At 54.9% G+C, this 115,326-nt stretch overlaps 6 protein-coding genes across 17 annotated transcripts; 3 read left to right on the top strand and 3 right to left on the bottom strand.

Annotated features, from left to right (window-relative positions):
- Positions 1-1,741: 1,741 nt before the first annotated feature.
- On the top strand, positions 1,742-7,514 carry THTPA (thiamine triphosphatase). Of its 2 annotated transcripts, none has more exons than XM_077313889.1 (3): positions 1,742-2,079; positions 3,104-3,619; positions 3,973-7,514. In XM_077313889.1, the coding sequence occupies exons 1-3, from the start codon at positions 1,746-1,748 to the stop codon at positions 4,113-4,115; spliced, it is 993 nt and encodes a 330-aa protein (XP_077170004.1). In that variant the 5' UTR covers positions 1,742-1,745; the 3' UTR covers positions 4,116-7,514. The 2 variants fall into 2 exon arrangements, with proteins under 2 accessions (XP_077170004.1, XP_077170006.1); XM_077313891.1 differs by having other exon boundaries at positions 1,930-2,079; positions 3,104-3,745.
- On the bottom strand, positions 4,403-18,625 carry AP1G2 (adaptor related protein complex 1 subunit gamma 2). 8 transcript variants are annotated; one of them, XM_077313887.1, is made up of 23 exons: positions 17,801-17,894; positions 16,494-16,698; positions 16,196-16,320; positions 15,836-15,977; positions 15,388-15,484; positions 14,596-14,672; positions 13,904-13,999; positions 13,710-13,790; positions 13,037-13,135; positions 12,626-12,681; positions 11,686-11,799; positions 11,468-11,608; positions 11,306-11,360; positions 10,247-10,369; positions 8,833-8,922; positions 8,593-8,723; positions 8,182-8,286; positions 7,027-7,180; positions 6,501-6,621; positions 5,903-6,072; positions 5,708-5,806; positions 5,350-5,486; positions 4,403-4,667 (listed from the first exon to the last, which is right to left on the bottom strand). In XM_077313887.1, exons 2-22 carry the CDS (start codon positions 16,695-16,697, stop codon positions 5,382-5,384), a joined length of 2,385 nt encoding a protein of 794 aa, XP_077170002.1. In that variant the 5' UTR covers position 16,698; positions 17,801-17,894; the 3' UTR covers positions 4,403-4,667; positions 5,350-5,381. The 8 variants fall into 8 exon arrangements, with proteins under 8 accessions (XP_077170002.1, XP_077170001.1, XP_077170003.1 ...); XM_077313886.1 differs by lacking the exon at positions 4,403-4,667 and having other exon boundaries at positions 5,322-5,486; XM_077313888.1 differs by lacking the exon at positions 4,403-4,667 and having other exon boundaries at positions 5,322-5,486; positions 5,903-6,069.
- A 1,688-nt stretch (positions 18,626-20,313) lies between these two features.
- JPH4 (junctophilin 4) lies at positions 20,314-37,588 on the bottom strand. The gene is made up of 6 exons (XM_077315962.1): positions 37,037-37,588; positions 34,406-36,138; positions 32,720-33,506; positions 27,608-27,726; positions 25,874-26,490; positions 20,314-22,628 (listed from the first exon to the last, which is right to left on the bottom strand). Exons 2-6 carry the CDS (start codon positions 34,782-34,784, stop codon positions 22,548-22,550), a joined length of 1,983 nt encoding a protein of 660 aa, XP_077172077.1. The 5' UTR covers positions 34,785-36,138; positions 37,037-37,588; the 3' UTR covers positions 20,314-22,547.
- A 5,985-nt stretch (positions 37,589-43,573) lies between these two features.
- CARMIL3 (capping protein regulator and myosin 1 linker 3) lies at positions 43,574-83,670 on the top strand. The gene is made up of 41 exons (XM_077315963.1): positions 43,574-44,373; positions 56,542-56,636; positions 62,341-62,391; positions 62,521-62,580; positions 62,690-62,811; positions 64,245-64,342; positions 65,712-65,782; positions 66,063-66,136; positions 67,037-67,112; positions 67,474-67,562; positions 67,998-68,092; positions 68,198-68,284; positions 69,279-69,388; positions 69,949-70,026; positions 70,150-70,226; positions 70,403-70,507; positions 71,108-71,197; positions 72,219-72,301; positions 72,395-72,491; positions 72,604-72,658; positions 73,122-73,294; positions 73,591-73,659; positions 74,189-74,282; positions 74,388-74,486; positions 74,694-74,822; positions 75,376-75,489; positions 75,602-75,777; positions 75,995-76,082; positions 76,731-76,859; positions 76,973-77,036; positions 77,259-77,490; positions 77,800-77,883; positions 78,573-78,888; positions 78,986-79,120; positions 79,222-79,288; positions 80,211-80,300; positions 81,119-81,261; positions 81,905-82,103; positions 82,328-82,438; positions 82,843-82,959; positions 83,055-83,670. The coding sequence occupies exons 1-41, from the start codon at positions 43,989-43,991 to the stop codon at positions 83,078-83,080; spliced, it is 4,653 nt and encodes a 1,550-aa protein (XP_077172078.1). The 5' UTR covers positions 43,574-43,988; the 3' UTR covers positions 83,081-83,670.
- Positions 83,671-85,096: 1,426 nt separating this feature from the next.
- CPNE6 (copine 6) lies at positions 85,097-101,481 on the top strand. 4 transcript variants are annotated; one of them, XM_077314952.1, is made up of 17 exons: positions 85,097-85,121; positions 93,207-93,375; positions 93,459-93,647; positions 94,540-94,614; positions 94,995-95,069; positions 95,311-95,394; positions 95,688-95,777; positions 96,584-96,682; positions 97,417-97,503; positions 97,754-97,813; positions 98,385-98,518; positions 98,609-98,663; positions 99,043-99,094; positions 99,854-99,987; positions 100,167-100,400; positions 100,532-100,703; positions 101,194-101,481. In XM_077314952.1, exons 2-16 carry the CDS (start codon positions 93,223-93,225, stop codon positions 100,652-100,654), a joined length of 1,644 nt encoding a protein of 547 aa, XP_077171067.1. In that variant the 5' UTR covers positions 85,097-85,121; positions 93,207-93,222; the 3' UTR covers positions 100,655-100,703; positions 101,194-101,481. The 4 variants fall into 4 exon arrangements, with proteins under 4 accessions (XP_077171067.1, XP_077171064.1, XP_077171066.1 ...); XM_077314949.1 differs by lacking the exon at positions 85,097-85,121 and adding an exon at positions 87,084-87,326; XM_077314951.1 differs by lacking the exon at positions 85,097-85,121 and adding an exon at positions 87,207-87,335.
- A 7,283-nt stretch (positions 101,482-108,764) lies between these two features.
- Positions 108,765-114,096, bottom strand: NRL (neural retina leucine zipper). The gene is made up of 3 exons (XM_077314243.1): positions 113,912-114,096; positions 111,915-112,311; positions 108,765-111,621 (listed from the first exon to the last, which is right to left on the bottom strand). Exons 1-3 carry the CDS (start codon positions 114,079-114,081, stop codon positions 111,241-111,243), a joined length of 948 nt encoding a protein of 315 aa, XP_077170358.1. The 5' UTR covers positions 114,082-114,096; the 3' UTR covers positions 108,765-111,240.
- Between the last annotated feature and the right edge of the window lie 1,230 nt (positions 114,097-115,326).

Below are 115,326 nucleotides of genomic sequence, written 5' to 3'. Positions count from 1 at the left end.
ACTTACCGCCTTGTTTCAGGGCTGGAAAGTCATCCTGAATTTTAGCTTAAGCAGGCCCCGATTCAAAGGACCCCCCCGGCCACATCAGGAGGCCAGGTGGATCGGGGGGACCTTCACAAGGAAGGCAAGAGATCAGACCTGCCAGGCAGGACACACCTGGATGGTCTCTTCCAGGAGAAACAGAAATAAACAGACCGAACTTATAAAGCTGTGGGAGAGGAGAGACCGACGGTTTGAAAAGGTAGACCAGGGAAGCTGGGCCTGAAGCCACAGAGCACCTCCGGAGTCCAAAGTCGGGGAAGACCTTAAATCTTCAGAGATGATTTTACACTTTGGGGGAGGAAGCTGGTCTGTTTCTTAGCAAAGCCGAAGAACAGGAAATATTGGAGGGGAGGAGGAGGAGGACGAGGGAGAGGCGATCCAGCTGCATGGCCTTGCAGAGGAGCCAGCTAGGACCACCACTCTATGCTCTGGCCTTGCAGTTTGGCACGCACATCTTTGGGCTGCTCCCTCTCTCTCCCTTCAGGTTCGGTGGGATTTACTTCCAAATAACTGTGCAGAAAGCAAACCTGGCAGACGCCAGCCAAGCTCTCTGGCCTGTGCGTGCCTCGACAGTTCAGGACCACCGAGCATCGGGCACCTTCCTTTTTCGTCCTTTCTTCCCTCTCTCTGACCTTCCCACTGTTGCATTCTTTCCACCCTTCTCTTTGCTTTCTCCTCTCTCCCCGGTTCTTCCGTTGTTGTTCTTTCAGGCAGGGAGCCATATTAGCAAAAGGCCCTAGGTTTTGTGGCGCATGGAAGGTGGCCAGAATTCTATCCCACGCTGCCACGGGGAGGACGACGCAGCCAGCCAGGTCAAGGGGCCACGAAATGCAGAAGAACAGGCGGAAATGCGATGCTGTGAAGCCGATGAGGGAAATGCCAGTTCAGAAGGGAGCCCAGTGGCCCTTTGGAGACCCTTTTACGAATTCCACTAGACTGATAGTTGGGGAGTCCCAGGTTTGCCGGAAGACGCGGCCCCCGACTGGCCCCTGAATCTAAAGCCTGATGTGGGGTTAAAACTGTTGTTTGTCTTATAAGGTATCACAAGGCCTAATTGGGTGGCCCACGGTAGCCCCAACGTGATCCAGCTGCCATCCTCACCATGACCCTGTAAGGTAGGCCAGCTTTATCGATCCCTCCCCCTGCATTGGGCAGGAGAGGCTGGGACTGGTGAATTTCGGGTTGTGGCAGGGGGGGGGGAGGGGGGATGCGGGGCCTCCAAGGCTTGGCTTGCCCTGCCTTGGAAACCCCCGCCCCCCAAATCACTCCTCTCTCCCCACTCCCCCCTTGCAGCAAGCACCCAACCCCAGTGGAAGGCCGGGCGCAGGTGGCGCCCTCCAGGGTCCTAGGAAATGTTAGCCCAGTGATGATGATGATGGTGCCGATTAGGGATCGCCCCTCTCCTTTCTGCAGCGGAGCCCTTGCCCAGTGGCTGGCCCCGATCCCGGCTCCCAGAGGCGGCCCTTTCTTCTCCCGGAGCCCCCAGGAGTCCTGGTCCGGTCGGGAAGGGGTTAAGCCTGCCCCCCTTTCTTCTCTCTCTCCCCCCCCCCCCGTTCTTTTGCCACGCTCTCCTTCCCTCCCCCCTCCCCCCGCTGCTCTTAATTGCAGCTTTCCGGTTGCCGTGGCAACGGTGATCGAGGGAGCGAGACAGTCGCAGGGGGAGAGGAATGAAAAATAGAACGCGGAGAGGAGGGGATCAAAGGATGACGAACTCCAGATGCACCTGCCGGGGGGCGGGGGAGGGAGCGGGCGGGGACTACAGCTCCCAGGCGCCTTTGCGCGCCCATGTGCTCCGCCGCTCCCCCCAGCAGAACCCCGGGGATCAAAGGGGGAAGAAAACAACCAGAAATAACAGCCTGCTTATTTTTTTTTTAAAGAAGTTAAGAAGATTAGACATCGCAGCCCCCCTTTTCTCTCCCCAGTCGCAAAGGGCTCTGGGAAATGTAGTTCCGGCCTCGCTCTCTGCGGGCATCAATATGGCGACGGGCTTTGCGTGCAATGCTGCGGCTGCGGTTTGCGGCTCCCACGCAGGGAAAGGTTAGTGTTAAGCAATCCCCCCGCCCCGGCACACGCACTCGGAGCAGTGCCCGGATGCGGCTCTAGGGGGCGCTGTACTGTGGGGGGAGGGCTAGTCGGCCCGCTCCCCAACCTCCAGGCAGGGCCGGGAGACCGCCTGGAATTGCAACTGGTCTCCCGGCGACAGAGACCAGTTTCGATGCAGGAAAATGGCCGCGTTGGAGGGTGGACTCTCGAGCACTGTACCCCACTCAGGTCCCCACACCCCTCTCGTCCCCAAATCTCCCGGAATTTCACACTCTGGAGCAGCAGAACAAAGGCTGGGTTCAGGGGCACCTTTGAGACCAACAAACTTTTATTCAAGCTTTTATTTATTTAGGAATTTATATACCGCACTAATATGGGGAATGGGGGACAATGTAGAGGGGGGGGGCTATAAAGCAAGCACAGAGTGAGGTCAGGGTTGCCAGCTCCAGGTTAGGAAACTCCTGGAGAATTGGGTGTGGGGCCTGGGAAGGGCAAGGCCCTCAATGGGGTACGGTCCGCTGGAGCCCACCCTAAAAAGATGTCATTTGCTCCAGGGGAACTGACCTCTGTTGCCTGGAGAGGAGCTGGTATTCCCCAGGTCCTGCCTGGAGGATGGCATCCCTCCCTGAGACCCACTGGGGCTGACGCCCCTCTCCTTCCCGGCTTCTCAGCGCTGTGCTGTGTTTGGGGTGGTTGCGAGAGCAACCCTGAAATGTAGCAGTGGCTTTTCCCCTCCCGGATGCTTGCTTGGATCCAGCCCCTGAACAGCGGTAGGATCCTGCACACAGGCCACGACCCTCCCTACTGGCTAAGTAGCCGCCAGGACCCACACATCTGGGGCTGGGGGGTGCGTCAAGATCGCGGCCTACAGCTCCAGGGTAGGCTCGGCGCTGGGATTTCTCTCTTCATTTTTGTGGGGAAATGAAAAGGATTAGGAGCAGTGTGGAGGCCGCAAAGAGGCCAAAGTCCAAAGGATTTTCCCGTTCTGTTGCCTGAGTTTGCTCCTTCTCTCCCGCAGACCCTGGAGGCCCAGCCTCGGGATCCATCGAGGTTGAACAGAAGTTCCTCTTTCAGCCAGGCATCGAGGAGACGCTGGTGGCCCTGGGGGCGACCCTCGCCGGAAACGTCTCCTTCCAGGACCACTACTTTGACACGCCCAACTGGCACCTTACCCTGGCTGACCACTGGCTCCGGGAGCGCGAGGGGGCTGGCTGGGAGCTGAAATGTCCCCCGCGGCCACCGGAGAAGGCCGGCATTTCGAGCCCAGTCACAGAAAGGTGGAACCGTCAGGGTCATACGCAGGAAGCCGCCGGATCTTGTCCTTTGCAGCCGCTAGGCGAAACGGGCAGGCCAGACCCTGCCACGCAATACCAGGAAGTGACGTGCCCCCGGGATATCGTGGCCCGGGTCTGTGGTCTCTTGGGCGTGGACTCGGCCGTGAGCTGGGGTGACAACGTGGCCCAAGCGGTGGAGGCACTTGGCCTGGAGAAGTTTGCCAGTTTCGTGACCCGCCGGCGCAAATACCGCCTGAGAGGTCTGAGCGTGGATCTCGACGAGGCGGATTTTGGCTACGCCGTGGGGGAGGTGGAGGCCGTGGTCGGGCGGCAGGAGGACGTGCCACGGGCCCTAGAGAAGATCCAGGAGCTGGGCAGGCAGCTGGGTGAGCCACATCGAGGAGGGCCCCGTGGGCGTGGCTGTCTGGATCAGCCACGGAGGGGCGTCCCCTGCACCGTGGCTACTAACCAAACCCTTCTTGAGGTTTTGAAGAGGGATCGTGAAGAGTTTGTTTGAAATTTTAGTGACCCAAATTTGTCCTGCGTTCATCAGTTCAGGATTTGCAGGATTCAAAATTCATTTTCTTTTCTCTCTCTCTCTCTCTCCCACCAGGCTTCAACGAGAAAACCCAGATCCCGGGAAAGATATCCGTTTATCTGCACAAATTCAGGCCCGCGCACTATGAGAGGCTCATGCAAGCTGGGAGGGTGCGGAGAGTGCAGGATGCAGGAACCCCTCAAGGGGAGAGGGATTAAGTGCAGAGCCGGGGGTGTGTGTGTGTGGTAGGACAGTCCCATTCTTAGACACGAGACCCCTGCCTCTCTCTCACGGCTCCTTCTGCTCTAACATCACCCGCGGAAGAAAGGAAAGGTTATTTCACCCGAATAAAACAGAGATGCCCCGGATGTGTCCTGTTTGGCTGGCCCCGAGGTGACATCACAGCAGGTCAGCCAATGGCTGGAGGTTTGGGGGTGGGTGGGAAGCAAGCCGGACGGTGACCTGTTGGGGGGTCATTTAGATTTTTTAAAAAGCGGTCCAGAGAAAAAGAACACAGGAAAAATTTATTCACACTTAAAACTCAAGGTCATTCCGTAAGAGTGACAGGAGGCAAATGTAAGAAGCTGGGGGGGGGGGGGAACACCACAATGAAAGGAACGGTAGTTTTTCTTCACACAGCGCATCGTAAATCTGCAGAACTCCTGACCACAGGATCTTGTAACAGCAGTCACTTGCCTTTCCCTGCTCTGCCTCTTTTCTTTGGGGACCCGTGGACTCGAGAATGACACGGAGACTGTGAGAGGAGGCACCTGAAAGCAGACACTGAGGCTAACCAGCCAGGGAAGGGCACGGCCACCCCCCATGCTTCGGACCCCTTCCCTGTAATCCCTGCTTGGCCACCGGAATATCGGTCTGACTCCACTGAGGAGGGCACGGGCCACTGGGAGGCCGCTGCATCCTGCAGGAAACAATTAGCCCCGTCCGTTTCCGTGTAGCAGGGGAGGAGAAAGGTGGATTTGGGCAACGGAGAGGAACAGGCAGTGTGTTTATTTTACTGGAGGATTTTGATTTTTTTTCCCCCTTCCCACTCACTCTTTATCTTCATCGATTTCCACTTAGTCCCGCTCAGTTGTTGTGGAATCTCCTCGTCTAGCTGATCAATTGAATTGATTTCCCAGCCGCTGAGAGGCGGTGTTGGGGATTCCCCTTTCGGTTTCCTCCTTACTGTGTCCTGCCTTGACTCGGTGTCCCTTTCGTTTCGAGGCTCTCTCCTGCAGGCTCTTTACGCCCCCACCCACCACCCCTGTCTGCCTCTAGGGCAGTGAACTAGGTCTCCCCCCCCCACCCCCAACCAGCAGCCAAGGGGCTACCCCTAACTACTTAAATAGAGTCTAGACTCCCAGGTGGAACCAAGGTGCCACCTGGTGGTCAGCTGTAGGAATGGCAAGGACTTTGTTTTGGGGGGGGGGGCGGCTTTGGTGGGAAACATACAGCAGAGGTGCATCTCCCAGCTTGCCCACCGGTCACTGCCACGCAGCCTCTGGGAATGAATTAATCTCCTCAACCTGCTGGACCGGTCTCCCGGAAGGTAGGGTGTAGGAGAGACGCAGCCGCATCCGGAGCGGGACCTGGGGATCGGAAAGGTAGAGGTGCAACGTTAGTCATTCCTGCCGCAGTTGGAATTCACAGAGGAAGTGGAATCACGGCAGCGCAAAATGCTGATGTCACCAGTCAAGCGGCCAATCGGAAGCCCCCGTTGCCACGTCACAGAGACACCAGGAAGGCCATTCCTTTGCTGCTGGTAGGAATTGCCAATTCCAGGGGTAGGGCCCCTGCCCGTGATCCTTACCTTCCTGGGGTTCAGGATGCGAATCACCTGAGTGATGGGGGGGCCACCCTGGCCGAGAACAGTGGACCCGCTGGGGGCCAGGAGTTCCACCTGAAAGGACTGTTGGGAAGGGGGAAAGATGAGCATGTTCAAGCTTTCCACCCTTCCTTATGAATTCAGATTTGTGTTAAAAGCACAGCATCCGCCCCACCTCACCTTGGGGACGGCCACTTGCAGAGAAAATGCGGCGACGTCCTCGGGGCCCCTGTTGGAGACCGTGGCCGTGATCAGCAGTAGCGTGGGTTCCAGCGGGGGGCGCTCCATCGAGAATTCGACCAGCAGCTCATCTTGGTCGTAGACCACCAGGCGGGAGAGAGCACAGGCTGCTGGAACAGGGAAGTCGTGGGCAATTCAACCCGCTTTGTCCTGTTCTCCTTCTCCCCTTCCTTTCATCAGATCTCAGAAGAGAAGCAGGGTCGGCCCTGGCTGGCACTGGGGAGGGCAACCTCCAGGGAATATCAGGGTTACGATGGGGGGCAGGCAATGGCAGACCACCTCCAACCGTCCTTTGCCTGGCAGCCAGACAGTCTTAGGTCCCCCTGGCTTTAGTACATACGTGGATGTAGTAAAGTCACAGAATGCATCTGAGCATGTACAGAGGGCCCTTGAGGAAACCAACTTCGGCATCAGGCTTCCTTACTGGGGAGGAGTGGGTGACAAGGGTGTGGCCACGGTCTGTTTGGAGTGCAAGCAAGGGAAGGAGACCCTCAGCATTTGCTTGACCTACTGACCCCGTTCTCCGGTGCTGCCCTACCTGGGGGTTTTAGATCCCTGAGCAAGTCCAGGACGGATCCTGTCGCCACCGGAGTGTCCGTAAGAGGCTGCAAGGGAGACGGTTCAGCAGGTTCCCCAAGGAGATCCAAGAGATCCGAGACCTGGAGGGAAAGAGACGGAGCCAAAGAGGCAACAAGGTGAGGGTCCCTGTCCAGGGGCTGCAAGCAGAGCTAAGCGCTGGCAGGTTCCGGAGACTAAAAACGGAACGAGGAGGGGCAGCAGCACAAGGCTCTGCATCCCCCCTCCCTGCGTCAGACCCACTGGCTGTTTCGGCTCTTGTTTGGGGACAGCCGAAACTGCTCTGGCCTGATTCCCAGCGTGGGGACCAGTTTGGTACCAGAAAGTGGCCCATAGGAGAAGGTGGGATCTGATTCATGCGGAGGAGATGGAGACAGGTTGGGGAAATTTGACCGGAGGAAATTCAGGATCTCAAAAGCAGCCTTGGGAGGGTGTTAACGGAATGATGCTCGCTCCAAAACCCAACCCTTTGGAAATGCTGCCCTCACCTGGCTAGATTCTGGTGGCTTGGAACGGCCCGACGGCTCCACCTCTGGGATATCCGTGGCAATGCTCATCTCTCTCCCGGGCTGTTCTCTTTCGCTTCCCTCCTCGCTGTCGCCACCTTTATCCAGAAGGGGCATCTTCTCCAACACGGATGCCCTAAGAGAGTCAGGTGAGATGGCTGAGAGCAGGTCGAGAGCCTGGGCAGATGCATTCCTCCCATCCCATCGTCTTCCTCCCCTGCCCCTCATCCAGGGTCGCAGAGTTCCTACGCAGGACCCTACACAGAACCCTACCAGATCTGTGTGAATTCCAGGCGTTAATCACTGTTCACACTTATTAGTTGCTAGTTGCAGGATTTCTACCTCGCTTCTCCTTCGCGTGCAGTGACAAATAATCAAGCCAATTTAAACACCGAGACGACAGAACTTGGGACCTTGCCCTGAGAGTCCCCAATGTTTGTGCGAAGAATAAAGCAAGTTCTCATTCCTTGTGGGATTGTCACAGTGTGCTTAAGAAGGACTGGCAATTGTAAGCCGCAACACTCTTCAGGTAGTAAAAGAAGGGGACCTGGACTGAGAGGAGGGGTCTGCAGGGGCCGGGCCGGTGGGTGGGCAAGGGGACAGAAACCACTGCAGATCTCTAACATCCCCCTCTGTAAGCAGGTCAGGTTGGCTCAGCCCTTCCGGTTTCCGATAATTCACAAGTTTCCATTTACAGCGTTCATCTCCATAATGATGAATTCCGGAATCGATTTGGATTAACACACGCCCCGATGCTGCCTTACGCTGAGTCAGTCTTTTGGTCCACCAAGGTCGATGCTGTCTGGCAGTGACTCTGCAGGGTCACAGACAGAAGTCTCTCACATCCCCTACTGCCTCGTCCCTTGAACTGGAGATGCCGGGGATTGAACCTGGGACCTTCTGTGTGCCAGACCAATGCTCCACCACCCCTCCTCTCAGCAGCTGTTTTTCAACAGAAGTGGAAACTGACAAGGGGCCGAACTCTGTCTCTCATCTGTGCTGACACGCAGCATTGGCACAACTTCCATAAGGTCCTTGTTCTCATATTCGGGTTCCCTGACTGAGCCTGGGGACCCTGGACCTTCCTCACTGTCACCCTTGACTCATCCTCATGCCCCACCCACCCAGGGACCTCACCTCAGATGGTCGTATTTCCGGAAAAGGGCGTTATATTCCACCGCCCGTTGCTGCAATTCGATGTCGTGGCAGCTGCAGTAGATCGAGACCAGCCTGCGAATCCGGCTGGGGAGGGGAGGGAAATAAAATTTGAAAGGGAGAGGAAGGGAAGGTGATTGTGAGCCCCTTTGGGTAGCAAAAGCAGGGTACAAAACAACCAGGGTACAAAACAGCTCTCTTTTTTGCTTTGGCAGAGCGGGGATCCAAACCTGGTTCTCCCAGGCCCTATTTTGACGTTCTAACCCGTACACCGCACTAGTTTTCCAAATGCACGGAGGCCATTGTGGGCACAGAGCCACCAGGCTGGCTGTTGTTCCAGGGGACATCCAGGAGGAGATCTGGGCTTTAGGAAGGTTGCCCCTGGCGACTCACTTGATGCTGTTGCCTTGGAGATGGGTCCCGAGTTTCATCAGAGCGGTGAGCGCATAGGCCCTGGTGGCCGGCAGGGAGAGGTGTGACTGGAGCACCCGTTCCAAGAGAGACAACATTTCTTCTGGGTCTACCTGCATGGGCCAAATGGGAGAAAGCTCTCAGCTGGAGAGGAGCAGAGACAGCAGGAAGAAAGCTCCCCATTCTCCCTTTTATCCAGACCCTGAATCCCCAACCCCTCACCTGCTTAGGCGCTACCTCCTCACAGCTCCCGGCCAGTAGGAGGTGGCCATACTCCCCAATGCACCACGTGGCCACCTGAACCAAGGGTTGCTGGTGGGGGAAAAAGATGGAGGACAGAAGATACATTATGCTTTCTTCTAGGTAGATTACAGATGAACTCCGCTCCTGTATCTCCCCTTCCCTCTGGACAAGTTGTACTGTCTGTGCACCCACCCCTTCCAGCACGTGCAAAATAACGCAGCAATTTGGAAACCACGAGGCTTGGCGATTCCTTTGCATTCCAAGACATTCAGGTGGAATGTGGGTTTTCCCAGGGCTGAGTGCGCCACATCAGGGGTCCCCAGCCTTTTGGAATTCTGACACAGGGTGGTTGGTTGAACCGCAAAATGGCGGCAGCAGGGGGTGGAGCTAACTTTCTAAAACCGTTTGGTGGACACCACATTGGAGATTCCTGGGCTACAAAGTAACCTTCCAAAACAAAGTAAAAAACAAAGTAACCTTCCAGCTTTGCTAGACGCCAGTCCCGGAGAAAAGCATGATTTATTTCTGTGTCTTTCACGGCTATTCACGCACCGAAGTTATTTGTGTTCCGCGTCAGAGCCACAAAGTTCTCGTGAAGGTGCAAGTGGATGCAAGCGAGCAATAGCAACAACAGGAGCGACCGACACCAAGAGTGGCATCAATTACGCAAGAAGGACTGCAGTCTGGCCGTGGCCAAAAATAGCAGGATGTGTCTGCATAAAATTGATTTACGAGCAATAAAAACCCAAGAAATTGGATGACTGAGAAAGCCAGACACCCACACGTAAAAATGAATTGCAGCAAACCCAAGAGAATAAACACGTTTTTTACGTGGCATTTAAAACTTAACGGAAAAGGCACCAGAGGTCTAGTGGTGGGGAGTTCCACGAGCAAGGGGCCACGACAGAAAGAGCCCTGATCCTCGTGGCCACCCAGTCTGAGAGGGGCAGTTTGGTGTCGTGGTTAGGAGTGCGGACTTCTAATCTGGCATGCCGGGTTCAATTCTGCAGTCCCCCACGTGCAGCCAGCTGGGTGACCTTGGGCTCGCCACGGCACTGATAAAGCTGTTCTGACCAAGCAGTGATATCAGGGCTCTCTCAGCCTCACCCACCTCACAGGGTGTCTGTTGTGGGGAGAGGAAAGGGAAGGCGACTGTAAGCCGCTTTGAGCCGCTTCCCTTAATTCTTTTGCTGTTTCTAAATCATCCTCTAACCTTTGATCCGGTGGACCTTAACAAACTCCCAGGATTAAGCTTCCGTTTGGGTCCACAATTACCGCCCACAGAGTTCCCGTGAACCAATTTCCCTTACTTTCTCAACTTTACTGGATTGCATACCCTCTCTTCCTCTCCTCCTCTGCCTCCCTCCTCTACGTAATTTATAATATGATTTACCTGCGAGATATCCTGAGCCAGTGCTTCGTATAGCTGCTGCACAGCATAACTGTGGAGCTCTTTCGCACCTCCAATGAGGTAGGTGAGGTTGGGGACAGAATCGTCCCGCACGTAAGAGGCAGCCTGCAATGGGAAAGGAGAGGGACAGAGGAAATTCAAGTTTGCTGCCTTTCAGGGATGTTTTCTGTGATCCCTCCTTCTTTCTCCCCAAACTGGTCTCCTCGACTGACTAGACCAGAGGTAGTCAAACTGCGGCCCTCCAGATGTCCATGGACTACAATTCCCAGGAGCCCCTGCCAGCGAATGCTGGCAGGGGCTTCTGGGAATTGTAGTCCATGGACATCTGGAGGGCCGCAGTTTGACTACCCCTGGACTAGACAACCAGTGAGGAGTGTGTGGCACAAATGCATTCCAAGCTAGGCCTCTAAAATCATTTTTTCAGCACACCTAGCTGGCTGTCTCAGGAAATGTAGATGGTGAGGGAAAAGACATCACATCATTGGAAGAAAGCAGAGAGACAGTAAAAGCTGGACAGTCTTGTTGGGTAACAGACTAGAATTTGGTTTCTTGAAAAAATTGGTTGTAAATTATGATTTCCTATTGAATTTAAAACTGGGAAATTTCCCTGAGTGTTTCTAGTGAGCCTAAATTTTTCTTCAGACTTCGAGAAGCTGCTTTTTCTTCTCTGAGATATTGATCCGTCTGTGCCTTCTAGGGTATCCCTCTTTGCTTCATAAGCCAAGAAATTGCAGGTCAGAACGGCACCTGGAGAGGCCCATGCTTTTTATTTTATTCTTTTGGGTTAGATTATTTTTAAGTTTTAAGTTCGATGTTGATGTATCAGATTGTAATGGCCTTTGGCCATACACAATAAACTTCATCACATTGTCATCGTGCTTTCCTGATGTTAAGTTTCTAGTCCGTAAGCTCTTCGTTTTTTTCAAAAATGCCTGAGGGGCATCTATCAAGGGATCAGGAAGAGAGAAAGGTTTGTCCGTGAGCGCTCCAACCCTTCCTTATGAATCCTTGCACCTCTTTTGCCGTCTTCCTCCACCTTACCGTGGTCAGCACCTGGAGGACGGTGTCTATGTGCCATCGCTTGTTGGGTGAAAACCTGAAGGGGGGAAACGCAGACCGGCTCAGATGCGTCCAGCTCCACGCAAACAATGGTCCGTCACCCCCAGACCTCCCCACAAACACCTGTTGGAATTGGCCACTCACTTCTCGGCCGCCAGGAATATTCCAGAAGCACAGTCTGATTTGAGGTCCGGGGCGCAGGTACCGAGGAAATCCAGGAGCTCCTTGATGGTGGCCCTCACATTGCTGCTGTTCACGAGGGCGAGGCTGAGTTTCAGGGCTCTCCTGAGGAGAAGAGACGGATGCGTTATTCTCCTCGGAAATTCACTCAAGTGTCTCCTTTCCCTCTTTCCCCATCTCACCTCTTCACGGTTGGGTCGGGGTCCGTCAGGCACGCCAAGACGGTGGACCGGTGCCTCTGGACGGCAGAACTCTCCGCTTGCAACAGTTTCTGGAGTGAGGCTAGAGCCACGTACCTAAGGGTGGTGGGCCGCAAACGCACGGGATTTTGAGGGAACTGAGCAAAGATGCAGAGTTGGGCTTTCAAAATGAGATGGCCCACGATGCCTGCCTACCCAGTTTTATCCTGTGGCAGGTAGCTCAGTGTGGCAAAGGTGATTCCCTCAACCCGCATTTTTATGCTCACAACAATCCTGCGAGGTGGGTGGGCTGAAAGATGGGGATTGGGCCGAGTGGGTCTGAATTTGAACCTGGGTCTCTCCCAGTCAAAGTTGGGCTTTCCAGCTGCTGTGGGGGAGTCTGTAAGGACTTATCAGACGCTTAACTTCCTTCCCTGAAGATGTCTCCTCTTTGTTTGTTTTTTCGGGAAGGAGAGGAGGGGATGGGAAGTCTCTTGGGCATGGATGGCTTGCAGGGCAGCTGCCAAATTCTTCCCACTCTCTTCTGAGGGGACTTGTGGACCGATTAACTTCAGTTATACCCCACCTTTCTCCCTCATCAGAGTTTACATCATTTCCCTCGTGCCAAAAAAGACAGATCAAAGAACACTGGGGGGAAATTACCCAAAAACGTTTTTAAATATATCATTCCCCTCGCTTCCCTTTGGTCTGCACAACAACCCTGTGAGGAAGGTTAGGCCAAGAGTGTGCGACTGGGCCAAAGTAACCCAGTGAGTTCCTGGGTTCGAATCTCTACCCTGCCACAGATTTTCCACCCCGCTGCATCCCATAGGCTCCATATCAGGAAGCAAATGCATTCTTCAGTCTCCTCAGGAACCAAGTTTCTGAAAAATTTCAAATTCCCGCAAGATAACTGCAAATTAGCCGCTCCGTTTCTTTTTACCTGATATTCCGATCCTTGTTAACAAGAAATCGCCCGAGGATATTAATTGCCAGAACCTGGGTGTGGAAAAGAGAAAAGCCCTAAAAATGTGACTGTATTTAGGAATGAAAGAGTATGAAGGGACAGCAGCAGACTGAGCCAAGAGCCAACTGGTATTAGCCTCCAAAACTACCTGATTCTTGATTCTACCTCAACCTGTCTAAAGTGGGAGCCCTTTCACCAACCTGAGTAAATCTGGGTTCATTCTATTCATTCAGGATCTAGAAGTGGGCACTGCCACCACTACATCTGGCAGTAGAGAAAACCTTTGATTTGCACCTGTGGGACCCTCAAGACGGCAAAGAAGCCACCCACACGCAGGTGGAGCTCAGACAAGAGTCAGGCTGTTTGCCTCATGCCGTGGGGCTATACCCGGAGTCCGCTGGCGGAGTGCACACCCATGATGGTCAGGACCGTCTCGTACAAGATGGCATTGCCCACATTCCGTGTCGTCTCCGTGTTGGTGGCCACCTGAGGGAAGGCACAGAAGATGCGGCGTCAAGGCCTTGGCATTGGGAGGTCCCCTCCTCCTCCTCCAAATCGTCACCTTCCAAACCCTCTTCTACTTCATTAAGAACATCAGAACAGCTGATCTTCACTGTGTGAATGAAGGTAAGCCTAGGCAGCCATTTTGTGTCTGGCTTTGCCTCTTGTGGCAGCCATTTTGTGTTTGGCTCCGCCTCCTGCAGCAGCCATTTTTTGTCTGGCTCCACCTCCTACAGTAGCCATTTTGTGGATGTGCCTGTCACTGGGTCAGAATTCCAAACCTGCCCCTTGCTCTAGGCCAAACTGTTTCTCTCTTGCCTTCCCCTGCTCCAGATCTAGGAATGCCAGTCTCCAAGTGGGACCTGGGGATCCCCTGGAATTATAGCTCATTTCCAGGCAGAAGAGTTCAGTTTGCCTGGAGAAAATGGCCACTTTGGAGGATGGACTCCATAGCATAAGACTCCACTGAGCCCCCTTCCCACCCCAAACCCAGCTCCAACGTCAGAGCTTCCCAACCCAGAGCTGGCAACCTGATCCAAATCCGAAATCCAACTTTCACCTGGGCCAAGGCATCATTCATGGCATCGCTAATCTCTTCGTTTTCACGTCCCAGAATCCTTAGCAGCCTCAGGGTCTGGACCTGAAAGGGAGGGTGATAAATTAGGGGATTCTAGGGACCCCCACACCTCTTGAACGGTGGGAGGGAGACGGGAGAAGCCGGGCGTTTGCAAGGAGGGAAAGCGGGAGGATTACCTGAAGAAAGGGGTCGCTGATGCCGGAGATGCTGTGGTCCGGAGAGTAGCCGGCCACCACGAGGTTATGAAGGATCCCGATCAACTGGGGCACACGCTGTGGGAAAACAGTGATGGGGCTGGTAGGTCCGTGTGGGGAGATTCCCATCTTGCTACATCCCACCTGCCTCAGCTACTGGCGAACCGTCAGGGACTAACTAGTAGACCATGACCACACAGCCCGGAAAACCCACAAAGGCCAGAATTACGCGTCACCAACTAGCTGGTCCTTCTCTAGCTGGGGATGCCAGGGATTGAACCTGGGACCTTCTGCATGCTCTACACCAGGGGTAGTCAAACTGCGGCCCTCCAGATGTCCATGGACTACAATTCCCAGGAGCCCCCTGCCAGCATTCGCTCACGGGAATTGTAGTCCATGGACATCTGGAGGGCCACGGTTTGACGACCCCTGCTCTACACTGATCCACAGCCCCTCTGGAGGGCAGCCGTGTGACCTTAGGTAGGATGCAGAAAGGAGCACACAGGAAACTACAGACTTGTTAGGGTGTACCTTTCTGGCAGCTTTGCGAAAGGTGGCAGGAAGGCTTGGAAGGCCTTCCGGGGTGGGCTAAGCTAAGCCCCTCTCCCGACAGGCCACGATGCTAAGGGGGTTAACAGCCAGGGAAGCTGGGAGGAGGTCAAGTTGATGCCCACCTTGCGGAAGCATTCCAAGGCCTGTGGGTTTTGTTCACACACCTCTGCGATCAACATGACGGCTCCATGCAGAATTCCTGGCAAGAGACAGGAGAGGGATTCTGAATCTCTTGGCACAGCAAGACGACGATGTTTCAGGTCCCTCACTGCACCCCTCCCCCTCATTCCCCAAAATTAGATTCAAGCGGGTAGCCGTGTTGGTCTGAAGCAGCAGGACAAATTTTGAGGTTGGCCTTTAAGACCAACCTGGTTTTATTAAAGGTTTCGTTCTCACGAGCACTTCTTCAGATACAATCTCCACAAGAATCTGAAGTGTCTGAGGAAGAGTGCGTGCCCACGAAAGCTCACACCTTGAACAAAACCAGGTTGGTCTTCAAAGTGCCAATAGATTCGAAATTTGTTCCCTCGTTCCCAAGGAAGCCTCGCTGGGTGTGCCCCACTGCTGCCCCCCACTGCAAGCTGGCCCTTTCCGAACAGCCCATTGAATCCATCTCTGTCTCGGGCCTCTTTGTCCATCTCGCCCCTTTGCCGTTGACGGTCACGCCAAGCACATGCCTGATATTCATGTATGCATGCTCGCCCCTGGGCAACCTGTGCATGTGAAAGCGTCCACGCAGGTGGACCGCCTACAAGAGAATGTCTCCTGTTTCCTCGTGTCGTCTTCAACACGATGTCTTTCACTCGAAGGGCTTGGACGTTCAGGCGTGAGTCACCGTTAAGTAATGTACCCCGTGACAGGTCACAAGGGGAGTTTGGCAGGCGGTAGCAAAGTGAAGGGACGCTGGCTCTTACCGTGACTTCGGTCCATCAGCAGCTGCTCACCGAGGGCGACGAAACGGTCTGTGAGGTCCGGCACCTTGCGGACGATGTGTACAGCACAGACCACTGCCTGCAAAGGTTGGCAGAACAGGGAGGAGGCTTGTTTTCCCCACTGCCAAAATTCCGGGGCACATTAAGGGAGCTGGGGACAAGGTAATATGAGCGACGGTTGCTAGGGCACAGATGGCAGCAAGGATGGGGACCCCAATTTTCCCCCCACACCTGTGGGCTCCTTTGGCATTCCAGCACCCACAAAAATGCTTTCCCTTGTTGAATGCAAAGAAAGGCTTTGGTGTATATTACTAAATGCAGACGGCGGCAGGGAACGGCCGTTCTGGGTGGGAGGCAGGTGCTTTTTACATGGACGGGAGAGGAAAAGGGGCACTGCTGATAGTTCCAGGGAGTGTCCTCTTTCTCTCACCTTCCTTCGCACGGAGGGCTGCCCCACCCGGGCCAGCTGCTCCACCTCTCCGGCCAGGTCCCGGAACATGGCCGCCGACCCCAGGGAGCCCAGGGTGCTCAGAGCCAAGCACTGCACCCAAGCGCTGGGATGCAGGAGGTCGCTGAAACCAGCAGGAGGAGGATGGTGAGAGAGGGGAAGGAGGACTCCCAAGATGCCCTGCCCCAGCTCCCTTTCTCCAGCCCCCAGCCACGTGGGGGTGAAAGAGGGGCTTCAGGAGAAGGAGGGCCAGGTAGAGGTTGGGGTGGGTCCCATTCTGACCCTACTGCTCAACCGCCCTGCCCCCCACTCCCACGAGCCCCTTCCGTTCTAGCCTCTCACTTCTTGATGCTATTGGTCAGTAGAAGGTGGGTGTCTTGCTTCTCATCCAATAGGAGGGCAGCGCCGAGGTAGCCAATCCGTTTCTCGTGGAACTTCTGAGAGGCAATTAGCTTCAGGCACTCCATCTGATGTGGGGCAGGGAAAGGGAACAAAAGTGTTTTGAATGCCCATGGCGCGATCTCTAGGGTACCCTCTATGGGAAAGCCCTTTCCCAGGCAGTGGCCCCGAATTTCCAGGAATTTCCCCAAGCCACGGCGGCCCGATGCTGTTTGGAGTCAGCGGCTGGACTGTCTAGTACCTGTCCAAAATACGCCGGGTAGCCCAACATGTGGATGTAGAGCAATTTGGCTAAGTTGGAGGCCCGGCTGTCGGGTTCGTCGCCCCGAAACGCCCCTCGAATCTTGGCGCTCTCTCGCTGGACCAGCTCCCGTTCCTCGGCTTGGGTCCGTGCATTCCGGATTGTCCGGATTAGGACTGGTAATGTCAGCGGTACTTCCGGCATCCTAGAGACAGGGAGTGGGATAAAGGAGTGGGGAATGTCCAGGGACACCTGGGGACACACCTGTCCTATTCACTGTTGTTTGGGGAAGCAGGTCGAATTGGAATCAGAAGCACTTAAGGCAGAGTGGCACAATTGCTTCCCAAGCCCGGGAATCGAGGCTGAAACATGAGTGCCTTTGGGAATGTCCAGAGTGCTGATGCCTTTCCATTTCAGTTTCTGACTTCCAGTAAGAAGATGAGCTGTTTTTTGTACCCCACTTTTCACTGACCGAAGGAGTCTCGAAGCGGCTTACAATCGCCATCCCTTCCTCTCCCCACAATAGACACCCTGGGAGGTAGGTGAGGCTGAGAGAGCTCTGACAGAACTGCTCTGTGAGAACAGCTCAAATAGGACCAAGGTCACCCAGCTGGCTGCGTGTGGAAGAGGAACGGGGAACCCAGTTTTCCAGAGTCAAGGCCACTGCTCTTAACCACGATACCAAACTGGTTGTCACATAAACCCCCAACACCTCTCTGTTTATATTCTCTAGATCTCTAGACTATTTTACACAGATTAGTCTGATGGAATGGCAAGCATTTACAGAGGACGTGAGGGTTCTAGTCCACATTAGTCTTATATGTTTGGCACTGGCTGATGGTAGTTATTCATCAGTACAGTAGGGTACAAAGGCAAACTTATTAGCATATGTTGTCAGAAACCAGTGACTGGACCCCCAAACCTCAGTCAGAACCCTTCTCCCTCTTTTCTCCCTCCCTTAAACACTCCTTTAAACAGGGACCCCTAAGAATTCTGCTCTAAAATCATGTCTTTGCAAGGGCTTCTCAGCCAAACAGACTCAATTCCCACCCCCAGTTCAGTGGACAGCTTTACATTGTTCTGTTTGGAAGCAGTAAAATTATGCAAATCACCTGCAGGCAAAGATAATTTGGGGGGGGGGATTGGTCACTACACACATGGCTCACCATTGCTAACCCACAAATGCTACTCCATATTCCCATGCAAGCCCCACGTTCTTTTAGGTCTGCCTCTTCCTCGTTTGAACTCCCACCAAAATTCAATTCTTCTTCCCTTTCATTTCCCAAGGTCTTCCCTCCAACCATCACCTGTCCAGAAGTCCAGTTTGATCTCAGGGCTCCCGATGGTTCTGGGGCACACAGGCAGCTGGCCACCCCCCTTCTATGCCCCCCCCTGCCCGGCCAACTACTTACGTTTCCGGAAAACCAGACTGCTTACCAGCCAGGTGAACTCACCTGAGTCCTGGAAAGTTTCTGGACCCTGGAGAGCCCTCTGCTGGGCAGATTTGGGAAAGGACTAATTCGGGTACTTTTATAAGTAGGGCCAGATGAGGATCAGCGGAAGCATATCAGAGTCCCAAAATAAACCAGTGAGGGATGTGCCAGTGAACAGATGAACTATATACAGCCCAGAGCCGTATGGAAGGGCACTATAATAATCCAAATAAATAAATAATAAATAAATAAATTGTCTACTAAAGATAAATGAAGCTTCCATGTTCAGAGGTAGCATATCTCTGAAAGCTAGGAATTGAATACAAAGGGGGCAGGGAGATCACCTTTATGCCTTGTCTGTGAACTTCCAGAACAGGATGGTGGACTTGAAGAATCTTGGTTTAGTCCAGAAATGTCATCCTCGGTGTTCTTTTGATGGACAGGAGGATTTTGGTCACCTGCTGCTCAGTGCAGTTCGTTTGATTAGCCATTCCCCTTTCTCCTAGCAGTTGTGAACAGAGCTGAAATTCAGGAGGTTCTCTCCCACCCTCATTCCTTCTTTGCCACCACGGGGAGAAGCTTTCCCTGTTGAACCTCCGTCGCTTGCAAGGACCTTGTGAGGAAAACACAAGCCTCCCCCACTTCCGAGGCCAGCTTTTGCCGTTATCCTTGACGTGGCATTGGGGTATGATTTGTTCCTCTTTTGAAAACTGTGGCTGTGCTCACGCTTGATTTCCCACCTTGCAGAACCTTTGGTGGTTCTTTGGATTTTTTAAAAAAGTGAAATGCACACACAGGGGAAGGGATGGGGGGGAGGGTGCATACAAGAACAACAAGACAACGACCTTTATGGACACACAACACAAAGCAAATAAATAATACAAGAACCAGGGAGATGTGCTGATCCCTGTAGCCAGGAGATGAGCTGTCTCCAGTTCTTCAGGGGATGTTGGCAACCAAACCTGGACCATCAGACTGGCAGCCTTTCCCAACACTGAATTCCTGTAACTAAATACCAGAGATTGATCCTGGGTGGGGGGGGGGGGGTTCTGCATCCATCCATAGCCCCCCCCCCTCCCATTAAGAGCTGCTGGCTCCAGTCCTCCAAAGGGAACATCGAGACAAAAGCACATGCAATGGCTACACAGAGATGCCTAGAGCGTACCCCCGCTCCCCAGAGACCTCTCTAGGACTAGACTTCTTTTGTCTCCGGAGGCTCCTGGCTAAAGATTCCCTTTTGGCCAGAGACTTCGTTTCTCGGGCCAAGGAAGGCGGCTAGAGCGTCCCCCCTGTTCTCGGTAGCCCCAGAGAAGGGCTAGAGCGTCCTGGTCTGGGCGGTGTTAGAGGCAGGGAGGGCGGCAAGGCTTTATGCAAAGGGAGGGGGAGCGGTGCAGCTTTTGGCGCAAGCCTCCCGGTGCATGCCCGATGGCTGCAAAAAGAGCAGCGCAGGGCCCGCGAGGAATAGCGTGTACCCGGGGCGGGCAGACAATTTGCAAACCCCCACCCCACCCTAAATTTGGGGAACTTCTGGGGATTTGGGGATGGAGCCTGGGGGAAGATAAGAGCGTTGAGTAGGGTGCAATGCTAGATAGTTCCCTCTCCAAAGCAGGCATTTTCTCCAGGGGAACTGATCTCTGTAGCCTGCAGGTGAGCTGGAATTCCAGGGGATCCCCAGGTCCCACCTGGAGGTTGGCATCCCTGAACCTCAATGGGGCATGATGTCACAGAGTTCCCCCTCCCAAACAACTCTTTTCCCTGGGGGAGCTGATCTCTGTAGCTTGCAGGTGAGCTGGAATTCCAGGGGATCTCCAGGTCCTACCTGGATGATATCCGTAGCTGACCCCACTTGCCCTTGCAGGATTCTCACAGCTTGTTGACTGCCCTGGAATCTCAGTTAATTTTGAGATTCTGCCATCTGTGGAGCATACAGCGTCCTAAGAGGGTTCCTTCATCCCTGAGAAGTGCAGTATAATGATCAGAGTGTATATATGGACTATGATCTAAGGGCCCCGCGTTCAAATCCCCCCCAATCTGCCGGGGAAGCCGGCTGGATTTGCACTGAGCCACTCTGCTGAGCCTACCTTCTAGGGTATTTGTGGAGGTAAAATGGAGGAGAGAAAGTTATAAACCATTTCAGGTCCTTATCAGGGACAAGAGTGATGTAGTAAAGAGCAGGAATTAAAAAACAAAAGCTCTTCATCTTTCTAGAAGAGGGCTGCGCTGAGAACTACACTCTTAACATGGTTAGGAACACTCCTCAATCTTCATACCCTCTTATCCTCAGCCCCTGTGTGAATTTAATTTGCTCACCTTGCAGGCGAGAGAACGTTTCCCACCCCACGTACCCATTGAAATAAAAACATTCACTTTTCAAAACAGTTTTTATTAATATATTTTTATTAAATTATTTTTTTTCCTGCAAGACTTATTTAATGGTTTGTTTGTTTTTTTCAATCCCAAAGACACGAAATAAGAAATATCCAGTCAAAAAGGCAAACCGGGAAGAAAGGGTCAGGGGGCGGGAAGGAAGTTCTTCGGTTCAAGGCCGGAGCAAAGCATTGGAGGAAAGGGGGGCAGGCGGTAGAAAACTGGAGGGAAAGGTTAATTTTTTTTTTCTGTTTTTGTCGGCTATACAGACATTCCCATTATACACAGCACACAGCAAAGGATCAGTCGCTTCCTCATGCAGAATCCAGGGAGGGGTGAACGGGAGATTCCTAGCGGAGGATGCCCCTTCGTTATGCTAGAGGACCTCCGCCGTCATCCTGTATCTGTCAATTCTCCTCTCTGGTTCCCAATCACCCACACAAAGAAGGGGGATCGCGGAGGCCGCAGGGACCTCCCCCCTTACAGCCCTCTTGTAACTTCTTTTGCCCTTATAACGCCTCTCCTAGCCTTCCGGAAGGCAGGACTTCCTGTATTGCACTCTGAGCGCCCTGTCGAAAGGCGGGACTTCCCCTTTTGCCCACCCCATGCAGGGTCTCTCCTATTGCACTTTTCCTTTCCAAAGGCACGACTTCTTGCTTTTTTTTTCCCCCATAGGGGGTCAACTCTTTTACCCTCAGTCTAGAAGGCTTGGTAGCTCCTTTTCTGTGGCTGGGTCCTGCTTTCTCCAAGGTGGGCCTTCCTTCTTTGTCCTGCAGCCGGACTTTGCACAACAGCCTTCAGGCGTATCAATCCCCACCATGGGGGACACTTCCCCACCCCATCCCACCCCCAAGTCCTATATGTTTTGCCTGCATGGCACTCTTCTTTCAGGAGAGAAGGGCCTGGTTCGACCCTGCAAGGCCCGCTTTTCCTGTCTGCGGGAATTTGCACAAACCCCCCTTCTTACAAGCGCCAGGAATCTCCGTTTCACCCTCTCGTTAACTAATAGAGGTTTGTTTTTATTATTTAAACGCTGCGAGAAAAAGGTTTATAAAAGCGTAAATAAAATTAACTCCCCCCCAAAAACTTCTTCTTTTGTTTGTTTTTTCTTTGAAAAGAAGGTCCAGTTCCCTCTAGAGAAAGGGAGGGAGCAGCAGAGAGAGAAAAAGAGAGAAAGGGGGGGGGGATGTGGAAACGGAGAGTCCCCCTTAAGCCTCTCCCTTGGATAATTCCCCCAGATTTGCAGACTCTAAAAGGGTACCCCCTATCAGGGCATGCCCAGCTTCCCTCTCTGCCCCAGGGCTACAGAGCGCCACCTACTGTTAGAAAAGGGAAAAGGAAACAGATAGGAATTCGTGACACCCCCTTTCCAAAAGTAAATAAATCCTCCCCATTTCAGAAATTTAGGGGAGCATCTGTGGGGGGGGGGCTGATATGCTCAGATGTACTGGAATGGTTTTGGAGGAGGGTTTTCTAGGGTTGTCGCCTGGCTTGTAAATTCTTGGAATTTGGAGGAGGGGTGGAGCTTAGGAGGATGGGGTTTGGGGTGGGGAAGGACCTGTGTCCAGTGTCACAGAGGCATTTTGTCCTGGGGAACTGATCTCTGTCCCAGAGATCTCCAGCCTGCAGCCTCCAGGTTGGCAACTGTAGGGCTTCCTTGGCAAAGTGTTTTCTATCCCCGTAGGAAGTAAAGAAACATCAGAGTGGAAGAAATGGGGGGGGGGGGTTGAACTGACCCCTTAAGGACTATGGGTTGGGGGGCACCGTCATGGCAGGCAGACGTGCCAGGAATCCCTACAGTCAGTGGCCCCCGAGAGACATAACCCCCCCCGAAAGGCGAAGTAAACCTCATCCCGATACATTACTCCATGTCTCTCCCCCCCCCCCTCTCCCACACACCAGAAAAATGCCCCCAGAGTTGTAAAGATCGAACAGTCTGATTAACAAAGATGGATGAAAAGACCAGGACAGGTGAGTCGGGGATGGGAGATCATTGTTGTATCGGAGAAATAGCAAGAAAAACAGAGAAATCTCTGGTAGAAAGAGAGCCCTTCGTATGTAAACAATCTAGAAAGGTTAAAGGTAAGAGCCGGTGTGTGTGTGTGTGTTTAAAGACGTGAAAAAAGAGAGGAGGGGTGGAGGAAGGCAGAGGATGGAGAAGAAAAGAGTCTGTTACCAACAGCTGTTGTGGGGCTGGGGGGGCCGGGGAGAGGCAAACGGGGTCCGAAGCCAACCCCTGCCCCCCCTTCCCATCTCAAGTGAGGAGAAGAGAGATCAGGTACGCCAGACTCACGTCAATCAACAGGACGGCTGCGACGATCCAGGGGTTTGCTCCCTGCAAGAGAAAAGAGGGCTGTGTCAAGAAGAGGGACCCCTCTCCCCACCGCCCACACCAACTGCAAACCCAACATTTCACAACTGAAAAAAAACCACAACACATATTCAGTCATATTTTAGGATTTCTACTTCCAGGGATTCTAACTGAAATGTCTGTATTCTGTTTCTGAAACTATGACATTGGGGAAAAGATTTGGATAGACTACTGGACCCAACGGTTTGAATTAAAATTATTATTATTACTATTATTATTGTATTTATAGACAGCGTCTCACCTGCGATGACAAATGGCTTGACAGTGACAGAGGCTCTGGTACGGAGGCCTGCAACAAACCCAGATGCTAACTTTGCTCTCATCCAGAACCTAGCAGCGCCACCAGCAGTCCCAGCCACACCAGTCCACCCTCTCCACTGGACAAACAGGCCAGTCCCTTCAACAAGGATTCAATGGACATAAGTCTGGCAGTAGAAACAGCAACATTAAAAAACCAGCAGGGGAGCTTCTAACCTTCCAGGGCATTCAGCAGCTGACCTAGCAAAAGAATTTCAGTTCCCTTGCAAAGGAATTTCAAAGGGAGATTAGAAAGAGAGACAACTGAATTGCAACAGATAAGGAAGCTCAAGGCAATGCATCCTCCTGGACTGAACAGAGACCTAGGTTTCCTGCCGCCTTACCAGTGCTGATTTCTCCATGCCTCCTCCCCCTCTGCATTTCACACCTAATCCAATAATGACTGCTATTGTCATTCTTATTCACAACCCCCTTTTCTCCCTGGCTGGGCTGCAAAGCGATTTAGAATATTACTCTCCCCTCTCCTTGTGTGGTAAAAGATTGTGACGGGCCCGACAAGTCGCCCTGGGAAAAGTGGGAGACAAACCCATGCCAAGGGTTCTAGTTCACCACTGTGCCATGCGGGCTACCAATGCAACAAGAGGACAAAAGCAACAGGGACCAGGCAGCTTCCAGAGGCTGAAAAGCACGGCTAACATACAGAACTGGCAAAGTCACAGTTCCCTGTGTGGTGAGTCATGCCTCACAGATGGTCTAGAATAGCCTGCCAAAAGAACTACACTCATCCATCCAGGACAAGTCAAGAACCTCCATACCCAGAGGCAGTATATCTGCACCCCAAAGGAAGAAAGGAAGGCAGCTGCATTCAAGCCTTATTGGGTGTGCCCAGAGCTTTCACCCACCTCACAGGGTGTCTGTTGTGGGGAGAGGAAAGGGAAGGTGAATGGAAGCCGATCTGAGACTCCTTTGGGTAGAGAAAAGCAGCATAGAAGAACCAACTCTTCTTCTTCTTACTGCTGATTTTTTAAAATGAGATTTTCATATGTGATTCGTGCCTGCTCAGTAGGGTGGCAGGGAGGAAGTGAAAGTGGGAAATTCAGCTCCCTTCTGAGGCCAGGACCAGAAGGAAGGGCGAGCTACTCCCTCCCTCCTCAGCCTGCATTCGACTCACGCCCTCCGTGAACAGTGGGAGAATTGCTCATAAGCCGGCGTTGTGAGCAGGGGTTTCCCCCAGCACGGCTGGGGGTGGAAATCAACCGAGGCACATGGGAAGGGTGCCACACTGATGGAGTCACCAGCCCTGCCAGACACCCATCAGCCTGCACGCCACCCCGTCCCTGTGAAGCCCTGAGGAGAGGGATGGGGCCCAGGAGACGTGGCGCTCTGCGGCCTGCCTGCTTGTTCCCACCAAGACCCTCTGGATTATTTATGACCTGCGGTCCTCTCTTCCAGCATCTCCCAGCATCCCCCACTGCGGCTCTCTCGAGGGGCGGGGCCGCGATGCTGCAGTGGGGGAGGCGGGGCCGAAAGGATGCTGCTCGGCAAGGGATGCTGGTTGCTAGGAGATGGGAGGAATGCCGGCGAATCCGATTCTGAGCTGGGCTGCGGGGCTCCGCCCTGCCCAGCCCCTCCCACAGCTGTTTTCCTGCAATACTTTTCGAGGGGAGGAGGGGCAAAACATGCGGCCCAATGAATTGGGGAGGGGGAGAAAGAAAGGCAAGCCCAAATGTTGGCTTCTCAGGAGACCCAATGGGGGGCGAGGAAATGGGATCAGAGCAGTTGGGGTCTTACGGGTTCGAGGCAGGAATCTGTGGGAAAGGGACGAAGGGGGAGATGCTGGGAGCCCAGGCTCCTTGGGGCCTGTCCCTTCCCTCGCTTGGGCAGGGAAGGAGAAAGTACAGGAGTGGGCAAATAACAGGAGATGCCAGGAAACAAGAAGCCCAGTTTAGGTAAGAATGGGGCAGGAGTTGGCACAGCATTGTCTAGTGTGCAGGAGCGTGTGAATATTTTTCTTTGCAGTTCCCATCTCGGCTGCGCCGTCTCCGTCCTATTCTGCCTACAAAGCGATGTTGTGACTCCGGCTCGCTGCAGGGCTGGGCGCCCTCCAGAGACGCTGCCCTGGGAGATCGCGGAGGGAGCTCCACTACCCCAGTTTTGCTGAGGTCTTTGTCGGTTCGGAGAGGCTCACTGTGACAGCGACTCTGCGTAGGTGTGTATATCGCGAGTGCTACAGAAAGTGGTTCGCTGTCCTCAGGTGGACAAAGCCCGTGCGTCTCTGAGAACAGCAGTGACAGGCAGAAATTCAACCACTTTGGTCACTTGCAAGGTAGAGACGACAGGGCTCACTAGCTCCCATTCCCCTGAGGACAACACTTCGGAGGGACTTTCCAGAATCTTCTCACTCCAGCATACAAGATGCGATTTGGCCCTGTCTCTAACCCCGGTCTCCATCACGGTGCCTGGTCAACCCCAAGGTGGGTGGGGGCTATTGTCGAGCAAGGCTCTTGACTGGCCATTGGAGATCTGGTTGGGCGTTGCTTCAGTGGCATCGGCTACCACAGAGCAAGGATCGTCGCTGTGCTCCGCTGCGGCACCCTGTGGCTGACTCCGCCTCCTGCAGCGGCCATTTTGTGGCAGGCCACTGCATGGTGCCAGAATTCCGAAGACGATGGGCCGAATGAGTTAAGCAGGGGGAGATAAACCAAGACCGCTGAGTAAAAGTGGCGTGATTGTGCAGAACACGGTTGGGAAGCATACCAGTGTACATGGCCACATGGGGCCCCCCATTCCCAACCCCTCCAGGCCCACCTTTGGCCTTTTTGGGAGGGGGAGGCAGGTCGACATGACCAGCTACGTTCGGGAAACCCTCCCATGGCCATCAAGAAACCCTAGCTGAGAAAACCTGCCCTAGTGGGCCATGAGCCTCCTTTGCCTCCGCTCCATCCCCTTACCTGTCTCTCCCTTCTCCACACCGCTCCTGGGGCCTCTCCTCTGTCCACCGTGGGGGCCCCGGCATCCCCAGGCTGTTCTTCGCTCTCTGGGTCTGGGTCCTCGGGAACTCCCGCTGGTGCTGGTTCCACCGGGGTCTCCCCAGAGTAAGGCCTGGCGGTCGCCACTTCTTCCTCCTCTTCCTCCTCCTCCTCCTCCTCCTCCCGGAGGCTGCCCGAGCTTCCGCTGGCCGGGCTGCCCATCTGCGGGTGCCGTGGGGCCCTCGCGTAATCGCCGTCCTCGGCCTCGTAGCTGCTTAACTGCTCCTGCTCCTCCCCCGCCCAAAGCCCCTCGGGGGCAAAACCGGGTGTTCGAGAGGGGAAGCTGCCACGGCAGCCCCACTCGTCCTCAGGGTCCGAGGCCTCCGGGAGGTGCTGGCGGGGACCCCCGTTCTCCAGGGGGGGCCAAGTCCGCCGGGGGTCCCCCCGCCAGGGCTGCAGAGGTGTCGGAGGGTAGCTCGGCGGTAGGCTCGGATCGGGGGTGACATCGGAGGGGGTGATGCCGTTCTCGTAGACCTGGGGGCTGTCGTATTCCTGGAACTCTGTGTCGGTGCCTTCCGAATCCAGCCGGGCACATGGCTCTGGGAAGGAGAGGAGTCCGGCGGTTAAAGCGGGAAGAACCGGGGAGCTTTGGGTCCTGGGTTGCCCAATCTGTCTGCATAACCGTGGTACCTCCTCGGCTACCTATTTTACATCACCACATGCTCCCTCTGCCACTTGACAAATATATAACAGAATGCCAAAGTGAATCAGAATCACACAGTGCTGGAAGACACCACCCAGCCCAGCCCAGCCCCGTAACTTCTCAGAGACTTGAACATCACACCCTCCTGGCAGGTGCTCATCCCGTCTCCTTCTAAAAGCTTCCAGCAAAGGAGACTCCACCACCCTCCGAAGCAGCCTATTCCGTCTACGAACAGCCCTCACCATCTGAAAATGCTTTCTAATATTTAAGCAGAACCTCTTTTACCATAATATGAATCCCCTTGCTCCTAGTCTCTAAAGCTGCAGTGAAGAAGCTAGCCCCCTCTCCAACATGTCTACCTTTCACATCACCCCCCCCCCCTGTGTGTTTCTGGGACTCTGGATTCTGCTGCTTGGTGGGTGGGGTCCAAATGGGCATAGCTGAGAGCGAGACTTCCTGGGCTCTGTTTTGGGTTCAAGAGACAAGGAAATCCATGATTCAGCGGGAGAACCTCTGCTTGGCCTGCAGAAGGTCCCAGGTTCATTCCTCGGCATCTCCAATAAGGAAAAAAAAAACAAGTTGAAGATGATGTTAAAGGCCCCGTCCTTTGACCTCTGGAGACCCGCTGCTGTCTGAGTGGATAATCGTGACCTTGATGGGCCAAGGGCATGATTTAGTATACGGCGACTTCATGCATTCTGTGGGGAGGGGCTGTGGCTCAGGACCAGGGCCTCTGCTTTGGGACAGATGGTCTGATTCATTATGGTGCGTTCCACAGCACCCCTGGCATATGGGGTGCTTTGCGGAGCCAAACAGAACTGAAATCTGAAGCACCCTGCCCCAAGGCGCTTCCAATCACAGTAGGGGCAAAAGCCAGGCCTCCTGATACCCTGTTGGAGGGGAACAGAAGTTGGAGGGTGGGAGAGCCGAGGGCTTGTTACAGGAGGATGTTTGCATTGAGGAGCACTGGTCCTGGCCTCCCCACCACCACCACCACGAGGAAAGCCTCTCACCTGGCTCCGTTAGGATGGGCTGCAGTTCTTGAGCCAAAATCTTGGCCAAGCGGGCAGCTTCCAGAGCCTTCTCAGCTGCCCCCAGAGCAGCAGTCGCCTTCAGGTGAGCATCGGCAGCCCTGGAACATAAAGGGAGAGGTTAGGATTTAGCAAGGATTTAGGATTTAGCAAGGGAGGCCATGGCCAACCACCTCTGCTTCTTACTTGCCTCAAAACCCCTCACTGGGGCCGTCATAAGTCAGATGCAACATGACAGCACTTACTACTACTACTACTACTACTACTACTACTACTACTACTACTACTACTACTACTACTAAATTTCATAGCCTGCCCTTCCCAGTTGGACATACATCCAACTGGGAAGGGCGGGCTATAAAATAAAGTTGTAATAACAATAACAACAATAAAGTGCTGTAATAATAATAATATAACAATAATAATAATAATAATTATTATTATTGTAACACACAGTTTGGCCTTCAAAATCAGGCACACAAGACCTCCACATGAATCTAAGTTCAGACAATAGGGAACATGAAAAAGAAAGCACATAGCACTCCCCCCACAAAAAAATGAGACCCCTCTTCCCAGCCTGTTCAGCTTCTCAGTAGGGTGCAACAGGGTGTCTGTCTTTTTTCCTTAGGATTACAGAGGTGGGGGGTTCCAATCAGGGAACAGCGCAAATAGTACAAGTGTGTCCCCCTCCCTGCATTTCCAATCCCTTGTGGGAGGCCCATGAGTATTTTCTAGGGACAAATTACTTGCCTGGAATTTCAGCCATGCAACTTGAGTAAATTCTTACGGCATAGCTGTTTTCTGCATAAATTGCAGGGCTCTGCAAAGTTTGGCCCCCAGAATATTTATACAAATCTCGTTATGAGAAGGATTCATATGACAGGTGGGGTCCTGTTGTGCCTACATGTGGCAAAGCACACAGGTGGATTCATTGCATACGACACAGTGCGTGTGTCCATGTGGTACACGGAGTTGCCTACACGGCTATGATCTCTGTGAGGAAAATGGGTCATGCACAACGCAGCCCTACGTAACCTGGTTTTTTCCAGAAACAACTCCCACCTCAGGGAAATGCCTGCAGCTTCCTTTAAAGGACTCTTAACGTTTTGTTTTTGTAGAAAGCGTTACATTCCCTTTGACAGTCATGTTCCCACGAGGAACAAAATTTGAGTCCGGTGGCATCTTGAAGATCAGCACAGTTTTATTCAAGATATATATGCTTTTGCATTCAAGCTCACTTCTTTATGGGAATAAGTGTGCTTGGACCTTAGAACTTGTTGGTCCTACCAGTGCGCCTAGATTCAAACTTTGTTCTGCTGCTTCAGACCAAAACGGTGACCCACGTGAATCTTTCAATGAGGAAAAAAGAACCACAGCTTGTTTCCATAATTTTAAACTTCCCAGAGTTGAGAAAGATTACGACCATCCTAGAGCACAGGAGATAACCGCACACCCCTTTTGCTGTCCTACTAAGATCCAGTCTGGTATAGCGTCAAATGGTCTGAAGTAGCACAATACATCAGAGTCCAGTAGCACCTTTAAGACCAACAAAGAACTCCAGTTCTTAGTCTGAGGGAGAGTGCTTGCACTCGAAAGCTCACGCCTTGAATAAATCTTTGTTGGTCTTAAAGATACCACTGGACTCTGATTTATTCTTGTATAACAGTTAGAGTGTCAGATTAGAACCAGCGAGACCTGAGTTTGAATCCTCTCTTCTGCCATAGAAGCTTACTGGGTGTCCTGTGGCCAATCACATACTCTCAGCCTAGCCTACCTCACAGGACTGTTGTTAGGATAAGATGGAGGAGAGGCAAATAATGGGGGCCACTCTGGACATCCATTGAGGAGCAAAGTAGGGTATAAACAAAATAACTAATGATGTTTTGTTCTTGTTATGTTATTATTGTTATATTGTTATTACCATCACCTGTTACCATATGTTAATTGTATCTCCTCCTGTTTTCTGTAAACCTCCCTGAGCCCTCAGGGAGGGCGGTATATAAATATAATAATAAATAAATAAAAACCAGAAGGTAGGAATGGCAGCGTCCCACCCCTAAGGAGACAGGCGTGGAGAGGAATCAGGGAGCCACCATTCTCCTGCACGAACACGTCCAGCTCTTTCAACCTCCCCTTTTGTCTCCAGAGCATCCCAAGACCTTTGTGAAAAGTGGGGTGGGGGTGTCAGCGGGAAGAGGTTGCTCTTGTCACTTGAAAAGGCTTCACGCCCGAGCCTCTTTGTTTGCGCCCTCCCGACACAACGACACAACGGTTATGGAGCACACCCACGCAGCCACCTGCAAACCACCTACACACCTCAGCCTGCTTGTGTACCACACAACAAGCGGCCCCTTTCCTCCTTGCTGACGGTAGGGCAGCTCTCCCTCGGAGTTCCTTGCCTCTGAGAGGGTCTGCCCCTGATGTGGGGAGAGCAGGCCCTGGATCTCCCCCCCTCCCCATGGGCATCCCCAGCATCGGGGGGGGGGGCATTCTAGGCATCCTTGCCTTGCTCCCCCACCCCCATCTCTCTCCATCCCATCCCATCCCTGCTGGTCCAGGCCCAGCAGATGCTGCTGCTCCGCTGTTTCCATAGCAGCCACGAGCCAATCACCTTGCCGGTGCCCAGTTGCCTAGGAGACCAGGCAGCCTACTCCAGGCGGCTAGGCCTTGGCGGAAGCACTTTTCCTGCTCTCCTGCCTGCCAACACACACAAACACAAACACACACACACACACACACCAGGCTCCTCTCCCGGCTCCTGTCTCTCGCACAAAAATGCAACCGAGGGCAGAAAGCAGGAACGGGAGCAAAGGCGGGAAGGGAAGGGGGATCGGCGGCACGTCACCCGGCATGATGCAGGCGGAAGCAGGGATGCTTAGAAGAGCTTGGAACGTACCCGTACACCTATGCAAAATAAATAAAATAAATAAATCGCGGCCTGAGACCTCGCGTTGCCAACTCTGAGGCAGGGAATTCCTGGGGATTTGAGGGTGGAACCTAGGAAGGGCAGGGTCTCAATGTCATAGAGACCACCCCCCAAATCAGCCATTTTCTGACACGGAGCTGATCTCTGTAGCCCAGCTGTGATCCTGGGAGACTTCCAGGCTCCACCTGGAGGTTGGCAACTGTACTTTGACTCAGCATCTTCTATCCACCTGCTTGCTATGCTGCTTTTCACCCCATTCATTCACTTGGCAGTGAAACAGCCTCTGTTGTAGTCATTTGGGGGGCCCGGTTCATAAGCCTGCAGGGTTGCGTTGACTCTCTTTTCAACCTCAGATGTTTGAAACTTCTAGAGAGCTGGGCGAAGATGGGCAGGGGGTAAGTTGTGTCCATTGAATTCAAAAGGAATCCTGCCCCAATAAAAGGCAGCGTTTTACCAGGGGTGGGTTCCTGAAATATCAGTCGCAGGTAAATCTGGAACTGTCGGAGTGTCAGAAGGGAAAAACAGAGAGAGGATTCAGAGATTTGGCAGAGAGAGAAGGAAGGAGCGACGAAGGGAGGGAGGAAGAGAAAAATGGAAGCAAAAAGAAAAGAGAAGATTGGACCAGGGGAAAGGGAAGGCACGGCAATGCAGAAGTGACGCCAGCTCTTGCAGGCACACCGAGGCCTCACGTCCTCGCCGTGGTGGCTGGAACCAGCAGCGTCTGATTTTCGATCCATATGGGCAGCCTCCCAAGAGCTGACATGCCAGCTCCCTTCCAAGCCTCGCTGGGCGGAGAGGAGAACCAGACCTCGACTTCTGTGCTGTGCTTTCCCACCTGCAGTGAATCGCTTTTCTCCATTTTGGAGCCTCCTGAGGTGCATTTAAAGGGAGCCACCCCAATCTACTTGGAACGGGGATTGAACGAGGGGAGCTTTCAGACCGTTGTAAAATGGCTGCCCGGACTTCAAAGGGGGAGATTCTTGTGAGATAACCTGGAGATATTTCCCACTGGGGCATAGGCTTGCAATTTACTTGAAATGAGTAAAAGCATTTATGCCTTTTGAAGGTGCATACTTATGAAACAAAGTTAACAAACTTGGAGGACAGGTTGACGTTTGCTTTAAAATCTGAGGAGGACAGAACTGTAAATTGGGTCCCGAGGCCTAGTTTAAAGTCCTAGGGTTGCCAATCTACAGGTGGGGCCTGGACATCTGGGATCACAACTGAATTCCAAGCTAAAGAGATAACTTCTCCTGGAGAAATTGGCCACCTTGAGGCGGCGGCGGGGGGGGGGGGGTAGCTCACCCCTGCTGTTCCCAAGTTACACCCCAAAAATCTCCAGGAATTTCCGAACCCAGAATTGGGGACCCTGCTCTAGTCCCAAATTGCAGTGATCAACTTAAACCATATCCTCTTTTTCATACCACTCTCCGAAAACTCTTTTACACTTCCTGTAAATTAACCACTAAGCAATGAGCCTTAAATTAACATACATCAATACAAGCAACCACGTATGCCTTCCCCTCTCCTTTATCCTGATTATTCACCACCTCATTCTCACATGCTCCTCCCCTTCTTGCACACATCACCCCAAATCTTCTTCCATTGCGACTCTTGAGATCACCACCCCAAATTATCCCTCGGTAGACTCGCTTGTTTCTAGCCTTGAACGTGAGAAACTAAGAAGAGCCTGCTGGGTCAGACGAGGGAAGGTCCATCTAATCCAGCCTCCCGTCTCACACATTGGCCAACCAGTTCCTCTGGAGGTCCAGCCTTCCTAAGAACATCAGAAGAGCCCAGCTGGATCAGACCAGGGGTCCACCCAGTCCAGCCTCCATCCTCACAGAGCGGCCTCAACCAGTTCCTCTGGGGGACCAACAACAGGGCAGAGAGGCCGAGGCCTTCCCTGATGAAGCCTCCTGGAACTATGATTCCAAGGTTGACTGCCTCTGAGTGTGGAGGTTCCCTTTACTCACCATGGCCAGCAGCCACGGATAGACCTGTCCTCCATAAATCTGTCCGATCCCCTTTTAAAGCTGTCTACGCCTGTGGCCATCACTGCCTCCTCTGGCCTGCCAGACCAGACGTGAGGAGAATCCCTGCACCTGTTTCTCCACAGCAGCCTTTGCCCGTCCCCCCAAGTGCTCGAGCCCCTTGCCTCCCCTCACCTGGCGATGGCCACTTCCTGCTTCTGCCGGGCCATGCTGACAGCTCTCCGGGCCACTTCCACCGCTCGGTCCACCTTTTCTTTCACCTTGCTCCGTCGAAGCGGGATCAAGTTCTTCATCTTGCCGCTCACCAAGCGGTTGAGCTTGTACTTCCCCTCTTCCTTGGAGCCGTCGGGGTAGGTGGTGCGCCCGTAACCGTGCCGCCGGTTGCCGAGCCATTCCCCCTCGTACCGCAGGCCGTTGGAGCGGCGGCTCACCCCGTAGCCACTGCGCCGGTCGGCCCGCCACTCTCCGGCGTAGACCTCGGTGGAAGAGCCCTCGATCGTCAGGGTGGAAGGCAGCTCGGGTTCTGTTTCGGCATAGCTGAGCGTGGTGGCCTCGCTCCCGGTGGAACTCACCCCTGCCTCGCTCTTGAGGGACCCCCGCTTGCTCCCCAAGGAGGCCTTGGACTCGGACCTCCGCACCCGTAGCCCGCTCAGGAGGAGGGAACGCCGGAAAAACCCCCCTGGTTTCTTCTTGGCTCCCTTAGGGAAGTCCGGGTCTCCGGGGAAGGCCAGGACAAAACCACCCCTGGATCCTGAGGCTGGACTGTCCCCTGGGAGTGGCGGAGGAGGAAGAGGGGGCGGCGGGAGGGGCGGCGGGGGAGCGTTGGGGTCGGTTTCACTGTGGAGCGATTCCAAGGAGGTGCGTCGCGGGGAGCGCACCAGGGCCGCTTGACGGTAGGGGACACTCTGGCGTACGCCGTATCCGTGACGCTTTCCGGACTGCCACTGGCCTTGGTAAGTACCTGCAAGGGAGGGTGAAGAGAAGGAGTTACGGTTGAAAGAGAAGATCGTAGGGAGGCCTATGGAAAGAGGCCTAATCAGAGATGGGCGAAATTAGGGCAAGCGTGGTCCCTAATCGGGGTGGCCCGGTCTAGCCCAGTCCCATGAGATCTAGGAAGCTAAGCACAGTTGAGCCTGGGTGAGGTTTTGATGGGGGACCAGCAAAAGGTTTAGGGTTGCTACGCAGAGGCAGGCAACGGCCTCTGGATGTCTTTTGCCTGGAGGGCCCAGGATAGTCCAATCTTGTCTGATCTAGGAAGCTGAGCAGGGTTGGCCCTGGTTAGGACTTGGATGGGGGACCATCAAGGCAAAGCCACCTCTGTCCACCTACCAGTGACCATTTTCTGGACTCTTTAGCAAATGCAATTGTCAACCCCTGTTGGGTGCTGGGGGTGGAGAACACCCACAAAGCATGGGAAGTACTACTTGAAGGATCTCAACTTTTTGTTGGGTCCAAGGCGGTGGCAATACATGGGGAGGGGGGAACTGGAAAGGTTTCTCGGAGACAGAAACTGGATGAAGAACAGCAAGGGGCCAGCCTACCCGTTCTCCGAGGATTCAAGCACCTCAGTGTCTGAACCCAGATGTTCAGTACTGGAGGGGCAGAAGGAGCACAGAGCCTACTGGACAGAGAAGGGAAGCCAAGGGGAGGGAAAAGGAAAATGGAAAGACCCAACGCAGGAAGCAGGAGAAGAGGGCGGCCGGTCGTGCGAGTGAGCAGGAAATAAGGAAGAGAGACACCCGCCAATAACTTGGGCATCAACTGGCAGGGAAGCAAGGGTGTTACAAGCGTGACAGCAGCCAGACAGAGTACCCCCCCCCTCCACCCCATTTCGGCATCACCAGGTTCTGCCCCTCTCACCTCCGTCCGCATACGTCTCCATGCCGTAGCCGTCCTGCAGGCCCTCGCGCCACATGCCTTCGTAGATCACTCCAGAGTGGCTCTCCCAGACGCCCAAGCGCCCCTTCAGCCCGTGGCCCCACTCCCCCTTGTAGCTCCACTTGCTCTTGCGCTCCACGCCCAGTCCGCTGCGCTTGCCTTGACTCCAGTGGCCTTGATAGGTGTTGCCGCTGGGCCAGGTGTAGACGCCCAGGGACTCGAAGCCGCGGCTCCAGCGCCCGCTGTATTCCCCCTGGGCCCCGGGGCCCGTGCAGACCCCGTAGCCGTGCGCCCGGCCCTCCTCCCAGTCGCCCACGTAGCAGCCGCCATCATCAAACTCGAACCTGCCTCCGTTGGACATTCATGTAACGTTTCTCCCCGGTCAGTCGGGCTCCAGTTACCCACGAGTCCCTGCACGCATGTCCGGCCCCCCTTCTAGACGGCCTCTACATGGCACTGCCTCGCGCGGAGGACCGGCTGTCCTGCACAACTTCCCAGCAGCTGAGCATCCAGCCCCGTCCTGTTTCCTCCAGCTGCAGGGCTACGCTGCTTGGGGCACGAGAAGGGCAACAAGACTTGGCAGCTTCTCGAGCGCCGGATCAACGTGCTTCTCTGGTTTCCTGGAAGCTTTTGGATGAGCAAGGCCAACGATTCGTGTTCATCAGCATGCAAGGCCCATACTCGTCTTCATGCTATGCGCATGCAGAGGTTCAGAAATCTCTGGGGATTGCGGACAATGCTCCAGGCTGGCTGCAGGGATGGAGGGAGCGGTGGACCCAAATGTTTCTCTGTACCGGATGGGTCAGGATGGGATGGGGTCCGATACCTCTGCTGTGGACCTCAGAGCTCTACGACTTCTGTAAAATGTCCCTGGCTGTGGGTCATGTGACAAGGGCACATCCGGACTCAAACGGCTCAAGCTAGGGGCCCACAGCGCTGTCGGGGCGGGAGGGACGCGGAAGGGCCTGCCCAGAGGTCTGCTGGTACCGCGATGCAGCTACAGCCCTTTCAAGTGGCAGAGAGAACTGGTCTTTCGGCCGCCGTCGTAGGACGGCGCTGATCCGGTTGGGTTTTTCTGGCTAGCACCAAACATTCGCAGGTTCCTCGGGGCCTCGTGGTGAGAGAGCCTTCGAGTTCTACGGCAACAGGTGTGGCCCTCTGGCGCCGAGCATTCATTCGTCTGTTTTCGGGTTGATCCGGTGTCCTGCGGCTGGCGTTGCTGGTTAGACCGAAAGCTGAAAGAGCCTTCTGGTGGTTACAGGCATGAGAAGGCCGAGAGGCGTTTGGTTTACAGGCATACGGTGGTCTCAGAGTCACGGGGCGATCAGAACACAACTCCGTGGTGTCTTGCGGGGAAAACGCAGCCGGGGCACCCCCCAGGGGCTGTGCGTCGTCCAGGACAAGAATCGGGCAGGGGTGGCAGCATTGACTGGGGAATCTTTGAGGGTGCCTCGGTTTCACATTTCTGGCTGGTCTTAATGTTTCCTGGCCACTGACAAATGGAGGGACGGGAATTCTCTGGCCCCGGGGGTCTGCAGCGGCCGGCAAAACGACAGTCCCTCGTCTTGTTTCCCCACACTAGCGCCCACCTGGGCTCATCGGGTGTCGTTCAGAGGAAATCCAGGTGTTCACAGGAAGTGGAGGCCTTCTTCCAACGGAGCAGTGGTGGCAGGGATGCCCGAGGAGGCCGCATGGCACAGGGGGGAGGAAGCGACCTGTGCCAAGAGACACATGGTTTAGGGGAGCACAACTGAACTTTTGCAAGCAGGGAGAGAGACAGGAAGGCAGGCCGGCAAAGCATACAGGGACAAATGCGGGATCCTGCCCGTCTTCCGGGACCCAATGTACACATGCATTGTTTCAGAGTCGCACCAACAAATGTGCACACGACAAACCCAGCCCGAATCCTCCCTACGATGTATGCGTATTTCTGTAAACAAATATATATTAAAAATCCTGCTCGCTCTCAAGAGCAGGTAGACTGTACTCTAGAACAATCATGCACAACACACACACAAGGAGGTGCTCAAATGCGTACTTCAGATGTGGCAGAAAGGAGGCCACTCTCTTACCCAGAAGCCCACAAAACACTGAAGGAACCACTGATGAATGCTAAGTCAGCACCACAAACACACAGACACGCACGCACCCCCCCCACACACACACATGTAGCAGCATGGACCCACAAAGCATGGGTTCAGCAAAGATGAGCAAGGTCTCAGCACACACAAACACACACACACAAACACACCCCTGCACTCACATTGCTTTACACAAATGTTTAGTAACCTGCAAACACACACACACACATACACAATTCTGCTTGTACAAGCCGCACAGAGCAGGATCATCTACACGTATGCACGAGTGCATTGCCTTTTCTGTTTCCACGGCTATAAAAACATCCCAGATACATATAAAATAAAGAGCAAGCTCTGCAGAGAGGAAGAGAAGGGATCCATCTGGGATTCAAACCGTCTACGGAAGAGAACAAATAGGTGTGTTGTTTTTTTTTAAATCACGGCAGCTGCATGCAAAGAAGGAAAAAAAACAAAAAACCCAAGATCAGCTTGTCAATACAACGAGCAATCTAAAAATTATTCCCACACTTACCATGTGTTTATTCCAGAGGCGACAGAGGGAAACGAAAAGGCACAGGCTTGGAGAAAAGCAAGATAACAGACACACCCAAGCCCGGAGCCAGCGCATAGACAGAAATCTCAGTTGGGAATGCCACGGGTCATGCTCTGGAGGCAAGACAGCCCACTGGAAGGCGCCGATTGGATCCTGGAGGGGGGGGGGTGCAGCGGCTGCAACCGGGGAGCCAGAAGATGAAGGCGAAAGATGAAGAAGGGATGCTAAAATGTACCAGCATCCGGGGAGGGGGGAGAGAAGAGGCACCGAAATACAGCAAGAGGTAGATTCCGAATGGAAGGATCAGGTGGGATGAGTACGAGACATATCAGGGGAGGGAAGGGGGGGGGGGGAGAGAAACGGAGAGCCGGCGGAGATGCAAAAACAGAGCGCCGAAGATGTCAGTGGAAGGCAAGGTGGAAAAACGAGCCGCCTGACGGAGGAAGGAGCATCACAGGAATGGCAGAAGACAGCAGAGCTCAGGTGGGAAGGAGCCTGGTCAGGAACCAGCAGGGAAACGCCGCTGATCCAAGACAGGAGCTGCGTGGGCAGGGGGGAGGAAACCCTCACCCAGACTCTGGGCGGGGGGGGGGGGGGGAGAGGGGATCATCGCCTGTGGAGCTCTGGGGTGCCTGCGTGAAAAGCCTGTAATATTTATTACAAAACACTCAGGGGGGTGGGGGAAGGGGGCAGGCAGGGCTCCGGTTTAAAGGAAGCCAACAGGAAAACAATCCCCCAAGGGGAGGTAAATTTATCCGTTATCCAGCCATGCCGGAGAAAAAGGAAGCCGTTATCCAGGTGGGGAGGTTCTCACAAGAGAAGAGGTGCAGAAGGCCCACGGATGTGGGGTGTACACGTGTGTGTGTGTGATCCTGGGGCTGCAGGCGTGGGAAGGGGGTGCCCATTTATGCCAGGAAGAGTCCCTGGGCTCAGGAGCACCCCCACAGCCACCCCCTCAGTACGGATTGACTGGAGGGTCAGTGGGACGACGTCGGTAAGGGGGGCGGAAGAGATGGTGCTCTTGGCAGATGCCACCATTGGTGACATTGCCCCCCCAAACCCCCCCCGAAAAAGACACCCACAAAAGAGTCAGAGACGCGAGTTTCATTTTATTTCTGACAGGTAAAAAATTCTACAAGGCACTTAGAAATGGCACCCCCACCCCCCAACAGCCGAGCTATCAGCACCTCTCGTAACATTTGGGACTCTTCCGACTCTTGTGGGCCAGAAAGACCTACAGCACTCCCCACCCCCGACCCATTTCCTTTCCCAAAGGATCCCCCAAACACCTACAGAGTCCCCCCTGGAATTTCTCCTTCCAGGGGAAACGCCATTAGCTGGATCACTTCACTCTGCTACGCCCCATGAAGCCATCCCTGCAGAGTAGAACACACACCCTCTGTTCTGGGTTTGTGAAAAGGGATCCCCCCCCACATCTTCCCCAACCCCAAACGGTACCCTTCCTCCCCCAATCTTCCAGTTATGTTACCTTAGATGGGTTGTCTCTCCTGTGTCCTTTCATCCCACTGCTAATCAAGGGAACCAGACTGCCCCCCCCAACCCAAGTGCTTCCCTTGTAAAGCTACCAACAAGTCTCCGTCACTACATCAGCCCCCCCCCAATGCCCCCCTCCTTTCCCCCAGGGCGCAGAGGACGTCCATCCATCGACGGGTCTGTTGATGTACTGGGGTGAGTTGAGAAGGAAGGCCAGTGCCCATCACAGACGGGACGGGGCACCCCCGCCCACCACCATGGTCTCTCCGGTGATGTAGTCGGCGTCCGGGGAGCAAAGGAAGGAAACCATGCCAGAACAGTCCGACGGGACCCCGAGCCTGAGCGGGAAAGAATGGAACAGGCTGAGAGGCCGAGTCAAAAGAATGGCTTCCACGAGATTCACGGTGGGGACTTTTCCCTCCTGCTCCCAAAATACGAGACCTCAAGGGCACCCCCTTAGGCGGATGGGTAGGGCCTTCGGGGCAGGCAAAGGAAATACTTCCTGGCTCAACAATGGCCTGACATGCAGACTGTGATGGTGGATGATGGTGTGAGGCCCACGGGCAGAGAGGGCTTTCAAGGGGGACTGGGCAGATGCATGGAGGAGGAGAGGTCTCTCAGGTCTCTTTCAGCCAGAGTGGCGAAAGGGAACCTCTGTATTCAGAGGCAGTCTCAGAGGAAGGCCTCGGCCTCTATACCTTGTTGGTGGCCACTGTGGGAGGAAGGAAGGAAGGAAGGAAGGAAGGAAGGAAGGAAGGAAGGAAGGAAGGAAGGAAGGAAGGAAGGAAGGAAGGAAGGAAGGAAGGAAGGAAGGAAGGAAGGAAGGAAGGAAGGAAGGAAGGAAGGAAGGAAGGACTGTTCTTCATTCTGACCCAAGCTGGTGGGCAGAAATACAAAGGGGCGGCCACACCATCGAAAAATACTTGGTGGTTGTCAGGATGGGTGCTTGCAGGAGCCCTGCTGTACTGGACACAGCTGGCCCACGGACTACCAGGCGCTCCCCACAGGTCCCCTGGAACGAAAGGGTGGCTGTCACCTCTGGATCCGCATGGCCTCCATGATCTTGTTTTCGTTGGCTTTGTCCTGCCAAAGCTGAAGGGAAAACGCTCATCAGATGGGCCTCTTCTATCCCAGCCTGGCCCGGTTCTCCTTGCCACCCTCCCGTACTTACGGCTGAGCTGAACTTGGTCCGGATCAGCCCGGGAGCCAGCGCATTGATGCGGATGTTGCTGGGGGCCAGTTCGGGGGCCAGAGTGCGGGTGAGGCCCAGGAGAGCCGTCTTGCTGACATTGTAGGGGCCCAAACCCTGAAGGAGGCCATAAGCAAAGAGTCAGGGGGGAGGCAGAGCTGGAGGAACGATCAGCTGCAGGAGTGATCGACGTGCAGCTAAGCTAGCATTAGTGTGCGTTATAAATCCCCTGGAGAAGCAGTAACGTCGGGACTGACTGTTTTTTGCATATGAGATTGCGATGTTTTTATTCTCTGTCCCAGTCGACTTCCCTCCCCCTCGTAGTTTTTCACCAACGGGATTCTTTTGTTTCCCTTCTCTATTATGGGTTGTGTCAGGTTAAAATCCAGGAAACTCTAGTTATGAGTCCCTGCCCTGCCATGTCGTGACCTTGGGCCAATCACACACAAACATCCTAACCTACCCCGCAGGGTTGTTGTAAGGACAAAAGGGAGGGGGGGACAATTGTATTGTAAGCCACTTTCAGTTACTATTGGGAAGAAGAGTGGGGTGTAAATATCAAAATGCACGCTGTATTCATATGTCTAATTCTCAACATGGCCTTGTTGGTGGCTATTTAAACCAGGAGATGGGAGCCATGAAGAGACAAGGCAGAACTTTCTCTGAACTTTAGAGACGCTAATCTTTTTTTTTTAAAGAAGAAAAAATAACAGGGTTTAATCTCCCCCCAAACAATCCAATTAGCTCCTGCACCTTTAAGAAATGGATGCCCTCTGAGATCACGGTGGGCACTGTGGCCAGGCAACCACAACAGTACTAGCAGCCTTCAAGCCCTGGTTTCTTTCACTAAAGGGGAGGGGTAAAGCTGTTTATAGGGATGTTTTGGCCTCCCAGTCCACCTTTGCTCCCTGCCAAAAGTACACAGATTTAATAAACTCCTTAAACTGGTGAATCAGCTCAGGTGTCTTCAATCTGCAGAAAGCCTGAAACCTGTATCAGGGCTCATCTCTTTCTTCTCAGTTGCAATGGAAGAGAGGAAGAAATTCTAGGCCCTAAAGGACAGTCCAGCAGGGCCAGACCATGGCTGACTCACCGGGAACGGAGAATATGCGGCGATCGAGGAAACTATGACGATGGAGCCACCCCTGAAAGGGAGGAAAGGAGAAAGATTCGGCTCATGGCACTCTCCGTCTTTGCCCCCCGTCTTCACAGTCCTCCCTTCCATCGCCCTCTTTCCCCATGACCACCACTGTATTTTGGTCCTAGCATGCCCGCTACAGAAGCCACCTCATCTTTGTCCCCTAGAGCAGGGGTAGTCAACCTGTGGTCCTCCAGATGTCCATGGACTACAATTCCCATGAGCCCCTGCCACCTGGCAGGGACCACAGGTTGACTACCCCTGCCCTAGAGTTCTGTCAGGTGGAGGGCATGGATCAGAGATTGGGAAGGAAATGAGGATGTAATGGGGGGCGAGTGGGCCACAGTCCAGCTTCCCTTGGCCTGCCCGCTGGATCTCACCCCCTCTTCTCCATGTGAGGCACCACGAGTTTGACTAGCAGAGCTGTGGCCTTGACGTTGATATCCAGGATCTGAGAAAGAGAGAGAGGAAAAAAGGAAGCGGAGTAATGGGGCTCCTGCAATTACAACTTATCTCGTCTTCAGCTATAGACGGTGGACCCTTTGGCATTGAATCCTATGGGTTCCCTCTCCGGACGCCCCCCTCCGAATCTCAAGGACGTCCCCAAACCAGAGGTGGTAACCCCACAGAGAAATCTGCTGAGTGGGTGGGCCTGGGACCCCCTAAAGGCCTGCCAAGCCTGAAACAGGGGAGGGGGTTGATGCCCACCACGACAAGAAGAGGTTATGGGGTGTGTTCGGACACTCTGTCCTTTCGGTCACAAGCCACCTTCTGTGAGCAGGCATGGCGACCGTCCGTGGCCTGAGGTGGGCTATATTTCCCACAAAGCTTTGCTGCAGGCCAACCTGTCTGATTGGGCTTCATGAGCGGAGTGGATCCACGCATCCTCTCTCCTGGAATGCGACTTTTGCGCTTCCTTTCCTGTGGCCGCCATCTTGTTTATCAGCCCCGGAGGCTTCTCTCCCGTCTGGGAAAAGCTTCGCTTGCCTATCGTTGTCCCTCACAGGGATGAAACCCAAGCAAGGCTTTTGTCTAACGCTCCCCTCTTTTCCCTCACAGAACTCCTCCGGGTGCAAACAGGGGCCCTCCCGAATTCTCACACCTTGTCCCACACGTCGTCCGGGGCGTCAAGGGTGCTGCCGAAAAACGGGTTCACGGCCGCGTTGGACACCAAGATGTCGATGCCCCCGTAGCGCTCAAGGGCCTAAAGAGGGAGAGCAGAATTTTAGGACGGCACAGCCCCATCAAGCCAGCCTGATGCACAATACCCTTGCCCGCCTTGGCCCTTGCCCGCCTTGGCTCAGGCCCCGAACGGGTGGGAGTTAATTAATTGTGTGTGTGTATAATTTGTTAAACATTTATCGGGTGATAGGACCATCTGTGATCACGTTGACCCACCCACCCTCTCCCAAAATAGCCAAAGGCGTGCCTGGTGGGGGTGGGAAGGGGAGGGACCCAGGTGGACATGTACACAGCTAGGCTTCCCACCACATTCTACATGATTGCGCCACTTCTGGGGTTGCTTGAAGCCTGAAGAACGTTTAAGGAGTTTCTCAACAGCAAGAAAAGCTGGTCTATCAGGTTCCGTGTTTTCCAGGGTGTTCGGTAGAGGTCTTTCCCAACAACTGCTGCTTGGTCCCTTTTGACCTGGAGATGCCGGGGATTGAACCTGGGACCTTCTGCGTGCTGAGCAGGTTCGCTACCACAGAGCAGCGGCCCGTCCCCAGAACCCCTGAATCAGGATTAGTCTCTCCTTTAAACCAGATTTTCCTTTTTCTGTAGGATTTTGTAGACACATTTTGAAGGGGGGGAACTGGCTGATTTCCCTCCCCCTCCTGTTTAATTGCTGCAAATCCCTCCCCACACACACACACAATTTTTCCTTCATATTTGTGAGGGGAATAAGTTCTCCTGCTAGGTTTGACTTTTAGACAATTACTTTTAAACATGACATGGACTCGGAGAACAGTCAAATGTCTGAAAAAGAGGGCAGAATTGGTGGGACCGTCTTACTTTACTATTTTAATTAGAAAATAATGATGGTATTTGTAACTAGTCGAAAACCCTCTATAGACTGAGCAAAAACGAAATTATGATTTATGGGTTTCAGGAAGGGAAAAAATATGGAATTCAGGGGGGGGGAAGTGGTTTTGAACGTTTTATGTATTAACACAGCATAACGGATATCAGTTTGATTTCTAATTGTCACCGGTAGGAAAAGTCTTTTCTCTCTTGTTATTTTCTTCCTTTCGGTTGGATTTTTAAATTCCTAATATTATTAATAAGGAGGGGAAAAAAGAGTAGGGGTTCAATAACCCCCCCCCACTGTGTTCTGTTTCAAAATAAAACTGAACGTGGTTTCCAAAGATCACGAAATTTCACGCCAATGCGTCCTTCGGCTCCCTCCCTCCCACATTCCTGCACTTTGGACTCTTTTGTAGTCCTGGACTGCCCACCCCAGTCCGCACCTGCGCCAACAGGGACGTTGCCCCTTCAACCCTCTCGGAAACCTACGGAAGCAGCAAACTGGGAAAAGGCCGAACTGCGGCTGGAGCATGGAGGCTTGCTGGAGCATGGAGCATGGAGCGCTTATTCCCAGTCATGAAATGAGAAGAGGACCCACAACTCAGGCCTGTCCGCTGGCTTAAACTCTGCCCCTAATCGGCTGGAGGTGGATTTGCCACAAGCAGTTAGGTCTCCGGCAGGTCTAACTGGATGTGGCATTTTCCACATGCACACTTAGAGGCCCACAGTCGGTTGATCCCTGGTTGCTCTTGAACATGTGTATGCCAGCTGAGGGGCGCAAATGTTGCCAGCCCGGAATGTACCCTCTAGCGACCTCCAGGACCTTCCGTGGCCTGGTTGAGGAAAGGTCTGGGACAGGAGGAAGGCCAGCTGGCCTCATAGCACAAGGGCAGAATGTCTCAATGCCCAATATTGCCTCCGCCTGCAAAACTCCTGCACAATCTCCACTGAATTTTCACCCGTTGCTGAAGATTCTGGGATCAGTTATAGGGGCGCACTGTTACGCCCCCTTCCTGCATGGGCTGGACACACTGATGGCATTTTGTGGCCCACGACTGGTCAGTTGTCCCCCCTGGCATTAGAATATGTCTGGCGAAGGGGCCCCTAAATCCTTGCCCTCGAGGGGCTTTGGTGTCCCGACATACAAAGGTCTTTCCACACGGAGCCTCAACGTAGCACATGCTCACCGCATCGATCAGGCGCTGCCTGTCTCCGGCCTTCCCCACGTGACACACCAACCCGGACACGCTCAGGTTCTCCTTCTGCAGCTCCGCCACGGCCCGGTCCACGTTGGCTTGTTTTCGGCTGCTCACGACCACGTGAGCTCCATCCCGGCCGAGGCGGTGGGCGATCGCATAGCCGATCCTTGTCAAAACCCAGCCAAAAGGGGGAATAACGTTACCCGGGCCACACGACCAGAAAGAGCAGCAGGGTCCTGGCCGGAATTGATTCGGGGACGGAGCCTCTCTGGTAAGGAGACTCCCTGCTTTGTATAAACCTAATTTATTAAAGTTGTGTTCCAGCGCAACTGTGAGGTTTGACTGTTCCTCTGCCACAGGCTGACCTCGCCTCCGTCGTAGGCTGACCTACCTTGCGGGGCCGTCGTGCGCGTAAAACGGGAGCGAGGAAGGTAAGCCGCTCGGGGGCAAAATGAGCAGCGTTTGGTGGAAGCTTATCCCAAGCAGCTGATCCCTGCCCTTCAGCAGGATCCGAACTGAAGCCGCGCCTCCAATCGGGGAGCACAGACCCGCTCCCCCCGGGGCCGGGGACGACCCCCACCCCGCCTGCAAGAGGCGGCCCTGGCCGCGGGCCGCGGGCCGACTCACCCGTCGGTGGAGGCGGTGACCAGGGCCACCTTGTCGGCGAGGCTCCCGCGGGGGCGTCCGGCGGTGGCGGCCATGCTGAGGACGCGGCGCAGAGGGCGGCCGGGCTGCGCGGGGGCGGCGAGGGCGCGGAGCATCGCGGCCGCCGGACCCGCCTCCTTCGGACTCTGCCCGGCTCCGGAGTCCGGGCGCGCCTGCAAAGCGCAGCGGTCACTCGCCCGCCCGGGAATGGGCCCCGATCCGCGCCTTGCCCGCCAGGAAGTTTGCCCCGCGTTGCAAAAGGCATTGCAAGCCCCTCCCTTGCTAGAAACCCCCACCTGCTTCCCCGCCCCGCCCGTCGGCAGGCAGGCAGGCGCTTCCGGGCCCCGCATTGCACAAGGATCCCCAGGGCCTCACCTGCGATCCCCCCTCTGTGCGCGGACCCCGCGGTGGAAGAGAGCCAGACGGGAAGCGGAGCGAGGGGAGGCTGGATCGAGGAAGCGGAGCCGGCGCAGGGGGCGATGCGACCGCCCCCCGGTGGCCGAGAGGGGATTGACGGGGAGCCCGGCGCTCTGGGAGGGCGGAGAGAGCCAAATCTGCCTTAATGAAGTAATGAAAAGGTTCCTGCCCACAGAGGAGGCTGCCCGCTGGGGCTCTGCATGATCTGGCCTTTTCTCCTGCAAATTGGCTCCCGCCTGGCAGCAGCGGGGGATTAGCTAATGCAGTTGTGCTCGGTGCAGAGGGGTGTGCGTGAAAGATTTCGGGAAGCAGCAGGGGCTTTTTTTCGCCTGCCAGGAGGTTTCCCGGTCGCCTCTCTGCATGAGTCGCTGCTTCAGGCCTCTTTTCCAATAAGCAGACACAACGGGGGTGTCAGTCACTCCAATAAGGGGTTCTTGGGCATACTCTAAAAAGGAGGTGCAGTTGAGTTTTAATTCTGAGCAAAAAGCTGGTTTCAGGTCAAGGAGCCTGGAGTTGGCAACCCAAATAAGTAGCAGTTCCCGAGGGGAGACTTCCCAGAAAAACCTGGTTCATAGCAGCATGTAAGAGCTCTAACCACAGGGCTGTTTCCCCCCCTGCAGTCTGGCATTCCAGCCACCCCCTCGCCCCCCAATTTCCTGGGGGAGAGGGCCCCCCTCACACATCTTACCCCTTCTCCTGGCCAGCTCAGTGGACAAGGACCCATGTAGGTTGGTTTTATTTTGTCTTGCTTATTTTCGTTTCACTGCTTAATCCTGTTTGGTTTTGCACATTTCTGTAAGCCACTTTGGGGGAAAGAGCGGCTTTAGTCTGGAGGTGAGCCATAATTTCAGGGGGTCCCCAGGTCCCGCCTGGAGGCTGGCATCCCTAATTCCCCCTTCAAAGTAGACATTTTCTCCAGGGGAACTGACCTCTTTGACCTGCAGATGAGCTATAATTCCAGGGAATTTCAAAGGCCCACCTGCAGGCTTGCTTCTCTATTTACCTTCCAAAGCAGCCTTTCTGCTCCACGGGGACTGACCTATTTAGTCTGGAGAAAAGCTATAATTTCAGGGGGTCCCCAGGTCCCTCCTGGAGGCTGGCATCCCTGAGTCCCCCTCCCAAGCAGCCATTTTCTCCAGGGGAACTGACTCTTTAGTCTGGAGATGAGCTATAATTTCAGGAGATGCCCACGTCCCCCCTCGGACTGGTTTCTCTAGTTCAGTGGCACCTTGAAGGCCCACAAAATTTAATTCTGGGCATAATTCTGGGTGCGTACTCAGAGGTATCTGAAGAAGCATGCATGTTCACAAAAGCTTATGCCCAGAATTAAAGTGTGTTGTTTTTCAAAGTTCCACTGAACTCAGACTTTGTTCAATAAATAGCCTAGATTGAAAGAAAATGAGTACCCCCAGGTAGGGAGCTGGTAACCGGCATTTAAATATTTAAGCTGGAGTTTGGGGGGGGGAACGATATGAGGGGGTGCTGTTGTACCAGCGCTGTGCAGTTTGTTTGTTTGTTTGTTTGTTTGTTTATTTGTTTATCATACTTCTATACCGTCCTCCCCGGAGGCTCAGGGCGGTTTACATTATAACAGAGAACCATACATAAAACAGTCTGTAGAACATGTACATGTTGTTTTGGGAATGGACCAAGAAGTGATGTCATGCTGCTTTTCTCTGAATCAAGGGTGCTGTGATGTCACTTCCCAAGCCACCCTGAAAATGATGTCAGGTCACCACAACCGAATTTCCCACTTTCATTTCCTCCCTGCCACCCTACTGAGCAAGCACGAATCACATGTTAAAATCTCATTTTAAAAAATCAACAGTAAGAAGAAGAAGAGTTGGTTCTTCTATGCCGCTTTTCTCTCCCCGAAGGAGTCTCAAAGCAGCTTACAATCTCCTTCCCTTTCCTCTCCCCGCAACAACCCTGTGAGGTGGGTGAGGCTGAGAGAGCCCTGAGATTACTGAAGAAGAAAAGGTACTTATATTTATAGGGGCAAAGTGGGTGGCAGAGCAACTAGGCCGAGGAATGCAGGCACCGAATGCGAAAAGTGTGAATCCTTTTAGTGGGAGATACTCTCAGAGTTGCCGATGATGGCAGTTTTTTGATAACTCCTGGGAGGGAGGGGAAGGGCCTTTGCCAACAAAGAGACACCTGAGATGGCCATGAGGTTTCCTGACCTCCCAGGGATCAACCTGAAGGAACAGGAGGGCTTGAGAGTCCATTCCTTCACATTCGATTCTGGTCAACTCTCTGTGGTGCAAGTATTCCACAGTTGAGATGCCACCACTGGAAAGGCATCCACCAAACCGTGGACCAAAGAGCCAGGCCTCCACGACCTCAGTAACTGGGCAGGTTCAGAGGGCAGCAGACGGGCCTCCAAACATTCTGGCCCTAGACCACAACCGGATTGCAAAATTATAGCTGGCGCTTTCCACGGACCCCAGAAGTTCCACGAAGAACGCACTGTAGTCGTTTAGCCTGGATGTGGTTAGAGCTTGGGCCAAGTTCCTGGCAGCATCTGTCCACGTACAACGTAGGAAGAAGACACTGGTCTCGATCTCTCATTCCACTTAAGCCAGCAGGATTCGTTTCAAGGCATTTTGGACCGCCGAGTTAACCCCATCTGGACATCTCTGAACCAAGCCAGGAAGGGAAATGGAGCCTCCACTAGAGGTCTCCTAACACACACAAAAAAATTCTTGGCTTTTGGTTCAAGTCTTTGCTTCTGGCTCCGAGAGGGTCTTCCAAGGGCAAGCCGAACGCCTCCAGATGATGCCACCAGACAAGCACCCAGGACAGGGCCCGAGTTGCTGGCGTGAAGATCTTTCATGCTCTCTGCTTCCTGCTTGAAGGCGGTGGTACCTTCACAGGGCAGTGTGGTCTACTCAGGCTGGTCTCCGGCAGAGGACTTTCCTACCCTCGATTACCTGCTTCTTTGAAGCTGGGACTTTCGGCGTGCCACCGAGCCACGGCCCATGTTCTGCACTTCCCCTTTGGGTGTTCAGAGGCCGCTTCCGCCCCACCCTGTGGCTCTTCTGCTCAAGGCAAAGGAAAGGAGGGGCGAGATCCCGAGGAGAAAGCGGCTCGAAGCCGGGATGCATCAGACTGCCTCCTGTGTCGCCTCTGGGGTCCCGGGCTTTGCCTGGGCTGGCCCTTGTGGATTTCCAGTCCTCGGTGGGGCGTGTCTTTGTGGTCTGGCGGAGGGTTTGTAGGAGAGGAAGTGGCGGAGGAAGGAGAGAAGTGAAACCCAGAGAGAGGGGGACGCAAACCAGAGGCCCCAAACCATGTGAGTGGGGAGAACCCACGCAGGGCTTGCCCCACAGCTCCCCAACACCATGGATGGTGCCTCTTTCAGTCTGGGTCCTGCCTCTTTTAAGCAGCAGCTCCCAAGAACTCGGTGAGGTCTTGAATTACAACAACAGCAGCAGCTCATTTCTACAACAGGTTCCAGTGGCAGGTGACAGCGGAGGAGCGAGAGGGTTGTGAGTGTCCTGCATCGTGCAGCGGGTTGGACTAGATGACCCAGGAGGCCCCTTCCAACGTTGTGATTCTATGGGAAGGGCGATGCCGCCGCTGCGATTCCCAAGAACTTGAGGGGCAGAATATGAATAGTCATAGTCATGAGAACACCTCCTCCTGCTGCTGCGCCTCCCAGCGCTGGTGGTTTACTCGGCACATTTCTGCGCCGCCTTCCCTCTGCAACCGCGCGCCCAGCCAGGCGGCTCACGACGGCCCCGGAGGTCTCTGCCCGCAGCCGCTTGCAATCGCGGGGCTCAGGGGGCGGGAGGCTCAGCCGGGCCCCTCCCTCCCTCCCACCCCGCCGGGCCCCTCCCTGCCCCGCCCTCCCCCTCCCTCCTCCCCTCCCGGCCGGCCGGTCCCCGGGGCGCGCCAAGGCAGCGTCGAGGCAGGCGGGCGGGCGGGCGGGGGGAGGCGGAGGCTGCGCATCCTCCTTGGCTCGCTCCGCCGCCGCCCCCGCTGCCGCCCAGGCGGGCATGTGCCGGCTCCTGCCGCAGCTGCCATGGCCCAGGCCGGAGGGGAGGTCGCCCGGGAGCTGCAAGGTAGGCGCCGCCCGGGAGGGAGCGGGAGGAGGCGGGAGGGCAGCGGGAGCGGGAGCGGGAGGGAGACGCCTCCGGAGGGGCTGCAGCCGCCGCCGTCGCCGCCACCGCGGCATCCCTCGCCCTGCACCGCCCGGCGGCGCCCCTCGGAGAAGCGCCCCTTCTCCCACCACCCCGGGCTTGCCTCCCCCGGCGGCACCCCTGCAGGAAGGGGCTCCCCCCTCCCAGTGCCCCCCCTCGGCCCCGGGCTAGATGGCCTCCCCACCCCCGCATCCAGGTGGATGGACCCCCTCCCAAGAGAAATCCACCCCCACCCCCACCCCAAATTCACAGGGTTGCTGCCCCGGACCCCCAATCCCATTTCTCTGCCCCCCTCCCCCTGCTTCATTCCTCATCTAAGATCCACTGTGGCCCCCGGGCCAGGCAAGATGGCCTGCGGAGGGGGGGGGGGGTCCCTTCCTCACCACCCCGCTAGGACAGGTGAATGCCTCCCCCTCCCCAAACCCCTTTCCCAGGGTTGGGCGGGAGTAGGGGGGACATTCCCCCGTATCCTCGTCTCCCACCCCCCAATAGACACCCTGCAATTCTCAGGAGTTAGTCACCTGCCCCACCCTTCCAAAAATTAGGGGACAGGGTCGAATTTGCCCACTGAACCCCAGCATCAAAGACCCCCCCCCCCCAGGGCTTGTTCGTTCCACAGACCCCCCACCCCCCCAGTCCAGGGCAGTTGCTCCTCTGCCCTCTGCTCTGCTTTTCCCCACCTGAGAGCTGAAGGGGGGGGGGCTCGCTTTCATGTCTCCCCTTCCCCATTTTGGGCCAATAATGGCCTTACTCCCCCCCCATCCCAACCCTTTCCCTGCCTTCCTCCCAAGCAAACAGTCTGCCTCCTTCCCTCCCCCCCCAGCCCCAAATGTTGGCGTCCCTGCCCTCCCCCTCTGTCCATGGTCCTTACACCCCGCCCCCCTCGGCCCACCCCTTTCTCTCCTCCATCCTTTCATCTTTTAATGGTCCCCCGGGAAAAGAGGGGGGGGCTGGGGAGGAGGGAAAGGCGAGGCCGTGCCTGGGGAAGGCCCGGACTCCTGGGCTTGGTGCCGTGATGGGGGGGGGGGGGAAGGGGGTTCGCCACAGCAGGGGGGCAATATTTCCAGCCTGCAGCTTGGGATGTGGGAGCTGTTTATCTGCCAGGACTCCACCTTGCGCTGCTGCCGGTGGTTTATTGCTTGCCGGGTAATGGGCTGTCTCCCGAGGCTGTGGAGGGGGTTTGTGTGCGTGAGAGAGGCAGAGATTGCCGTGGATGCTGGTCCCCCCCCCCCATGCACACACACACACACACCACTTCCTGGCTCTCCTCCTTCCTCCCCTCTCCACCTGGCCTCCGAGCCCCTCTTTTGAAGGGGGATGCCTGCGCTCTGTAGGGGAAGGAAGGGGATGTATCGGCACCATTGGGAGCGTGCGCATCGGAGGGGGCGGCGGTATCCCTGTGCGGAGGAGAAAACACACACCTGTGAAGCGTCTCCAGAGGAGAGGCACACATGCGTGTGGAGCCACAGGCCTGACCGTTCCCCAGAAATGTCTTCCGGCTCGGTTGTATTGGCTCATGCCAACTTTCATGCACGCTAGCCTCCTGTCTGGGTTTTCTTTTCTCGCTCTGTCTGTATTGCCGTTGTCGCGTCATTTCTACCTTGGCCTGCTCCCCGAGAACCCTACAATAGCTTTACCTCGTCGCTGTTATATGAACAACTCCCCTGCGAAGTAGATTGGGCCGTGAGGGGCCTAGCGTCACCCAGCCGGCTTCTGGGGCAGAGTGGAGATTTGAACTGGCGTCCCCTCCCTGTCACTCACTGCTACACCGTGCTGACACTTTGTTCCTCCTTCATCTGTGGCAGCGGTGACCAAATTGTGGCTCTCCAGATGTCCCTGGACTACAATTCCCATGAGCCTCTGCCAGCGTTGCGACATCTGGACATCTGGAGAGCCACAGTTTGGCCACCCCTGATCTTTGGGAAGGCCTCAAAAACAAACCTCTGTCCCATACCCGTGACAGTCCCCCTGTGGAGCCACCTGGGAGACAAGCTTCCTTCTTAGTAGCCGGATCCATCAGGGCCTCTTCTCCCTCCTCACTGACTTCCCTCCACCGGAATATTTGGCCCACACGCTGGCTTTCTCTCTCCAGCGCACTCAGTTCGGCCTCTTCCCTTGTCGGGGAACTAGGAAGAATGACCTTGGGTCAAGAGCGAGGCGGCTACTTTGCAGGAGCCGGCAGCCTGTCTGCTGTCCGGCTGTGCCTGCGAAAACCCCAAGCGCACCTGGACTCTCCATCCTCTGGTAGAAAACATCACACTTCCTCCCCGCCATGCACGGGATTGCACAAAGATACGCACACCACTAGCGGCCTTGCGCAAGGCTCAAAGTTGTGGGCTTTGTTCCCTGTTACTGGGGGTGGCACAACCCCTGGCGCATACCTGACCTCATGCATGGAGCTGCCTTCTGCTGAATCAGACGACTGGTCCACCAAGGTTGGTATTGTCTGCTCAGGCTGGTAGCAGCTCTTCCCGAGCCTGAGCCTTTTGTGTCACCTGCTACCTGAGGGTACTTCTACTGGAGGTGTCCAGGATTGAACCCGGGACCTTCCGTGTGCCAAGCAGGTGTTCTACCACAGAGCCACAGTCCCTCCCTAGAATATTCCTCCCCCACGAACAGACACAAGCCATCAATTCTCTACTCAGATTGGCAGCAGCTCTCCAAGGACTCAGGCTGCGATCCTTCATGCTATCTCCTGCCTGGTCCTTTTAACTGGATATTCCAAGATTCGAACCTGGGACCTTCTGCACACAAAGCAGGGGCTGTTCCACTGAGCCACACCCCCCCCCTTCGGATAAAGCCTATCCCTCTGTTTGGGGAATGAGAGACATTGAAGGCCAGGCCTACCGAGAGGCCAATCTTAGAGGTGTGTGGGCTTCTCAGTGGTGCAGGGAAAGTTTCTCTGTGCATGCTCAGAAGCACCTTCCCCCTCGGTAGTGCCGCCCAGAGCCCAACAGCACACGTGAAGTGAGTCAACCCTGCCTAGGATTCAGTCCATTCATAAACCAGGGTGGAAGTCTATGGCTCTGGCACCCCTTGCACATGTGTGAACAGAATGTCACACTTTCTTTTGGTGGTTTCTCATGCTCAACGCACTCTGGAGAGTAAATAAAAAGGAGGGAGATGCAGCTCGAAAGAGGCGGGCTCAAGCCGTGATCTGTTGGGGGGCACAGCCCGGCACTTTGCCGCCCGTGAAACAGAGTGAGCAGTCCTGCTCCATTCGGAGCACCCTGTGTGGGGGGAGGCTGGTGCGTTCTGTGTTTCCTGCTTGCAAGGAGCTAATTTCCCCTCCCGCCCAAACACAAGGAGTTCTGCACCTTTGGGGTGAAGCGGTACAGTCCATCCCACTGCTAAAGGACTCTACCGCTTCCGCTTGTGACATGTATAGGCTAGAGCTCAGGGAGAACTGTGGACGTTGGAAAAACAGACCCCTATAGAGATAAACTATGACTAAACCTTTGCTCAAGGTAATTGGGGACCCTTTTCCCTTAGTAAAAACTCGAGAGCGGGGGGGGGAGGGGAGCCTCTGCCAGACTAGGTGCTGTGTGCCCACACGCAAGGGAGAAGCCAGAGAGAGTTTCCCTCTCTCCCCAAACAACCCCACGCACAGGTTCAACCCCTAAGGAAACATTCCTTCACCTGGCGCATAATTAATTTATAGAACGAATCAGGCCTTGATGTGGTGCTGGGCCCACAGGGGCTTGGAGCCGCTCTGGGGAAGAGAGGCCAGCCTGGAGCAGCCCAGGAGCACGAGGCCCCTGAATTCCCAGCTGCCAGCGAGAGGGTTGCTAAAGCTCCACCTGCTTGGGGCCATCCTGAGGGCATCAGGTCAGCCCTGGATGGAAGCCGAATCTGGTCCGGAGGGATGCTTCATTGAGGTCTGGTTTAGTTCCTTAATGAAAGTATTGCGGGAGAGAGAGAGAGAGAGGGTGGGCATCAGGTTGCAACTCCAGGTTGTAGAATTTCCTGGAGTTTTGGGGTAGATCTTGGGGAGGGACCTCACAGAATCTGCCCTACAAAGGGGAAATTGGTCTTGTCCAGAGATCAGGTAGATTCGAAGACAGTAGTACCACAAAGATTGACAGCGTTTTCGGGGTGACAGTCGAAGCTCCCTTCGTCGGATATCCAACAAAGAGGGTGTTGATGCGTCTAAACCTTCTGCCCAGAAAACCTCATTCTCTAGAGCGCTCCGGACGCGGATCTAGTTGTGCCGCTGCACACTCACACGGCTGCTCTTCGGAACCGTCTTCATGGAGATAATTCCGAGTGATCTCCAGGCCCTTCCTGGAGGTTGGCAACCCTGGATGTACAGGAAAAAGTGGGCGAGAGATCAGGTAGGAGGTGGCCGAAGGAAACTAGGGAGGAGTGATTGGGACCACCCAGCTGGCTGCCTGTGGAGGAGGAGTGGGGAATTGAACCCGCTTCTCCAGATGAGAGGCCTCCAACGTGCTGAGAAAACAGGGGAAGCGCAGCGTGAATCCAACCTCCCTTTCTCACTGCCCGGGCCTGGACAGCGACAGAACCCCGGATCAGGCAGGGCGTGTGAGTGGAAGTCGATAAATAAAGCAAAAGGACTTCTCAGCCAGTCGGCTCTCTCCTAATTGATCCGTGAGCGTGTGCTTCCATGCCCGAGACGGAGACCTGCAAGATCCAAGGCCTCCCTCCCACACTCCTCCTCCAGCGTGCCAGTGGGACCGAATAATTCATGGCGATGCCATCCGGAACCCAAAGCACAGCCCGCTACCCAGGGAGGTGCTAGGAGCATTCAGGAAATGCAGATGCCCAAAACACCAGAGAACCGTCCCTCGCATTTATTTCTCTGTCTGTCTCCCTCTCTCTTACACGCATGCAATATTAATGTGGCTCCTGACCAAAGCGAGATTTAAATCCTCTCATCCGGCTGAACACAAATTTGCCAAAGGTGGCTCTAGGGGGGTCTTTTGGTTTTATGGAGCGGGCGAGGCTGTGCGGGTGGGGGCTGATGGGGTGTCAGAGAGTGGGGAAAGGCCGCCCTGTTGCCTCATCTCAAACTTCCTCAGCTGTGAGGTTTCTCTTGCCCAACAGCCCAACTCAGACAGGAAAAACCAATGCGGAGGCCTAAAAATGGACTTCACTTCCCCTTTCCCCCGGAGTGGCTGGGCTTCCTTTTGCTGAAAGCCCTGGTTCCTAACTCTGGATGCATCGGGGCTCGTGCAGAGAGCCAACGGGCAGACTCCTCAGAAAGCAACCCACTGGGCTGTGTTTCTACATCAGGAGCAAATGACCCACTTGGGCCTAATGCAGAGACCTGCTGGTAGAATCCAAACGCCCCAGAGGAGGCCGAACGGAAGATCTGAGGCCAGATCGCTGACTCATGCAGGGGTGCGTGATAACGGCTAGACAGATTTGGAGAAAGGTGGCGAGTCTAATCCTAATGAATGTCATGTGGATTATCCTAGGTGGTTTTCCCTGTAAAAAAACCCAAATGGACTATTTCCATCTGTTAATTAATAAATTGCTTCCTTTGCTTTGGAACACCCAACCCTCAATCCAGGGTTTAATCCAGGATACCCCAGCACGGTGCCCGGGGCACAAGGTTTGTCCTCTGACACTGTTTACCGCCTGCCAGGTGTTCTTAGGCAGGGAACAGGCTCAGGTAGGGCTTTTGCATGGGCATCCAGACATGCGCTGGTCTAGCTTCCTCCAAGGGAATTCTGGGAGTAGTAGCTCCTCAGTTGAGGAATGCTCCCTAACAAGAGACCTTGTATTGCCTTTGATGAGGTGCTTGTGTTCAAGGCCCCCCTGACTCCATCGAGGGGAGCGGGGGAGTGGCGGAACGCCCCCTTTTTCTGTAAACGGCCTCCCACTTCCGCCCCCTTTGGCTTTTGCGGGCATCCGGTCGCGGTCTGGATCCCAGTCCAGTTTCCCTCCTCCAGCACATCAGCATTTGTGGCAGTTTTGGTTTCTGCGTGTTTTTGTGTCAATCTCTCGAAAAACGAAGAAAAACCATCCCGGATAAGAGAGACGTTGGATTGCCGGGGCTCCGCAGGCCAGTCTCCGATAACACCGCTTCAGCCACAGCGGCCTGGAGGCTTTCCCAACCGCTGTGGGGAAGGGCTGAGGCCACACAGAGATTCGTTTCTCTTTCTCAAAAGGTTCCCCAGCTCTAGAAGCCCCGCACTGCCTCTTCAGCTGTGAACTGGCCAAATACGCTTGGTAGAGTTGCCAACACCGGCTTGGGAAATTCCTGGAGATTTGGGGGAGGGGAGATGTTTTTTACTCGGGCTTCCTTCCCCAGGAGTACGTGGTTGGGCTCACTGGCGCGAGCCGCCTGCTGTTCCACTGCGCTCTGCATGTCGGGGCAGCACAGCGCATGGCTTGGTGGGGTTGATTAGCTGGCTTGACTAGCTCAGGTAGGTGCATCTGGACCTCAGGTGGACTCGGCTGGCTCTCGTGGACCATCGAGTCAGTCGTGACAACCGCTGAGAGGCCAACTGGGGTGTGTGTGTGTGTGTGTGTGTGTGTGTGTGGCTCTGTCACCTTTCCTCGCGGGAGTGGGTTTGCACGGCCTTGACTGTCAGGATCGATCCGTCACCTCGCCGGGGCCTGTCGCCTCTGATACTTCACCCCAGTTTCCAGCAGGCCCATACTCCCCCCCCCCAGCTCACACATGGCAGAGAGGAACAGTGGCCTCAGTTTACCCTGCGGGCTTTGTGAGCGGAAGCAAAACATTCCCGGGTGTGTTTTCATCCACATGCTCTCGGCTTGGCTGAGGCGTGCAAATGATTCAGAGCACCAACGTCGGCGGAGTTGAGGTTGTTTTCGAGCGCGCATGAGGCAGCTTCGTCAGAGTCCGGTTTAACTTCCAGGCCTTCGTCCCTACAGTTTTAGGGAGATAGTCTTTAGGGTTGCCACCTCCAGGTTGGGCCTGGAGATCTCCTGGAATTAGAACTCCTCTCCGGGCAACAGAGATCAGTCCCCCTGGAGGAAGATGCCTGCTTTGGGGGGTTCCTAGAGAGGTGGGGGTACCACACCCCCTGCTCCCAGAAGTGACGCCATGAGGCCAACACGAATTAAGTGGTTCTGAGACGAATTGCTTTGCACATGTTCAGAGGACCTCCGTCTTGTCCTCTCTTCCGTTCCCCTCCTCCAAGCCGAAGCCATCATGCAGACTCTGCTGCCAGGACTGGACATTTAGGGTTGACTTGGGAAATCATCCTTTACTGCCTGCTCTAACCTCAGCCCATCCTTTGCAGACAGCATCCGGAAGTCCCTGAACCGGCCTCCCACCCACCTCCTGGTGAGGGTGAAGCTAGAAACCAAACCCAAGAAAACCGAAGATCGAGTGCTGGTGAGAACCGTCTTGGGCCCTGGGAGCTGGGGGGGGGGGGGGGCGTGGCGTGGCTGGGGGGCTGGGCCAGGTGAGATCTCCCTGCCCAAGTCACAGACGCCTGTCCCTCCCAAGATGGAGACGCACCTCCCTCCACTCGCCTCTCTTGCTCGCTTGGTCCTCGACGTGATCCCCTTCCTCCTGTTGAAACCTGCTGTCCATCTCGGTAGGCACCTTGCAAATGAAAAGTGTTGCATTTTGAAAAGAAGTTGAGAGTTTGGGTCACACAGCAAGAACTCTTCCTCCCTTCCTCTCCTCCCACCTGGGGCGGGCAGCCTTAGCTGGCATCCCTTCTCCTCCCCTCCCGTCTCCTCTTTCCTCTGCCTTTCTGCAGCTTTCGGAGTCTGTTCTCTCAAATTAGGTCAGAGTTGGCCAAGTTGCTACTGGCAGCAAAATCTCGGGTCGTGGCGAGGGGTGGGTGGGGGCTCAGCTGAGGGAGGGGGTCATGCCACAGACACAAAAGCACCCTGTGTGTGCCTGGGCCTCGGAGAGTGGGGGGGGGGGTTCTTGGCTGAAACGGGAGGTGGGTGAGAACCAGGGTCAGGGCAGGCAGCAGAGAGGGAGCCGTTCTCCAGAGATGGGGAAGGAAGGGAAAACGCAGAAGAAGTCAAGCCAGGCCATTTCGGGTGGGCAGACTGGAATGGAGCTGGGTTCAGCCAGCCCAGGAATTTGAGAGGAGGCAGGCAGGTGCAGGGGGCGGGGGAGATCCAGTCACAACCAATTTACAGCGACCTTGTGGGATTTTCAAGGGAGGAGCCAAATTGAGGTAGTTGCCTCTGGACCAACTTGGTAGCCTCCCGGCCAAGCTCTAACCAGGGCTGACGTTACTCAGCTTCTGAGATGTGGCCAGCCAGGTCAAGGAAAGCGGTGAGCAGAGGCTGCCACCTGCCTCTTCGTGGCCACCCTGGCCTCCCTCAGCCACCCTGTTTAGCTTCTAAGGTTTGATGAACTGTCACGTTGTAGCTGACCTACGGTGACCCCCGAAGGCAAGAGACAGCAGAGGTGGTTTGGCTTCCTCTGTTTCTGTGTAGCCACCCAGGACTTCCTCGAGAGGCACAGAGGCACACGAGCACTCCCCAACTAGACTACTGCAAATTGCTCTACGTGGGGCGGTGCTTGAAGACAGCCTCAGAACTGCTACTTGCGCAGAATGTGGCAGTAAGATGGCTCATTGGTGTGGATGACAGGAAGCGGTCACCCAAGATCATGCCTAGTGACCGAAGCTCTTCCAGGTCGAATTCTAAGCACTGACTATTAACTGCTAGGGTTCTGCCTCTATTAGCTGCATGCCTCAGCCCTGGAGTTTGCGGCAGTATCTCATTGCATTTTATTTGTGCCTGCCCATTCCAGGGGCTAACTTCCCCAAAAAGCAGTTGGGCATTTTTCTCTTGTAATAAGGACTTTTCACTCTTCTGTTTGACAAAAGATAACAGGGTTTTAAAAAAAAATTAAATTAAAAGCATTAGAATGCCCAAATTTAACAACGTGCATTATAGGGGTGTTAATTAGCTCAAACGTGATGTATTTGTGTTATGAAATGTAACGTAACCATTCAGTTTAATAATCTGTTAATTTATATAACAATTACCCAACCGTTTTGCCTCTTTGCCTGTGCTAAGTCATCATAACAACAAACAAATAATTAAGTTGCAGAATATTAACAAACAAGTAACTGCTGCTTATGGTCATGAAAGGGCAAAACGCACCAGAAAGACATACTGTGGGGCTAGGGTTGCCAGCCTCCAGGTGGGACCTGGAGATCCGGAAGGTCAACTGATTTGCCAAATAGGGAGCTCTGTTCCCTCGGAGAAAACGGCTACTTCAGAGGGAGGACAGTCTAGGGCTTTATGCCCTGCTCAGCTCCTTCTCCTTCCCAAAACCTGGTCCTCTCCAGATTCTACCCCCTCCTCCAAAATTTCCAGGAATCTGCCAACCCAGGGCCCATCCGTGCATCCCATCCTCCCCCATCCCCAGCAGAGACGACGCAGCAGCCAGGAACTGCAGAGGGATCGCTTTGACGTCTCTCTCTTGCTCACACGTTCACCCTTCATACCATTAGCAGTCCGGCCGGAGCCAAGAGGTCCATCGTCCCATTAGCTCTCCCCACCTGGGCTTCAGGCCATCTTTGGGCAGGGGCCCATGCTGAGGCCTTTTAGCTCCAGCTCCTGGATGCTGCGTCCTTTCTACAGGGCTGTCTCGAATCTGTGGTAGTCAAACTGCGGCCCTCTGGATGTCCATGGACTACAGTTCCCATGAGCCCCTGCCAGCGAATGCTGGCAGGGGCTCATGGGAATTGTAGTCCATGGACATCCGGAGGGCCGCAGTTTGACTCCCCCTGGGTTAGTCTCTCAGTGGCCTGTGGTGCTTCCTCCCAAACGCAGACTCCCAGCCCGACGGAGAAAATCCAGCCTGGGTCCCGTTGGACTGTTAGGGCAATGTTTCCATCCTGAGCCGAGTGCCCTGTGGCTCAAAGCTACAGCAGGAGCCATGTGTCCCTTGTGTGTGCACAAGCAGGAAAACTAGAGTCCTGACTTGGGGGATGGCTTGTAGAGATGCCGAGTCTTTCCTGTTGAGGTCTTGCGTAACTACAAATATATTTTGGAGATCAAGAAGAACCGCTGGGTTTTTCCGTACCCCTCCCCGGGGTGTCTGCTTCAGCAGGGCCTTTTCTGCCCCCGCCCCTCGGCCGTGGGACCCCCTTGCCACTTTAGTCTTCTGTTTGAATTTAGGTAACAGAGGAAAATGTCCATCCCTCCGGTTTTCCCTTGGGCAAGGATTCCTTTTCTTGCTGCCTTTGTCACCGATTTGACTCTTCTTGGATTGTTTAATGTTAACACCATGCCAGGCTTCCGATGCCACCGTTCTCGCGGGCTCGTCTAATTTCTCTGCCCCTGCAGAGTCACGGTGCAGACTGCTCTATTCTCCGCCGAGCCCTTTTTTATTTATTTTAGGAGGTTTTAAGAGGATTTTTTTTTTAAAGAAAGAAAGAAAGATCTTTTAACTGCTCGATTCAGCGGTGTTCGCGTGGGGGGTTCAAACAGAACGGCGTTCTTGTTTTGACGGTTCTCCCTTTGAGGGGGAAGCTGCTTTGATCGCACGGTGCTGGGAGGGTGGGGAAGTCAGGCCTTGAAATAAAAACGAACGCATGAGGGAGAGGCCGCAGATTGGCTTCTTTGGCAGGGCCGACCGTCCTGTGAGGGGCCCGGAGAGCTCTTGGAAGCCCAGCTGATCTAACCAATGCTGCGGCTGGGAAATATCTGGCAATTTGGGGTGGGGGGCTACGGAGTGGGGAGCGAAGGGATCACAATAGGGCACAATACCATAGAGCAGGGGTGGCCAGACAGGAGCTCTCCAGATGTCCATGGACTACAATTACCATGAGCGCCTGCCAGTTGGCCATGTTGGCGCAGGCTCATGGTAACGGTAGTCTATGGCCATCTGGAGATCCACATTCTGGCCATAGAGATTCCCCTCCGAAGCAGCCGTTTCTGCCAGGGGAACTGGATTTTGTAGTCTGGGGATGGGTTGTAATTCCGGTACCCTCCAGGCCCCACCTGGAGGTTGGCAAGCTTGGAGCCAGGCCGTGGATTTCAGACATGTTTCTTGTCAGCAACCCTGTGCTTGGCCCAGGCAGGCAAGTGGATCTGTCGTGTTGCCTTTGGTGCCAGGCTGCCCCATGGCTTCTGGGAGCGAGGAAGACCAAATTGGCGTCTCTCCCGGGGAATTACGGAGGCCAGCAGTTTTCCTCGGATCTCGCTGACGCCAGGCGAGACTCACACAGTTCCCTTCTGGGGTGAGAGCAAAGGGGGCACTCAGCAGGAATTGCATCAACAGCTGTGGAGATGAATTCGGGAGGTGGGAGACAGGAACGGGACGAGGTACCCAGTCAATTGATGCCATATTGGGTCGTTTTACTTCCCATTGGGCGTCCCTTCCCCTGCACACAGCCTCTTGGCTGAAGCAAATGGCTTCAGTTCCGCTTTCTGGTGGGTTCCAGATTTTCTGCAAGCCAAATTCCATTTCATGGTTTATTGGTAGGGATGCCAGCCTCCAGGCGGGATCTGGGGATCCCCTGGAATTACAGCTCATCTCCAGGCGACAGAGATCAATGCCCCTGGAGAAAATGGAAAAACCTGGCAACTTTAGGGGTGCAGCCTGCAGTGGGTGGAGTTTGGGGACTTCAAGGGTGTATAAGTCCTTTTTGAAATATATAACGCGTTTTTAAAATATATATACCCCGCTTTTCACTACCCGAAGGAGTCTGGAAGCAGCTTACAATCACCGTCCCTTCCTATCCCCAAAACAGGCACCTTGTGGGGTAGATGAGGCCAAGAGTACCGTTCTGGGAGTACTGCTCTGCAAGAACAACTCTTAACAGGACTGTGACTAGCCCAAGGCCACCCAGCTGGCTGCATGTGGAGGAGCAGGGAATCAAACCCAGATTAGAAGCTGCCGCTCTTGACCATGTCACCAAACTGGCTCTCCAGGGCAAGTGATCTCTGTTGCTTGGAGATGAGCTGTAATTCCGGGGGATCTCCAGGTCCCCCCTGCAGGCTGAGCCCCTCGCCAGCTCACCTTCCGAGAGACGATGCGCCAGTACAAAGTCCCGTGGCTGAAAGCTGCCGAAAACACCAGGCTTCCGAATTCTTCTCCTGCTTTTCAAGGAGGCTGGAAGGAAGGGGCCTGCTGCTGAATAATTCATCTCCCTCCCCTGCAAGCTAGAGGCTTCTCCTGTTGCACCACTCCAAGGTCGCCCAGGGGACATCAGCAGCCCCCTTCTTTCCTATCCCCCTGCATCCCTCCCCCTTGACATCCCATCTGTCCCTTCCCCAGTGCTTGCCAGTGGGCTTTTCGAGACAAAGGCCAAAAGATTTCTCCTCCCCGTCTCCAGCCATTTGGGGGGAAATGGGAAACGAAGGCTATCGTGTTGTGGTGGTGGCCTCGAAACTGGTGAACCGGGTTTGCTCCCCCACTCCTCCTCCACATGCAGCCTCCACCTTGGGCTAGTCACAGTTCACTTAGAGCTGCTCTCACAGAGCAGCTCTCTCAGAGCTCTCACAGCCCCATCTAATCCACAGGGCGTCTGCTGTGGGGAGAGGAAGGGAAGGCAATTGTCAGCTGCTTTGAGTCTTCTTCTGGTGGTAAAGAGGGGGGTACACAACAGCTCTCTCCTGTCTTTGTGAGCCTTTGAAGTAGCGCAGTAGAATTTTTGGCTAAACTTTCAGAAGTTGCTAGCCTACAGTGCCGATGTACCAGCCCAAATGGAATCTGGAACTTTCTTTGCAAGACCACCAGGAAAATATCTTCTTTTATATATCGAAGCTGCTGCTGGTCACTTGGACAAGAGGCCCCTCCGGAATGTTTTCTTTTGCATTATATTTATGGGAGAAGCAATCAGATACAAGAACCCTGAATGGCTTAAGCATAAATAAATTCAAGACCCATCAGCAATGTACCAGCTCCAGGTTGAAATGAGTGTTAGGCTGATTTGGGGCTGGGGGAGGCTTTTTCCAACTGGGGGAGGGGTCCTTGGTGCCCCAATAGTTCACAGCATCGGGGCATGGGGAACGAGCATAGCTGGTCCCTGCAGTTGTGCCCCCGTGTTTTCCCGTGGAAGTCAAAGGGTTGAGTATCATTCAAGTGTGTATTTTCTCCTTTCTGGTAGGTCCTAACCACCTGGCGCATCTACCTGTTTGGGCTCAAGGTACCAGCAAAGGTGAGCTGAAGGAAGGCAGGCAGGCTGCTAGCGATCCTAAACCCTATCATCTTTGAGGGGGCCGCTCAGGCGCCTGACCCAAAACCTCGATTTGACTCTCCCTTCTCTCGCCTATGGTTTGCTCCGCAGCTCGAAAGCTCTTTCAATGTGCTGGAGATCCGAGCTCTGAATGTCCTGAACCACAACCAGGTGAGGAGCTGGGCCTCTCCCACCCCCTGCGGGTGCCCAGTGCAATTCCGTGGGCCTGAGACTGGATCACTGGCCGATCCTCCCCCCCCCCCCTGCCTTCTGCTTCCAGATCCTGGTGGAGACCGAGAAAGCCACCTACAGCCTGAAATTCCCCACCCCGGAGAGCGCCGACCAGGTCACGAGACACGTGAACTCTGCCTTAGGCAAGATATTCCCAAGGCCAGGCTTCGTGTGAGTATGCAGAGGGCGTGTGGAGAATTTGGGGGCTTTCCAGGGATTGGCGTTGAGGATAGCGTGATCTGCTAGAGTTGCCAACTCTGGGCCGAGGGATTCCTGGAGATTTTGGGGGTGGCTCCTGGGGGAAGCAGGATCTGTGGACGGAGGTGGGGGGGCTCAGTAGAGTACAATGACCCCCCCCTGCCAAGCAGCTGTTTTCTCCAGAGGAACCGTTCTCTGTTTTGATCTCCATGTGCTACCTGGAGGATGGCAACCACAGGGACCTGCAGAGGTTTCTCTCGGGGCTTTTGGGAGATAAATCTAATGGGGGGGGGGGTTTAGCATGGTGTGGTGATTACTTTATCAGGTTAGGAGGTCCAGAATCTTCACTGTCATGGAAAATTGCTGGGTAACCTTGGGCCAATGACACACTTTCGGACTGACCTACCTTACAGGGTTGTTGTGAGAGTCAAATGGAGGAGAGAAGAACGCTATAAGCCACTAGGAGTCCCCAGTGGGGAGAAAGCAAGCGTTTAAAGACAAGAAGAGCTGTTTTTTTTTTAAACACCCAGCTTTTAACTACCCAAAGAAATCCCAAAGTGGCTTCCAAGCACCTTTCCCTTCCTCTCCCCACAACAACCCCCCTGCGAGGTTGTTGACGGAGAGAGCTCTGCGAGAACTGCTCTGCAAGGACAACTCTAAGAGAACGATGTCTAGCCCAAGGTCACCCAACTGGTTGCGTGTGGCAGAGTGGGGGGGATCAAGCGCGGTTCTCCGGATTACAGCTCTTAACCCCGACACCACGCTGGAACGAATCAAAACAAGAGCTGGTTGCTACGGAAAACACGGGAGCAGTCCCATTTGTTCTCTGGGCAGGTGGTGGCCTTCGAGGGAGCTCAGCAGAGAGGGTGGTTTTGTTTCTGTGCAAAGAATAGACCTTGGCAGATGTATGGTGGGCGGCTGAGCCCAAAACATTCAACAATTAGCGAGAGAGAAAATGACGCGAGTTCCGCCCTCTCTCCTCCTTGGCGGCTCTCCTCGTTCAAAATGGAGGGGTGCAAACTCTATAGGACGAGGGTCCCCGGCTTTCCTGAGGCTGTGGGCACCATGGGAATCCTGACGCGCGGGAGGGGAACAACCACAAGATGGCGGCTGCAGGAGGCGGAGCCAACCACAACATGTCGGGGAGTGAGATCATGCGTCAATCTCCTCGTGCCTCTTCCAACATTTGGGGCAGAAGCCCTGGGTTAGCCTTGATCCCGCCCTGGAGGAATGGCCTTGGCCGCCGAAAGGCTGCGATCCCAGATTTGGATTAGCCCCGCCTTCGGTCCCACTAAGCTCCGCCCCAAAGATGTAGCTCGTCTCCATCCTCATCAACCAAACTTCCCGGAAGACCCTTAGGCCAGGGGGATTTATGAATGCTCATCTATCTCTATGGATTTGTCTAGCTGCTTGATACGCCATGACAACGCCGAGACACCAGAGATGGCGCGGGACATGTCCCCCCATTCGGAGAGCTCCAACTCCACCACCCACAGCATCTGCGGTGAGAAGGGGGCAGGGGACCAGACCCCGGGGGGGGGGGGAGAAAGGCCAACAGGGTGGGGGACGTGCTTCCGAGCACCACAAAGATTCCGGTTTTCACAACTGTGCCTTAGTCATGTAGCAGCGAGGCATTGCCGCATCCATGCACGGGAAAGGACATGCAATTTTAATTAGAGTAGCTGCATTATGCACTTAACCCACTGACCCGAATCCTGGGAAAGTTCTCGGAAGAACGTAAGAATTGCACAGCCGGGTTAGCTGGAAAGTCTGCTGAGCTTCGTATTCTGCCTCCCCAGCACAGAGCAGCCAAGCAGCGCCCGTGGGCATTCCCACCCTCTTCTCTTTGCCCTTCTCATCTGGAAATCAAAGGCGTGCTGCCTCTTAATAATAATAATCGTGATAAAGATAATAATAATCATCTTGTTTTTATAGCGCGCTCTCCCCTCATCGGCTCCGGGCAACGGCACAGATAAAAAACATTCAATATAATACATCAGAATGAGGTTTATTGTACGGCCACGGGTGTTAAGGAAGTGCAAAAAGACAACCGAAGCAGGTCACTATGTAATGGCACAGATCTTGCAGGACTCCAGCATCAGCTATCTCTTGAGACCTTATTTGAATGGCAGCCAGAGGGATGCCCTGCAGATCAGGTCTCAGGTGAGGGGCTGTGGCTGATGCTGGTGACCTTTCTCATAAACGCACTGATCTTTTTCAAACAATAGAACAGGGGTAGTCAAACAGCGCCCCTCCAGATGTCCATGGAATACAATTTCCATGAGCCCCTGCCAGCATTTGCTGGCAGGGGCTCATGGGAATTGTAGTCCATGGACATCTGGAGGGGCGCTGTTTGACTACCCCTGCAATAGAAGAATCACCTTTTTGCAGTCTGGAATGCCAGGGGCCATCGGAGGGAATCCAGTAGGGAATTTGGTTTTCGCTTCCACGTGGAAGTCACAGTTCAATAAATAATATACATATTCTGAATTATAGCAATGAAACGTGAATTAATTAAACCTCCTTTTGGTTTTAAAAGCGACTAGAAGCTAAAGCTACCTCTTCATAGCTAAAATCCTTCTGAAATCCTTCCGAGGGGAGGGGAGGGGCTTGGGCAGATTTCTTCAAGATGGATTCTCAGCTTTTTCAGATAGAGAGGCCGGTATTTTGTTGGTGTGGATTGACATGGAGGTTTCACGAGTGTCCTGCTCTTTCCTGTAATAGGGCTGTGATAGGGATGTGAGTGTCCTGCATAGTGCAGGGGGTTGGACTAGATTGACCCGGGAGGTCCCTTCCAACTCTATGATTCTGTGAGAATGAGGCCCAAGAAAGGCTTCCTAATGAAGGAGGCTGAACCTTGACGATCTCCTCAGGTGGCTTCTCGGAGACGTACGCAGCATTGTGCGACTACAACGGGCACTGTTGCCGAGAGGAGGTCCAGTGGGTAAGTTTTCGCCTTCAGGCGCCTGGAGCGTTGATTCTCCAGCCAAATCACAAAAGTAACGGCTTGAGATGGTGCCTGCTAAAGGGCATGGCTCAATTCCGGCCCTGTTGGGGTGGAGTGTTTCTTTACATACGCCTGGGGCTGAGAGATCCAAGGGGATCGCCTTCTCTCATATGTTCTTGCCCTGGAATAGAATCAATAAAGCACGTTTGTGGGAAATTAGAATTCTGTGGGCAGGGCATCAGCCCCCTCTGGTTTCTCTCTGCCTTTCTTGTTCCAGGATGTCGACACGATTTATCACTCTGAAGACAATCGGGAGTTCAACCTGCTTGATTTCTGCCACCTGGAAAGCAGGTGAGAAGCATGGAACATTCCGGACTTCCCTGAAACGGGGACGGAGAGGCTGAGCCACAAAACAAGGAGTCCTGGGTTCAAATGTCTCCGAAGCTACGAATTCACTAGGGGGCTTTAGACAAGCTCTCCTCTCTCTTAGTCTTCTTGCTGGTAGGGGAGATAATAATACTGAGCTACCTTGCAGGGTTGGTGTAAGGACCAGAATGCAAAATTTGGAGGTTCTATTTACTTAATTTATGCATACCCCACCTTTCTCTCAGTGGGGACCCCAAAAACCAGCTTACATCCTTCTCTGTTTTATCAGCACAACAACCCTGTGAGGTAGCTCAGGCTGAGTGTGTGTGATTGGCTAAAGGCAGCTTACAGGGTAGGGGGAAGATTTGCATTTGGGTCTCCCAGATCCTAGTTTGGTCCCTGTCTAAAGGACTGTTCAAATATGTTATTTCTAAGGTCATTGTATACTTACATACACACACACACACACACACACGGAATATATTATTTAAAGAATTGGGGCTGCATCCTCTCTCAGCCCCATCTGGAGCACCGACCCCTTTTCTTGGGGCCGAAACAGAAACGCCCCTGTGTGTTCCCTGGCCGGAGCTCCTCGTGGTTTTTCCTTTTAACCTACCTGACGGGTGCGATCCAGATTCAGCCCAGGATCATGGCGTGGGGAATGGAGCTGAACCTGCTCTTCATTTTCCTAGCCCGAAACAACCGCAGGGGCCACGGTTGGCACCACTGAACAAACAGGACCTGTGTTGTTTGCCCCAGCAAAGCAGACCCCAGACTTGGAAAGTTATTTGGGGTCAGGAAGATACCACGGGGAAGGTTTTGGTCCCTCTTCCCTCTCCGTCCTGACACGTTCTCCTCATCTCCCCTCTGTCTTACTCCCTGCAGGGACCTGGCTCTGATTGTGGCTGCGCTGGCGTACAACCAGTGGTTCACCAAAGTCTACTGTAAAGACCTGCGGTTGGTACGTCCTCCCTGCTTGTGCCTGCTTATGCCCTGGGGCCGTGGGCCTGTGCCCCCTTCATCTGCCGGCAGCCCCCTCAGAAGCACACCTCAGGATGGCAGGGCGATTGGGAAGGCCCAAAAGCCACGGTCTCCCATTCTGAACCCCAGGATTTCTCAAAAACAAAATCCAGGGTTGCTCAATTCCAATCCAGAAACTGTTTTTAAGTCAGGTGTAAATGCTGACAACCTAAGACCAGGTTGACTTCAGATCGACTTCAGATCACAGTATGTTGTGGGTCTGCAGATGCCGGGTCACCGCCTCCCGGCTGGAGCTTTGGTCCTCTGCTTTCCTCACGCCTGTGTTTTCCTTCCGGCTGCAGGGCTCGGAAGTCGCCGAACAAGTCCTGCACACGGTCAGCAAATCCCATCACCTGGAGGAGCTGGTCCTGGACAACGCAGGGTTAAAAACGTGAGGCTTTGGCCACCTTTGGGATCCAGGTTTCACTTTGCAAAGGCCTTTGTGTGGCCCTGATTTGGGCATAAAGGCGGGGATACGGCGCTTGTAAATGTATAAAATAATATAAAGTACAGTGGGGGAGAATTTGAGACGGAATGCAAGATTTGGAGCTTCCAAAGCGCCATTCGGTTTTCCATGGGTGTGTTCCATGAGAATTTGGTTGTGGATGTTAAGAGCTGTGAGTCAGGAGCCAGGCAGATTTCCAGTGGCCGATCCGAAACCCTGCTTTGCAAAAGCTTTGCCCCCTTTCTAAAAACGCCCCGCAGGTTCTAGGGCCAGGGTCGGACACCATGGCGCCCTCTGGCACCGCGTTGGTGGCCCCTGGTATGAATTCCTTGCTTGCTGCAGGCCCTGCGTGCCTCACTCTCTCTCTCTCTCTCGGTGCAGAGACTTTGCCCTGAAGCTCGCCTGCGTTTTGGCAGAGAACCCGAACACAGCTCTCCATGCGCTGACCCTCTCCCACAACCCGCTGGAGGACAAAGGTGAGGGGGGCCCAGTTGGCAAAGCCTGCCAGAGGGTCTCGTAAGGAGAAGGCCGGTGGGCTGCTTGCTGACCCCCCCCCCCCGTGCCTCTGTCCCCCTCCACAGGTCTCAGCGCCCTCAGTCAGCAGCTGTTGTGTTTCCACAAAGGCCTCAGCAAACTTTGCCTTTCTAAGACCAGCATCACTGCTAAAGGTAGGCCCTGGGGCACTGGAGCTAGCCAGCACGTGGCATGCAGTCCAGGCCTTGCACGGCGCATTTTGCTTTTTGCTAACTACTGCCGGCTGTCGGAAACTTCTGTCCGCCCGAGCCTTGTGGCCGGAAATGTCCCAGGCGTTCTTCACCCTTTTTCTGAAATCCGAACCCTCATGAGGCCTAGAACCTTATTCTTTTTTAGAACCACGCAAGCGGAGGATTTTCGGATACTGAATCTGCCGCTGGGCTTGGTAATTTGTGGCCTGTGATTGCTCGTTTGCTCACTGCAATGAGGTTAACCGATGAAGGGTGGCATTTTAGAGGAGCAGGGTGCTCGAGGCGCACGGCACGCCGGAATGACCTAGTGTATGTGTGCACCATTGTGCGAATAAATTTGCACAAGGAACCTTTTTAACCTTAGCAAAATGATATGAGTCCTTTACTGTAAGGAACGCCATTCTAGACATGATAGAGAGAGGATTGTAATCTAGGCTAACCGGCGAGGATGGCGAGCTCTCATGGTAGCACGATGGATAGAGGAGGGAGACCATTCTGCACCCAAGGGTTAAAGCACCTTCAATGCACCTTAGAAGCAGATTTTCCTGTTCTGCACAGGAAAATCCAGCTGCAAATGCACATTTAAAGCGCAGTATTCTCCATGTGCAGAATGAGTCCAGGTGCCAGTTGGAAGGAAAATCCCCTAAGAGTAGCAATTTCCACAACGACGGGATAGCATCAGAAAGGAAAAGGATGCCCGAGCCCTGACCTCTCTATCACGCTGTCTCACTCTCATCCCCTCTGAGGCTAAGAGACGAATGCCATTCAGTGTACTGGACTCTTGATTTGGAAGGTCTTGAGTTCAAATCTTGGGCTCTGCTGCGCATGGTAGGGAAACACGATAGGGATATCTCTCATGGCGTTGGTCGTGCATGAGGAAAGGACGGCCAAGTATTTCAAGGGCAAATGGTCATGCGGTGTCTGTCCCCTCCCCCAGGACTTGCCATTCTGTGCCAGACACTGGGTGCCAACCCGGCTTTCACCAGCACCCTCCGCCATCTCGACCTAAGCAAGAATCCGGGGCTGTTAGGGACCGAGGAAGCCAACGTGAGTGGCAGCTGCATTAGGACTTTGAGCCTCCAGTTCCTTTTGGGATTACGATACAGCGTGGTGGGTGGATGCCACAAAATGGCCACCACAGGAGGCGGAGCCAGCCGCAAAATGGCTGCCGCAGCTGATCTTCATTGACACAGTGAAGATCCTTGTGCTGAGGTGGCAGTAATATTTTAAAAATCTGCACAGCCCATCAGCTCTCCAGTGGCCAGTCAGAAGCCTGGTAGGGCAGAAGATCCACCCAGCCCCACCCATTCCCTAAAGACACCAGGGAAGGTGTCGGCAAACACTACGATGCCCATGGGCACCCTGTTGGGGACCCCTAGTTTAGGACAAAGGTCTGTGTGCCAGGTCCCACGGGAATTTTGCTGCAGGCGACAGTGGCATCTCTGGGCAGGAGTTGGGTTGGCCGTTGACAGGTCATGAGAGATCCTGCGTAATTTTATGGAAAAATGGTCCCCCAGAGCTGCTTGGCCCTCGAGGCCTGAGGTTGCCCCTGGGCCCTGCCTGGCCCCACGGCTGACCCCTCTGTCTCCTTCCCCTTTCACCCGCAGGGCTTCTATTCCTTCCTGGCTCAGCCCAACGCCCTGGTTCACTTGGATTTGTCCTCCACAGACTGTGCAGTGGATGCAGTAAGGTTTTAAGAGGAGGGGTGTGGGAGGGGGCTATTGCGGGTTGTTGCTGAACTGGGCAGGGGGCTGGACCCCCGTTGACCTCTTGGCATATGGGGCCTCTTGTCTCTTCTCTCCCTCCAGCTGTTCGGGGCACTCCTGCACGGCTGCTGCCCGCGGCTTAGCTACCTCAACCTCGCCCGAAACACCTTCTCCCACCGGTAAGGCACTGGTCTCGCCGGCACTTTTGGTAGGGCAGGGATTGCTGCCCCCTTTCCCACGGGTGACGATGTGGAGGTGAAGAGAGAGGCGTGGGGGGGGGGTCTTGTGAGACAGGACCCCCGTCCTGGCCCTCGAGAAAGGGTGCCTCAGTTCTGGTCTCCGTCTCCTCCTGCAGGAAAGGAAAGGGGATGCAGCCCTCCCTCAAGCAGTTCTTCTGCAGTGCCTACTCCCTCAGCTACGTCAACCTCTCGGGCATCAAAATGCCCGTGGAGGCATTAAGGTGAGTCGTGTGCAGCAGGGCTGGGGTTTATTGCAGACCACGGAAAGCCACCCAGGATATTTCAGGAGGGTTTCTAGCAGGGGGGAAGCCAGGCCAGGGGAGGAAGGCATGAGATGGGGTGAGGGTGGGAAGTCTCCTGGATGAAGTCCAGAGTTGGCAAATTCCTGGCTTCGCTCCGTGAAGAAAATAACAGGCTGGATCTGACTCTCCCGGACATTTTCCCTTCGGGGCAGCCTGCCTGAGGCGGCATGGTTCTGCCGGGCGCAAGTTTAGCTTCCGGCTGTCAAAACCTTTGCAAAATAAACATGAAAATTCAAGGGCTGTCCGACCGAGAATCCCAGGGCAGCTTGGCAAGGGGACGGGGTTTGCATTCGTAGTTTTGGGCATTTGCTGCCCTCTGCTGGGTAATGCCAGCTCCGTCTCCGACCGAGGTAGAAAGCCCACGAGGAAGGCTGAATTCTTGTTTATTTTTTCTTTGAAGGACAGAGATCCTGCTTTCCCCAGCCATTCAGGGCCATTTCAAGCGTAGGAGCAGGTTCACGGATCGACCTGGTCCAGGGGTTTTACACACTCCTCCTTTTTCTCATTCTCCTCACGCAGGTCTCTTTTCCAAGGTTTGTCTGCCAACACGCACCTCAGCGAGCTTCACTTGGACTTGAGCGGGTGTGAGGTAATCAGAGCCGTGCCTGTGTCCTTCCGTCCGTCCACGTTGATGTCCACCTAAGCATGCAGGAGGGGCACATTCTGTCATCCAGTTCCCGTCATGGCCATCCCAGTTGCCTCATAAGATGGCCTCTACCTGGTAGTAACTTGGCACGGCGGCCATTTTGAATCAGCTCCTCACAGACAAGATGGAGACTTTCTAGGTTGCTGCTAATTGTAAATGTCCAGCGGTACCACAGAGGCCGGTCAAACAATGGCTCAGTGAGCCGTTCTACGCAGAGAAGAAACTGTTTCAAGAGACCCCCCCATGTGGTTTCAAGAGACTCCCCCATAGATCACCCTCTCTCTCATACATTTAGGCTGCATTGACACACAGCTGTTTCGTGGTGCTATTTGCATTCAATTGCAGCTGGATTTTCCAGTTGGGGCTGGACAGTCAGGAGGTGTCTCCTTGCCCCCTCTTATCTCCTTGACTCCTTCCCTGCAATTTGCATCTCCTTGTATTGCTCAGCAGAGAGATTTTTAACTCGAATCTCTGTTGGCACTCGGAGCAAATTTGCACAGGGTGCTTCAGGCAAAACTTTCTTAGGCATCACATTTGTGATGTTCACCTGGTCTTTCTTCTTCTTCTTCTTCTTCTTCTTCTTCTTCTTCTTCTTCTTCTTCTTCTTCTTCTTCTTCTTCTTCTTCTTCTTCTTCTTCTACTATCATCATTATTACTATTACTATTATTATTTATTGCATTTGTACACTGCCCCTCTCAGGCTTGTCTCAGGGTGGTGAACATCACCGTATCCTAAATACGGCCTTTGAACTATAAAACTGTTGGTTCCGTTTTAAGAGACACTTAAATATCTGCCAGCACCATGATGCGGCATTCATTTCTGGCACGGCCATCATGGGACGTGTGTGAGAGAGAAGATGAGGAGAAGGGGAGGGTTTGCGGGCTGAGGCATTTCCCTCGCCCACCAGACTGAGGACCAAGGGGCCTCTTTCCTCGTCCCTCACGGCCCTCCCCCCTTCGTGTCCCTTCCCTCTCTCCCCTTAGCTGCGGTCCCCCCGGGGCCCAGGTGCTTCAAGAGCAACTCCCCGGCATCAGCGCCTTGAGCAGTCTGGACCTTTCGGACAACGGTGAGTCTGCATCTCCCGTGTTGGCACCCCTCGGCTTCTGTCCTGGCGTCGCCCTCTTGGCTGAGGCGGTCTTCTGTCCCCCCCCTCCCCCAGGCTTCGATGTGGACTTGCTGACCCTGGTGCCGGCTCTGGGCAAGAACAAGTCGCTGAAGCACCTCTGGCTGGGCAAGAACTTCAACGTCAAGTCCCGGTGGGTTGGCCCCGTCCCGGGTTCGGTGGTCACGAACAATCCCAACTACGATCACCCCAGTTATCTCGCATTCCCAAGGGCAATCAATGCAAGCCGTTCTCTCTCTTCCCAGGACCTTGGAGGAAATACTGCAGAAGATCGTGCAGCTCATTCAAGAGGAAGACTGCGTAAGTCTTTTGCAACGTGGCGTGGGGTTGTGTTGGATGCGCAGGGAGGGGAGGGAGGGAAGTCGTGCTATGTCGAGAGCCCTTGTGGTGTCACGGTTAAGAGTGGCAGACTCTAGTGTGGAGAACTGGGTTGGATTCCCCACTCCACTTCCAACCAGCCAGGGGACCATGAGTCAATCACAGTTCTTTTAGAGCTGATCTTACAGAGCAGTTCCCCCAGAACTCTCTCAGAACCTACCTCACGGAGTATTTGTTGTGGGGAGAGGAAGGGAAAGGTGTTTGTAAGCCGCTTTGGGGCTCCCTCGAGTAGTGAAAGGCAGGGTATTAAAAAAACAGCTCCTCTTCTTATACAGTCAGGGTTGAGGTTTGTCTGCAGGGTCCAGACAGCAGTGAGTCTGCAGGCCCTGCCCAGGATCTCGAACCCAGACTCGATCCCCTGTCCTGTCCCCCCCCCCCCCCCAAGTCCCTGCAGTCTTTCTCGGTGGCCGACTCCCGCCTGAAAACCCGCACCAGCATCCTCATCAATGCTCTGGGCAGCAACACTTGCCTGACCAAGGTGGACCTCAGTGGCAACGGCATGGAAGACATCGGAGCCAAGATGCTGTCCAAAGCCCTGCAGATCAACAGCACACTAAGGTGAGGGGGCCCACCCTTCCCCCAACAGACCTTCTCGGGAATATACTTGCCCAGGGCCCAAATTATGGGGCGAGGGCGCCAAGTGGGCCCTCACAAAAGGCAGAGGGGTCGGGGCCCCCGGGGGCTCAAGGGCCCTATTTCCCTCTGGCGTCATCTCCCAGAAGCTTTGTGGCGAGGACGGCACAGCGGTGGTGAACGTAGCCCTGCTGACTGCCGCTTGAGGGGCCGCCGGGACGTGCCCCTGGCTGAGAGCTCCCGAGCCAGTGAATGGCAACGAGTCTCTTTCTGCTTCCTAGGAGCATCTCTTGGGACAGGAACAACACAACGGCCCAAGGCTTCCAGGACATCGCTCGGGCTCTGGAGAAGTGAGTGACGGGAGTTCAGGGAAAGGAGAAAAGGCGCCAGTGAAACTTCCGAGTTTCTCGGCAACAAAGACTGACAACGTTAACCCAAAGATGATAGCCGAATGACTTACCGTAGATACTTGAGAATGAGACAACTTTTTCAGCATGTTTTATTAAAGCTGAAAAAGCCCCCCTGGGCTTATTCTCGAGGGAGGGTCCCCAATTCCCTGTTATTGTTGATATTGTGGTGAAATTAGGTGCCTTGGCTAAAATTCGGGTCGGTTGATGCTGGAGTCTGGAGTCTTTGGGAGGTGGTGGAAATTTTTGGAAATTTTTAAACAGAGGCTGGATAGTCATCTGACAGAGAGGCTGATTCTGTGAAGGTTCAAGGGGGGTGGCAGGTGACAGTGGAGGAGCGAGAGGGTTGTGGGTGTCCTGCCTAGTGCAGGGGGTTGGACTAGATGACCCAGGAGGTCCCTTCCCACTCTGTGATTCTAATCTTCTCTGTTGTCTTTGAGGCGGCCTCTCCTTTCTGCTTCTTCCCCTCCAGCAACTACACCATCAAGTTCATGTCCTTCCCCATGAGCGACATCACGGCAGCCTACCGCAACTCTCCCGAGCGGACGGACGAAGTGTGGCAAAAGGTGAGTCCCCCCCCAAGCCCCTCCACACACACTCACCCCAATTCTGCTTACCCAAAGATCACCTCCCCGTGTCTTCTCTGCCTTCCTCCTCCTCCTCCTCCTCAGATCCAGTGGTGCCTCCTCCGGAACAACCACTCTCAGAAGTACCCGCAGGATCAAGCCTTCCGCCTCCACCAAGGGATTGTCACCAATAGCGCCGAGCAAGTAAAAGTTCCCATCTCCCTGTACACCCCCTTCTGCATCTCCCCTTCCCAATGCCGCGGCATCACACAGGCTCCAGAAATGGAAACGGGATGCAGAATGAGGCAGGATCAGGGGGATTTGCCGGCCCGAGGCAGGGCGATGGGGAGCCCAGGACGTGCCTGGCCGCTGGGGCAGGGGTTAATGGCCTGGTGTCCCTCCTCTCCCCAGATGATGAGCCGCCTGTGCGTGAAAGTCCAGGAAGAAGTCCGAGTGCTGCGAAGCTGCTCTGGCGACACTGTCCAGGAGGAGGTGCTGTACGCGCGGGAGCTCATGAAGGAAGCCAAGAATTCACGGGCGGTGAGGCAGCCATCTTGTTTTCGATGGCTCGGCATGATTCTACCCTCAGGACAGTTTCCTTCTGCCTGTCGACCTCTGAGATCGTTTAGATTGAGCGGAGACAATCTATCTGGAAACGTGTCTGCTCACCAACCAACAGGAACCTCCACAGGACAGCTGGAAAGTTTGTGGGAAGTTCATGGTGGTTGGCCTACCGTGAATTTCACTTTGCAGGCCCGAGTTGGACAAAAATTAACCACAAACTTTCATTCATGAGCCAGTTCGTGCCTACCCCTAACTAAGCCATAATTCGATACCGTAGCCAGGAGGCAAGATCAGGGAAAGGAAGGCCTCTATGGCCAGAGGGACTGGCTGGCCCCTGTGTGAGACAGGAGGCTGGACTAGGTGGATCCCTGGTTTGATCCTTCAGGGCTCTTCTGATGTTCTTACGACTGGTTGGCCCCTGTGTGAGACTGGATGCTGGACTAGACAGACTGCTGGTATGGTCCACCAGGCCTCTTCTTATGTTCAGCGTCCACTTAACTTAACCCCCGTCTTCTGCTCACTTCCTCAGCTCTTCCCCAGTCTGTATGAGCTGGGGCACATATTAGCCAGTGATGGGCCAGTCCGGCACAAGCTGGAGTCCGTTGCCAGCGAGGTCTCAAAGGCCGTGGACAAAGAGCTGCAGGTAACTTGAGGGGCGGGCGCCCCCTGACCCTCCTTCAAGTCAAGACGCAGCTCTGGTTGGGAACACTGAGGACAAACCCACCCCCGTGTGCCTCTCCCGCCCTCCCCTGCAGGTCATCCTGGACTCTATGGTAGCCCTGACCCAGGAGCTGTGCCCGCACGCTGTCCAGGCTGCCGAAGAGCATAACAAGATGTTGGCGGCCGTTTCAGAGCGGGTCACCGTCCCCCGAAACTTCATCCGGGGAGCTCTGCTGGAGCAGGCCGGCCAGGATATTCAGAACAAGCTCAAGTGAGAAGCGGCCGGGTGCGGAGGGGAGGGTGGGCAGGGAGGAGGGCCTGGGCAGAGAGGGGAACCGTGGAGCAAGGTCAGCCCTGGAGGAGGCTACCTTGGGCAGGGCTCAGGGCTGCGGAAGAAGGGTCCTTTGCGGGGGCAAAGGCCGCAGGTCACGATGGGGGGATTTATGTCTGCTTAACCTCTGACCTCTTGGCTTCTGACCCCTGCCCAGCGAGGTGAAGCTGTCCGTGGTGACGTATCTGACCAACACCATTGTGGAAGAACTGCTGCAGGAGCTCTACCACACCCACAAGGACCTGGTGAGAAACCTCCCCAAGCAGCCGAAAGTTCAGGATCCTGGGATTTGGTTTCACCTTATTTTGGGGCTTTGAGCCGTGTCTTTCTCCAGGAACAAAACAAACAAGTAAAGTTACCAAGGGAACATCCCCCCCCCCTCCCCTGCAATGTGGATTCACATCGTCCCTGAGTGAATTTGACGGCCACACAACCAAAGTTAGCCAAGTGGGTGTGGTTGTCTCACGTGCCAAACTGGGCTGCTGCCCCTTATCATTATGGAAATGAATTCGAAACCCCCATGAGATTCCTTCAGGATGAAATTGTAGAATCACGGATTTGGAAGAGACCACCAAGGTCATCTAGGCCAATGCAGAAAACTCTCTGCTACCTGCCCACCCTCTGTGACCCCAATTCCATGCCCAAATGATGCCCCCCCCCCAGCATTTCCCCGGGCAGTCAAGAAAGGGCCTCAAGAGCCAAGAAACATCCAGAGAAGAACCCCCCCCCTTTCTAGGCTGAGATTGGGGTGGGGGGATGTCTTTTAACCATTAGCCTTGCATCTGTCCCTGGGCTTCCTTCGTTCTTATTCTTGGGCATGTCCCCCACCCCAAATTCCCATGCCCCCAGTGCTTCGTCAACCCTTCTCTCTCCTGCCCGCCCCCCAACCTCAGGCCCAGCACATCATCCACCTCCGCCGTCTTTCCGGGGGTCAAGAGAACGCGGCCTTCCCAGAGACCCTTGGGAAGCCCCGCCTCCGTGACCACGAGGAGACCACCGACGACGAACTCGGCTCCAGCATCGTAAGTGTTTGTCGTTTGTCCGAGGTGCGGAATACGTCCCGGGGAGATCCGGCAGGCTGAAGTTCCGTGCTGTCCGAGGAGGGGCCTTCTGACCTCTCTCCTGTCTCCCGCAGGACACCATGGCCATCAAGAGGCGGAAGAACTGCCGGAGGATACGCCCCGTCTCTGCCTTTATCAGTGAGTCAAAATCCCGGTCCTTCCGAGCCGGTTTCCCACCTCCTCTCCGCCTTGCTCTGGGCAAAGTCGATCCCTCCGCAATGAGCCGGCTCCCCAGCTCAAAGGAACCGAGATCATTCCGGGGGCAGATTGTTTGTTTCTGTGCTGGGATCCGCCTGTTCGTGGTAGGATGCCACGAACGGTCTCTGCTGGCCTCACGGACGCGCTTGCTTCCTCTTATAGGTGGCTCGGAACAGGATGGCGAACTGAGCATCCCCAGCATGGACTCCCCTTTGGGCTGGATCTCCCTGGCCAGCGGGAGCCAGTACTCCCGGTCCTGCAGCACGTCTTTCGAGGGGCTCTCCGACTTGCCGACCGAGGGCATCCGGCTGGAGCACCACACCCGGAGCAGGCCCCGACCCCCCCGCACGGCCCCCCACCAGAACTTCCGCTCCAGCGTGAGGGCCGCCAATACGGGCTTTCTGTCTGGCTCGCCTCTGCCCCTTTTCTCCCTTTTTTTTCTGCTCAGTTTGGGGTTGGGTGTACAGGAAGGGCGGCTGCAACGCTGTCACGTGGAATTTATTTTTTATTGTTTTCAGGTTGCGCAGCAAAAAAATCATCCCGCAGACCAAATGCCAAAACGTGTCCCATGACCATGTGGAAGCTGCATTCTCAGTCTCCTTCCCTCTTTGCTCCCCTGCAGTACTGCTGCTATGGGGGTAAAATTAATCGGCTGGCCTCTCTTTCCCCCTCAGAACCGAATACTGGCGTCTATCGAGTCCCGGGAGCAAGAGAACGGATCGGTGCCGCGGCTGGATGAGGGCCTGGATGAATTTTTTAACAGGAGGGTCCTTGCCGACAACACCAAGTAAGCCAAGATGCATTGCTCAGAACCGCACTGAGTTTGTTCGCCAACATGGGGTGGGGGTTGAGGAGCGTCAGACTCCAATCTGGAGGACCAGGCTCAATTCCCCGCACCTCCACACGCAGCCAGCTGGGCGACCTTGGAGCTGCTCTCTGAGAGCTGTTCTCACAGAGCAGTTCTCTTTGTGCTCTCTCAGCCCCACTGACATTGCAGGGAGCAAAAGGGAAAGCTGTGTGTAAGTGGGGTATAAAAAAACATCTCTTCTTAAATTGCTTGGATGGCCTGTAGGGTTACCAGCTCTGTGTTGGGAAATTCCTGCAGGTTTCTGGGTGGGACCCTTTGGAGGGCCACAGAATTTGCCCTCCAAAGCTGCCAGTCTCGTGGGGAACGGATCCTTGTAGGTTGTGATTCTGGGAGGTCTCCGGGCCTCACTTTGCAGTGGACAGGGTGGTCGTGGATGAGGTGAGGCAACATCCCTGGAGAAACATTAAAAAGAAGAACAAAGCCTTGGCTATTTACAGGAAGTTGTGGCCGCAGAAGTCCTGATGATTCCTAGAGATACCCAGGAGTGGTAAGGGTAGCTCTGGCCTTTGTAACCTCGCTCCTGTCACTGGTGTTGTTGTGGCTCCCAAGAACTGGACATGTGCCGTGCTCCTTAGCTGCATCCTTCCCTCTCACCTCTTTCCCTGCAGCTATTCCAGGACGCTGAAGAGTTGTGGAGTGAGGCCTGGCCCTTCTGACCCCCTTCCGCCTCTGCAAAAGAAGAGGAGGAGGGGCCTCTTCCATTTCCGGAGGCATCGCAGCGTCAAGGGGGAGCGGGACCCTGACGATCTGCCCCCGAGCCCTCCCCCGCCACCCTTGGGTGGGGACGAACAGAAGCCCCTGCCTCGCTCTGAGGAAGAAAGGAAGCTAGGACAGGATGCCCTTGGCATGGCCGTGGCTCTCCTGGGAATGGGGACCACAGGCCCTGGAAGCGGGGTGAGAGGTCTGCCAGGCAGAGTGAGGCAGGTAAGGGCTGCTTTGCTGCAGGAAACTGGGCAGAGGGACACGCAGGAGAAGGCCTGTTTTTTAAACGCAGTGTCTTTCCCCACCCGCGTTGATCTAGGGCTCCAATCATGACACGGAGTGGGCAGAGCCGGACTCCAAAGGGACGGAACTCTTGCTGCCCTCCAGGGTCCAAGGGGTGGCACTGCCCGGGATGGGGCGTGCAAAGGGGTGGAGCCTGGACGCGAAGCTGGAGGTAATTCGTGGCCTAGGGGGGAGGCGTGGCTCTGGGGGGCAAAGTTGGCGGGGCTTCCCTTTCCACACCTAGGACTGACTTGCTTTGCTGGCTTTTTCTAGAGCGTGGACTTGGAACGAGGAGGGAGCACACGGGATCGGCACAGAAGACGCTCCTCGGACGACTCAGGTTATAGCGCCCCCCTGTCGATCTTTGCATAAGTCTTGATCCTTCCCCCAAGTTTCCCAAGATCACCTTAATCTCTTCTGTGTGGTTTTTGGAAATATTTGGTCTCTCGATCCTGGAATGGAATGTAATGCATATTTTTGCTGTCCACCAAGTATGGGCATTTTAAAAATTCAGATTTTTGCAATTTTAAAACCCAATTTTCGGCATCAGATTAAAATCTAAAGACACGAGCCAGCCAAATTCTGATTAGGTTCATGGAGACTTAATCTATAATCCTGCTGAGATCTCCTCTGTTTAAGTATGCTTAAAGATGTCTTAATCTCTGGTCGAAATCAATGGGATTTGAACATGCCAAGTGTTGCCTGTATCATGGCCCCTGATTTCTAACATCTCGCCCCTAAAAATTGTTAAATCAATCATGTCAACTATTTGATTTGTCAAATTCAGTATTTTACAATTTCTCCCCTCTGCCCCGCCAAACCACCCCAAAACCAACCATCACTGAGAATATTCTAAGCATACAAAAACACAAAAAAATAGAACTTTTTTGAACAATCCTAATTGGTCTCTCCTTTGCTTCAAAGTTTGAACCCCAGGGGTGACTTTGGGCAACCTGAAAACTTTGAGCCCTTGACCTCCCCCCCCCCCCCCCCCGTAAATGGTTACCAAGCAGATGAACAAGAGGTCTCAAGAGGTCAACAAGATTTTCGGGGCACGGACTTTCGAGAACCAAAGGGGTGGGGAAGGCAGCTTTGATTCTCGAAAACTACAACTCCGAAAATACCGTGGATTTCTGTGGACTCAGATCTGGGCGTCCCACTGCAGCCCAGGATGGCTGCCCTCCCACGTTGGTCGGTCTGTCTGCAGCCTTGGTCTCCAGCGTCTCTGACACTGTTGGCTCTCGTCCTTTTAAACCACGCAGGACAAGGCGGGTGGAGACCCCATCCCCCCTCCCAGAGCACCAAGCCGAGTTTCGCCACCATCCGTCGGGCTGAAGCCACCTGGGACATCGGTGAGTCCGGGCCGGGCAGGTTCCTCGCCGTGGCTCTCTCCTTTGGCTGCTCTTTCACGGTTTTAGTTGCAGCTGCTAGGTAGGGTGCTGTGGCCTGGATGGGCCTGGTTTGCCCAGCCTTGCCAGGTCTCAGAAACTAAGTAGGGTCTGTCCTGTTTAGTATTGGGAAGGGAGACCCCCCCCTGGGATGTCTGGGGTCACTAGGCAGAGATGGGCTATGGCAAACCTCCTCTGAGCATCCCTTTCCTTGAAAGCCCTAGAGTTGTCATAGGTTGCTTGTGACATGACAATTATTTCCACCACCACCACTGTTAGTCAGGGCAGCTCAGCAGAGCCTCCGTGTGCAAGGGCATTGTACCTTTGAATGCCAATTACTGGGAATAAATGAGGATGCAGAATGTGCATCATGTTCCGAGCTTCCCGAAGCTGTCTGGATGACGGTCCAGCAAAGAGTTCCAGGGTTTCTCTGCCGACGATGTCGATTGTCGGCTTGGCAGGGCCGAGGGTGGATGCTAAAAAGATATCTGGCCTATATTCACGAAGGCATTTGATTATTTCTGCTTACCGAACAGTCCCAATTACTGATTTTAATGAGTGGGTTTTATGTTATCGCGGGCCTTATGTATTTTGACCTTGTGAGTTGCTGTGAGCTCCTATAAGGTAGAGAAAGGCAGCTAAAGGGATGGCTAAAACGAATAGGGCATTAAATAAATTAACAGGTCATGAGCACACACCCCATCACCGTCTGCTTGAGCCTACTTCCTACGGGGCGGGGTGTGACTTCTCTCTCCTTGTGCTCCCCCCCCCCATGCCTGCAGCGGAAGAGAGCTCCCCACGGGAAACCCGAGGAAGCCAGCCGGAGCAAGAGACCCCCCCAGAAGGAAGGCCGAGTGGGGGAGATGAAAGCAGGGGCTTGCCCCCTCCCTGCTCCGAGAAGGAGAGTCTGACGGCTACGGTGAAGGTAAGCGGGTGGACCCGGCGGGTCAGGCTACGACTCACTTTGGGTGCAGAAGGTCCCAGGTATAGTCCCCGGCATTTCCGGTGTAGAGGATCGGGACCCAGCGGTGAACTGACCTTTCTTAACGAGCAAGATGCTGCCCATCAGAGGCCACGATTCAGGCAGAGTTCAGCACCTTTAAATCGCATTGATTCGGACAGGAGAGATTACAGCATGTTCTGAGCATGCTTAACCAGGGGGGGATTAAAAGATGATTAAAGATTAAGTCTCCCGTGGGGGTCCTGGAACGCGGCTGCCGGTCAGAGTCGACGAGACTGACCTTGAGCAACCCAACAAAGGGGTCTGACTCGGGAGAAAGCTGGTTCCGGTGAAGCTAGGAGATTTGTTTTTTGGGTGGGCGGGAGAGATTCGGGGAGCAAGAACAATGTCGTGGGCCACAGCAAGTCGTCCAGACAAAGTGAAAAATGCATGACTGTCCCGAGCTCACCCAGCGTGGCAGAGCTGGGATTCAAACTCGTGTTTCCCCGATCCTGGCCCAGGGCTTGCACCACGCGGCCCCGCTGGCTCTCCTGCATAGTTTCCTGAGAGCTCTAGGAGGGAGCATTCGGGTCCCCCCTGCCTACCTTGTGTCCCCTCCCCTTTGCAGCAATTCAGGGAACCCTTGACCGCACCAAGGCCTCCCAAACCGGTCGCCCTCCCCCGGGGCCGGAAGCCCCCCAGCCAGCCCGAGAGGAGCCGGAGCAACGAGGAAGCAGGCCTAGCCGGAGGGGCTGCCCCGGAAGACACACGTACGTCACCCCCCATGGCCCGGCCCCGCCGCAGGCCCGAAGGACCGGAGAACAAAGGTGACGTGAGACTGGACAGGGATGGCGGAGCGTTCCCACGCCAGGCAGCTCCGGTTAAGCCCTTCTGGATCCGGCCGCGGGGCCACCCTCAAGGAGGGCGAAAGAGAGGGGTTAAAACGGAGGGCAGCCTGCCCTGGCCAAAGGCACCTCTCGTCTGCTCCCCCCTGCGGCGTCTCGTTCCTACTGGATCCGGGGCTCTCCTAAGGCTCCCGTTTCTCTTCCAGGGGACCCCGAGTCCGGGAGGAAGGCTGCCCCCCTCAAGCCAAAGAGGACAAGGCGAGCGCAGTCGTGTGACAAACTGGATTCCGACCGGGGCCGATATCCGGGCTCTGGAGGTGAAACCCCCCCCCCTTCCCCAGGGCTTCCACAAGGGGGCCTTGAAGGGACGCAGAAGCGGCCCCAGAAGGGGCAGTCTGGCATCTCCAGCGTATCATTGTTGAGTAAAACCCCCAAATCCAGGGTCAGGGGCCCTGGCAGCTGCTGTGAGAGGCAGAGATGAGGGCCGGGGCCAGAGGGGAGGAGACCAATGGGGGCAGCTGGGAAAGTCCGGGGAGGTCCCCAGGGAGGATGGCTGGGAAGAATTTTGGGGGGGGAGGGGGTGTTAATGGTTTCTGCATGGCTTGCTTGAATCCTCCCACACGGCATGCTTTAAGTTGGTTTTAAAGGGTGGGGGGAGATTGCACCCCTCCGGAGTGTCTGTTTCCCTGTCTCTAACCGCCTCTCCTTCCCCCTACCCCAGGAGCCAGGGACCTGCCCCTGCCTGACCCCCCTCCCCCCCCTCCTGACTGCAGCCCGCCCAACTGGAAGCCTCGCCCCGCCTTTGCCCACCCCGTTCTGCCAGCGGATCGGACTGCGGGTAGGTAGGAAGGCCAACCCGCGTGGAGGATTCACCCATGCTCCCCCCCACCTCCCCTTTCTCCCCCCCCCCTTTATAGCTCCTTCTTTCTTCAGGAACTCCCGAATCTGGGCCAGAATGATGGACAGGCGTTCCCTCGACAACGAGGCCGGAAGCTGCGTTGCCTTTTCATCTCCGGATAACCAGAGCAAGGGGACGTGAGCCCTGCCCAAGGCAGAGTGGCACGGGAGACCCCCCAGCCCGGGGGTCCCCCTTCCACAGGGGGGGCTCATCCCCACAACCTACAAAAACCATCCGAGACCTGCTTGGTCTCCAGTGCTGCTGATCCCCCCACCCATTCTTCTCTCCCCCCTCCGTTTGTGCCTGTTTTCTTCCCTTGCTTTTGGGGTTGATCCATCTCCTCCATCTTCCAGAAGGACACAGCACCCTCTTTTAATATGGGGGGGGGCTGGGAAAAAGCCACAGTGAATCCCGCCCCCCTTTCACCCCGTCAATTTGAGGGTGTTGAGACTGGCCCAAAGGTCTCCTCCCTGGGAGGGGAATCCCACCGCTGACTTCTCGGCCGTCCGTCTCCTCCTCCTTTTACTATGCGGATCGCCCCACCACGCAGGCCTGACCCTCTTGCTGCTCTTTCTTCCCTCCTTACATTCTCACTGTTCTATTTTCAGCTTGTACAAAAGGAAGAGAATATTAATAAATTATATATGGAAATCAAAAGACTTTGGCAGGCAGTTCTTCCTCGGTGCCGTGTCTTTCTACGGGAACCCGCCGGGAAAGAAAGGAACGTCTGTCTTTTTCCTAGCAGCAAACCTCTGTTCCTAAATACCCACTTCCAGCCGATCTCGTCCTGTCCCCGTCACAGAGGAGAGAGAAATCTTTTAAATGCAAAACTTGCCCCCAAACAGCTATTAAAAAGAGAAAGAAGGTGAATAGCCTAAATGAGCCATTCTTTCTGGCAAATTAGAATTAATATGGGGTTCTAATGCTGGCCAGAAGAACGTATCCTTGCTGGATCAGGCAAGGGGTCTACCTAGGAAGCAGTAGGGTCCGAGGGGACAGAATCAGGGGTCTCCCATCCCAGTACAAACCAGGACCAATCAGGGCCGCTTTTCTGCTCACTTGCTGCTCTAGGTCAGGGGTAGTCAACCTGTGGTCCTCCAGATATTCATGGACTACAATTCCCATGAGCAAATGCTGGCAGGGGCTCATGGGAATTGCAGTCCATGCACATCTGGAGGACCACAGGTTGACTACCTCTGCTCTAGGTCCCTTACGGACACATTTTTGTTCAGAAGCTTCCAATTTTCCCGGCTTCCCAGACCAGGAATCCATAATGACACAATCATTGTGAAAGGGTATAGAGGGGGAAAGAAATCATGAACAAGGGAAAAAAATAATTAGTGATTGCTTTTCTTTGCCAAGGATGAAAAAGAGTAATTAAATCCTTCCTCCAATGGAAGATGAAGTGATTAAGGATCCATTCAGGTAAACAGGACGTAATTGAAAAAGGAATTAAGCTCCCAGCTCAGAAGATTTTGGGGGGAGGGAGGGGAGGGGTAAGTTCCAAAGGAAAATTGCAGGGCAGCTGTCCAAGGGGGCTTCCTTCCGAGGAGACAGACCAGGAAGGCAGAGTTTTCAGGGAAAGCCAGAGCGAGGCTAAAGGCTCTGTGGGACCCCCAATTCTCCCTTCCTTGCAAAACGAATGGGGTTCATAAGGGATAATTTAGCAGGGCGGAACTGCAGCGGGGTCCATTTTGCAATTAGGGTTTCGCCCACCCCCTCGGTTCCCAGCCGCCCTTCCGACGGATCCGGCTTGACGCCTGGCTGCTTTGATGGACGCTTTGCGCCACGGAGCGAGCGATCCTCCGCTGACCTTGGCCGCCGGCGCAAGATGCGCCCACATGGAGTTCGCAAGCGGGCGAGCATCCCTGCGGCGTTCCCAGGTGGCCAGCAGGTGGCAGCAGCGGCGCGGCCAACAGGCGGCCGCGGCGGCCGGCGGGAATTAAGAGGCCAGGCCAGCAGGGGGCAGCAGCGCTCCCGCATTCGCGCCTGCTTTAAACGCGCATTTCTGCCCCGCATCCGCACCCGAGACGGCTGGCGGGTCCACCGCAGGGCTGCCAACTCCCGCCTGGAGGTCTCCCAGCGTTGCAACTGTCTACTCGGTGGGTTGCCATCTCTGGGTTGGGGAAGACCAGGAGATTCGAGGGCTCGAACTGGGGAAGAGTGAGGTTTGGGGGTGGGTGGGGGAGCCGGCATGATCCAGCAAAGGGGGAATTGCTTGGGTGGGGGGCATGGAAGGGTGGGAATTGGAGCAGAGCCCCTATGGGGAGGGGGCACCCATCCCGCCGAGGTTTTTGGGGCAGCCTTTTTCCTGATTCGTGAAGGAAAGTTGCTCCTTTGGAGGTGGGAAGTGGCGTCCAGTTGCGGCCCACCTAGCCCCCCCCCCCAACCATGGGGCTTCCAAGGCAAGAGGGGTGGAGAGGCGAGCGGCCCTGGACATCCTTGGGGGTCTCCCATGCGACCCCAAGATCTTGGGAAATGTGGGTCACCCTTTTTACATCCTCGCCAAAGGGCTGGCTTTTCTCCTGGGGAGGGGAGAGGTGGATATGGCCCATGGGTGCTCCAGGCCGTGTGGCCCACCCGCTGCTCGCACCCTGGCTACAGATGCCGGATGCAAAATATTGCGCTCGCTTCCTCTCTTGGGGGCCTTGGGTCCCCCCTGGAGTCTCCAGGCATCAAAACCTCGTGGGGGGCGGGTGGATGCCTTGTCAGAGGGAGTGGGAGGATGCCAAGGCATGCCCCCCGCAGGGCGCTTCACCCACCGCAGCTGCGGGGACTTATTCTGAGCGGATCGTGACCTTCTGCTTGCCGAGCAGCAGCACCCTCTGCGGAGAAGCAAACGCCCTCCTGGCTTTGAGAGGAAATGAGTATGGTGCGCGGTGGGCGGATCGGTGCCATCTGCAGTGTGCAATTGGGTGCATGAGCGCACGCCCATGTGCTCCAACACAGATCCTTGGTCTGAAACCCAGAGCGTTGGAAGTGTGTCCTTCCCCTCCCCCCGGCTGGCGCTTAAGAGAGATTTTGGGGAGAACGAGAAGGTTGTGTCAGCCGTGTTGTGTCACCCCAAGCAAGGGACGGCCGCCCCCTCCTGGCCCTACAACGAAACCTCCTGGTTCATCATTTGGATTTATTTATAACTAACTTTTCTCCCAGCTGAGGCTCCATTCTCTCACAACAGCCTTCTGAGGTAGGCCAGGTGGTGAGTTCACAAGGGCCATGGTTGCTCATGGAGGTGGGGATTCGAACCTGGGTCTCCCAGGAGCCTAGCCCCCCCCCCCCAGTCTGCTAACCCACACCTGCTCTCTTAATGTGCTGCCCCCACAGGGGCCTGGCCCTGATGGGGAAAGCGGACCTCCTGAGGCTCCTCCAGGCTCCCAGTTCAAAGGCAGCGAGGGACACGGTCCCTCGGGACTCAGACCTAGGGCGAGATCTGGCCTCCTACTCCCCACACCTTCCAGCTGGTGGAGACCCTAAGAATCAGTGCCCTTCATCACCCGCTCATTCGCAGAGGGCCCCTTATGGCTTCTCTGACGGAGCCCGCCCACTCTGGCTGGCCTTCCGTTTTTGCCTCGCTGGGTTGTCTTTCCCGGTGGCTCTTGGCCTTCTTGCAATTCAACCCGAGTCCAGTGGCCTCTGCTGAGGGGGTTGAGAGCCAGTGACCTTGGGCCGGTCGCAGTTCTCTCAGAGCTCACTCAGCCCCAGCCACCTCACAGGGCGACTGTTGTGAGGAGAAGAAGGGAAAGGGGTTTGTAAGCTGCTTTGAGACTCCTTTGGGTAGTGAAGAGCTTGTGGGGAGAGTTCAGGCTCAGCTGGGTCAAGGAGGTCCCCGCAGTCCACAAAATCCTCCTCTGGTGCCCCTCTTTAAAGGAACCCGCTTTCTTTCAGCCTCGGCTGTGCAAAAGGGACCGGCAGACACCAGGAAAGCTCTCTCTGCACATGCTCAGAGACTGAGCCTGCCCCAAAAGAAGGGCTGCAAATCCACTCATAGCGCTGCAGAAAGGTGAGGAGGGCGATGCGCCTGCGTGGTGGGCCCCTACCCTCCCGAGGACTAGCACCTTGCCTTGGGAAGGAGAGGCAAGCCGGCTGGGGCTCCGCGCGGGCGCCTCTCCGCTCCCTCCCTGCCTGCCTCCCTCCCTCCCTCGACTGCGGCGGCGGGCCGGGGCGGAGCCAGGGCGCGCGGGGATGGAGGGGAACGTGACAGCGGCACCAGGAGCCAGCCGGGCAGCGGGAGCCAGCGGGCGCGCACGGGCGGCACGGCACGCGGGACGGGACGGCACGGGCGCTGCAGAGCCAGACGCGGCCCCCAGGTAGGCTAGGTAGGCAGGCCACCCCTCCCCGCCCCGCCCTGGGCCACGCCGTCCCCGGGAGTCCCTCTGCAGGGCTGCAGGGCTGGACGGGGCGCCCCTCGGCGGGAGTCTCCAGTCTGGTCCGCCGCGGCTGCTGCTGCAGGAGCTGCGCATTCCCGGGCGGGCGCATCTTGGCCCCGCGTCTCCGGAGCGCCCCGGCGGCTGGCCGGCTGCGGACTGGTTGGCTGGACGAGCCCCTCCCGGAGGCTGCTGCAGAGAGGCGCCGCCGCCGCCCCTTCCCTGTCGCTGGCTGGCCAGGCCGGACAAGGCGTCCCCGCCGGGCTTGCTTGGCGCAGGGAGGACCCGTGAAAGTCACCCCTGGCGAGGGAGGCTCCCAGCGGCTTCCCGGAGGCGAGCGGGCCGATTCCCGCGCGAGGGGCGCCGCGAGCAGCCTCCGGAGCCGCCTGGAGCCTCCATGGCCAGAGGCAGCGCATCTTGGAGGGGCGGCTACGGGTCCCTTGCCCTCAGGTGTCCCAATTAGCTTTCGGGGGGGGGGTGCGTTGTCCTGCAGGGCTGTTTGGGCCCCCTGAGGGCATTTGGGGTATGTCCCTTGCCTGGTTCCCTAGGCTAGATGGGGAGGGGTGGCCGCCCTTGGCCAGTTTCGGTTCTTGGCTAACCAAACAGGGAGCTGCCGTTGGGCTATGATGGACCACCATCTGCTCAAAGCCAGGAGTTCAGTTAGTGTTTTTATTCGTCTTTCAGCCTCACAGGAAGGGAACTCTGCTGTGGAATTAACGGGAGCAGGCACTCCGGTTAATTTTGCTGAGCAGGATTCGAATCCGTGTCTCCCAAGTCTGGGATCTCTCATTGGCAGATGTTTTTATGTGTGCTGCTTATTGAGTGTAAAAGCATGTTGTGTTCACCTGTGTATTTGGTGTCTCTTCCCATAAGCATTTCTGCCTCCCCCCCCCCCCCCCGGAGCCTGACGTTTCCCATTTCTCACAGCTGTGTTGCCATCAAGTTTCCGTTTCCTTGTGGGTCTCTGGAGGGGTGCCTGCTGCATGCCGTGGGTCAGTGCTAGCTGCTGGGGTGCTGACCCCTCTCTGTGTAGGCCAGCACCTGGCAGGTTGTGCCCGTTGGATCACCTCTCCTTCCTGGATTCATGCGTTCCCCATCATGTGCAGGTGTTTCTGTATCCTCACAAGTTGTGCATTTTGTGTAGCTAGTGCATGATCCTGCCTGTGTCCCCTCTAGGACTGTATGTCCCAGGCTGTGTTTTCTCTTTGTGTGTGTGTATTTGTTAGATACCCCGCAAGCATCTTTACTGTGTTGCTTTGAAAATGGGCAAAATGATAATATTTAGTGGACTGGATTTTGTGGATGCGCGTGCAGGGTTTTGAGTCTGACAGAGTTCTTTGTCACAGAGAAATTCACAGGGGGAAAAGTGATATTTCAAGTAATGCCAAATCGCCATTGGAATGAATTGCTATGAGTTGGCAGCTGTTTCCGCCAGCTTTTTGAATTGATTCGACCAATAAAGGGAGGATAAAGAGACCTGTGTTACTTAAAAAAAAAAAACCATTGTGGAAGAACAGGTTTTTGTGGATTTGAGCCTATGCCATATGATGACCGGTTTCCTCTTTCGTTTTTGCTGCCTTAGAGTAATCTGGCCACCCCTGGGAATTTGAAGGATAGCTCCACCAGAGGCTCTTAGCTCTGATCACAAAATGGAGCCTCCATAATCAGGGGCAATTTATCTGAGTGCCTGAGCGGGCAGCTGTCTCCCTCGGGCCCCGCTAAAGTGCTTCCGGCAGCCTCCTGGTTGGCTTTTGCACAAGTCAGAGTGATAGACTGATCCAGCAAAACGTTTGCATTCTTGGCAATTCTACCTGATTGAGAGTCCTATGAACCTCCGAGACTTGCATTCCTATACAGTAAACTTAAATGGTTTCCAGAGAAGAGAAATAGAAGGTTCGTTTTATCTCCTGGGTTACATCCCTCTCAGTGGAGCAGTTTTCTCCAGGGGAGCATTTGGAGTCCTTCCAAAATTCCCTTTCCTTCCCAAATTCCCTTGATGGTCTTAAATTAGCAGGGAATCTCTCCCAGGGAAAGCTGTTCCATTTTCAAAGGCTGAGAACCCCAAAGGCTGGAGGAGCTTGGGGTATTTGGGAGAGAGCTTGCTGTATTTCTGAGCTTGCAAGATCAGTTTGCTCCTGGTCCAGTCGAATGCTTCTCGTAAGCAGGAGAGTCTGCCCAGTGTGTCTCTGCCAGATTATCTGTTACAACTGTGCCTCCTTCTGAACCAGCTTTTCCTTGCTGTGGGGCTGGAGGCCAGCTACGTCCCTGCAGGAGGCAGGATGGGGTCCCTTCCTGAGAAACCCGCCTGCTGGCTTATCTCTGACCCACAACATCTTGAAGGGGCTTTATTCGGAGAGGTCCGCTTGGTCTCTGTTGGCTCATCTGCTTTCTCTAGAAGAGCAGACTCACCCCTTGGTACAGCAAGTGCCCAATCCAGGTTTGGTAAACTTTGTAAGCCTCTTCTGTGGCTGGTCTGCTCGCGAATTTCTGGGCAAAAGAAGATGGTGCGTTGAACTGGGCTGCAGGCTGATTCTGGAGTTTGCTGCTGTTGTATTACTGTGTTGTTGGCCCTTCTGAAGACCGGAGGAAGTGTGTGTGGGGAGGGACAGTGTGCCGGGGAGCGGGGGAAGAAACAAAGCCCAAATAAATCTATTCTCTCCAGGGTGCAGAGACACAGCCAAGCCTTCTGCCAGAACAGGGACTCGTGCAGATGCACGACAAGTAGACTCCTCTTTCATATCTGCCTGCCTTTCATATAGGACTGTAGTTCATTCCTGCTGCCCTGAATGTCAGACTGTCAGGAACAGGTTTTTAGATAAAGCGCTTGGGTGGGGTGGGCTGGGTGGTAGGGGGGTCTTTTGATTCTTGGACACTGGGTGGGGGTTGGGCAGCGTCACTGCCACCTACCCCCCTCTTTTGGGGACAAGCAAGGAGCAGTCTTTTTGTAGCTTCACGGAGTCGTTTCTCAGCCCCTTGCAGCCGGCCACGTGGTATAGTCCTCGCGCAGGCCTGTACCACCTCTGGATGCACAAGTGTCTCTTCTATGGACACACTCCCCCCTCCCGTTTTCCACGTGAAATGTTAGCCTGCTGGGAAGAGGTTCAGTTTGGCGGTTTGCTGCTTTTGGAAGCAGCGGGGAACTTCCTTCCCCCAAATCCACCTTTGCACGTCCCAGAAACTGCTGCGGCGTCAAAAAAGTTTTGAGCCTCCAGCTGATCTGGGATTTCTTCCCCGAAGAGCCCCCCTGCTTGGGGCACGCGCTCCTGTACCCCCTGGTGTGTTTGCCACCTGCTCCGAGAGAGTCTTCGTGGGCAGAAGAGCTTTTGCTGAGGTCATCTGCATAGAGGCAGATTGCCTTCCTGGCTCCGTCCCAGCGACCTGGCTCGCGACTACGCCGTCCGGCTCGACGGCATCTGAAGAAGAAGAAGAAGAAGAGTTGGTTCTTATATGCCGCTTTTCCCTACCCGAAGGAGGCTCAAAGCGGCTTACAGTCGCCTTCCCATTCCTCTCCCCACAACAGACACCCTGTGGGGTGGGTGAGGCTGAGAGAGCTCTGATATTACTGCTCGGTCAGAACAGCTTTATCAGTGCCGTGGCGAGCCCAAGGTCACCCAGCTGGTTGCATGTGGGGGAGTGCAGAATCGAACCTGGCATGCCAGATTAGAAGTCCGCACTCCTAACCACTACACCAAACTGGCTCTCTGGGCTTCCGTTCGGTCTGCCTGGATCGGGCCCGGTAGTCCGGCTTAAAAGACTCCCAGTCACGATGGGCCCGATATTCACTGATTTAGCTTCAGGACAGAGCCAGAGTCCAGCAGCACCTTAAAGGCTCATAAAATTTGTGGCCGGGCTTTCGGGAGGCCCGGCACCCTTCTTCAGAGACAGTGAGAATGTGATATAAGGAAAGAGAGACTCCCAACTTCTAAGGCAGCTCTCTCTCTCTCTCAGGACAAATGCAATCGGTGTTCAAAATAAATAAGAAATAAGTGATTTGGTTGTAATCTGGGGGATCTCCAGACGATACCTGGAGGATGGCAACCATGTACCCTGCTGAGGTCCGTTTCTCCCCCCCCCCCAAGTCTCCAGGAATTTTACAGGCTGGAGTTGGCACCCAGTAATGCTGCAGGGAACGGTGGGAGAAGCTGGCAGAAGCGAGGAGACGAGGGGAGGCTGGGAAGGGTGGGACTGAGCGGCTTCATGGGTGGGCACCCTGGCTGGAGAGCGTGGTCACGGCATCTCTTCCAACACTCAGCCTCCCGCCCTCTGTGCTCACACCGATTTTCCTCCCTCTCTCTCCCCGGAGAGAAGCTTCCCTCCCCAGCCTTCTGCTTGAAAACATCCAGGATTTGACCTGACTCAGATCCCAGGCGAGAGCCAAACCAGCCGCCCGGGCCGCAGAGTCATAAATTTATAACTCAGGCCAGGAAAGGCTTATTCAGCACCGTCGTCGGGCCCAAAGGCTCCCGTGCCAGCTTGGAGGGATCAATAGCTCTCTCTCCCTGCCCTGCCAGCGGCCCCTGCAAGTAGAGCCAGGAAGGAAGGAGATTCAAGTGCTTCCTCACCTGGGAACAGGTGGAGAGGCGGTGAAAGAAGAGAGGGCTTCTGAGCAGGTGCAGAGTGCCTTTCTCTCACCTTCGTTCTCCCACCACCTGTGCTTTTGGGATTACTGAGAGAAAAATCTTTCCAACTGTTATTTATTTTTGTAGTTTTAGGGTCTCAAACTACAGTCTGGCGTCTTTTTATGGAGAGCCAGTGTGGTGCACAGGTCAATGTCAGCCTAGAATTTGAGAGAACCGAGTTCGAATCCTCACTTTGCCATAGTTGCCTGCTGGTGACGGTGGGCCATCGCGCTCTTTCCATTGAACCTACCTCACAGGGTTGTTGGGAGGATGAAATGGAGGTGGACAGAATGGTGTGAGCCATTTCGTACTCCTCTTGGGGAGAATGGTGGGGTATCAACGCAGTTTGGTTTTTAAAAAATGTCTGCCGTCGGCCGTCCCTGGGCTATGGTGCTGGCAAAAGCGCCTCTGAGAATGCACAAAGTGCATTTCCTTCATGGCTCAGAGCCGTCTGCTTGTTCCGCCGGAAATCACCCACTGATTGGGAGCTCAATTATCCTTCCTTTCTTGTTTCCAGCTGCCCCAAACTGACTTTCCTGTCCACATTGTCCATTTCCCCCCCCCCTCTTCTTTTAATCTTTTATCTTTCTTCCTTAAAGGGGGTGAATGGGAAAGGAAAAAACTTTAAAAACCCGTAACTAAAAGGGAGGAATATATATAAAGTCGAAACAAATCTATACATAAGTTTCTACAAACGTTTTCCCGATATCTAAAGGGAAGTCCGTGCTGAATTGTCATCTCTATGCCTTGCGTTCAAATATTGATGACGTTGTTCGGTAAATGAATCATTTATCACCAGCGTTGCAATCCAGCTCTTTTAGCCGCAATAAGGGCATGGTGGGTCTGTCCTCATTGACCATCAGTTCTCTTCCAAGAGACAGGCCGATACTTTAAAACGGGTCCTCGTTTGGAATTCGGCCACAGGTTGGTGGACGGAGCCACAAAATGGCCACCACAGAGGCAGTCCGCGAGGGAATAAAGCCAGAGGCAGCCTCCTGCACAGGCATTCAGATCTGCAGCGGGCCCTCAGGAGCCCAGATTTCTCTGAGGGCGCCTGGAAAAGGGGGCTGGTGGAGGCCTCGGTGCCCCCGGGCACCTTGTTGGGTACCCCTGGTTGTGAAACACGCTGGAATCCTCAGAAATTAACCGGCATTCCGATGCGGAACGCCTGTTGTGAATGATTCCCGGCTTTGCTCTCCCGCAGACGCCAGACGGAAGCCATGTCCGAAGGGATCGACTCCCAGCCTGTGGCCCTCGGGGCCTCCCGGGTGGAGCTCCGCGTCTCCTGCTGGAGCCTCTTGCTGCGCGAGGAGACCGTCAAGCCGGATCCCTGCGTGATGCTCCAGCTGTTCAGCGACGGGCAGTGGACTGAGGTAGGGGCGCTGCTCCTTGACGGGGGTGGTCCGAACCCGGCCCCTTGGCCTCCTGACCGCCGCCCGTGTGTGTCTCTCCGCAGGTGGGGCGCTCCGAGGTCCTGCGTGGCTCCCAGAACCCCGTCTTTGCCCACGTCTTCGCCTTGGACTACTTCTTCGAAGAGATGCAGATCCTGAAATTCGAAGTCTTTGACGCCGGCGGGGAGGGGGCGGAGGACGGGGGCTCGGAGCTGGGCCCCCTGTTAGGGGTGGTCGAATGCTCTCTGGGGCAGGTAAGGCCGGTTCTCCCCCTGCCCCAGCAGACAAACCCTGCCCTCCTCGAACTCCAACCCGCAAAAAAATTCTCCGGGAATTTCCCCACCTATAGTTGGCAAGCTATGGGAAAGGAACACCATGCCCCACCCCTCAAGCCCACCTCTGGGGCTGCTCCCCAAGCCATGGGCCACGGTTGCAGGGGAGGGAAGGAGTTTTGCGAAGAATATGAAGCTGTTTGGAGGATCAGAAAATGACTTCCTCAGGAGGGGCTTGCCCAAAGGAGGGAAACGTGGGCAGGAGAAGAAGACCAGCCCCACCCCCGGTCCCTTGGCACCCAAACCTCCCTGATTTCTGGGCCTTGGGCAGAGTCTGCCCGTTGTTGGCTCTTGCAAGGAACCCGCAGGAGCCGGAAAGGTTGGCTTGTTTCTGCCGGCCGGCCAAGATTGGCAGAGAACCAAGCTGTGGATTAAGGCCTGACCGTTCTGTGGTGAATCGGTGAGGGACGGCAGCCATTTCTGCTGGCCGCTTTTAATCAAGGTGGAGAAATCGGGCCTCGAGTCAAGAGCCTGTGTGGCATCGCGGCTGCAAGGATCGGAGCCTCGTGGATTCGAATTCCCGCCTGCTGGGTCCCCTTGGGCTGGTCACAACCTCTCAGGCCCCGCTAGCCTACCTCACAAGGTTGTTGTGAGAATGAAATGGGGGAGAAGAGAAAATGATAAGCCGCTTCGGGTCCCCTTTGAGGAGAAAACCGGGATATAAATGAAGGAAATGAATCAATTTTGCACTGCTGTCTTTTTTCGTGGGGGGCGGGGGGAAGGCAGAAGTAATCTTCCAGCCTTCCTCCCTTCCCTGTGACTAATTCCACCTTTCCCCCTTTATCCCTGTGGCTCAACCATCGCCGTGCTCCAGATTGTCTCCCAGACCAAAGCCACGAAGCAGCTGGCGCTGGCCAGTGGAGAGCCCGCAGGGAACTCGACCATCACGGTACCGGGATCCCCTCGGAGTGGGGGTTGCAGGGGGGAGAACGGCTGTGCTTCTGCAGGGGCCGCCAGGCCGAGGAGAAAGCCCAGGGCAGGTCTTTGAAAAGTGGGGGAAGAAGCTAGGCCCGGCCCACTTTCTAGAGGGCTCCGATGGAAGTCCTGGTAGATGCCATGGTGCCCGTGGGCACCGTGTTGGGGAACCCTGGACTAGTGAACCCCCTGAGGTCAGGAAAATAATGCTCCTGATAAGGCTGCTTCCTGGGATCTTATACGCCCCTTCAGTGATGCTTGTGCACAGCGGGCCTATTTATTACGTTTGGGTGCTCACAGTGGGGATCTTGGGAGCGCACTGATTTATCAGCCCCGGCTGTTTTCTTTTGCCAGATCGAAGCCGAGGAAGTGTCCCGAACCAACGAGTTTGTGCAGCTGGAATTTCACGGCCAGGAACTGGATGATAAGGTAGGCACCGAGAGGGACGCTGGTCTGCAGGCCCCCCTGAGTTTTGGGTGGAGGAAGAAGCGGAAAGCTCTTAACATTTGTTTTGGGAAGTTTTGGCCCAACGGAGGGCACTCAGCCTCCGTCCTGCTGCTTCTAATTGAGAGAGAAAGGACAGGGAGGGTCTCTGGGCTGGAGTGACGCTTGTGCACGTTCGCCCGCCCCCTGCTTACCTCTGCTGGAACGGTTTCCTCCCCCCTTGTAGGATTTCTTCAGCAAGTCCGACCCGTTCCTGGAGATCTACAAAGTGAACAGCAACAGCACGGAGCAGTTAGTCTGGAGGACAGAGGTGAGGCTAGGCTAGGGGTGCCAACCTCCAGGTGGCCCCTGGAGTTCTGTTATGGTGATACGCGATCTGCAGTTGAGCAAGATGGGTTCCCCTGGAGAAATGGCTGCTTTTGGGGGGTGGGGGGGCTCTACAGCCTTACAGTCCACTGAACCCCTCCCTCCTCAGGCTCTGCCCCCCAAATCTCCAGGGGTTTTCCAACCCTCGGTGCAAGGGCCACAGGTGCCACCCCGGTCCTCCGGATCCCTGCCTTGGCTGATGTTTTGGGTGTCGTTTCTCTCCCTGTTCTGTGCCAGGTGGTGAAGAACAACCTGAGCCCCCGGTGGGAGGCCTTCCGTGTCTCCCTGCAGTCCCTGTGCAGTTGTGACCCAGACAAGACCATCAGGGTGAGCCCGGCAGAGGTTGTGACTCTTGTGGGAAGAGGGTCCAGGGCCGTATTTGGGGCGGGGGGCTGAGACCTGAGACCCCGAGACCCCGAAGCTCTCTGAAAGAAGAGGCTGCCGATGCAGCTGGTAGCCCAAGATCTCACATCCGGGTGGCGAAGTGCCTTTTTGGTGAACCCACTTTGGACGGGTGCAGGAAAAAGACAGTGTTACCAAGCTATGTTCTAGCCTAGAGGCTGGGAGATGGCTGCAGACCAGGAAGCCCTGGGCTCAAATTTCACCTCTGCTCTGAATATTCAAAGGGTTTTTTAGCTGATCCGGGATTGGCTGAGAGACAGTCCCCCACCTGCATTACGGGAACCCTATCGCTGGCCTACCTCACAAGGGGGCTGTTGTGACGATTGTCTCTTAAATCTAACAAGGTGCATTTTTACTTGGAACAATTGTTCTTAGTGAAGTAATAATCTGAGCAACGAATCACCATTAACATTTTTTTTAAACCTAAAACTCCGTCATCAGTATATTGATTTCAGAGATTTAGACACGTTTCTTCCTTACAGAGCTCAAGGCAGCTTATAGTATAAATAACAGGCCTAAGATAAGACCATATACAAATACATGAAACCAAAATGTAGAAGGACAGCTTAGGACTTTTTAAATGTAATGCACTCCGCAATAAAACTCTCTTCAGCTGCCTCCTACGGGTCAGAACCGGGGAGGCTGGATGCATTTCCCTGGGAAGCTTGTTCCACTGCTGCGGGGCTGCCACCAAAAAGGCCTTGTCTTGTGTCCCCCCTTTCCCTCTCCAGTGTGTCATTTACGATCACGACTCCAGCGGCAAACATGACTACATAGGCGAGTTCAGCACCACCTTCCAGGAAATGTTACAGGCCTCCGCGGGAGAAGAGGTAATGAAGTGGGGAGAAAAACGGCGTCCGGGGATGGGAATCGAGGCGTTAGAATGAAAAACAGCCGTGGGCACCACAGCAGGGTGACGTCCAGGGGCGCTGGCCAATCCACGCTATGCATTCCCGGCTTCTGGATACACAACGATTGGATAAAATTGAGGGGGGACCACCTAGGCATCTGGAGGTCTCTCCGAGGGTGGGAGAGAGAGCGATTCTACTTAAGGGGTCCCCAAACTTCTTGAATCTGCCGGCGTCTTTGGAATTCCGGCACAGTGAGGTGGGGGCAGCCCCCAAATGGCTGCCAGAGGAGATGGGACCAGCCCCAAAGTCAGGGGTAGTCAAACTGCGGCCCTCCAGAGGTCCATGGACTACAATTCCCAGGAGCCCCTGCCAGCATTCGCTGGCAGGGGCTCCTGGGAATTGTAGTCCATGGACATCTGGAGGGCCGCAGTTCGACAACCCCTGCCCAAAGTGGCTGCTGCAGCTTACCCTTTTTAAAAACGCTGCTCAGCCAATCAGAATACTTGTTGGGCAAAAGCCCTGCCCACTTTCTAAAAACACTTAAAGAGCCCCAGGAGAGGTGTTGCTGGGCTCCTTGCTGGGGACCTCTTGTCCTGCTTCCTAGGCGGGGTAGGAAAAGAGGGAGGGCACTGAAACCAGCCCTTGTGGGAACCTCGGATCCCGCCTCTCCTCCTTGGTGCTCTCAGTGACCACCGTGTCATTTTTCCCGGCAGGTGAAATGGGCTTGCATCAACCACAAGTATCTCGAGAAGAAAAAGCACTACAAGAACTCGGGGCACATCGTCCTCATGCAGTGCAAGGTGAGCTGCCGTGGCGGAAGGGCTGGGCTGCCGATGCATATTGCATCCGCCGTTACTGCCCCCGGGTCTGTCCTTTCAGAACTGTTTCATGTGTTGCTGTTATCCCGCTCCCCAAAGCTTCAGGCATTGCGAGTTGTCAGCCCCGAACGGCCCCAGTTCTCCGATGCAGGGGGCTGGCTGTGGGTTGCCGGGGATCTGTTCCTCTTCAGAAAGCAAGCAAGAGAGCCGATTTCCACTTTTGCATCTGCAGATGGAGAAAGTCCACACCTTCCTGGATTACATCATGGGGGGCTTGCAAATCTCCTTCACGGTAAGAGAATTTGGGAGGACTAAGAAAAAAGCCCTGCCACCCAAAGAGCGGGGTGGGGTTAGGGGTGAGATTTGCAGGGAGGGAAGGGAGTCAGCCAAATCACCACCGCTTCCTGCAGCGGTGAGTTCCACACATTAATAGCTTTAATGACTTTCCCAGAGGGACGGACCAGAACCAATGGGATGAAATTAATGCAAAAGAAATTCCGTCTAAACCTCCGGAAGAAGTTCCTGACAGTCAGAGCGGTTTCTCAGTGGAACAGGCTTCCTCGGGAGGTGGTGGGTCCTCCATCTTTGGAGATTTTTAAACAGAGGCTGGAGAGCCATCTGACAGAGAGGCTGATTCTGTGAAGGCTCAAGGGGGTGGCAGGTGACAGTGGATGAGCGAGAGGGTTAGAATCATAGAGTTGGAAGGGATCTCCAGAGTCATCTAGTCCAACCCCCTGAATTATGCAGGACACTCACAACCTTAACGGGTTGGACTAGATGACCCAGGAGGTGCCTTCCAACGTTATGATTCTGTGAATACTGGGTGGGGCCGTGGCTTATCCCTTATCCTCTTACTTACCCAGGTGGCCATTGACTTTACGGCGTCCAACGGGGATCCACGGAGCGAACACTCCCTTCACTTCATCAACCCAAAGGAACCCAACGAGTACCTGAAGACCTTGTCTTCGGTGGGCGAGATCTGCCAGGACTACGACAGGTAGCCGCTGGAGTCGGTCCCTCACTGAGCACGTGCAGACCTCCCAACAACCGGAGCTGGTTTCATTGCGACCTTGTTTCTCTCTTTCAGCGACAAGCGCTTTCCGGCTTTTGGTTTTGGTGCACGAATTCCTCCCGACTTCGAGGTAAGCCCTGTGGGGGGTGGGGGTGTTTCTGCGCTCAGATTAACCAGGGCTCATTCTGCACACATAGGATAATGCAGGGGTAGTCAACCTGTGGTCCGCCAGATGTCCATGAACTACAATTCCCAGGAGCCCCTGCTGGCAGGGGCTCCTGGGAATTGTAGTTCATGGACATCTGGCGGACCACAGGTTGACTACCCCTGGGATAATGCACTTTCAATGAGCTTTGGCAGCTGGATTTTCCCGTGCGGAACAGGAAAATCTACTTCTAAAGTGGATTGAAAGTGCATTATCTGTGGTGTGCAGAATAGGCTCAGGGGAGGGGATTAGTCCCCCTGCTCCAGCGGTCTCTCTAATTTGAGATTCTCTGATCCTTTTTCAGGTTTCTCACGATTTCGCGATCAACTTTGACCCGGAGAATCCAGAATGCGAAAGTAAGAATCCTTGCTCTGTATAGACAAGACTTCTTGGGTAGCAGAGCAGAATAATTTCTGTTTTGAGATTCTAAAGCAAAGGGACAGATTCACATTCGCAAGCACCTTAGTCCAACAAGAGTTCCAGGGTATAAGAAAAGATTCTGTGCTAGATAATGGTTGCAAGTCAACAGCATGGTTACCCACGAGGGAAGGGTGGTGGGTGGGGAATGTCCTACTGTATCCTCTCCTTTCATGAAGCTCTAAAGACATCACAGAGTTGGAAGGGACCTCCAGGGTCATCTATGCAAGAACTCACAATTACCTGCCCAGCCACAGTGACCCCAATTTCATCTCCAAGTGATTCTCTCCCAGCTCACCAAACATTTCCAGAATCCAGCCTGGCCTGGAGGAAATTCACCCACCATCCCACAGTGCCCATCAGCAATTCCCTGCGTGTGCAAGGAACGGCCACGAGAGACAAACACTGGCACACACCCCTTCCTGCCCACCCGCTCACCATCTCTGTGCATAAAATCACAGTTTGTTTGTTCTTTGCACCTGACTCACGGCAGCCCCCTAGGACTTTGAAGGCAAGGGACGTTCAGAGTTTGTTGGCCCTTGGGTTCCCTTGGTGGTCTCCCATCCCAATACAAACCAGCAACCATCCAGCTGTGATGAGATGGGGCTCCCCTGGGCCTTCGGGGTCAGGGTCCGGAACCGCACGCCTGCCTTGGCCCAGGGATTCCGACCAGGGGCGCTTCCATCTCCTCCCCACAGGGATCACGGGGGTGATCGAGGCCTACAAGCGCTGCTTGCCCCAGATCCAGCTCTACGGACCAACCAACGTCGCCCCCATCATCAACAAGGTGGCTGCTCCGGCAGCAGAGGAAGAGAAAACAGGGCTGCCCACGGTAGGCTGGCCTGTGGCTGGGGATGGGGGGCACGGGATACCCCCAGGGGGAGTTTGGGAGGAACCTGGGGGGGGCAGCACCACGCCCCAAAGGCATTAGGAGTGGGGGAACAGGCTGGCGGCACAGGGGGCCTCAGGTGGCCTGTTTGCCCACTCCCCGCCGACTCTTCTGCCCCACAGAAATACCGTGTGTTGCTGATCCTCACGGACGGGGTGGTGAGCGACATGCCCGAGGCGTGTGACGCCGTCGTCCGGGCCTCCAGGCTGCCGCTCTCCATCATCATCGTGGGCATTGGGAACGCCGACTTCTCCGACATGCGGGAGCTCAACGGGGACCGCGGGATGCTGGAGTCGGACGAGGGCCGGGCGGTCCGTGACATCGTCCAGTTTGTGCCCGTCCGCGAGTTCAAGAAGGTGGGGGGCGCTCCGGTGGCGTCGGGAAGCCCTGCGAGGCGGGATTCCGCTCCGTTGGGTGGTCTCCTGCCCCCGCTGCCTCCCCCATCCCAGCGCCCTCCTCTTTCTCTCTCTCTCTCTCTCTCTGCCAGGCTCCCGCCAACGCTCTGGCCAAGTACGTGCTGGCCGAGGTCCCCAAGCAGGTGGTGGAGTATTACGGAAGCAAAGGGATCGGGCCCTCAACCCAGAAGCCCTCCTCCTCGTTGCCCCAGTGAGACCCCAGTTCACCTCTCCCCACGGGCACGGCCCGTCCAGCACCTGAATGTGAGTGCCGGGACCGGGGTCGAGGGGGTAGGGCGGCCAGGCCGACCTTGCAGGGCCGTTGTGGTGGGGAAACGGGCTTGTAAACGCCAAAAGGACCTTGGATACAAGGCAGAATTTCAGCATCTCGAGGAGAGTGTGTTTTGGAGAGCAGGAGGCCAATAGAGAGTAAGTGTTTATCGTTGTTATTGTTAATGCAACGCAGGATAGGTCTCAAAATGGCCACTAGGACAGTATGGTTAAAGATAAGACTCTCTCTCCCCAGATGTTGCTGTCAGTGGAAAAGGGGGATGTGGGAGGAGGAGCTGCACCTGGAGGGCGGGGAGGGAGGTGTGTGACTGGAGGGGCACATGGGAGATGTGTTATGGCTGCTCTAGCTTGACCATGGCCAAGTAGGTCTCTTGCAAAAGCGACTCAAGCCGCAGGCCGTGTGCCCTCAAAAGTCTCTTCCTTCCTTTTCTTTTCTCGTTTCTCTCTTTCTCTGCCTGCCCAGGTGCCTGTCTTCTCTTTCCCCTCACCTCTGCCTGTCTTCCGGCCCTCGGTCCCTTAGGAAACGGCCCCTCTGCCTCTTTGGGTGGGGAAGAAAGAGAGAAAGGAGAGCGCTTCTGCTCCGGCCCCCTCGGGCCTTCGCCCACGACTCAGGATGGCAGCTGGAACCGGCCCCTGCCCAGATGTTGCCAGCTGTTTCCCCCTCTCCCCCTTCCCGGATCTCCCCCCCACCCCACCCTCAGATAGCCTGCAACGGTGAAATCCTCTTCCCTTTAATAAACCTCCTCTCTTGAACACAACTCTTCTCCGTTCTGAGCTTTCGTTTTTTTCCCCCACCTGTAATATCTCCTAACGTCGGCAATCGGAGACAAGGGATTTGATGCTTTCTTCAAAGGGTTGGGTTTCTTTCCGCAAAGGCAAAATTTGCCTGCGGCAGGCAGAAGTTCAACAGGCAGAGCTAGGGGCTGCTTTACCTGTTGAACACCCTCCCGTTCCGTGGCTGCTAAAAGCATCGCAGTCGTCCCGGCTCCCTCCCCCTTGAAAAATTAAGCACTGGGACTGGCTCCTGCGTCTTCCGATGCCTTGGGTATCCCGCCTGCCAGAAGAAATCTACGGCTGCCTTCTCTCGCTTCCTCCCTGGGGAGGCGGGATGGAGAGTGCATTAAAAGATTAGTGCTGGGGAGAATGGGCACGGTGGCAGAGTTACTTCCTGCGTTTTCCTTTCCGCCACCTTTCAGAAGCAGCAACTCTTTGTGAAGCCAGGCAGGCCAATGCTTCTGGTTGCCATGACTTATTCAGCGGTCCCAGCGGTGTCCAAGCTCCCTCCTTTCTCTGTGGGTCGTGCACACTCAACACGGTGCTGGAAAGTGGGGAGGGAGCCGTCGTAGCTTGGAGGGAGGGTCAATCAACCTCTGCAGCAGGCCCACGCGGGTGTGTCCAAGCACCCCGCCCCCCCCAGGATTGTCACAGGCAGGTCAACAGAGATCATTGCCCTGGAGGAAATGGCTGCTTGGGAGGAGAGATTATGCCATCTTCCCCCACGGAATCTCTTTCTCCACAAAGCCAGCCCCCCTCCCTGTTTGTTTTTCCAGTCTCTCTCGGGGGGGGGGGGGCAGTTTGTCGACGTGGTGATTGAATTGACAAGGACACCTCTGAGTGCATGCAGAGTGCCTTCTCCTTGCCACCCCTAGGGGTTGATTTCTGTAACTAGTTGTCCGGTGTGCTTGCACTGGCATTGGTTCCTAAACAGCAGTTCCGATTCCAGCTGTTTCCAGAGGTTTCCCAAGCCAGCCAGTGGTGTGCCCAGGTCTGAGGTTTGTGTCCTTTGTCGTATCTCCCCCTCCTCCAAGTTGCTTTTGTGCTAGCTTTGGGAAAGCTTTGTTAAAAATCCGGTGGTTAGAGATGGCTGCAGTTTTGGCTCAAGCTAACTTCATATTGAGAAGCTGAATGTCCCATGAAAATGAAACAGGGTATTTTTAGGGGACGAAGTTGCCTGAAACTCTGCCGTACAATCTCGGATATTTGTGAGCGGCCGCTGCAGCTACTCGGAAACGCTCTTTGTGCACGCTCAGAGGGGCTCTGCCCTTTGCTCATATTATTGCTGTGCACCTTCCAGCCGAGCGAGGGAATTTGGCCACGTTGGGGACCCCTGCATTTGGAACCGTGATCATGGATGCCCCCGAACTCTGGGTTTGGAAATTCCCGGAAATTTAGGAGTAAAGGCTAGGGTTGGTGTGGTTTAGGAAGAGGGAGGGGGGGAGACTCAGAGGAGTATAAAGCTACAGAGACCCAAGCAGCCGTTTTCTCCAGGCTAGCTACCTTCCTTAGTCTGGAGAACTGTTTTGCTTTTGGGGGGAAGTTGGCAGCCCTACCCTCCTATGCCGCCTGCTCTTCTGCGACTCTGGTGTTTTACAGGAAGCCCCATTTTGGAGTCCGTTTTCTTCTTCCTCCAGGGAGTCCATTTTCGGCCTCTCCCCGCCCCCCCCCCCCCCCGCTCACACATTAGCTATTTCGCGCTAATGGCTCTCTCGGCCCATAGGACTTTAGCCGAGTGCCATCTCCCTCCCGGCTGTTCAGAAATCGTATTGATCCTTCCCCATCGCGTCTCCATTTTCGATCGAGGGCCCGGGAGGGGCAGACGGGCAGGCCGATTGTCCACGCTGCATTTCCAGCCCTTGTGAGCGATCAGAAGGCTTGTACTCGGGGGCCCGCTGCTGCGTCAGCCTCCGCGCTAAGGCGCGAGGTGTGCATCTGTGCCTCGGATATTGCCTGCGTCTGCATCTCCCAGATGGCATGATGAATTTTTGCAAGGCGGGGAATTTTTAATTGTGCTCCAGCCCCATTCATTAGCTGGGCCGGGATCGGTTAATTCGGGGTCTGAGGGAGTTTATTTTATTTGGTGAGGGGGGGGGATTTATATGCGGCTCAGTCTTTGGAAACTCCCGCCAAGACCTGGGGGTCAAAAGCAGGGAGCAAACTAGAGGCCTGGCCTTTCTTTAGCTCTTTCATCCCACATTGAAACTTAGCCTCAAATTAAGTCTTGCAAGGGGGGGGGCGGGCAGCAACGACCATCTCCAGGGCCAAATCAGCCACCACACATCTCTTCTCCCCTGCACGTGGACTTCCATGGTGCTTGGCTCCGCCTCCTGTGGCAGCCATTTTAGAGTTGCGCCCACCACCCTGTGTCAGAATATCCCAAAGGAGTTCACCACCTCAGTAAAGGCTGCAGACTCCGGCTGCCGTGCAGCCAGCAGGCAGGATGGCCAGCCTCTTGGTGGCCCCTGGGGATGCCCTTGAATTGCAGCGTCCGATCCCTGCTGAGTTCTCTCCCCTTCTTAAATTCTGCCCTCAGATTTCCAGGGATTTCCCGACCTGTGAGAATCCAGGAAACTATGTATGTTCCCCCTGAGCTGATTGGAAGAAAAACCGGCATGAAAATGTGAATCCGGGAGGAGAGGAAGGAACCCGGTCCTGGTTGCTAGGCAACCACTCAGGCCTAGTTGGGGATGCTAGGCCTGTGGCTCTCAGGGCCCCCCCCCCATCTTATTTTGGTCCTCTCTTGCTGGATGTTGCTAGGCACCCACAACGTGGAGCATTCCCTGACCCCCTCGGATCAGGACCAGAGAGGTTTAGGGAGCACTTCGTGGGGTGACTTAGCAACCAATGAGCTCACTTCTCGCCACGCCCTAGCCTGGCTCAGTGGCTCATTTTAAATAAATGATTTGGGAATCACTTAACTAGTTGGAGAAGACTCAATTTGGCCAGGGGTGTGTGTGTGTGTGTGTGTGGGGGGGGGAGTTATGCAATAAGCCTTCCTCAGAAAGAAAGAAAAAAACCATCACTGAAGAAGGAAGCAGCACCATGGCAGGCCGTTCTGAATCACTGCCCAGCAAACCCTGCAATGCGGTAGGCAGAGAGACGCCTTGGGCAGATTCGCACTCAAGCCAGCTTTCACCCGGCTTAGCTATGGAAGGGATAGGCCATTCTTTCCAACTAGCCTACTTCTCAGGGTTGGTGTGAGGATACAGTAACAATAACAATGCATTCAACAGAAGGGCAGCATTATTAACCCCCAAAAAATTCCATTTGCTGTCAGGTGCAAGGAATGAAAGCAAGCTTCACGGTGGCTCCCATTTACATTTCCTCAGTGGTCACTGGTGCGCATGCAAAAGAGCACAGCGCATAACATCCTTCTGCAGCTCCTGGGCTTCTTTTGTCTGGTCCCGAAGCAATGGAAGGAGCTGAGGCAGGGCTTCCTTTGAGTCTGAACTCTTTTGAGTTTTGTGCTCGCCTTTGAGATACGGGAAATAACTGGAAGTGCATTTTGCTCCCCTCCAAATAGCCACAGCTGGCCTTGCCACATCTGGGATTTGGGAGGATGGATTTCTAGGTCAGGGCTGTTTAGAAATTAACCTCTTCTTTCCATGAGGTCTAGAAACATGATTAGTTTTAAGGGTCCCTAGCCTGATCGTGTCAAAGGCAACCCCCCTCCCCCAACCATTTATTTATTTATTAAAAACCTTTATTAGCTGCATTTTCCCCTGGCAGAACTCTGGGCAGTTCACTATAGAAAAACATTAATTAAAAAAAATAATAAACCACAATAGAAGAAGAGTTGGGTCTTCTGTGTCCCGATTTTTATTACCCGAAGAAGTCTCAAAGTGGCTTCCAATTGCCTTCCCTTCCTCTCCCGACAACAGACACCTTGTGAGGGAGGGGGAGGATGAGGCAGCTCTGAGTGCTCTGTGAGAACAGCTCTTAACAGGACTGTGAGTAGCCCAGGGTCATCCGTCTGTGGAGGAGTGCAGAACCAAACCCAGTTCTCCGGGTTGGAGGCTGCCGCTCTTAACCATGACACCAAGCTGGCCCTCAATAGAAGCGACAATTATAAAAACACAATTTAAAAAAAAATCCACAACAATTGCACAGCATAAACCATATTCTGTTCTCCTCACCCATAGTAGTTTCCGGCTGTTGTGTGTGTGTGTGTTGGCGTGTGAGGGGGGCTGGTGTTTGGCATTCAGCAATCAAAGTGACAATCCCACTGTCTCCTCTACCCCCCACCAAAAACACACCCGTCTTGCTGCAGCAATTATTGCTTGGCCAGGTCCTAACGTGCTCCCCCCTGCCCGTGTGCTGCAGCCCCTCCGAGGGGAGCTGCATTTCGGGACATGATTGGAAGGCTCTGTTTACAGAAGAAATCGAACAAGCTTTTCCCGAAGTGCGGGGCTTGGAACCTCATCTCACCCCAGGGCTTGGAACAAAAGTGGGGAGGAGGATGGAGCGGAAGGGGTGGGTGGGGGGGGAGATATTAATTACGGGGATATTCATTAAGGGGACAGAGAGCAAAGATGGGCACTTCGGCGACACGGTGGCTGCAGAGGGCGGCAGCGGCTCCTTCTCTCCTTTCCGAGGAGACGGCTGGGCAAAACGCCAACTGCGATCACAGGCCAGGCCTGGAAATTGGCCAGAATTGATAGGAGCCGTTTGGAGTGGGCGGCCGGAGGGTGCACAAGCAGAGGGGCTGAGGTGCAGGCGAGGGGGTGAGGATCGGCTGAAAGGCCTCGGAAAAGTTGGGGGGGGAGATCTGCTTGCCAGGGGCACCCTGCTGGATTCGACCATCCCGTGTGTATGCATCCCTTTTCCATGCGCTTGGGGGTCCTTCTCTGTGGCCTCGGATAGGTTGGGGTCGTTCCGAGGAGAGCGACGAGGAGGATGCGGGGCCTGGGGACCAAGCCCTGTGAGGCAAGGCAGAGGGACTTGGGAATGTTCAGCTTGTTGGCCCTCCAGAGCAACTGGCTGGCCCCTGGGTGAGACGGGAGGCTGGACTGGATGGATCTTCACTGGTCTGATCCAGCAGGGCTCTTCTGAGGTCTTTCTGTCCTTCAGGGATGCACTTAAAATTGTCCAAGCGAAAGAGCCTCCCGAGGACCTCTTCAAAAGCTACAGAACGGCAGATCTGTTTGACGTGATCCCGAGCGTGCCGTGTTGCTTAGGAAGTGTTGTTCTGGATCAGGCTGAAGTCCACCCGGTACGGCACTTGCTGCAAGAACAGGCAGGCGCTGGGTGATCCGTGGGTTAGCAGAGGGCTCATAGGGAGCTGGCTGGGGTGCAATTTGGGGGAATTGGCTAAGGGAATTGCCTTGTAACCCGCCGCAGGGCTCAACAACAGCAGTTTGCAGGGCAGGAAACAAATGCTGGGGGTGGGGGAAGGGCTGGGGGGGGTGAAACCCGGAGGCGCCAAGGAGCTGGAGAAGATGCCAGGGGTTGGGATGGCAGCCAGCTCTGTGGGGTTGCTGGCAAGACGCAAACCCGTTGCTTCGGGTTTAATTACAGGCCTGGCTTGCAGAAGCGAGGGAAGCAGCTGGCAGTGGCCCCTCCCCAGGGGGCGAGGGGGATTGACCCAGCGGGGGGTCCGCGCTGACGTGGGCCCCCTATTGTGGCGCTCGCCCCCTGAACCCCTCCGCCGCCCAGCCTCCAAGCAGGTGTCTCGGGTTCGTGAAAGGTCACGAAAGGGGGAGTTGAATGGCGAGGGTGGGTGGGTTGTCAACCTCCAGGTGGGGCCTGGAGATCTCTAGGAAGAGGCTTCAAGAAGGGTCAGTGACCCAGACTTGGCCCTCAGGCTAAATTTGCTAAGCTCGGATGAAGGGTGTCTCTGAGCACGTGCAGAATGTCTCTTGGCTAGAGGTACCGAGCTCCAGTTCGAGCTTGGAGAGATCTGGGAAGTCCAACTGACCTCTAGACTGCAGAGGTCGTCTCCCGTGGACAAGATGGCTGCTCTGTAGGGTGGACTCTTATGCCCCTCTTAATAGATGTCCCCCCTCCAACCACTCCAGGACTCTTTCGCCCTGTTGCTGGCCACCCTACTCTTTGCACCTGCACCCTATGCACTTCTGGGGCAGGGGCAACAAGGTAAGGATAGACCTCATCCCGCTGTTTCATTTTGTTACAGGAAATTTATTTCTAGCTCCTGTTTCTCAGCCCTTGAGGTTTAAGGGGATTGAGTTTATTGTCCCTTGCTGCCCCCTGGTGTTGCGACTCGGCAGTGTTTGTCTTAATTTCTCAGCTATTTCTCTGAGCACTGGCAGGGGAACATGGGCATTGTAGTCTTTTGACATCTGGAGAGCCACAGTTTGGCTACCCCTGCGGTAGGGATTTCAAGGCAAGAGGTGAACAGAAGCGCCTGGCCCTGTCAGGTGACCCTGGACTGCCTTGGTGGGCCTCCGATCCAAATCCAAATAACCCCACTTAGCTTCCCACATCTGAATACTCAGGCTAGGCGGGGGCACCCAGGCCAGCCTGAGAAGACAGAGCAAGCTTTTTGCTGTGCCATAGAGATGGCGTTTTTGTTTTGGGTCTTTTTTGGCATGCTCGTGCAGGTAGAACCCTGACCTGGATTTCCCAGGCAAGCCGATCCCATCAGACCTCGGAAGCTAAGAGGGCCAACCCTGGCTTGTACTTGGATGGGAGGCCTTCCAATATTTGGGTGGTAGTTCCTCCCAAGAACACTAGGGTGGGTCATGACGCAGAGGCAGGAAATGGCAACCACCTCCGAACGTTCCTAGCCTGGCTGCCAAACAATCCTCAAATCTGGCTACCCTATTTGTGCCGCACGAGGAGACAACGAAACGGTCGCCGTGTCCTTCATCACCAAGGCAGCATTTTCTTTGTGGTCTTGGATCCGCACAAGCGCCCTGTAGGGTAGGCTGTTGGCCCTCCATTTGGCAGATGAGGAAAACTGAGGCTTCGGTGACTCGCCCGAGGTCTTTGGGCCGTTTCCTAGCGGCTTGGACTCTGAGCTCGGATTTCTTGAGTGTCAGACCAGCACGTTCATGGCTGGATTGCCTCCAGATCAGATTGCATGGACAAAAGGGGAAAGTCTCTCCCCACGTTCCAGTTTTCAAGAGGAAGGAAACAGAATAAAGTTCAAGGGTGCGGAGGGTAGAGAGGCGAGCTCTTTTGAGAAGCTCACTTCACTTAGGGATAGAAATCTGCAGGTCCTCCCTACCTTCTCCCGCCCCAAAAACTCACCCAGTTAATTGTTTTCCATGTGGATGCAAACGGAGAAGAGAACTATTTTGCATTTTTAAAAAGGATTCTTTTATTATTTTAAAAATCCATTCATAACTAAAGCTCTTCTCTCTCTCTCTCTTTGCTTTTCCCGTTCTGCTGTTGGCTGGGAATTTCCAGCGGTCATTTGGATGGACAGCAGAAAGTTAAGATTTCTAAAAAAAAAAAAAGAAGAAAAAGGCACAGAAAACTAAATAGGAGGGAGCTGAGAACAGACTTTTTTGTGTGTGGGAGGAGATTGCTCCACGCTAAACGATGCACAAGTTTGGAAAGCCAACCACAAAATGCACAAATTCACACACAGCCTTGTGCTGATCCTTGTGCACGCAGACACCCCCCAGATCGCTCTCCTGGAAACTATTTCTTAGACACATCCTGCATATCCGCACATCCTCTGAATGGGGCTGGCAGGGGGATGCAGTCACACTCTCACAAAGGTAACACACACACACCTTGGCCGCTGTCTGCATGCAGCAATGCTTGTAAAAATGCAACGCTCAACTGCAGCGGCACATAAGCGATCGATCACACACGGCCTTGTGTTTCACCGGGTGCGAGCCCTTGCATACATAAAAATTCGGCGCCCCGTAATGTTACGTTGTTACTGACGCTGAGCATGCGCAATTAGAGCATGCTAAATCATGCGCCAACACATTCACAACTGCATGCCCACGCACACACGGAACCATGCGCCCGACGCGTTACATTCTTGACAGGCACACTTCTTTGCTCGCCAGCAAACCCAAATCCACACGCACACGTTTTTCTATATAGGACCTGCCTAGAGTAGCTTTTAAATAATTAATATATTAATCCATGGGGGTGGGGGGTGGGCAGGACTGAAGGAAGGCAGACGCCTGAGATTTCCCAGAGTTCCTTCTGGCCCTCTCTGCCTCCTTCCTTCTTGACTCCTGCCAGAGTCCCTGCTGGTGCCCTTTGATCGTTGGACTCAAGGAAGAACAGCGGAGACAAGCGGGAAGCCGATGGGTGGCCACAATTATCCTCCTGTTCACCCGCAGGAATTGATCCTGAGCCAAAGGAGAGATTGAGTGGAGAAGGAGTGGGCAGGATTGTCTTCTGGGGGGGGGGGTGTCTTTCTCATCACCGGCAGGACGGCATGCCAGTTTGCGTCCTCTTGGAACAAAACTAATTTAGAGTTGGGGGGGGGGATTAAATTTCCGTCTAGGCTTCCAGAGAGTTGTCTTTCCTCCGCAAATACAGGTCAAATCTCGGCAGCAATACCGGTATGCCATCATGGCAGGGCAGTCCCCTTTTGTTTCCATGCAGGACCAAGGAGACAGGACACCGCCAGGACGGTCGGCGGCTTAATTCCTGCGCACTATTTTTGGCTCTAGCGGGAGTTGCCGGTCAATGGCTCCGTAGGGCGATCCCACACCCCCATATCGCCACCCCACCCCCCGACTAGGAAAGTAGATGCGGGATCGGGACCGTTTCTGAACCCTGGGAGGACAGTGTTGGAAAGGAAGTTTTCAGCCGTCTGTATCCTGCGGCTAAGTTGGACATTTGGTCAGTGTGGTTTTCCGGCCTGTATTAGTCGTGTCTGCGTAAAAGTCCAGTTTTGTGCCTCGGCTTAGGTTGGGAGCTTGAAGACACAGGATGGAGGTCTCGGGTTGCCAGCCCCGGGTGGGAAATGCCTGAAGATTTGGGGGGTGGAGTCTAGGGAGGGGTGGGGACATCAATGGCGTTTGATACACTGGAGGACACTCTCCAAGGAAGGGGTGGTCAAGCTCTCCGTTCAGATGTCCATGGACTGAAATTCCCGCGAGCCCTTGCCCATTGACCGTGCTGGCAGGGGCTCATGGGAATTGTAGTCCATGGACATCTGGAGAGCCATCCTTTGGCCATCCTTGCTCCAAAGCATTCATTCTCTCCAGGTGTGGGTGGGGGGCTGGTGGTAGCTTTTCTAATCTCTGTTGCCTGGAGATGAGCTGTAATCCCAAACTGGAGGTTCACAACCCTGAAATATTCCTCTTTTCCTGCCTGCCTGGCCACGGAGGAAGAATGACAAGAAAGCGCACTTTCCATCCAGCCCGTGCCTTTATAAAAACAAACTAACTTGTGCAGGTCCACACCACAGACTTGAACTGGCTTAATCACCATTCCGCTGCCCTCAGGGAAACCTGGGAGATCCGTGTCCGAGTGACGGATGAGGGTTCTCTAGCAGAGAATCCCCCATTCCCTCACCCAAACTACAACTCCCAGAATTCCCGGAGAGGCAGCCATGACAGTGAAACGGTCATTACACCAGTAGGTGTTTGTAGTCTGGGCATGCTCACAGTGGCTCTCTTTCGGCCTAACTTCCTTGAGAATTGAATAGTGAAAAAAGGGGGAGGAGCCTATCGAGACCCTGGGTTTGTCGCCCTCCGGTGGAGCAAAAGGGGAAAACGCCTCGCCTGTCCAGAGCGGAAGGGCCACCCCCCTCCCATCCCACTCCCGCTGTCCATTGTTCGTCACGGGCCGTTCATAGAAAAAACTGTCCCAGCGAGGTAGGCTGTGGCGTAGGAGGCTCCGCCCCCTCCCCGTAGTGTCCCCCCGCGGTGTCCCCCAGCAGCTTCTGACACCGAGCCTTGTACACATCTCTTTCGTGAGCCACCCGGGCCATATCGACGCGCAGGGACTCCAGCTGCTGGGCCAGCTGGGACTTCTCCGCCTCCAGGACGTGGCGCTGCTGCACCCGCTTGTAGCGGCAGGACTGGGCGTAGCCGCGGTTCTTGAGCGTGCGCCGTTTCTGCTTCAGCCGCTGCACTTCGTCCTTGCCGAAGCCGCGGAGCTGCCGGTTGAGGTCCCGCACCGACATGGAGACCAGCTGGGCGTCCGAGAAGCGGTCGGAGAGCAGGGGCAGCTGGAAGGAGAAAGGAGGGCAGGGGAGGAGAGGAACGCACAAGGGTCTTATCTAGTTCACGGGACAAAAAAAAGCTCTCTGCACATGCTCAGAGACGCATTCTTCCTTGTCAAGTCACGTGCTTCAGTCGCGCACAACTTAAATGGAACGTAAAACGGGTCGGTTGAGGATGCTCTGCCCCCTCCCGCCATTCTCCTGCCTTTCTTCTACGTGTCCCCCCCCCCAATAAGATGCGTTCCCTTAACTGCATTTCCTGTGCTTGCAGTATGCCCTCTTTCTACCTCCTCTCTCACCTGTGGTTGTTCTCCAGCAAGACCCTCGGTTGCTCCCAGGAAGCCTTGCAGCTGGGGCGTGGCTCCCCCGCGGAGACCCCCCTCCGCCAGGGGGACCCCCAAGAGGGCCTCCATGGCTTCGTCAAAGGCCGGCACGAGCTGGCTCTCGGGCCCTCCCCCGGCCGCCGCGGCCGCCAGCGTCTGATGGAGGGTGGCCATCCAGTAGAGCTCTTCCAGGGTGGACTTGGGGTCCCCCGTCTTGTCGAAGGTGGGCGAGGGGGGCACGGAGCTGCACGGGGTGGAGTCCAGCGAGGCGCTCCCGCCCACCCTGGCCGCCTCGTTTTTCACCTCGAACTTCAGCAGGTCGAACTCGTCCAGATACTCCAGAGCCAGAGGGCTGGGCGGCAGCGGGTTCATCCTGGGCCGGAGGAAAGAAGAGGTGAAAAAGCTGCTGCAGAGAGACGGGCAGGGGAGCTCTGGCCGGGTGGAAACTCCGGCCACGAATTTGGTCCCGATACCAACAAGCAAAGCTCCGGTTCTTCCAGAACTTCTGAATCCCCCCCCCCTCCCCTGGCCCATGGCTGAGGGGCAGAAGGTCCCAGTTCCTCCCTTGATGGGAAAGACCTCATCCCTTCCTGCCTTCAGGTGTGCCTGAGGTAGCTTCCTGTTCCTTTGTGGTAACTGCATAGAGGCAGGTATTGCCCCTGTTCCAGCCTTCAGGTCGCCTTGTGATGCTCTGCGCATGTGGGCTTTTCTACGCATGCTCGGCGGTGTACAGAGCCCGGCAGCTGGTATTCGGGGGCCCCAATCCCCACGGAAGTGGGGAAAGCACCAGAGCCGGTGCAAGCGTGCCACATTTGGAGTGAAAAACCAGGCCGAGGGTGCAAAATTGGGCAAAAATATCTTATTGCTCATCTCCATTTCCCCAAATTCCCTTTGTTGTATGCCAACGGGCTTTGTCAGGCGAATCGGTTCGTCTTACGTTGATTCTTTGGCAAACCTTGTGGGGAGCTGAGTGTTCCCCCCCCCCCCCGCTTAAATTGGGTGGTCCAGCAGTTCGCCCCCCCCCTGTTCCGGCCAGCCCCCCCTGTTATTTGTATGGACAAACTCTCAGTTCACTTCACACCCCACGTCTTGCAACCCCAAGAGAGGGCTTTTGAGGCTAGGGAAAGACAAAGGGGGTTGGCCGTCTCCTTCCTCTGCAAGGCAGTCCTTAGTGGTCCCCCATCCAAGGACCAGCCCTCCTTAGCTCCCAAGATCTGACCAGATTGAGACTAAAACGGAGCCAAGCAGTGCTTTGGCAGATCCTGATCCAAAGCCGTCCTTTTTAAACCCCGTGAATCTACCTGCACATGCGCATCTGTGTGCTGCATGCTCTTCTGCCTATGCGCAGCGTCTGTTCCCATACACTTAGGATCACCCGGTTTGTCGTTTCGTGCATCTCCACGCACCTGTCTCTTTTTGTGGTACACCCTAAGCAGTTTAATATTTCCATTTCTCAGCAAGGCCCCTCGGTCCGGATGCCAGGGGTAGAACAAGGGGCTGCAGGCGGGGCTGCCAACCTCCAGGCGAGGCCTGGAGGTCATCTGGAAGGGCAACTGATCACTAGACACCAGTGCCCTGGAGCCAACGGTGGCTCTGTGGCATGAGACCCGCTGAGATCTCCCCCCGTTCCTGGAATCTCCCTCCTCCAGGCCCCACCCCCAAACCTGGCCCCCCTCGCTGGAAGCAGCCCCTGCATGGCAAAGTTAGAGACGACAGGGAAGCAGAGCAGAACAAGTTTGAGTCCGGTGCCAGCTTTAAGATTCACAGAGTCTCATTCAAAGCATCGGGCGCACACAAGCTCATAGCTCAAGTAAAACTTTGTGGGCTCCAACTTTGTGCTGCCTCTTCAGACGGCCACTCACCTGAGTCTGCCGTTCCGGGAGGGAGGCAGGAGGGAATCGTGGAGAGGCGGGGGGGGGGGATGCCCACCAAGAGAGCCACGTGCGGAGACAGACTGACTCAATCGTACCCACCTGTTGGCCTGCATGTCCATCTCCCGAGCCAGCTGTTGCCCTTCCAGCCCAGCCGTGCCCCTCTTTGCCACCGCCGGGGGAAGGGAGGCGGCTGCCGGACCCAGAGACCAGAGCCCGGACGCCAGGCTCCCATTTAAAGCTCCGGGGAAGCTGAGCTCATAAGCATACATTCGGCCCCGGCCAATGGGGACCTTGGACTTCACTCGCAGGGCAGGGCCCCGGAGCTGTTTTCTCTCCCAGCGGCGATGGGCCTGCCCCCAGACGGGCCTCGAGAGGGAGGGTGCCCGGGTGCCCTCCTCCCCTCACCCCCTCGCTCGCTCGGCACACGCCGGGTGACAAAACCCGGGGGAAGTTTTGTGCTGCTCTGAGCTTCCTGATCTGGCAGGCAGAACGTGGTTTCGGGGCTGGCTGTGACATCTGCAGCTGAACGTCATGTGCGCCCGGTTGTGCTCCAGATTCACTAATCTGGAAGGAACTAGATCACTCGCTCCCAGAAAGATCCCTCCTGCGGTGCCTCTTCCTTCAAATCCCTCCACAAAAGCAGCCTTTTCGACAGAAAAATGACAGGCTTAACGCCCTAGTCCTCATTGTTTTGTGGAATAAAGTCCCACAGGGGCTGGACCTCTCCCGTCCCCTTCCTATTTCCCCACCCCCACAGGAGAAAAGTGAGAACATCAGAAGAGCCCTGCTGGGTCAGACCAGTGAAGGTCCATCTAGTCCGGCATCCTGTCTCACACAGGGGCCAGCCAGTTCCTCTGGAGGACCAGCAAGAGGGCAGAGAGGCCTTCATCCAATGTGGACTCCTTTCACTGAAATTCAGAGGTAGACTGCCCCTGGGCATGGAGCCACCATGGCTAGTAGCCATTGATAAGACTTCTCCTCCACAAATCTGTCTAATCCCCTTTTAATGCTCTCTACTCCTGTGGTCCTCAGTTCATCCTCTGGAAGCGAATTCCACACTTCAGACCCTCGCTGTGTAAAGTGGTGTTTCCTTTTGTCTCTCCTGACCCTACTGCCCATCTGCTTCACTGGGTGCCTTCGATCTCTAATATTTTGGGAGAAGGAGGGAAAAGTAGATTCTTTGCAACGGCTTCCTGTCTTCTGTGCCTGATGCGCCCTATGCAGAGACAATGTGGTGCGCTTCGCACCCATCACAAGGAGGGGTCCCTGCCCCAAGGACTCTGCAAACCGGGGCAAAAAACACGAGAAAGCCCCCCTCTGAGTTGCTCTGGGGGGGGGCGTTCGGTACATTCCTGCTGGTGCTTCTCTGGTGATAGTTGGCTGCCTGGGGTTTACCCCTTTTTCTTTCCCTTCTGAACAGGATCTCATTCCCTCCACGGTTTGTTTTCAGGGCAAAGGCCACATCCTAGGAGGTAGGGAGTGTCTCTGTGCATATGCAGAGTGCGTGTCTTTCA

Source organism: Paroedura picta, chromosome 16, assembly GCF_049243985.1.
Source record: "Paroedura picta isolate Pp20150507F chromosome 16, Ppicta_v3.0, whole genome shotgun sequence".
Lineage (NCBI taxonomy): Eukaryota > Metazoa > Chordata > Lepidosauria > Squamata > Gekkonidae > Paroedura > Paroedura picta.
This window is presented reverse-complemented; position numbering and strand designations above follow the sequence as displayed.

What these genes read in the sequence shown, in the direction of transcription:
- THTPA (XM_077313889.1), top strand. Translation starts at nt 1,746, where the DNA reads ATGACGAACTCCAGATGCACCTGCCGGGGGGCGGGGGAGGGAGCGGGC. An exon ending in CGGCTCCCACGCAGGGAAAG is followed by an intron (nt 2,080 to 3,103) that starts GTTAGTGTTAAG and finishes TCTCTCCCGCAG; the next exon opens with ACCCTGGAGGCCCAGCCTCG. An exon ending in GCGCAAATACCGCCTGAGAG is followed by an intron (nt 3,620 to 3,972) that starts GTCTGAGCGTGG and finishes CTCTCCCACCAG; the next exon opens with GCTTCAACGAGAAAACCCAG.
- NRL (XM_077314243.1), bottom strand. Translation starts at nt 114,081, where the DNA reads ATGTATGCTTATGAGCTCAGCTTCCCCGGAGCTTTAAATGGGAGCCTG. An exon ending in ATGGACATGCAGGCCAACAG is followed by an intron (nt 112,312 to 113,911) that starts GTGGGTACGATT and finishes CCTCCGGCCCAG; the next exon opens with GATGAACCCGCTGCCGCCCA. An exon ending in TTGCTGGAGAACAACCACAG is followed by an intron (nt 111,622 to 111,914) that starts GTGAGAGAGGAG and finishes TTCTCCTTCCAG; the next exon opens with CTGCCCCTGCTCTCCGACCG.
- CARMIL3 (XM_077315963.1), top strand. Translation starts at nt 43,989, where the DNA reads ATGTCTGGCGAAGGGGCCCCTAAATCCTTGCCCTCGAGGGGCTTTGGT. An exon ending in CGGACGAAGTGTGGCAAAAG is followed by an intron (nt 74,283 to 74,387) that starts GTGAGTCCCCCC and finishes CCTCCTCCTCAG; the next exon opens with ATCCAGTGGTGCCTCCTCCG. An exon ending in CCCCGTCTCTGCCTTTATCA is followed by an intron (nt 77,037 to 77,258) that starts GTGAGTCAAAAT and finishes TTCCTCTTATAG; the next exon opens with GTGGCTCGGAACAGGATGGC.
- JPH4 (XM_077315962.1), bottom strand. Translation starts at nt 34,784, where the DNA reads ATGTCCAACGGAGGCAGGTTCGAGTTTGATGATGGCGGCTGCTACGTG. An exon ending in GCCCATCCTAACGGAGCCAG is followed by an intron (nt 26,491 to 27,607) that starts GTGAGAGGCTTT and finishes TCTCCTTCCCAG; the next exon opens with AGCCATGTGCCCGGCTGGAT. An exon ending in TGTGGAGAAGGGAGAGACAG is followed by an intron (nt 22,629 to 25,873) that starts GTAAGGGGATGG and finishes TTTCTCTTGCAG; the next exon opens with GGAGCAAACCCCTGGATCGT.
- AP1G2 (XM_077313884.1), bottom strand. Translation starts at nt 16,697, where the DNA reads ATGCCGGAAGTACCGCTGACATTACCAGTCCTAATCCGGACAATCCGG. An exon ending in AGCCCTCCGTGCGAAGGAAG is followed by an intron (nt 15,485 to 15,835) that starts GTGAGAGAAAGA and finishes CAACCTTTGCAG; the next exon opens with GCAGTGGTCTGTGCTGTACA. An exon ending in CTCCAAGGCAACAGCATCAA is followed by an intron (nt 8,287 to 8,592) that starts GTGAGTCGCCAG and finishes TCCCCTCCCCAG; the next exon opens with CCGGATTCGCAGGCTGGTCT.
- CPNE6 (XM_077314949.1), top strand. Translation starts at nt 87,202, where the DNA reads ATGGAGGGGAACGTGACAGCGGCACCAGGAGCCAGCCGGGCAGCGGGA. An exon ending in GCCAGGAACTGGATGATAAG is followed by an intron (nt 95,070 to 95,310) that starts GTAGGCACCGAG and finishes CCCCCCTTGTAG; the next exon opens with GATTTCTTCAGCAAGTCCGA. An exon ending in GCTTGCAAATCTCCTTCACG is followed by an intron (nt 97,814 to 98,384) that starts GTAAGAGAATTT and finishes TTACTTACCCAG; the next exon opens with GTGGCCATTGACTTTACGGC.